The sequence below is a fragment of the Rhamphochromis sp. 'chilingali' genome, assembly GCF_963969265.1.
Source record: "Rhamphochromis sp. 'chilingali' genome assembly, chromosome: 12".
Lineage (NCBI taxonomy): Eukaryota > Metazoa > Chordata > Actinopteri > Cichliformes > Cichlidae > Rhamphochromis > Rhamphochromis sp. 'chilingali'.
Window position 1 is genome coordinate 4188577 of NC_137939.1, and position 125260 is coordinate 4313836.

Genomic DNA, 125260 nt, shown 5'->3' on the forward strand with positions numbered 1-125260 from the left:
CTTTGGTACATAATCGTGGAAGCTCAGGAGAGCAGGAAGCACAGCTGTGACTGCCGTTACACCACTCTGAACAAGCACAGCATCAACCTGTATAGTCTGGTGTTCGCTCTATAAATAGCTATACAGTAGAGGTGCTGTGATGACACAAACTTTGCAACGTGCAGTGGGAAGAATATGTGGATGCAATGCAAGCTGTGAATGAAAATAACAACGCACGACGCTCAGTTTATCTTCAACATCTGTGAAGAAATTGATTTTATTTGATTTTCTGCATATAAATGCATGCCTACATGGTTAAACATCACACCCACACACTCAAACAGGCACGCATACATACACACATGACATCTTACCGGGTTAAAAACCATCACGGTCACCTACACAGTGCATACTGGGGAAATGTTAAACCAGCCTACTGTGCTTGACCGTCATATTTGAGTACACGGAACAGGGAAAACAGGAAATGAGGCTTAAAAGGTGAATTATTAAAATAAGCTTTCATTGGTCAACAGCAATTTTAACGTTGCATCCACATGAACAGACAAGAAAAGAGCTTAATGACCTAGAGTATTGCACTGTGCTACATACATACAGCTGTGCTTATATATTACAAACATCTGCATCAGCATAGAAAGATTCTAATGAAGGTAAAATGAGCTTTCCCTTTGTTTATTTAACATAAGGCCACTATGGTAGACCATGAGGACTAGATTATAAGTCTTGAAAAAAGAAAAAGACTCCTGCTTCTCTTCTCCAAATATGTAACAGAGTTTTTACAATACAAGTAGAAGTGTTAACTTACCAATTGAATTACACTACTGCACACATTTAAACTCCATTACTCAACATGAGGCACAAGTGGAGATGATGATATTGTACTGTATGTATCTTTACCAACATGTACTGAAAGTCTTTTACCATCTAATCTAATTGAGTCTACATTTGGTCCTCACTCAACCAGTAATGATACATCAATTGTGTATAGCTAATGTAACAGACAGACAATACTGCTCCATTGATTTTCTTTTCTTTTGTTAAACTCTTATTGTACAAGGATTTACAAACAATGTGTTTCCTGGCCGGGTTCGTATCACATCTAGTCCCTGGCAAAGTATCTGCATGTTTCCATGTGGTTGGTTCTAAAAAGCAGCAGAACAGAGACCACATAATAAAATAAAATAAAAAACGTGGGTCTAATTTGTTGACATCGATCAATGACTTCAAGTTTCCATCTTGTCCTTTTTCACAGTAGGCGTTTTGCTGTACAAACCTACATTCACAAGCAGATTTTCTCACTCCTTATACAATGTAGGGGTTTTGCTGATGTGTGTTGACTCCCAAAATAGACACATGATAATAGAAAGTAACATGGTAACGAATGTAACAACACATAAAAAAGGATGTTTACAACAGACTCACAAAAGCCCCTGAAAACTTTCTTTAAGTTTTAGGTCTGTAAAATGTAATATTCACAATTACTTTTTTTTTTTAATCCAAGTTGACTAAGAGTGTCTTTTTTGAAAACCCAGATTATCGAGTGTGTGGCTTCAATTTGAATTATAGTGACCGAACGCCAGATTCAGATTCAACTGGTGCACGGAGGAATGTGATATAACACTTTCTCGACTTCAAATCAGGCAGAGAAGTGACCTTAACGTCACTTTGGAATAAATCTGTGATGCTTTTTTCAGAGCCTTGGAGTCAAGCTATGACATATCCACTAAATAAAATGCATATGAATGGTAGCCATTTTTTGGAGTATCATACAATGCTTGAGCATGCAGTACATGCAAAATGCTCTCTAACATGTAAGTAAGTGTACACGTGATAAATGTGCTATGCAACTTAAAACAAAAGTTCTCATCCTGAATTCAAAGAATCTCTTCAGCAGTTCATTCAGGAAGGGAAGTGTACGCCACTGAGGAAATCACGCTCTTTCTCCTTTTCATAGCCAATCAGCATCAGGTCAGAGTGGTGACCTCCGGCTGAGCATAGTTTCCCGTGGCCGCAAGGATGTCTTTACAGCTCTCTGTCAGGAAACACAAAGGACAGAATGACAATGAAATATAGTGACTTAGCATAAAAAACACTGAAACTGACCCAAGCGAGTGTGCTATAACCTAAGAACAACGGGGTCACCACCCTTCCCTCCATTATTAATTAATCCTAGGAAAGAAGAAGCCCTAAATGTGGATGCATATAATAATAATAAAACTAAACGTATTTCTTGACTATTAAAATCTTTATTTTCAACAACCAACAAATCAGTTAATATTTTAACTCTATTTCACAGACAAAAACAATACTTTTATTTGAACTTCACATGGGAGCCAGATGTTTCACTGTGACCATCCGTGTTGTTAATGGAAACCTATTAGTGGGAATCATATCTGAGGAATCACTTGGGAATATGGCGGCTCGCTTGAGCTTGGAAAACCTTCCTCTTCTCATCTGTATAGCTTCCTGCCACTTCCTCTTGCAGCACTTGAACTGTTTGCTATACTATTATGCACACAAACGGGTGGTTATCTCATCACAAATACACAAATACAATGTGCTTTTGAATCCCTGTGATGACCTTAGTCACTGCAAAAGCAGTCTTTTTGTCCTGTTCCTGATAACCATCCAGGCATCTTCAAGCCTGCATCCATCTATCTATTCCTCTAATTACAGCCACACTGCCCTAGTGAAATATTAGATGTACCTTTATATCCTGTAACCCTGTAACTCACCAAAACCATCTCCCTTTGCCACATAGCTCTAAAAAGCGACTTTCAAATGTTGGCTAACAACTGAGTTTTTTTTCTTTTTAATTCTGCACTGAGCACTAAACACTGAGCACTTCTTGCAGATAATGTGCACTAAAATGTGTTGTGTACGTGTGATATAATCCACTGTAACAGACTGGGATATCATTATGTACATACTCACCAGATACCAGGCTAAGAATTGAATTACCCCCCCCTCCTCTCTCTCACACACAGATTTGTATTAAGGTGTTCTGGCTTTTCTCAGCTTCCTATTGTTTTTGTCTCTGTGACCAGAATAGCGCTTATATGGTGATCTCATGAGCTGACCAGACAATTTTCCATTATTAGAAAGCTCAGTATGAAACCAAGGTCGGACAGTTTCACCCCATTTGTGTCATTTTCATTGTGTTTGTGAGGCTGTACATTTATATAGTGACAGATTACTTCGTCCCCTGAGTAAACCTGTCCACAAACATCACTTCTTCTCATTTAGGACAGATTTAATTGTGCATGCTTTTTTTATTATATTTTATTTTGTTCATATGACAACATGCCATTATAACTAGCACCAATTTACATCAACATCTTCAGGCAATGACAAGTTATTCAGGAACATTTCTGTATAATGAGCTGTTAAAAAAATACATGGGTGTACTCTCCTAGGAGAAAAGCTACCATAAGTGCTCCAGTTATGATAAACCCTGGTAGTGAAATAAACCTCCGCAAAGTGCAGGGTTTCAGCAAAACACCTTCAGCAATGTTGGACTGTTTGCACACAATTGTCAGGATGTTGACTGGATAGTGCTCAGGGTGTCAGGAATCAATCCACGGCTGCCAAATATAGAGCCTCTTCTCACAAGAGGCTTTTGGGTAGTTTGGAAAGCTCAGACATGAGATGCAGCGGTCATTCAAGCAGACAGAGATGGCAGGGTCACAGCAGAATTACAGCAACTTTGTCTCACCCTCACCCCCCATCTTCTGTTTAAGAATAATAGCGTTGCATACAAACGTGTAGCTTACACGGTTATGTGTGCTGATGTGATCTAGAAGTCAATAAATAAATAAATAAACAATTCAAGTCATGATTTTCATCTTGTGTCTTTAACTGTATCATTTTTTCCTCACATGCTAGGCTTGGTACCCTGCGAACACTTGTGCACTAATCCTAACCTGAGTACTAACTGTGCACACAGAGAGATTGATGATGCAATTAGGGCTCAATTGATTTTCTATTGATCTGAGTGGTAAATAATGGTTGAAACAGGATTTACTCCCTTAGAGGTGAAAGACAGGTGTTTGAATTCAATTCAATTTTATTTATATAGCGCCAAATCACAGCAAAAGTCGCCTCAAGGTGCTTCATAGATACAGAGAAAAACCCAACAATCATATGACCCCCTATGAGCAAGCACTTTGGCGACAGTGGGAAGGAAAAACTCTCTTTTAACAGGAAGAAACCTCCGGCAGAACCAGGCTCAGGGAGGGGCGGGGCGATCTGCTGCAACCTGGTTTGAAGGGTCCTGCGAAACATTCGTTGTGCTGTTCATCTCTCTGTTCTTTTTGTTAGATCAACTATAAGCACAATTTATGATGATTATTGAAACTTTGCTACAAGTAACTACTAATGTTTTACATTTCTTAAACATTTGTGTTTTTGTGTGTCATTTTTTACAGGTATTCATATCTTGCCACACAATGCACACTCCATGTACTGTAGGTATGAAGTTTAGAATAGCTTATAAGCACCACTGAAAGCATCTTAGCACTCTGCATACTCAGAATCAGAAAAAAGACAAAACACTGTGTTCCTTTTAGCCTTGCTAGCAGCAGGAAACTGTGATGGCATTATCTGTCAATCACTCTGTCAATCAAACTCACACTTCAGGTAAGACAAAAACATTCATCCCACAACTATACAACATCTTTCCCAAAAAATTGGTAAAGATATTCATGTTCCCCTCAGGGCTAAATATTTTATAAAAGAAAAAAGAAAACATTGCTCCTCTTCTCATTTTTTTTCTCCTCAATCTGTGAATTATTCTTGTAGTATAAAACAAAAACATTAAATTCCCTTTAACTTTGTATTCTTCATGTATGTCATGGAACCTGGGCTGTTGCCTGAGCTTTGAATTTTTGTTTTGTACAGTCTTTGTTTAGCACATGTTTCCTACATGATTTCTTCAAGATTAGTTGTTCAATCCAGTCTTTCGGTTTCTTACTATTATTTTCGCTTTATTTTGCAATCTAGTTTCTGTTTGTCGGCATGGTTATAGTTTAACTTTAATTCCTGCCCCGTGTCCCCTCATATCTTGGTGTTAAGCCTCTCTATGTCAAGCGTTTCCCATTTGTTACTTATTTTGGTAGCTGTTGTGTTCTTGTCGTTGTGTTCTTGTTGTTGTGTTGTGTTCCTGCTTGACTTCCATTGTCTCATTATCTTTAAATAGCTTCAGCTGTGTTTAGTTCCCCACCTGTTTCCCCTTCCCTCGTTGCCTCTTGCATATTTAAACTCTTTGATCTTTAGTAATTATACTTACTATCATAGCTAATTTATAATATAAGGTGTAATTTTAACATATAACGTCATAATTTTACATAAAATCAGGAGTTACGTATTGATGCAAAAAATTGGTATTGTTAAAATTTTAGCATGACGATGTTGAAAATAGTCAATTGTCTCCATATTTTAGAATAAACTGTGTAGAAAAATCTACATGCATGTACTCCATAAGTGAAGTTAAGGCTAAAGCCAGCAAGGGGTAATGCTAGTCATTGCAAAAGAAAGTGGAATTGTTTGTGAAAATGATCCTACTTTTCTTTTGATTTTTTTTACCCCAGTTAACATTTTTCCAACAACTTTACTTTGTCAGTTGATGCTTTAACATATCTTGAATATAGCAACAGTGTCATGGTCCTGGGCCATGTTGGCCCAGTATTCTTAGTTTTCTTGTATTTTTGTATTTTGTTCCTTAGGCCATGTTTCCTGAGTTGCCCTGTTGTGTTGTTCCCTAAGTGTTTTCCCTTCGTGGCCTTTACCCCCTGTGTGCCCCTCTGTGTATCTGTGAGCCCTCGTCTCTCCTTATGTTTTATTCCATGTTTCCCCTGCCCGTTATGTCTAAGTTCTCCCCGTGCTCTCTCTCCCCCCTGTGTGCCCTCTGTGTATTTATGAGCCCTCGTCTCCCTTTGTGGTTGTTCCATGTTTCCCCAGCCCGTTATGTCTGTGTTTTCCCTGTGCTCTCTCTCCTCCTGTCTGAACCTCTGTACTTCCTGTTTGACTGCCCGTCTCCCGTCAGTGTTATGTTCACCCCGCCCTGTCTCGTTATGGTTATCTGTGTCAGCTGTGTTCCCCGTGTGTTCCCACTTTCCTCGTTAACCCTCTGTGTATTTCTGTCTGCGTCTCCCTCTGTTCGGCGTCGCGTTCTCCCTCATTGCTGTGTGGATTCCCTGTGTCTCCCTACGAGTGTTAGTTTATTGATTCCCAGTTTAGTTGAGTTCTGTATTTCCTATGTTCTGCCTGTCAGCAATAAAGCTGCTTTTGAGTTCATCCCCGTGTTTGTGAATCTTGCGATTGGGTCCTCCTCCCGCCTGCCACACAGCCGATCCATGACAAACAGTGGTCCAATTTAGAGTAAAACAGACACTAAAGCGGGCTATGCTACCATAGAACTGGAAGTTATTTCTGTGTGAGTATGCAGTATCCCTCAGCTTGTCAGTCATATCCAACCCGCACTTATTTTTTCAAATCAACAAGGTAGTGACAGCCAAAATGCTAAACTTGGAGCTTCATATCTGGCTCAAATGCAGCATGTACGTACTCACCAGTTTGAACGCTGGGGTTCTCTGAGGTTAGGAGGAAGCAGGTGCCCTCTTTCTTATTCTTGTCTCGACCTCGGGAACACCGCAATGTCCACTTTTCGCTGGGGGACAGCGGCTGGGTCAAACTACAGCCTTCCTCATCTGAAAGGGCCACATTTGCATCCCCGTTCTGTTTGGAGTCTGGACAGGAAGACAAAAATACATGCCAACATAAATGGCAAAGTTGATACAGACCCGAGGGCCCACACAAAGGCAGACAGAGGTATATTGCACAAAACTGGTATTTTTCTGTGATGAAATCCAGTTTGACTGAGATGCTAGGAGAGGTAATTTAATCCCGGTATGATGCTGTCATTGTGACTAAGTGCAGTTCATCTGTCAAGCAAACTCTACAAAACCTACAAAGTACAAGACTTGAAACACGATAGCTCTTTGTACTACTACTACAGTGCAACATTGATACAGTGCAACTTAAGATTAAAAGGTCAGTTTTCATGGTTCACACATGATGCATAAGTTTGTCCTCCAACCTACTGCAAGTGAATGGATGGGGTTTTTTGGTGCTGCCAAGAACAATTTCAAGTAATAAAATAATCTCCATAGACTGAAACACTTTTTTTGCCCCCACTACTCTTAGTGAGGCCACAAAGAGAACATTTGGCAGGAAGCATCTCCAGTGAAACCATGTTACTGCTTAAGGTTAAATAGTGTGTGCTTCAAAAACAAAACTGCCCCAGAAAACCTGAGCACGTGAAACACCGTCACCTGCATGGTAGCCACAACAAATGGTTTGTGAGAAAACATGCCTCTGACATTTTAGAGAGTTTAAAAATTGTACTGTAGCCTCACCTGAGCGGTTCCTACTGATGTTCTCCTCAGGAGCCAGTGGACACGTGTCACTCTGAGTACTGTCTCTGTGCGAGTTTGTTTCTGACTTCCCAAACGAGGCTGAGTCAGTTGGAGCATCAGGGTTTGGGTTGTGCTTCTTCTTCTTTTTTGGCAGCTTCTGTTTTGCCATAGCCAGCGAGTAGTACATCCCAAAGTTATTGACGATGACGGGAACCGGCATAGCAATGGTCAGCACCCCAGCCAGTGCACAAAGTGCCCCTACCATCATGCCGAGCCACGTCTGTGGATACATGTCTCCATAGCCCAGTGTGGTCATAGTGACCACTGCCCACCAAAAGCTGATGGGGATATTCTTGAAGTGCGTGTGATTGCAGCCTGTGGGGTCATTAGGCTGGATTCCAATACGCTCAGCATAGTAAATCATGGTGGCAAAGATTAGCACACCTAGCGCCAAGAAGATAATAAGCAAGAGGAATTCATTGACACTAGCCCTCAACGTGTGACCCAGGACACGCAGGCCTACAAAGTGGCGCGTCAGCTTGAAAATCCGGAGGATTCGAACAAACCGGACCACACGGAGGAAGTTTAGCACATCATTGGCAGCTTTGGATGACAGACTTTTCAGAGCCAACTCCAGGTAGAATGGTAGAATGGCCACAAAGTCAATGATGTTGAGCGTGTTTCTGATGAAGACTACTTTGTCTGGGCAGGATATTATGCGCACCAGAAATTCAAACGTGAACCAGACTACACAGATGCCCTCCACGGTGAAGAGGACTGGGTTGGTCACTATTTCGTTCCTTGTGATGTTCTTTGTCATGTTGTCCTGTACAACATGCTCCGTCCAGTTTTGCACTTCATAGAAGGCATCGTGGGTCTCCAGGCAGAATGTGGTGATCGACACCAGGATGAAGAAGAGAGAGGCAAGTGCAACTCCCTGGAGGAGAAAGATAATGACTATTAATCAATACAATGTTATGTCAACCCACAATTAGTGAACAGCCAGTATAGGGTTTCTAAAGCTCAAACCACCATCTGCATGATGCGCCCATGCTAGAAACGAGTTTTCAATTAACACGATATATAATAAGACCTCTTTTATCTTCAAACTTCAAAGTTTAAAAAAAAGGATGTGCCAATCAACTCTCGTGTGTTGAAGGATTTTATTACTGGGGGAGGTAATGAGCGTCAGTTGACTGACAATAAGCAAACACTGTATTTATGTATCACTGGAAAACTTAACTCAGGCACAACAACTTAATGATTTAAGTTTGTTGTGACTGATCATTGCCTGTGAAGCGAGTTTCACATAGGAGGATAAAAATGAGCCCTCAGTATCCCCAACTATACTGACCGAATGCAAAAAACGCAGGTAAAAAAATAACAATATGACACATACAAACAACCAAATTATATCTGGAATCATTTCCAGAGGAACATTTGTCCAGTAGCTTGACTAATGCAGCAGCAAGATAGCTGTGAATTAATAAAGTTAACATTTATACTCAAACAATTTCCCAGGTTTAACAAACGCAATTTTTTAAACATGTCTCCATGTAAAATTTTGCCAAGTAAACTAAACCCAAATCCAAAACCTTCACAATCATCCACTAATCATCTGTGTAACTGAGATGAAAGCAAAGGTCCTAATGAGTTCTCGTATGGCTTGCTGGCATGCGCTTTCATAATTACTTACAAAGTGAATGTATTTTTTGAACCAAATGCAAGAACATGTTATGAATAGTTAAGCTCAAGAAATAAAAGCTCACAGTTAGTCATCCAGTCCAAGTGAAACCCTCCCTCAGAAACATCAGACTCATTATTCTACCACTTTGCCTCCTCAGGGCATGCTATTTACCTGTCAGGAAATAATGGTTCAGATTGTCTTCAACAGCTCTACTTAGTAGGTGGCATTTTCTTTATGCTTATTTGAAAATGCTCTTTGTCTGTGGGAGAGCGAGGACAATGTTCTCAGAGAAAACAGACCAATTTAACACCAATTACTTTCCATGAACGTATAGACTGAACCATGCTGACAGAAGACGTGATTCTAATAACGCTGGCTGAGACGGGCACAAACAGCAGGGGGTGCTAATACAGTAACAACACCTGCAAAAATAATATGAACAGTCTTTAACATATCATTTTATTTATTTATTTTTTACAACACAAATCACTCTATGACTCACAAAGGAAACAGAAAGGGAAAAACAAGCAGAGTGTCCTGATGCAAAACTGAGAGGAGAGAATGCTGAACGCCTTACAGCCTCCGCACGTGTTTTAGAGCATGTGTTCTGCATGCAAGCCTTCCCTTATATGAAAAATAGGGTCAAATAGCTTTTATGGTTGCTGACAGGCAAAATGAACAATGTGGCTCCACAGCATTCACCTGGTCCAGCACAATGGCTGTGCGCGTCTATGTTTGTGTTAACGCTGTGTGCTTACTCCTACATGATATGTCTTTATTGTTTACTGATACCTGGGCAAATTGTAGTGCCTCTCCAGCCTTTCTAACCTTCCAGCTGGATAAATATGTAACTGGAACTTGCATGCACTTTGCCATTTTTTCTCCCTTGAGGGAATCTCACATATGAGTCAGCTAAATCTCATGAGGAAAAGAACAAATACTGCACTGAAAGGCTCAATGGGGACATTAATTCACAGTGGAATTAGACTAAAACAATAAGAAGTGGACATCTGATGGAGTTGGAGTAAACTTGATACTGCACACTTAAAAAAAACAAACCCTAAATAGATAAATCAACACGCATAACACATATTGTGGAGCTTGTAACCACTAAAACCTTTATATTTGTCCCTGTAGAACACTGAGGTGCTCACTGCTTTGATCCCCTGAGAAGATGACGACTGAGGCACAGGACTATTGGGAAGGAGGTAAAAGCAAAACTGTGCCCCGGGAGGATCTCCTGCTCTGCAGGCACGTTTTCCCCAAACATCATCAGCACTAACAGTGCTCATTATGTGAGAGTCACAGATTGCAAGAGACAAAAATGATGTTTAACAATTATTTTCTTTTAGTGACTGAAACTAAGGGGTGTAACCATGTCAACATAGACTCTAATAATAAAAGCTTTTAATTTCTAGAGGACATTAATTAAGCGCTAATTTATCTCCATTCATTGTATCTAGCTCACAGACATGCATACTCATATAAAATATATTTTCAATGTGTCGTCTCTTCAGTGCTTTCCTATTAGAAAGCTTTTGCAGACAAGGGCCAGATATGCAGCCGGCACCAAATAATTAAGCTTCTCTGAAGACCCGGCCACTTTTACAGCACCTCATTTTCCAGGCTCAATTAATAAAACATGGTGCCAGCATTTCATCAACCCCCTCTGGACTTCCCATTGTCCCAGTCCCTCTTCACGTGCTGTATGAGGGTCTCAAATGTTAACCCTGAAAGGTGGAGCTCCGTGTAAACACCAGACAAAACCTGTTATAGGACAACAGCGCAAGAACTGATTATAGATATATATGTGTCAAGATAAAAAGGCCTAATAATTTTTTATACCAACACCATAATTATATGATAAAGCTAAAAAATACCCCAATATCTATACATTTGCCGGAGCTAAAAGTAGCTTTTCAGATGCTGCTAGTTTGTTTGAATGTCTCATAAAAGGCTCTCACTAGTCATCTCTTTCCATCTGTCAGCAGTGAATTATATCAAGAGGATGTTGGAGTGGTGGTGTTTGTGGTAGCTCAACCAAATTTACCCCCTGGCTTCCCGCCTGAATACAAAGTTAGCTTTGCATAATGGAAAGGCAACAGAGCTGACTCCAGTTTCTTTAGTGGGGGGTAGAAAACTTGCACAAGATGTATGCTTTGTAATTACACATTTACACAAGCTGCTGTACAATAACTCTACCTAAATACAGCAGAATACCAAACTGAATAATATCCAATCGCTCTAACTTTAAGTAAACGAGAGTAACAGGGCTTCCAAACCATAAGCCCAAGTTGGACATTATTATGTTAACTACTTGTTTTAGGCGTGGCAGCAGAGCTGCACACATTAGCCACATATTCATCTAATGACCTGTCAAGTCTGCTTATGCTCTGTAAACCCATTCAGTCCAGTCTGGTTCCAATCCACTCTTTCTTCACCCCCATCCATTTACCTTATCTCATTGCTCTCTATTCCCATCCATTCATCTTTTCTTCCCTCCTCTCATCTCCTCTTATTCAATCATGGGCATCCCTCTCTTCTCTTTCTTTTTCCAGGTACTATCTGGGGGCCGTAATCAGCTCAGGTGACACAACACCTGCCCCCATATTGAGCCTCCTCCTGCCATTAACTCCAACAACTTCCTCCTCCTACGTTAATTCCCTTCCCTTCATCCATCCATCCATCCTCAACATTCAATACTTTGTCATTTCACAAAAACCTTTAATCACACATTGTTAGTATAATTGAGTGAGGAGTAGAAGACCATTATTTGTAATGAGGAAAGAGGCTGCACTCTCCCAAGCAGCTGTGGAAGTCATAATGGAACAAACTACGCAGAATTTCCACCAGGTTGTACAGCAAATGTCTAACTGACTAGAGACAGGCGTTGTGACAGCGAAAATTTAAAGATCCTTTCGAGATCTGTTGGAAGGATCTGCTTTGAATAATAGCTGCTGTCTGATGGTTTCATAAAAGTTCAATTACCTGGTCATAAATTCTTAAAACTACATCTACGTCTCTTCCCTCACTGAAAGACCCAGAATATATAATGTGCAAAGCTCTTCTCAAAATAAGAAGCAGACAGACTTAACTACATATTCATTACTTCCATGCTAATTAATCTTTTGTGATATCTATCTATAGATATATATAGATTCTAGATGCTATTCTTTATTTAATGTGAGGGTAGAAAACACACATCACACATCAGCTACTGTATCAGGTCATTCCTGAGTTCTGAAATGTGTTCCTTTATGCACATTTTCATGCCGCACAGTGTTACCAAAGACATCTTCTACCCAGCAGTAGAATTTAAAATCTGTACGTGTCAAACTGCAGGTACAAACTAATCACCACAGTGAAACTCCATCATTAACACCAATCATCACGCTTTTAAGTGTGGAGGTAGTTTCATTTTGTGTGACTCTAAATTCACATTAAAACACAGAAATATTCAGATGACACAGAAGTGTTAATACATCTTGTTGGTGCCATTCCTGAACCTGTTGAAGAGGGGAAAAATTCTTCCTCCTTACTTATCATCACTTGCAACAGTGTTTTAAAATAAAATAATGTTTCATCATTAGTCAGATCCAAATGTTGGCTGCACACATCTACTGATAATCTATTTTTTCCAAGTGCCATTAATTATTCTGGTGAGTATAAATAAAGCTCGCTCTGGAACGGTTCGCAGCCGAGTGTGAAGCAGCGGGAATGAGGATCAGCACCTCCAAATCTGAGGCCATGGTTCTCAGCCGGAAAAGGGCGGAGTGCCCACTCCGGGTCGGGGACGAGTTCCTGCCCCAAGTGGAGGAGTTCAAGTATCTCGGGGTCTTGTTCGCGAGTGATGGGAGAAGGGAGCGGGAGATCGACAGACGGATTGGTGCGGAGGCTGCAGTGATGCGGACGCTGCACCGGTCCGTCGTGGTGGAGAGGGAGCTGAGTGTAGAGCCGCCACCCTCCAAAGGGTGGCTGGCCATCCGGGAGGGGCTCAGAGTAGAGCCGCTGCTCCTCCACATCGAAAGGAGCCAGCTGAGGTGGTTCGGGCATCTGACAAGGATGCCTCCTGGGCGCCTCCTGGGGTTGGTGTTCCGGGCATGTCCCACTGGGAGGAGGCCCTGGGGCAGACCCAGGACACGCTGGAGAGATTATATCTCTCGGCTGGCCTGGGAACGCCTTGGTGTTCCCCCAGATAAGCTGGAGGAGGTGGCTGGGGAGAGGGAGTTCTGGACTTCTCTGCTTAGGCTGCTGCCCCCGCGACCCGGCCCCGGATAAAGCGGATGAAGATGGATGTATGGAGTATGAATAAACATTTTTCTTACAGCTGAGGAAATGGTTGGACTTTTGGCTTTGAAAAAAAAACCTAACCAAACAGAAAGTGCTCCTGTGGTATAACAACAGATCAGCAGTCACTTTGAGTCCTGTGGTTGTTCAGGAGCTTGTGATGAGCTTAAAAGGGTCTGACAGCAGTCAGTTTATTCAAATGCCAAACAGTTTATCCCACAACTAAACAGAGCTGGGTACTGCAGCCAGAAGCATCTCTACAGGGAAGAATCTCAGGGGGCCTGACACACGCAGTGACAGCTACTCTTCTCATAAAATAGTCAGTGTAAAGAGTGCAATCACATGACACAGCCTGACTTTACAGCTCTGTGCATGTGCATCATGGCCCATTCACCTGGGGTTAAAGTGAAGTCTACGATGTGATATTTCTGTTATTTCTATACATCCATGTAGGTGACTGTTTATCTCAGTCAGTAAAGCTTCCAGTATTTAAATGTATGTGTATAGTTTATTTAAGAGCTGACATAACATCACGTTTGTAGTCCAGCAACAGATACTCAACGCAACACAGTCACCTTGTTGGAGTGATTGCCATAAGGACTCTTTACAGCCAAAGCACTGTGAGGCCAAGCGAGCTGTATGCCAGAGCTTTTTATTTTTCAGCTTCTATAATCTTGCTGGGGTTGAAAGCTGAGATCGAGACAATATTTAAGTAGCTTAATAGTTATTTGTAAATTTTGAATCTTTCCCAGTTATTTCTGGCCTGTCTGAAATACTTCCATTACCTGCTTCTTGTTTTGCCATAATGGGGATAAATTACATCTATTCGTGGTACTTTTGCTCAATTTTAAACATATTTGTGCTTAAGTGCTTCTGTGTGATTCTGCCTGTTTCTGCCATTTGTATGAGCAGAAATGCTGCAATTTCTGATGACTTTTGCTGACATTTCACCTCTGACACTGTCCTTATACCACTGTTCAGATCAGGGATGTAACTGGTAATGACTGTAATCTGATGACAGCTGAGCTGCTGCCGTCTGCTGATCAAGGCCATACGATCTTACTCAAAGCTCCAATGGCTAGTGACAGTTAGAGCCTCTTCAACCAACTGCAAGAATAAACGGACACTTCAGTTGTTATTGATATATTAATGTATCGATAACATCTATAGTGATATATTGTATTTGTAATAACTGGGTATACTTATATAAAGTAAACTTCTGATGCCACATATTACTATTTTCATACATGCAACTTTTACTTTATAGTCAAAACTTGTAGGAAAAAAGTAAGAATCTAAAAGTGTGACTTTATGTTGCTACATTAATTCAGTTTGAGGTTTTTTGTTTATTAATCTGCAGCCATACCCTCGTATGGTCAAGAGCTCTGGCTAACAACCGAGAGGAGACTGCAGATACAAGCTTTCTCCAAAGTTTGTCTGAGCTCAGCTTTAGAGATCAGATGAGACGTTGAGTCATTTGGGAGAGACTCAGAGCAGAGCCACTACTATTCCACATCAAAAGGAGCCAACTGAGGTGGTTCAGGCATCTTATTAGGATGTTTGCTGGACGAGGTGTTCCAGACATGTCTTACTGTGTTGAGGTCCCAAGACACACTCGAGAGATGATGTGCCTCTGTTGGCCTGGGGTTGCCTTGGTGTTTCCCCACATGAGCTACATGAGGTGGCTAGGGAAAGGAAGGTCTTGGCTTCTCTGCTTATGCTGCTGTCCAACCCAGCCATGGATGGATGGATGGGATGTTTTTTGATATCTTTGTCTCCTGCTAAGATCGCTTGACATCATTTGAGACATTTATTTTATTTTTTATTATTTTAAGGTGCTTTATTCATTTTAACTAAACAAGCCAAAAAACATTGAATACTATATCATCGCTTTGTATAGTTGATGCAGAACAGTGATTTGTAAAGACACATGCAGCAGGGACAGAGAACGTCACATTCATTAGGAGACATGTTTTGAATCAAATGGAGACCTTCTGTCTTTGGCTCGTGCTTTGGGTTGCCACTTGATCAACAGTTTGTTTCTAGGCTGATATATACAATAGATATTTATTATCTCTATTTATTTTTTTTACAAAAAAGTGTGGTAGATCTGAGAACTGCAGAGCTGATAATGATTTGTGGATTGACCACTCATTCATTTAATGATATGGGGAAAATATTAAGTAGTCGACAGCAACGGAGTAGAGAGACACATTTGAGGTTATTTAATACATAACCCGATATCAACAATCTAAACGTGGGGCAAAGAGGATGCGAGGATGCCCAAACCTGGATTGGATGGAGTCGACGTTTAAATGGAAGTTAATTTGTTTTGTGTTTTTTTTATGTGGTTCTCTTTTTACACCTGAGTGTAAAACAACTACCACTGACACGGGTATATATGCATGCATATCATCTTTTCAGCCACCTTTCTCATAAGTGACATTTGTTGACTTTTGTAAACTTTAGACAACCAAAATGCCAAATTATGGGAGAGGGGACAAGAGGATAAAAATGTTGTTCAGTCCAATATAAAGCGAGACACCTGGTCACCCTTTTAATACTGCAGGTGCCAAAAAGACAATCCAAGGTCACTATGCGTGAGCGTCCAGACAGAGCAGAGGTCCCCAGAGGGGACAGCAGCCAGGTCCCAGCTGGGAAAAGCAGAACAAGGAGCCATAACATGACACACAACAGGCAGCAGGCTGTGCATAAGTGCACAGCAGCTGGAGAATCCTATCACAAGCATCACCTCCAGCTGTTGAACAGTACACTCTGTTACTAATATGGACAGGCTATATGCAGAAACCAAAACAATGAGCCTTCTGAACAATCAGCAGCTCCAAAGGCAATGACAGCAGCTACTACCGAGATTTTCTTAGAATTCATGTCACACTTGTTCACGTCTGCAAGCCGGGACGTGAATGAATTAATCTCCACTCCTCTCCCGGCTATCTGGAAAGGAGTGGTTCATTACCAGATATTTATAATTTATAGATTCATGGAACCAGAAATATTTGACAAGCTGGTAGCGAGCATGCATAAAATGAGACAAAATTTTTAAGGAGATCTAAGGGGCAGTTCTAACATTTATTTCCAAATCAATTAAAAGGGGCATTACGTCACCTTCAGTTTTAACTACCATTCATTTCTGATCAGGGTGTGTTAGCAGGGACACAACATAAGATTAGTGACACGGTGCCTCCTCCACAAAACAGAATATACTTAATAAGGAGGTGGAGAGATCTGCATGGACAAAATCAACCAGTGTTGTAACATCTAGCAACAAGTCAAAAACAGCCAGCACAGCACCTACTCTGTGAACACTCGAAACATGTGGATAGCATCAGTTGTCTCAATACAAATCTCAACCTCTGGAATTGCACATCTGATGCCAAATACTCCACCAAACGCCTTCCTTCTATTTACAACCACCGACACTCTCCAGCCAGCTGAAGTATATGGGATGTGGTTGAAAGCTCTGGCACTGACCTTTGAGCAAAGACAATCCTGTTGCAGTATCTTAAAATATTGACTGAAGTAATTCCTAACAGCTGAAATTAAAAAAAGAAAAAAGACTGCATATATATTTGATGTCGGGATTTCAAAAAAATAGTGCAAAGTCAAGCCTTTCAAATGTCAGAATGCATGAAAATAATCAATCAAATCCTTTCAAGTGTCCTCTAATAGCAGCCAGTGAAAAGGAGCCTTTGGCAGATGTATGAAATGTGCAGATGCATTAAGTTAAACGTATTATATCAATGCGGCATTCAAATAGCTTTAAAAAAAAAAATCTGCATCAATAAATGAAATAAAAAATAAAGAAACATGATATTTTCAGTAATGCATATTTATTTATTTTTTTGTCTGCAAAACAAAGTCTGCAACTATGTGCAGGCATCCCAGACACTGAACTGTTTTCAGCAAACAGCTGAGAACTGAGCAGAGTAAACAACCAGTATAATCACACAGGATTATATCTCTTTCACTGAGACCGGTGGCTGTTAGAAAGTCTCCTTAACAAGGCTGTGCTGCTTTGATGATGTGCGAAAAATCAAATCCTGTGTTCAGTTCACAGAGCAGCCAGGAGAGAGGTGTTGGCATTGTGAAAGCTGATCCCAGAAAGGTTAGTGTTTCACTCAGAACACACTTTAATTATTTGTCAGCTGTGCATCGAACTCTGGATGTTTTTCATAACCAGTAATGTGCAAAGCTGTGATCATCAAGCTGTGATGTGATCGATAGTTAGTTCAATATCAATATAGTTTCAATGAATTTATATAGCATAAAAACACAAAAACAGTCTCCTCATGGGGGCTTTAAAAAAAAATGAGTCATGGTATGTAATCTAGTTTAATGTCACTCATTAAAAATATATATCTATATGTATATCTGAGACAAAATTCAATCAGTCAAACAGGAAACTCAAAATGCAGCAGACTTCAAGAATCCCACATCAGTCTGTCGCTTGGTTTACTGATATTAATTGATTTTTGCCTCTCTGTGGGAGAAAAATGCAATGCTCTTTTCTGTGGGAAAGACAGCTTTAATTGTTCACCACAGATTAAAAATGTGTAGCCCATTACCACAGCCGTAATTAATTATAGTCAACAAGCCTGGAACTAATGAAATATTGCATTATGGAAGAAAGCGCTAGTCTAAACTTAATGCTGATGTCAAGTCTAACTGTCACATGTCACAAAAAGGATTGCAAAGAGATGTTTCCTCAGAGCCTCTTTATAGATGATATAGAGACTCTCTGGATATAAAATCCTATTATGAAGCCTCCAGCTGAGCTTTTTTTTAGTTATCTTAGATTTTTTTGCAATCAGACATCACAAGCCAGCGACCGACTGACAGTTAAACTGAGGGACATGATGTCTGTGAAGGTTCTCAGTCATCCAGGTCATCGTAGTCAAAGGAGCTTGCAAAGAAAAGCGTCTGGACTTCTTTAAGTTACTTGAAGACGTTTCACCTCTCATCCGAGAAGCTTCTTCAGTTCTAAGGTCAAATGGTGGAGAGTCCCAGATATAAACCTAGTGAGAGTAACCCCCCACAGAGGGACAAAAGGACCCCCTGATGATCCTCTAATCGCCTGAGCCAAGGTGTGAAACTGGGTGTGGGTCCCAATCAGCCAGAGTTTCGGGTGAGTTCATTGTGAAACCTGGCCCCACCTGGCCCCCCACGTCTTCAAGTAACTTAAAGAAGTCCAGACGCTTTTCTTTGCAAGCTCCTTTGAGAGACATGATGCAAGTTCATAGGCAAAGAACTGTGTCAGTGACACAGGAACACAAACCCTTTCATTGTCTACCTGCACACTGATTGGGGACCACAGAAAAATAAATTCCAAAATGTAAGACTTTAAGCTATGAAGTCATCGGGATGGTTTCAATGCTAAAAGAAATGAGAAAAAAATGCAGGTTTAAGGCACTTTAATGTTGACCTCACTTTTCAAACCCAGAGGCTACATCCATATTTTATAAAGTCTATGCTTTGCCCTCTGTTGGTTGATTTATGCAGCCAAGTGGGCAGCAGCACATTTAGACCCATATTTTTTCATCAGCAGAGACAACTCACCTCCCAATGGACTGTGGAGAAGATCAGCAATCTTTAATACAGATACAGACAATGATGAAATAATATAATATCAACACGACCTATTTTCTGTACTTTCACCAAAAACAACAAAAACAACAACAGAAATGTGTTATTTATTAGAGGTTGTTGAAAGTATTTAAACCTATTTGTTTAATTCCACTTTAAACTGATAGACTGAACAATTTAGGACGAGCTTGTGGCTAAATGACGGCCCAAACATAGCCTGTATACAGTGGGTAAAATAAGTATTGAAAACATCACCAAATTTCTAAGTTAATATATTTCTAAAGGTGCCACTGACATGAAAATCTCACAAACTATCTAGTCCACACATACAAAGAAATGAATCCATAGATGCCCATAGTTTATGTGTAATAATGAGAAATGATACAGGGAAAAAGTATTGAACATGCTTACTGAAACGTATTTAATACTTTGTCACAAGCCTTTGCTGGTGATGACAGCTTCCTGTATGGAGGAACTAGTCACATGCATTTCTCAGGTACGATTTTGGTCCATTCTTAGAATCCCTTTGGTGAGAATTTCATGTCAATGGCACCTTTAGATGTATTTAATTATAAAATTGGTGATGTGTTTAATAGTTATTGTATTATAGTATGTATAAAAGATGGACATAGCCACCATGAAACCCCATAATGATTTGTGCATTCTGATTTTAGCCTCTGTTGTTGTTAGGATTTTTTGTTTGGGGCTTCTTCTTTTTTTAAAGAGAACATGACCATTTTTAGATTCAAGGATGGAACTGATCAGCTAATGCCCGTACCATAGCCAGTATAAAACATGGATGTGGCTTCAGAAAAATTAAGCCAATGCAGAAGTGCTGCAAGTTATATTCTATATGAAGACCAACAGATGATGATAGCTGTGATTACAAAAAGATTTCTGGTCCTATATAACTGTATGGGACAACAGTTTTCCATCGTAACATCTGTAAAGATTTTCCTGCTAATGTTTTTGGGCTCAGCCACTCATTTTCAGTTACACTGACTGAAATCTACTTTAAAAATCGAATTTAAAATCAAGGGGTCATCTGTGTGCCTCATCCACTAATGCCCTTTCAACCACAAGATCTTAAGGAGCATGCAGTTTCACAGTCAGACCTGCCTCTCCTCGCCGCATCCAATTATTTGCAACAAACCTAGCACATTCTGGAGTCATAGTTTGAATGGTGACCGACTTGTATCGGACTGTGAAAAGTGTGGCACAACCCATAAATGGGGACAGTTTGACCTTTGACCCTCAACACAATCAATTTTTTTTTTTTCCCCCCCAAACAGAGAACTTTGTCCATGCTAGCCATTATAAAGAATGCATGTTTAACACACTGGCTTCACTTTTTAGGACAAGTTCATCACATACATTCGATGTAACCAACAGATCAACAGTTCAATAGTGCAGAAAAAATATATCTGCAATTTTATGTACATATGAATAAGTATTAGCTACTTTCAGCTGCTCCCTTGTTACTACTTGTTACCACAGTAGTTCCACACGTTTGATCTGGCAGTTTTACACCTTTCCTGATGCAACCGCAAAGATGATTTGTGTCTTCAGCTGGAATAGAAGCAGTGACCTTTCATTCGCCAAGCGAATGTGTAATCCACCACGCTATGGAGCCACTTTAATGTGAGTGTAAACACTCTGAAAATTAGACCTGAGAGTAAACACGTAGCAAAGCTGCTACGCTCAATGGGGCAGCCCTATAAGATCACGTGGTGTCTTTGATGGCGCTAACATAAAGAGCCAACATACAGGTGGCTACTTTTCTTCAGTAAATTGAGTTGAAAACAGAAGCTGAGAAGAACCTGAGGAGAAATTCTTTCTTGGTCTAACATAAACTGGAGATGCATAAAATGTATAGTAGCGCATTCTTCTGGGCTCTATTAAATGTTCCCAGGGGACTGCACTCTGTGAACTCGCAGTATAATGGCCTCATGTGCTCGCTTTAAAAGAGCTGCATCTCCAGTCTTGGTTGATCCCAAAGAGGATGTGGCTTACATGATGGACAGATTAACTTCCCTCCAGCTTTTAGGAATCACATTACCTGAGATGAGCTTAGAGGCTCTCTGAAATAAAAAGGCCATAAAGGTAATGTGAGTCCCTCAAAATTCAGCCCCACATCCTTTCAGAAAGCATGCTCTCAGAATTCACACAGAGTAAACATACATATATGAAGTGGCTGGAATGGAAATGGATAAAGAGGATCTTATCCATTTCCATTATCCGCCTCCCTTCTGCAATATTTCAGAAAGCTTCACATGTAGATCTTTCACAAAACTTCACAAATCCTAATTGATTAATTTACAAATATTCAGCGGTGAGAGACAGACGTGATTAACTGGCAGGCACAGCGCGGGTCATCTTCAGACGACACCGACGCAGTGGCAGCTGTGACTCAGAGATGTGGGCTCCTCAACAGCGACAGCCTGCGAATGCCACCTGGACGAGAAGCTAAAATAAACACTATTTGTAGTGTCGCTGGCGTGCAGCGGGAACATTATTCTTCGGCAATGCTGTGAGAGTGTTTGAACAGACTATTCAACTGCACAAACAGACAAATAGAAATTAGAGTTAGCATGAGCCCCTCTCCTTCCTGAGCTAAATGTATTTTTCTTTCTGCCCGATGAAAGCTCCTGGCCTTTTGCCGAAAAAACTCTTGCAAATGATACTCGATACTTGCTTTCATGTTTACTTCAATAAGCATCCTGCTTTTGTTGCTGAGCCATTAGCTATAGCATGCTTTCAAAATGTTTACAGCAGGATGATACCCCCCGTGGAAAGATGGGAACCTTTTTTTTTTATAAACCAAATCTGATAAATAACTGAGATCTCTGTTTTTTGGGGTTGTTTTTTTTTATATATCATGCAGATCTTTGCATAAAACCTTACTCACATGTCACTTAGCATTGGCAAAAGCACAGTCAAGTTTCTTAAAAAAAATTTTAACAAATGATTAGCTTTTTTTTTAGCCTTTTAGCTTTTTTTATAGCACTAGTGTAAGTACAGCAGATGTCCATCTACTGATTAATACGGTGTGATTTACGGTACACGGGTCTATGCTTCTGCAGCCTTTTAAACACTCATCTTTCTGAGCACCTTTTGAGTGCAAACCTTGAATAGGATGTGTGGGAACACTTCACCGGCTCTGTATTCCTGTCATGAAACAGCATTTTTGCTATTTTCAGTATTTTGCCACAATTTCGTAACGTATATTTAGGGGAGAAAAAAAAACGTTATTCACATGATTGAAAGAGATGTTTAGCCTCTCAGAGAAAATTCAGGTATTGAAATGCATTTTAGAAAAAAAATGAATTTCTTGTACAGATCAATACATAAATATGTAATGTTTTATAGCTATCAACAGCACAACAAATGTGTGGAGAGCACAGTAAAAGGTTTGGATCCTGAAGAGCTCAGGTCCTTAAAAAATCCACAGTACTTAGCATCGCTTTTTCAGAGTGAGGCATCATGAAGCTTTTTGTGTGTTGTTTTTTAAAACGTAAAATGTTTAACTCATGGATTTTCATATGCTCTGCAGCTTTGACTGATGTAGAGATCTTACTTTTTAACAGATCCCTGCACTTCCTAACTTCCAAATACTGCAGTCTGTTTCAATTTCTTTTTGTTTCTTCATATGATATCAAACAGAGACAGACCTCGAGGTCTAACTGACCATTATTATGTACACTTTGCTTTGACTGCCTGCACTGCCTTTTTTGCCTTCAGAATCGCTTTAATTCTTTGTGGCATAGATTTAAACAAGGTTCTGGAAACATTGCTCAGAGGTTTTGGTCCATATTGACATGACAGCTTCACACAGCTGCTCCACATTTGTCTGCTGCACATCCATGATGTGAATTTCCTGTTCTACCACAACTCAAAGGTGCACTGTTGGATTGAGATCTGGTGACTGCGGGGGTCATTTGAGTACAGTGAATTTATTGCCATGTTCAAGAAACCAGTTTGAGATGATCTGAGCTTTGCGACATGGTGTGTTATCTTTGCTCGAAGCAGCCATCAGACGATGGGTACACTGTGGACATCACGAGAAGCAGCCTAAACTCATGATACAAGGCAGGAGAGATCCGTGCTTTCATGTTGTTTATGCCAAATTTGGAACCTAGCATCTAAATGTCACAGTATAGATTAAGGCTTGCTAGATTGGGCAACATTTATTCTGTTTTATATTCACCAATGTTAGTGATCCTGTGTGAACTGTAGCCTTAGTTTCTTGTTCATAGCTAACAGGAGTAGCACCCGGTGTGGTCTTCTGCTGATGTAGCCTACCTGCCTTCAGGTTTGATGAGTCTTGCATTCAGATACGCTTTTCTGCTTACTTTGGTTGTAAGGAGTGCTTATTTGAGTTACTGTTGCCTTCCTATCAGCTTGAAGTAATCTGACTATTCTCCTTTGACTTCTGACAACAACTCAGAGAAGTGACTGGATAGACTGTCTTTTTCATGTCATTCTCTGTAAATCATAAAAATGGTTGTGTAGGAAAAGCAGGTCATCTTGACCATGTTTTCATGCTTAAATGCACTGAGTTGCTGTGAAATAGCTGAATAGTGTATATGTCTAAAATCTTAGTAGATGTCTGTCTTGGACTAAAGCAAAAACACTACAGCATTCTCATATATAACTGTCTCAAAAGACCTAAAAGGCATACCAAAGGACTCCCCCACCCTCAGTGACGTTCTGAAAGATATATTTTCATTTGCTTTTTGCAGCTTTGGATGTTTGCTTTTTTGTTAAATGTGTGATCATTTTAACTCAGTGGGGTTCAAACAGTTTCTTAAATGAACTCACGACTACACAGACTCCTGCACTGTATGGTGTAAAAACTGCAGTGTAAGATAATAAGAAATGCTTCTTAAAAGTATAAGCAGCTGTCAAATAAAGAGTGTTTGAATGATGGGCTAAAAAGATTTTTTCTTTGTGTATTGTAGTAGATGTATAGAGTAGCAAAACAGAGAAAACATGTACTGAAGAACAATGCTAGAGCAGATGTTACATGCTGAATTTGGCTGCAAGACTTTGCTCCAAGCCAGATGGGATTGGCTCCAGCTGCTCTACCAGCCTGAATTGGAGAAGTGGAAGACAACGGATGGATGTACTATAAAGCCTGACTTCATAGCACAGAAAACTCTCCAAGGTCAGACTCTTAGCACACTTTTTGAAACAAAAGAGAGCTTTCTACATACTTTTGTCAATTTATTATTTCAATCTATTCAAAACTTGTCAAACAAAAAGAATATTAATCTCTAAACTATCATTTATAATTCATTTGTAATTGTTTAAGACTAGTGGTTGCATAATGTTCCTTTTAATCCTGATGTTCAACTAAAAAACTATATTTTTAACAGTCAGTGAAACTAATGTAAAGATATAAACTTTGGCCTGAAAGCTGTCATGTCCTAAAAACAGACAGACAAGGCGCAGACTGGATAAATACAGACAGCTACAGCCACGTTACAGTTTACAGATCTGTAGCTGCATCAGTAGCTGCTGCAGCCTGACTGGCTGACATCTGTTGATTTGGACAACATGTGCGCCTTTTTTCCTAGTTGGAATGACACAGCGGGCTTTTGCGGACGCACTCTGACATGTGGCCGTTAAAGGGCCGCCTGCTGAACTCACCCTGGCTGCTCTAGATGAATACGGGTCGTCAAACAGCGCCCAGATCTTTGGCTGCCAAACTTCGCGGCAGCCTCTCGACCTGTTGGGGACGTCTTCGATGCCGAACCTCCTCGGCATCTCTCTCTCGTCGTCGGTGTCTTCTGGGTCGGGCGGTTCAAATATCTCCAGGGCCTCCTCCGCGTCCCGGTGCTGCCGGTAGGTCATCCAGCAGCATGGCTCCACGTCAGTCTCGTCTATACCCCAAAACGCCAGCTCTTCCTCGAATAGAGGCCCGCAGACGTCAGCCGGGCAGTGCAGCTTGCCTGTCCGGTAATAGTTGAGCACGTACGCAAAGATGCCGGGGTGTCTGTCGAAGAAGAACTCGGTGGCACTCGGGGACGCAATGTCTGAGTCGGAGCTGACCTGCGACTCCGAGTCTGCTAGCCATGCCAGGCGCGTCCCCGGCAGGGTCCTGAGGGTGCTCTTGTAGGTCTCGTGTCGAGTGCCGCCTACGTTAATAATAATTTTATCCGAGTCTTCCCCTCTGGCCATGTCTTCCTTCAGACATGATTTAGACGGAGGTTTGTTGCCTGACTTGCGTCCTCGGTAAGACGAAACACAAACCGAGCTTATCATTTAGAAGCAGTGGGAGCAGACCTACTGGCTGTTCGCCCCTGGTTCAAACTGTTGTCCGCTGGAAAAAAAAAAAATCAGAAAATTAAAGCAAAGTGAGCCTTCATTTCACACCCATGTGGCTCGTTTATTGCTGATTGTTAAGGTGCATAGTAATGGTAAAGCGCGATGAAAACCACCTGTAACCAAACTCAGTCTGGAGGCTGAAAAAAGCAAAACGCGGGTGGTGGAACTCGATCGGTGTTTGTAAACGTTTTAGTCGAATAGATTGGACAAGGTGTTTTGAGTTGTTGCCTCCAGATGTTATACTTAATTCCTGTCCACGGGCGCAAAGATGTTGGACTTATTTCCCGTCCACGAAGACATATTATTGCCAGGGAAAAAAAGAATATTGGCTTTTACGCATGGTATTTCCTATAGGAAAAAACGCTAAGTCAGAAAACATGTGACGATCATCTCCCCCTTTCTAAAAAAAACAAAAAAATATCCAAATTCTGCAGCGCCAAAATCAAATCCACAACTAATATTGGCAACTTTTCTCGCCCCTGCTCGTGATTTGGAAGTCAGAGATTGATCCACTGGTCCAGTCCATCTAATCATGCAGTGAAAAATTTGACAGATTTTTCCTCCTCAGATTTGGTCGTCCCGCGTGCCAGATGTGGAGTTGTTTTCCAGCTGAGATCTGTTGCTTCTCCACAAGTACCCTATATCTTCCCCTAGCGACACAGCCCGGTTGGATGGTGCGCTCAACTGCCTCAGCAGTTTAACCCTTTGTCTTCCGAAGCCTGGCGCACTATTGAACCACTCCCTCTAATTAGACCGAGAGGATGGACTGGTGGTGAGGTGTGCATCTTTGTGTTTGTGCGTGTGCGTGAGAATGAAACTCGGTTTAATTAAGCCCGTTTACGCTTTGCAGCCTTTATTGTACATATTCAGCTCTGAGTCACCATGGGGACTACTGACCTCTGATTTTTCACCAGCACCTGTAATTGTGTAGCGTCACATTAAGGAAGCGTGCCAAGGGTATAAAACGCAAACAGCCGTGGGGGAGAATAAATAAACTACTGTGTACTGTAACGCAGAATACCTTTATTTCATGGCATTACTGCATGCATGCTGGTAGGAGTTTATATTATAGTCACACAAGATAACCAACTTAAATTGAGTTAATAAGATTGATCACATACCCACCAATATCCAGAAGGTTTAGGTGGGATTTTTATCAGGAGTAGCCTCAAGGTGGTGATGATTCAGATTCTTTTTATTTTTCGGTTGTTATTGTTACAGTGTACAGAGTGCTCCAACAGGTAGCGCTTATGGCCAGTGGTTTTAGTAAACTAACGTCCTGATTTCGCCACCTAGAGGATCATTCAGTGAACAACATGTTTAAATGAGTTGCTTAGTTTTCAGTGAGTGTGATTTGTGTGCAGACCCTTTGACATAAAAGTACTAATATTACACAGAGCTGACAACACTTGCAGTATACAATAAAGTCTGTTTACTGTTTACAGCTAAAGGCAGTTAGCACAGCTCTATGAGGGAAATATTTGTATAAATCTCTTCAGAGAGAGCTGCAGAAATTTGTAAAAGTCTGGGGGGGAATATTAAAACTGAAAATATGAGCAAATCTGGAGGTGCTAGAAAGATGTAAACTTGCTATATCTCTGCAGTCTGCAGCTACCAAAGTGTGATAAACCGGCTGTGCTTGTTGCATTTTGGGTAATGCAGGCAAGAAAAGCATGTTTGGTATAAAACAAAATAAAAGTAGGTTTGGGTTGGTTTGTTTTAACAGAGGTGCAGCAGTAAAACTGTCTGTCATACACACTCATAGCACACCTACAGTGTGCATGTGTTCAAACTCTTGTTTGGCATCTAACATGTTTTCATATACATTTTTTATGCTTTACCTTTAAAGATGAGAACTTGCCTTTTGTCTATAAAGCTCCTCACAAGTCTGTCCTAGAATGACTATCCTGTATATTACTTTTTAAGTACAGCTTGAATAGGGAAAAAGAAATGTGAAACAATGTCTGAATAAGGTTTGTCAACCATCTTTAACAAAAATACTTATTGAGTACCTTTATGAATTCCATGTCCAAATTCATCAAAGTCTGAATTTTCTATCATAAACTCTTGGTACTCTCATTGGTACATGGTTTTAAAGAGAGGCCATTCTCAAAATTATAAACACTTTTGATCATGTGCATCAGTTAAAAAGGTTAGCGCTTGTTTCTTTTTTATTATTCTTTTATTCCATGTTCAAAAAAATATTTATCACAAACAATAATGAAGAGAGATGTGCTTTTATAGAATTTATTGTAGAAAAGGAAACAACATTGAAATCATTTATTTTTACTAAACCGCAGTCATAAATTTTCCCATGAGTGTGATATGCTGAGGTGAATAGCTTTAGTCCACTTCTTCAATAGTAGGGCCCTGGGAGGTTCCTCCTGCCTGGCCGCCGCAGCTTCCTGATGGTGTTGCTCCCTGGTACAACTTTGTCACAACTGGTCTGCACACCTTCTCGAGTTCATTCTGCTGGTGCTCATACTCATCTTTCTCTGCAAGCTGGTTGTTCTCCAGCCAGGAAATCGTCTGGTTGCACTTGTCAATGACCATCTTTTTATCCTCTTCGCTAATTTTACCTTTCAGACTCTCATCCTCAACACTGCTCTTCATCTGGTAGGCATAGGACTCCAGCGTGTTCTTTGCTGCAACCTTGTCTCTCTGAATGTCATCATCATCCTTGTACTTCTCAGCATCCTGCACCATCCGCTCGATCTCTTCTTTGCTGAGGCGGCCCTTGTCATTGGTGATGGTGATTTTGTTTTCTTTGCCGGTGCTTTTGTCCACGGCGGATACATTTAGAATGCCGTTGGCATCAATGTCAAATGTTACCTCTATCTGTGGAACACCTCGGGGAGCTGGAGGGATACCTGTGAGGTCAAATTTGCCCAGAAGGTTGTTGCATTTGGTCATGGCTCTCTCGCCTTCAAATACCTGAATCAATACACCTGGCTGGTTATCTGAGTATGTGGAGAAGATCTGAGTCTGCTTTGTGGGGATTGTGGTGTTTCGCTTTATCAGAGGTGTCATAACACCGCCTGCGGTTTCAATGCCCAGAGACAGGGGAGCGACATCCAGCAGCAGCAGATCTTGGACATTCTCTGAGGTGTCGCCCATGAGGATGGCTGCTTGGACTGCTGCACCGTAGGCTACAGCTTCATCTGGGTTAATGCTCTTGTTCAGGTCTTTGCCATTAAAGAAGTCCTGTAAGAGCTTCTGGATTTTGGGAATTCTTGTGGAGCCACCAACCAGGACAATTTCATGAATCCTGGATTTATCCAGCTTGGCATCCTGCAGGGCTTTCTCAACTGGGCCAAGTGTTCCCCTGAAAAGATCTGAGTTGAGCTCCTCAAAACGTGCCCTTGTGATGGAGGTGTAAAAATCAATTCCCTCAAAGAGAGAGTCGATCTCAATGCTTGCCTGAGTGCTGGAGGATAAGGTCCTCTTTGCCCTCTCACAAGCTGTACGCAATCTCCTCACTGCTCTCTTATTCTGGCTAATGTCCTTCTTATGTTTTCTTTTAAATTCCTCTACAAAGTGCTTGACCATTTGGTTGTCAAAGTCCTCCCCACCAAGGTGTGTGTCTCCTGAAGTGGCTTTGACCTCAAAGATGCCAGCTTCAATGGTCAGAATAGACACATCAAAGGTGCCTCCGCCAAGATCAAAGATCAGCACATTGCGTTCTCCTGTTTTGCCTTTATCCAGGCCATATGCAATGGCTGCTGCTGTGGGCTCATTAATGATCCTCAGAACATTTAGTCCAGAGATCACCCCAGCATCCTTGGTAGCTTGTCTCTGGGAGTCGTTGAAATAAGCTGGCACTGTGATGACTGCGTTTGACACCCTTTGTCCCAGGTAGGCCTCAGCTATCTCCTTCATTTTAACCAGGACCATGGAGGAAATTTCCTCAGGATAGAATGCCTTGGTCTCCCCTTTGTATTCCACCTGGACTTTGGGCTTTCCATTATCGTCAATCACCTTGAAAGGCCAGAGCTTCATGTCGGACTGTACGACTGGGTCATTAAACTTTCTTCCAATCAGCCGTTTGGCATCAAAGATTGTGTTATTGGGGTTCATTGCAACTTGGTTCTTGGCAGCATCTCCAATAAGCCTTTCTGTGTCGGTAAAAGCCACATAGCTTGGAGTGGTTCTATTGCCCTGATCGTTGGCAATGATCTCAACTTTGCCATGCTGGAAAACCCCAACACAAGAATAGGTGGTGCCCAGATCAATGCCAATGGATACTCCCTTTGGTGCAGACATTTCGCCGGTTCCTAGTACCTAGACAGATTTAGAAGACATTGCATTTAAATGGATAAAGTCTTGTTTTTGATAGTTTTCAGTATTAATAATATGTTTATTCCAATGATACTAACATAAAGTTTGAGCACTTGTCACACCCAAATCAGGGAGCTGCACTTAGAATTAAGAGCACACTGTCTGTGTAGTCGTTAAAGCTAATTGCTAGGTAGTAGTTTTACAGTGGTGAGGGCTAGAATTCACAAGACCAGTGAATCTAAATGCTTCACTTAAAAAAAATAAGCGAACTATAGATCGGTATCTGGTTATTCATATGTAGCCTTATTTTAATATTTAAATAAATAAACATTCAGACTAGGACTTAGAGACTATCCTTCATAAGTAAAGACTTAATATCAAGTATAACTGTTACACTGTTGCACATAACTGTTAAAGTTCTGGGTTTTTTTAGGAAATGAGTGAATTAGAGTAAGACACCCACACAAAGAAGTCCTCACTGTCTCTACAGTCGAAACTTTATCCAATCAGTGTTGCTACTTACTTTCAGTGGTGCGCTCTCTGGTGCTCAGAAGTTCAGAAGGATATCCTGGGGATGTTTCCTTCGTGTCAGCTTTTGCCTCTGTTTCTTCTGGAGTTCATACCTAGACTGGCTGGGGCTCCTTGCTTATATAGTTACAACCAGGTTTCCAGAATGCTCCCGCCCCCTCCTCCTCAATGACTGAAGTGTTAATATTAGAAACTAATGCAGCTGGCTCGGTGCTCGAGGGCCGGTGAATATTCCAGAGTGAGACGGCAATCTGACCCTCAGCCAGCAGGGCCGACTCAGAGGGATACAATGTGGAGAATGTGGCAGTAAGGCACATTTAGGAATTGTGATGTGTTATGTTGAAGTGTGAGCACCCATGAATGTCAGTTTTATCCCCAAAATATTTACCTACTGAGCCAGGGACTCACAAAAGGCCTCTCCTTCATTTTCTGTTCTCAGTTTGTCATGGTAAAAAGACTCGCTTTATTGCTGATTTAATGCAATCGTTTACATAGATAGTATACACTTATGTCATTTTGATCACATGAAATATTAAAGTGATCTTGTTGGATCAAATTAAGACGACTACAATCATATGCCTGACATAAAGTCTAATATATATATATATATTTTGCCAACACACAGCTCATACATTATAGTTATACTTACAACCAGAAGCAGTGGAAGGAAGACAGTTAATGTACTTCTAATAAATGCAGTTTTACAAAAAGGAATGGTTCATATAATTAAGCTCAGCGCTAGTATTATGTTGTTATAAATCATTTAAAAGGCACATTCATATCATGGCCTCAAAGGTACTATCCAGTCAGAAAAACTCTTCAGTGAGGCGTCTGGAATTAAAGTGAGCAAATGGAAACTTGGGATGAAATGAGGGAAGATAAAGCAGTCAAAAAGTGTTTTACCAGCTCTCTGTAAATCTTCTCCAACTGCCTTTTTAGGAAAGACATCAGCTGCTCCACACCCAGACATAAAACAACATCTTAATCTGTCATTAGCAAAACGACATTACTTGATCACAAGACGTGAATAAACAAGACTTCATCATTTTGTTTATGTAACAGGCAACAGTTCATCATCATCACTGCTATAATAAAGGATGACTGGATGTTACCTTTTAGGGCATGTATGCAGATACCATTGAAACAGATTATTTGACGTATATATAAAAACAAACATTTCTAAAATAATCTAAGTTGTAACACAGAGTTTGTTTTGGCTCAGCCTAAACTCTGGCTCATGGAATGTACCTGGCAAATCTTAATGTCACGGTAGACAAAATCGAAAAGGTATCCTCTGTTTCATTCTTACGGCCATCATTTGGCACTGTGCGTAAATGGGGTAAACAAATCAGCAACTCTGTGATCTAGTAACATAATCTGAAGCAACTAAATACGTGCACATACATCATAGCATGCAAGTAGGCTTTTGTTTAAACACCTGACAAGACGTGTAAAATGTTAGTTGGTTATATGTTTTCTACATGCCTTAACTCGTCCTTTTTTATCATTTAACTCTACTTCTGAGGTGCTTTTAATAAGTTACATTCAGCATAAGTAAAATAATTCCTCCATTCTGTAGCTATTTAGAAAATAAAATAGATATCTCTGTTTGTTGCAGGGTAACTGTGCGTTGAGGATCGGGCATTCTCATTAATACCTGTAGAGAAAAAAACAAAACAAAAAGAGAGTTTAATTAAATACCAGTTTAAAAAGTGAAAATATGGACTGGTGCGTGATAATAGAAGCAGAAAAAGGCAGGAGCACCTACCGGTAATAATTAGGTTTGAAAGGGCCATTCTTGTTGAGGCCCATGTATTTGGCCTGCTCGTCAGTCAGCTCTGTCAGGTGGGCATCAAAGTTGGGTAGGTGCAAACTGGCCACATACTCGTCTGGGGGAAAGAGACAAAATGTGTGTGATGTGATCTTTTTAGTGAAGCCACAGGGTGGCAACAATGAGCAGCCTTTCAGAGAAACAGTAAAAACTAATTAGACTTCACAACTATTGTGATCCACACTTGCATACTGCTTATCATTTCTATACCAAAGTAGCACAGTTTCAGTTTAAACAAGGCTGATTCTTACCCATTTTCTTTGGAAGGAGATACACATCCTGTTTGTAACGTCCTTCTGGAGCATTAAACAACTCAATCAGTGCCAGGGCCTACAAAACACAGAGCACACAGTGTTTACATGACTCACAATCTAGGAAACTATGTGCCTGCAGACTGCAGGTAGTTTAGTAAGAAGGGACACTGTTATTTACTCGCCCAAGAAGTTACTGACACTGGCTCTAAAGGAAGAGTAGAAATTACTAACCTGAGTTGTTGCAGTGATAGACAACACAAATGTCGGCACTGTGGAGCAGCTCAGATTTAAGAGGCGACCCTGGAAAAAAAAAATACAAGATGTCTGACAAAACTGTTTAGTGCTGAACAAACTCCTGTTTCAACCTAGTTATGAGCGATACAAACACAAATTTTTGAGAATTTAAAAGACAGTTTTGTGAAGACTATTGAGGAAAGCTACCTCTGCCAGCAGGACGACCCTCTTTCCATCAGGCCAGATGATGTGGTCGACCTGAGAGCGAACCCTCTCCCAGGTCAGCTCGGGGCTGCGCAGGCTTGCCTGAGGACAAAAGACGTAAACACCATTGTGCGAACATTTCCATGTGGCTATGTTAGCATGTAAACAAAGAATAGTGGAACTCCTTGAATTAGAAACTTCTTCCAATGAATTCACAAAAATTGAGAAGTACAGCCAAGTCCATAAGCATTCATACAATCACACAATTTTTCTAGTTTTACCTCTGTGCACCTCTACACTCTGCATCACAGCAGATCTTAAAACTAAAAAGAGAGAATCAAGATGTGAACAAGGTGGAGGCTTTAAGCTTTAATTTAAGAGATTTAACAAAAGTATTACACTAACTGTTTAGGAAATTGCAGCCATTTTTATACACAGTCGCCCATTTTCAGAGGATCAAAAGGACTTGGAGTACTGGTTGACAAGCAATTTCGTGGTCATGTGAGGACTGTTCCCTTTTTATTAGTGTTGAACTTCTATTGGTTAACTTTTCATGCTCTTGACTCGAGCTCGTTGCAGAAGGTGAAAGCTGAAAAAATTAAACAAAGGCATCAGAGAAAGAGCAAATATTTCAGCAGTCACCAAATCAACAGTCTCAATGAATGCACTGGCCACCTCAGTGACAGCAAAAGGCCTGAGAGATTACAGAAAACAACTAACCAAGTGAACATCACTCTCAAGGAGGTAGCTGTGTTATTGTCAAAATCTACAATCAAGAAACACCTTTATGAATGTAAATACAGTGTTCACAACAAGGTGCAAACCACTAGTGACACTCGAGAATGAGGAAGACCAGATTAGACTTTGCCAGAAAACATCTAAAAAAAGCCTGCACGGTTCTGGAAAAACATCTTTGGGTGTATGAAACCTAGATGAACTCGTACCGGAATGATGGGAAAAGAAAAGTCTGAAGAAGGAGAGAAAAAGTTCATAATTCCAAAACATACCATACTAACCTTCGAACATGGTGGCAACAGTGTTATGGGATGGGTATGCATGGCTGCCTGCCAGTGGAACTGGGTCACTAATGTTTGTTGTTGTGATTGATAGAAGTAGCAGGATTAATTGTATACAGGGATATACTTTCTGCTCAGATTCAGCCAAATGTTGCAAAACTGATCGAGCAAATGGATAATGTCCCAAAGAATGCTGCAAAAACTACCAAAGAGTTTCTCAATTTAAAGAAATGGGAAATTCTTCAATGGCCAAGTCACTCACCAGCAGAGCCAGTTTTGTGTTCAGTTACTGAATACAAAACCTAAGAGTGACCCACAAACAAGCAGCAACTTGAATGTGGCTGCAGTAAAGGCCTAGCAGAGCATGTCAAATAAGAAACACACACATTTGGTGATGTTAATGTGTTCTAGACTTCAGGCTGTCATTGACTCCAAAGGATTTTAATCCAAGTATTTAAAAAATCATTATATTTACATTTTTTCAGTGTGTCAGATTATTTTTGAGCCTCTGAAAATGTTGACGTATTTGAAAGAATAGTTTTTATACATTTCCTGCGTGTGATGGTGAACAGAGGCGAAACTACAAAAACTGTGTCATAGTCAAACTTGCAATCTTTACTGTATGTTTTGGATCAAAGGGGCACACAGAGATGTTACTTATGGATGTTTAAATTGAGATATTCAAGCCACAGGAAATTCAATGAGGAAAAACAAATTAAGTCACTTTTGATCATTTTCAAATTTCATTTTTGACTGAAAATTTAACAACACAGAGAACAGGATGTTTTTTTGTTTACAGACTCCTTTCTGTGTTTTACTTGTCATTTAGTGCCTGAATTTTCACACCTTAACCTTTCACTTTCACTTATTTAGGCTCCCCTACTGTTTATTCTAAGTGACCGTGCTTAAGAAGCTTTTAAAATCCATTGGGTATTTGTGGGGTTATTTGTTTGAAGTTTACCACATCAATCTCAGTATTGGAGTGTCCCATATTGCAGACGATGCAGCCATTCTTCATTCGGTCAAGCTGTTCTCTGGTGACGACATTCTTGTTGCCTGTATTTGAAGAAAAACACACGTAAGGTGTTGTTAACAGAGTCACCGAAGAGAGAATAAGCCAACGAAGATCAAATTTAAACTTGTGCTGCTGCTATAGCGGTGGAGTTACAGCTATATCTGTACTGGTGTTCATATTGCTGTCAACACACAAAACCAAAGAGCATCTGAGCATTTTGATTTTAAAAAATTTGGTTTTCACCCAAAGCCCTTAACTGTAATATTTAAAAAGACACATGCTGAAAATGTTGTGATTATCAAAGCAGAAGTAATGGATGTTACAGCATGGGGTACAGTACCAGTGCAAGTTATCACCACGTCCATCTGCCGAATGACCTCGCTCAGCTTGACCACTCGGAAACCGTCCATGCTGTGTGAACACGCATATTATAGAAGACCAGATTAGAAAAAAAAGAAAGAAAGAAAGGAAAAATCCACTGATAATATTCACTTGTTTGTAGCTTGCAATGCACAGGTGAGCAATGCTAAATAGTGAGAGTCAGTGAGTCACCATGCTTGCAGGGCACAGATGGGGTCAATCTCTGTGATGCACACAATGGCTCCGAGAGCTTTGAGAGCAGTGCAGCAGCCTTTCCCCACCTAAAGAGCACAAGACAGTGCACTAAAAAGATCTGCTGGACTTGTTAAAGTCATTCCATCTAAAGGTAAAAAAAAATTAATAAAAGAATGATTCACCTCTCCATACCCACACACAACCACTTGTTTGCCTCCAAACATAATATCCGTAGTCCTCTTCAAGCTGGCAAAGACAACCAAAGCGACACATCATTGTGACCATATTGCTCCAAATACAACAAAACCTCATAACAGCAACTTTCTTGGTGATTAATTTTCCTCACCCATCGAGGATAGATTCACGGCAGCAGTAAAGGTTGTCGAATTTCTGCTTGGTAACCGAGTCGTTCACGTTCATGGCGGGCACACACAGCTTGCCAGCCTTAGACAGCTGGTACAGTCTGAAAGGACACATGGGGAAAACATGTTCAGGCATATATGCTGGCCGAACACACGTGAATCTTTCCACACAAACGTGGATGCAATTCTGTGTGACCTTACACTTGGCAGAATATCTGGCTAATGAAGTCCACTGAGAGCTTTGCATATACCGCAGAGTTGCTGTGCCCAGCATTTGAGCTTTGCCATGCTTTTCAAATATTCTCCCATCATCTAATCACAGCTGATCAGTAAAACTAACAGAAATGTATTGTTAGAGATTTTCTACATTATACATTATAACCAAATCTCTATAATACAATATAATCAAGTAAGCCTTATATTCTAACCAAGTAAACCTTATATTCTAACCAAGTATGCCTTATATTTTGTGTGTTCATATATTTTCACATAACCAAGCCTATTGTTGAAGAATCACCTAACCAAGTCTATTGTTAAAGGAAAACTGATGCATTCCTTACCTCAGTGTCTGAGATGTTTGACAGCATGATATAATGATGCATTCTTTTCCTTTAGTGTCTGTGATGTCAGATAAAGCATGATATACTTCTGTATTCTTATCCCAGTGTGTGAAAGATCAGATAAGCTGATTTAATGTTTAACCTCTTCCCTGACAGTTAAAAGAGGAAGTACTATGTAACCCATTTTTGCCTTATAAATAAAGCAAGCGAGCCTGTGCTCGGTGTGTGTGTCTTCTCAGAGGCATTCACCCGTGCGCACGTTTTCTAATTACACTCTGAGTCGGTCTGCAGTTGTCTCATTTCTCTTACTTGTGTTTGAACAAATGTCTACCCCTGACATGTATGCATTCTCCTGTCATTTTAAACCATTTGCTACACAAAAACTAACATTATGCTTGAGCACATAAAACTCCAATAAGCAAAACTAAACAGAAAATAATTTTAAAGCAGTGCTGGTGATTTTTATTTGTCCTTACCTATGACCAAAAAATTAGTCTGTGCATAAAAAAACCTGAATATGACTTATATAATGGCCTTTGATACAGGTCCAATTTCTGTTGACAAAGCCATTCATTCAAAGTCATTCATCATGAAATGTATTCACTGAGAGCTTAAATTGCTTCTAGTGCATCTCTATCTCCAAAAAAATAAAATAAGGAAATACCAATAAAAAAAAAAAGGATTAAAAGCAGCTTAGTTAAAAAAAAGTAAAACGCAGAGGGCATGACTATGTTGGATAGTTTCTAGATTTATTTTAAACTCTAAAGTAGAGTCGTGTTCAAGACATAGGTACCAAACACACTCCACTAAAAGTCAAATCCGTGTGTGAAAAGCACTGCTGCAAATTATTTGTATTTGTTGGCTGCTACGTGCTGAACAGTACATCCCAGTTATGTTCAGGTAATTAGATCCTGTAACTGCCACTGTAGTGCTAATAGCAGTATAGTTAGTTTGTTTAGCATATATTTTGATCATTTTAAAAATGTTTTACACAACTGATATAAAATTCTAATTAGAAAAAATTTTAAATTTAAAAAAAATATCCATTAATGATAATTTAAGTTCTAACCAGTGCACTTGTCACAGCACAATGATTTGTCCTTTATCTTTTAATTTATTAAGTATTTACATTAGTTTGACTTTTATATTTTGTTGTCAGTATATACAGTACTGAATCTGCAAAGAGCTGATGAGTATTAAATGGCTCAAAAACACTGCGACAAGCTTAATTATTTATAATTCATAATAAGCTGCCATACGCACATGTCTATGCTGTAAAGAATATACAGCCTGGGTCTTACTGACATATTTTATAATGAAACCAATGTGAACCAAAAAGAATTACCAGACAGAAATTGCAGTTCAAAATACAAAAAGGCACGTGCTGCAGATAAAATGTAAACTCCACTAAAGCTCTAGATTTGCGACCTCATCTGACCTGTGAACACCAGTGACACTCTCCTCCACAATGCCCCTGGCTTTTTTAAAGACGCTGGGATACTTCTTGTAAACCCAGTGGGTTAAGTCTCCACCATCATCCAGGATCTATGGGGGGGAAAAAGTCAACATGGAAGATGTGCACACAGAAAAGAGCGAGAGATTAAGACAGGCATTACATTCATCACATGACTATCCAGGTAATACCATATTGGCCTGCCAGCCTTCAGTGTTGACACAGCGATCAATACACCACCAGAAGTCGTCCTCTGATTCACCCTTCCATGCAAACACAGGTACCCCTGCAGGAAACAAAGCACACATAATTACAGGCAAAGACAGCATGAGCCACAGCTACATTAGTGCACATTACACAGTGAAAGGAGAGGTGCAAAGTGCTCTTAAGTTTTAAGCTTTCTTTGGGTTCATCTAACCTTATGAGCAATAAAGCAAAGAAAAATACTTTATTTTATGTTAGATAGTACATAGTTATTTGGAATTACATATTTTTTGTTCCACCCTATTGTTAATAGGCCTCTTCTTGCGTCTTTATTATACTTACCCGTCTCTGCAAGAGCAGCAGCCACCTCATTTTGAGTGGAGTAAATGTTACAAGCAGTCCAGCGACACTGGGCCCCAAGTGCTACCAGAGTTTCAATCAGGACCTGAGAAGGACCAATGAAATATGAAGATAAAGAAAAAAGTAACAGACATAAGAAGAGAAAAAGATGTCACATTAAAGGGACCGCTGATGAGTAGGATGAGCGGACGTACTGCTGTCTGAGCAGTGATATGGGTACAGCCTACTATCTTCGCCCCAGCCAGTGGCTTCTCCCCCTGGGCTCTCTTCCTCAAGGAGATCAGGGCAGACATGTCTGTGGACGAACAGATCAAGCAGCAGTTAATGGTACCTGAGAGGACACAAAGGCCAGGTTTTGTTTTGGGCGAGATAAGAAGGAAAGACCTTTTCGAATTCAAAAACAAACGATACCTAGAAGGCGGATGTGCAGTACATGGCTGTAAAATGGGTACTAACTGAACAACAACGTTAGCAACAGCTGTTGCAACCCAGGTTTTAAGGCTGAACAACACTTGCCAGGCGCTTACGCCTACTTATCTCTCACATGGATAATGTAAACAGGCAGAAAGGCAGACAAGAACAGAGAAACAGCAAAAGAAACCACACCATTGTGTTTTGAATTGTGAAGAAAAGATCAAATGAAATATCATCATGTTCCAAATAACACCAGCTTTGGGTCATAAACCACAGACACCAGGTAATCTATATTTTAAATTAATAAAAGATGACGAACAATGAAGGAATACATATAGTGTGTAACAGTGTAGTTACATAACTACCCTATTACACACCTGCATCACGATAAAAATCAATATGTGGCCATCTTTTAAATTTAAACTACATCATCCTGTTTGAAAAAAGGATTTCATAAGAAAACTTTAACCTGTTATGATCAAAGTACAGACAATCATAGGTAAAAATCTTTCATCTTTGAAATGTCCACAATGCGCCAGTGAGGTCTGATGCATACATACCTTGTTCTGCAATTTCAATTTCTCGGCGCCCAAATTCAGCTTGTTTGATGTTCTTCACACAGAAGTCGCTGCTGCCGTGGGTGTTGACCTGGGCTTTGTCCCGGGGAGAAGTTTCATCATCGGAGCTGTCAGTGTAGGATGCAGCTTACAAATAGAGAACACAATAGGTCACTTTTGTGGTAAAGCACACAAAAGAGCCAGTTGTGAAATTTATGCTTTCAATGCATTGTGTAAAAGCTGGAGCTACAGTGTGTATTTTTGTGATGTATATGAATAGCTTTTCCAGGTGGACATGCAAACATAACTCAATCAAAGAACTGTTAAGTGAACTTCAAAAACATACAAAAAATGTTTTGTTTTGTTTTATGTATGACTGAAGTAATTGCTCAGTTTTCAGCAATGAAAGTGAAAGTACCTGAGCTGTAGCTGTCTGTGGAGGACTGCGAGATGGACCGTGACAGCGAGCGGCGCCCTGCCTTGGTCGGATACTTGCTGAATTCCTGTTTGTCCTCTGCATTCGCAAACTGAATCTACAGAGAGCCAAGGAAAATGCCACACAGTGTAAACATCAAAAAACAAAACAATCCATTTATTTAGCGATTTGATATTTGAAATCTTCTATCTCTATGGATTTATCGGACGTCAATGGGACAAGTGGAGGTCAATAGGACAAGGTATCATCGTGTTTCACATCTTAAAAGTGATGACACTATACCTTACACCGTACCTTCACACTTCATTAGTTTATGTTTGCATTCATTGTCCTGTTTCTGTTATTATCCCTTCTAAAGATAAATCAGCTTGTTACAGGAAATCACAGGTGGATCAAGAACAAGGGTGCTGATGCTTATTTTTAGATGGTCCCTTGTGATTTATGTTTTGTTCAAATGCATGCGCTTCAGTTATTGTTGGTTGTGATTCATCGTGTCAATCCAAGCCTTCAAAGGGCCCAAGATGAAAGATCTGGAAAAAGATAAATTGGATCACCAAACAGCTAGTGTGGCTATTTTCTAGCCAGGCATTTGATTAAAGTCTAAACTGTTGAATCTCTAAACCAAAGCACTGGAGAACTGATTTTAACTGGTCACAGAACGGTAAATAGAGGACTGTATGAAAGACACAGTTTAGGCCAACATCACAGGCAGCTCAGTTACTCAGTGCTTATATTATAGGTAATATTTCTGGTACCTTTTTGTTTTGTTTAATTTTGTAACCTAATGATGACAGAAAAACAACTACTGCAAGTTTAGCAAGCTTGGTAAGTATGACCATTATCTTCCATGGAAGGACCAACAAAAGCAATGTTACCTAAACATTACTATGTACTATCACTGTCTGCCTTTCCAATAATTTCTACCCGTGTCTTTGTGTAAAGTCTGTGACCTCATCCATGATATTGTGCCACGTGTCTTCCTCACAACACTGTTTAACATCACAACATTGTATAATGTCATAAAAGCATGCCTAGTGTCCACGCACAAAATACTTTTTTCCATGAAAAATGTTACAAGAAAATTGTTCACTTGACCATGTCCAAAGTTCATGACACCTATTCAAAGGTATTCTTATTTCTTGAGCTTTTTAATTCTTCGTAGTCTTCATGGTCATGCAGTCGAGGAGTGAGGATTTCAGAAGGATAGATCTTTACACAACTCTACCATAAACATTTACTATGAGTCAGTGATAAATTGTGGCAATGCACAGAATTCCCTCTGTCTCCTATTTAAATCTTCATATCATGTGTTTGGACTGCAAACTCAAGTGCAGACTGACAGAGTTGACACAACACACAGATGAAGAATCCGGGAACACATGTATCCCAGATTAACAAGAGTGAGTCGGATCACACTCGAGTATGTGTGTGTACACTGCACATACATCAACCTGTAGCTATGTCCTTCAGGTAGAGTGTACTCTTAACAATTATGAAGAGTAATAACGCATTACTGGAACAAAATCAAATTAACAGATTTTCTTTATACATACAAATTTAGTTCTGATAGAACGTTTTACGGGTGGATGCAACAGCTACACATGACTTCACATCAACAAAATCCCCCAAAAAGCTGAGGCTGATTGAATGGGCTAGCATCAGCATAATGCACAATCACTAGGGAAAACACCCCAACATAACCATAACTTTAATTCTCTGCTTTTATCCTAATTACAATGATCTTCATTAACTTAAAATGTGTGGTCAAAACTAACCTTATTTACTCAGCATTTTAACCCACAACGCCTCTTTCCATGAGCAGTGACACCTGGGCTTCAGAAACCTACCGTGTCGGTATAAAGAAACTCAAGAAGCCTGTGAGACAGGCTAAGCTCAGGAGAGCTCTGCATGTCTCTGTTTTCACAACTGTGAGTGTGCTCCATCTCATATGTTCGCAAAATATGTCAACATGAGTACTTTTATGTTTACTTTGCATCACTTTGCAGCCTTGAGGATTCAACAGACATTTCACACAGTCTCTTGAGCTTTACTGAATTGTTCTTTCTCAATATTCAGACCAAAATCAAGAGGCTAATCGAATTAATGATGAATTACTCAGCGTTGGTGAAGACAGCATTATGTTTCCACTACGCCTACATGGGGAACCTGTGTGAATAACCTTGGTGTTTACTAGGAAAAATTGCGCTACTCCCTGCAGGTAAACTGAAATTTATGTTTCAAGGGGAAAAAAAAGTTTCTGTTAACTGCAGGAAGAAGACAAAAACCTGCGACTGCCAAAAAATACTAAGGCTCCTGTGTGTTTGAGCTATCTAGTATCTAGAAGAAGTTCTCAGTGATACATTAGCAGCAACTCACCCTTTCTCTCCCATGCCCATGCCCATGCCCATGCTTGTGTGCCATTGTTTCTTCCGTTTTCCAGCCTATCTGCCTGTTGCTGTGTGTCCTCTGTGCAGTAGTACTAGGTGTCCCTGATGCTATTATCCCAGAACACTCCCAGGCAGAGCCAGGGGGAGGTTCCCACCTATTATCATGATTTCTAATGGCCAACCTGGAGAGAGAATGAGAGAGAGAGAAAGACCTAAAGAGAAAGGGAGGGTTTATTCCAACCAAGCTTCTCTTTCTCTTTAGTCTCTCCAGTTATGCCCTTGAAAACTTAACGCTAAAATCTGCAGGTTGTATGTTATGGTGAGTTTTTAATTGCTGAGGCAGCACATGCAAAAAGATTCAGGTATATATGTAGGTTGCGCACGAACGAGAACCGTTTCAAAATCACGTGCACACAAAGTAATAAACAAATTTGCCTCAGCTCTTATTTTACACCTATGCGCCTGATTTGCACAACTAAGGTAAACAGAGATTGACAGAAGGAATTAAACTCTGTTTCCATTAGCCTTCTGCTGCATCAATACGTGTCCCATGCAGTCCCTAAAGCTAAAAATACCCTTTCTCTCCTAGATAGCAGGCCAGGTCAAAGACTTAAGCTGTGGAGTGTGACTTTCAGTCAGTGTTGTAAGGGCTCAATGTAGGCCTGACATAAGGCGACGCTAGCTACTTAGTCAGACACAGCTAGTGCTCTAAATCACTGCCCTGCGGAAAAGGCATACAGTCTTATCCACATCACCTGATCTTTGTATACAGACTACTCACAGTGATTAAAACAGGTTCAAAGACATGTGGCCTGCAATATTTATATAAGTAAAAATGGTGCAGTGACACACTCAAAGGAGTGAAGTCCAGTTGCAGTTTTCAAATCAGGGTACTTCGTTTGGTGCGCAAAGGCACCTGTTTAGATCAACACATGCATGACCGATTACAGTGTTGTGAAAAAAATACAACTCTACTAATCCTTTCTCCAAGACTATCCAACCTTTACATAAGTAAAGAGCATAAGTCCTAAAGCAGTTCAGAATCCTAATCTTACTGTCAAGTTGTTTTTCCCCTGGATTATCTTACTGCACTGTTTATTAAGAAATCCAAACTCCTGATAACAAATACTGTAATTAAACTGTACCTGTACTGTACTTAGTGAATGCCAAGGGCAAAACCTAGAACATAGAAAATGGTAAAACTACTGAATGTGCTTTATTTTTAACCTTATGATGACTTTTCCTTCACTGGAAATGACTGTAAGTTTACACATGTAACACAGAATGTACCTGGTACATTTTATCTTTACATTTTTTCAAAGCACACTCATGTCTGTGTCTTTAGAGATGAATGTGAATGTCTCTGTATCCGATTCTGGCAGCAGGGCAACCCAAATCATCCCTGCTTGAGCCCCTGCTTCACCTTTAACTTTACCCATTTTCTTTGCTGTGCTGTTTTACCACACTACATTTTCCAGTCTTCGTTACCACTTACCAGGAGCGGAAAAGTTATGTTTGACCTTCATGAATCTCTTCCATAATGTTGGCAGACACGCAGGATGAGATAGTGAAGCTAAGGTATCATCACATTTCAGATCCTACAAAGCAGCCCACAGGAATCAGATAAATATGATGATGCATGAACAGATTCACGGTGAGCAAGTCCCATTCCCAGGGGGCGTATTACATAACCATTAGATGGATTCAGAGAGAGAGGAGGCAGAGGATTGGTGTTCTCTGACTCATCTGCCCTCACGCTAACTCACTCGTTTTTAATTTGTAGCATTGACTTTGTTTACTCACGTCACCTTTCAATGTAGTAGTTCTGCTGAGTTCTAAGTCTTCTTTTCAATATGTCATTTATCGTGATTTCAATCAGATTGACACTCTTTCCAGTCATTTACAGTAATTTCTTTAATCATTCTTCTTTTTTTTTTAAGCAAACAGACTGCTCAGTTTGACACCGGGCTCTCACATTTATTCATAACACAGTGCTTTGTTTTCATAAGCACAGTTCACATTCCTACAATCCAATATGTTCTCATCAGGCACCCTGAGGCGGCTCACAGTCCACACATTATTGCATTCTGTGAGCTAGCAGCTTGAAATCTACGATGTTGAGAAAACAGGTGTTTTTATTATTCAGTTATTTATCAATTATTATAAACACACTTTGGTTAAACTTACTCAATTCACAAATCCAGCCACAAAGACAAGATGACAGGAATAACAAACATACCTAGTGCAATTTTTCCACACTGCGTAATGATACATTGCTTGTAGCTTACTTATGAGTGAGTTTAAGGGCGAGAAAAACCTACTGTTCCTTTAACAAGGTAAGTCAGATGTTTCAGTCTGAACACTGTTTTTTGATGAGCCTTACAGAATTCTAATAAGTGGATCTTTAAGGCATCATACAAAAAAAGTAAGCTCAACCCTGATTACGTAATAAGACAGAACTCGAGACCACTTGTGCATTTGTGTTTTTGAGGTGGCATGAAGTAAGTTTACTCCTGAGTGCTGAAATACTCTTTGTTAAAACACATATGAGCCGATATTTTCATTTCATGCACCTGTTATGCACAAATATCTAATCAGCCAATCACATGGCAGCAAGTTAGTGAATTTAGGCAAATACATGTGGCTAATAATACATGCTAAAGTTCAAAACAATTCACATCGGTGATGTGGGGAGATTTCTTAGCACACTTTGAACACATCGTCTAAATGTCACAGACTGCCTGAGTAATGCTGCTGCTGCTGCTGATGTCCATCCCATTTATAATACAGTGTAATCATCTTCTAATGGGTTCATCCATCAGTACAACACACCATTTCACAAAGCTCAAATCATCTCAAACTGGCTTCACAGTGAGTTCAGTGCACTCAAATGGGCTCCACAGTCACCAAATCTCAATCCAATAGAGCTCCTTTGGAATGTGGAACGGGGGAGATTCACATTATAGGTGTGCATTCAACAAATCTGCAGTAACTGTGTGATGCTATACATGATAAATATGAACTAGCACCTTGCTGAATCTATGCCAGACTTAAGATAGGGGTATCCAACCTGGTAGTAGCAAGGTATATCTAAATCTAATCAGGCTTAATATTAGGACCACTGACAGGTGAAGTAAATAACACTGATTATCTCTTCATCATGGCACCTGTTAGTGGGTGGAATATATCAGAGAGCTATTGAACATTTTGTCCTCAAAGTTTAGAAGCAGAAAAAAATGGAAAAGTGTAAGGATTTGAGTTTGACAAGGAACATTATGAAGGGTAAACAACCGTTTCAGAGCATCTCCAAAACTGCAGCTGTTGTGGGGTGTTCCCTGTCTGCAGTGTTCAGTATCTATCAAAACTGGTCCAAGGAAAGAAAAGTGGCAAAGCAGCGACAAGGTCATTGGAGGGCAAGGCTCAATGAGGCATGTGGGGGGTGAAGGCTGGCCTGTGTGTCCAATCCAACAGATGAACTACTGTAGCTCAAACTGATGAAGATTTTTCTGACAGAAAGGTGTCAGAGTACACAGAGCATTGCAGGTTGTTGTTTATAGGGCTGCATAGCTGCAGACCAGTCAGGGTGTCCATGCTGAACCCCTGTACCCCCAAATGCACCAACAATGGGCACATGAGCATCAGATGAATAATTTTCTATGTGGTATAATTTTCTTTCATACCACATGGATGGCAGGGTGCACTTATCTGGGGAACACCTGGCACCAGGATGCACTAGGGGAGGAGAGCAAACCAGCCCTACGCTGGCAATGTTCTGCTGGGAAACCTTGGGTCCTGCCATCCACATGGATGTTACCTTGAGATATACCACCGAAGCATTGTTGCAGATAATGTACACCCTTTCATGGAAACAGTATTCCCTGAAGGCCTCTTTCAGCAGGATAATGCACCCTGCCACAAATAGTTTGAGGACCACAACAATTTTGACATCTTGACTTGGCCTCCAAATTCCTCAGATCTCAATCCAATTGAGCATCTGTGGAATGTGCTGGACAAAAAAGGCTGATCCATGGAGGCCCCAACTCACATCTTACAGGACTTAAAGGATCTGCTGCTAATATCTTAGTGCCAGAGATCACAGCACACCTTCTAGGGGTCTAGTGGAGTCCATGTCTCAGTGGGTCAGCAGCAAAAGGGGGACCAATACAATATTCGGCAAGTGGTCGTAATGTTATGACTGATAAGTGTATATGCGAGTATTTAAAAGTGCAAAGCAGCTAACATTAGGTCATAACACAGATGTGTGAATCATAAAAATAGGTGTCAAACACAGGCAAAGTCACCCCCAAAGAACCACGGGTATTAGAAGTCAGAGGTCACCTTGAGGAACTGAAATATATCTGATATTACTAACACAGTTGCCAGACATTATAACTAAAAAGTTCGAGAGGGCTTAATCACCACTCTGTGACACAGTCTCATATGATCAGAAAAACTTCCCTGGTAGAAGAGTCTGCAGAGATTTGAGCAGGTTTGTTCTGAGAAACAGACAAAAAAGCCTCTAATCAGGAGTTCCATGATTATCCACTAGCCGGTACCAGATGCTGTGAAGAGCCACCTCATGTGGATTTTTGCTGTTTTCTCAGATTATATAACACGCAAGAAACTTAACAATCACAGGTTCTTCTCACAGGTGCACCCTGTGCTGCTTTTGCATGTTCATGATGCCTTTCCTCCAACTAACACTGATGATGTCCTCATTACCTGCACATGAGAACTAATTAAAGACAGATATAGAGCTCACTACACATTAATGTGATAAAAGTTTAGGTTCAGTTCCCATGTTATTACACATTTGCAAATCTCAAGGTTCTGTAACTGTAAACTACAGTTTATGGTGGATTTATTTTTTTTCCCCACAACACAAGGGTACACCTGATTAAATACCCCCTACTCAACTGGGGGACCCCACAGACTCAGTTGCGTTAGCCCTCACACAGTAGTTCTGCACTTTGCTGAGGTCTTAAATCAGAGGTTTAAGAGCTCAGCTTGGCTTTTAGTTGTTTCCTGCCTGCTGGCATAATGTTGACATTGTGCTTTAAACAGACGGGAAGGCAACTTGAAGACAGATTTTAACAATCATCTTGTCTTTAAAATTATATGTTCTTACCCCAGTAATAACACAGTAGAAGGTATTATTAGAGTAACACTACATATGAGACAGTTAGCAAAGCTTTCCTTAATAGCTGGCTTCTAAGATACATGAATATGGGTACTTTAAATGTTTAAGATTATTTTTGCACTTCCCACCTCACATTGGGATGGAGTGTCCATCATTCAAGAATGCATTAAAGCTCCAACAAAATTCCCAATGACAACTTTGGAGCAGACATTCACACTGCACCTTATTAACAATACATCAACACAGTACATTACATTGCCTACACTTGGACTTCACTGCAGCACGATGCGTACCAACGTGAAATCCCCTCCTTACTGTGTCTGTGCCCAATGGCAGTGACTGCTGGGAGCATCACGTTTCTTACCTTCTTGACGGATTTCAGTGTGGGGACTGCGGTGAACGCTGCGGAAGTCATTTCTCCAACGTTCATATTCACATCACTGCTGTTTTTGCTGACAGTCAACACGGAATATTTTTCCGCAACGTTTTCGGTCTCCTTGACATATTTCGTGCCCTGTTTAACCTCCGTCTTGCTGTCCACAACTGTGTCTGTCATTGCATCCGAGTGATATCGATACTGTTACTGGAGAGGAGAGGGGGGGGGAACAAAAGCCGGTTCTGGATTGAGTTGAAACTAATACCCTTAGCTTCGCCTTCTTGCTCTCTTGGCTAAAGCTTCGTGGCTTAAAAATGACCGAACCGACGCTGAAGCACTACACCACGGAGCAAAGCTAACAAAGTAGCCCACTTCACTAGATATGACGCTTTTTTTCTCCCTTATCTACTTTCTAAAAGACTCGCACGGCCACTTGCTTCGGTCCTGCAGGTCTGCTGTCATCCACAGACGGCAACATCTCCCAAGGTGAGGGAGGGAGGGGGCGTTTTGTTGAGGCTGTCAGACAAACCAGTGGGCAGTGTGTAGGCGGTGATAAGCCAGTTAGCTCCAGTGGACAGGAAAGTGACTGCTGAATGTGTAACGGCTGAGGCCTCGCTACCCATAAGGAAATAAATTACATAATTTATTCGTCATTTGTGAGACTAAAATGTCAGATGTTCAGCACTGCAGTTTTTTTCTTTTGCTCTGTTTTTTATGCTTAGTGCTACACTTGACTGTTATACAGCCCCCTGTTAATCAGCGTAGCGCTCTTAACACAAGTCCCGCCCACTTTTTAATGATTGGCTGATCGGGGACCAGCGTCCGCAAGCTACAGCCCCTGATTGGCAGAGTTTGCTAATCGCGATGCTTTACCTGGGAGGTCCTGTTCAGGGAAAAGGGGAACTAAAGTCAACCTCCGGCTAAATGTACACGACTACGCATGACTACTTTGTTTCAGCTGCCTTACTGAATAAGATAATTAACTGAATTTAAAATTCTTTAAGACTGCAGCAGGACCAGAATTCTGTATTTGCAATTTCAAAGGTAATAAGATAATAAAGGCCTTATATATCCTATATTTCTGAAATTCTTTATATGGGTCAAGAGTTATTTTCACCAGCCTTCTCAGGTGGGATGAGTCTAGTCTCCCCAGCACATTCATCATATTAATGTGAAATGAGGGCAGCCAACCAGACAGGATGTTTTCTTTACCATCTCCTGTTTCGTATTATAAATGTTACGCAGGATCACAGACAGATGGCTAGCTCTGATGCCTTGCCCTGTTGCAGTTTCTCCAGCTGTCTCCTTACCTGGCCAGATGTCACAGTCAAGCAGAGGGTGTTAATCAAATATGGAGGAATCTGATCCATGGAGTTCAATTGGGGAAAAGAAGGGCAAATCACTAAGACAGAGCAGGTGTGGACTCCAGGATTTGTAGGTAGCAGCAGCTTAGTGTGAACTAAACCTGTTGAAAAAAAACGTTAAACTCGTTTGCTCTCTCCATTTGGCCCAGTTTGTCTTTCTGTCACCTTAAACCTAGTTATTTCCCCCATTCCACTCTACACATCACTGGTATTGTTCTGCTGGAGTGGGTTTCCAGTTTCTTTCTGTAGGTGTCCTTTCGTTCTTCCTTGACCCCAAGACCCAAAGGCTCTCTTTTGATTGCATTTCTATACAAGGTCTATATCAGCAGGTCTCTGTTGTCTCTAGTGGGCCAGTGTGCATCAATCAATCATAAAACCACTAGAATGTTGGCAGGTAGGTATTTGTAATACTGATCAAATGTGACCTTTAATTTAGTTATTTGGAGGCTACTGTTCACAGAGTAAGACTTACATAGACGTACAAAATGTACTCTCATCAACTTGTACAAACCCTACTTTGCTAGTCAGCATCAAACATCACTGTTACTCTGCATATTAATTAATTCCCCACTTTTTCCCCTCTTCCCTGATATTTTTATACTGTTCAAGGTGAAAAACCTGAACTTCATCCCCGTTTCAGAATATGTCACAATATAGTTTAAGTTCAACAAATGATTATCCACCACCACTTCTGACCCCCAATTACTAATATTATGACCTAAGTAGTAGTCACTCAATCATCAGTTAGAAACATCTTGAAAATCTGGTAGTTTTAGTTTTGTTTTTTAATCAAAGAATCATATAATGAGATAACTCCTTACTCCTCCTTTTCCTGTGATAGCAAACTGAATATATTTTGTTTTGGAACTTTTGGCTACATAAAATATATTCACAAACAGCTTTTGCTTTGGGAAGCTGTGGGCTATTTTTTGATTGTTTCAAAACATGTTGGTTTTGAAACAAGCTTTACACCTATTCCCCATTTTTCTAGCAAAATATGAAAATGAGGGCTGGTTCAAGACTTTTGCACAATGCTGGACATCTCATTATGAACAAATTAAATACATGAGAGTAAAAAAAAAAAAATGAAATAAGTGCACAAAGGTTTCACAGACTATACACAGAATTTTAATCATCCTTATCAAAAATTGAAATGTATGTTACTTTGTCCAAAATATCTGACAATTATACTCATGCAACAAGAGAAAAACAGTTTCTAATGAACATAGTTGTGAAAAAAAAAAAATTCCAGCAAATGTCATCCAAGGCATTATAATGCAAACAAAACTACATGGCATTGGCTAAGACTCAGGGGACATTTTAAATAAATAGATGACAGTCTGAACTCTACACAATCAGGGAGTAAAAAAAAAACAAAAAAAAACAGAAGAATCCACCTATAACCTTGAGTCACTTAATAAAATTTAATTGACAAAGGTTACATGAATACAATGTCAGAGTACTATTTTAAAAAAAAATAACATTGCAGGACTGCATCTGACAGGTAAAAAACAATTCAAACAAAGAAGAAGAAAAACCACCTAGACGGACTGAACGATGAAGATGTAACTACGTGGATAAGAGTGCGTAAGGTGATGCAACACTGAACTACTTTTTTCCCAACAAACACCAACTACTAACTGTATAAAATGCATCCACACAACTGGGCAAATCAGTAGGTATTCCAAACACATTGGGGAAGTAATGGCTGTACAAAATCTTCACATTAGTATTACATTTCTGTTTTTACTCAGTGAACACAGGGCATGCTGAGACCACCCCTGCGCTATGTGGGTTTAAAAAGATGAAATTCCAAAATAAGGGCGCTTACATAAAGAACAGCAGTGTAGCATCAATGCATAAAGAATATCTCTTTTTAAAAAAAGAAAAAGGAAAAAAAAACACAACAGGTACCATTTACAAAAAATATTTAAACCAAAAAGCATCCACTGGTGACAAAAATCTCATTTTCAAACAGACCAGGATCTGACATGATGGCTTCATGGCTGTCATTTCCTGTCACTAGCTTCGTTATTTTCAAAACTAATGCTTACGAAAATAAAAAGCTGGTCCTTAGTGCTCAACCAGATAAGCTGAGCATGACAGCATCCATTTTTTTGGATGAACAAGGCCAGAAAAGTTCATAGTCTCAGCAGCCATACAGCCAGCTCCCTGGAAGACCAGTGTAGGAGTAGAGACAACAGAAAAAGCCCAGTGGTAGCACTGTGGTTTGGTGTATGGCGGTGAGGCAGGAGGAAGTACAGATGAAAGGAAAAAGTGGTGGCAGGAGGTCAGCTGCGATGAAGAATCTCAGGCAGGGTAGAGTTCAGAAAGAAGTGATGATGTCAGTGACAGTGCTATGAAACTCGGATCATCTGAGCCACTGTCTCATCTGCTGCTGCCTGGGCGACATCCTGCATCAGAAGGGCAGAAATGGGAGGTAACAAAAGCAAATTGAGCTCATACACTTAAAATCTCACAGTTTTAAGTGTATGACAATTTGCAACAAGCATTATAGGCTTGAGTTGCTATGTTCTTTCTACACACAGCTGCCTACCTGTGATAATCCCAGACCCATTTCCTTGTCCTTAGGGGAAAAGAAACGACCACCATCTCCCCGCTTACGCTGCATTGCATGACGATGGCGAGACTCATGTAGATATTTCTGCTAGACAGGAAGAAGGTGGATTACTCACATTAAAATTTGGTTCACAACAAGCCCATCACTAAAAATCACACACAGAGTACAACACAGAAGAATTTAAATATATAGGGTTCTCCCCCCCCCTCTCAAGTCTATACGTTTGACAGAAATGGCCTACCCTCCTTTCCTTGGGAATCTTGCCCTCTGCTTCCAGCTTAGCCCGAGCCTGTCTTCTCTTTAGGATGCGATGGTACTGTTTGGCATTGACATACAGTGGCTCCTCTTCAAGCATTTCAGCCCCTGGCAATGGGATTCGCTGCATTGTGGGAACGCCGCCACCTCCAGGTACCATCTGATTGAAGGAAAAGACAAAGACACAGTGCTTAATATGTCACGCATTTTACAACAGATCCTACTCACAAAAAGACAAATATCAATCCATTCAAATAAAAGAAAAAATTCACACTGCTCTTCCACACCCATACAGATGTTTTAAGTCATTCTTATTTAGACTCCCCAACAGTTGCATACTGGGTCCCCACTGCCAGGAAATTTCACAATGTCAGTTTATTCTACTAACTACTAGCTTAAGGATGCAAGCTGCCCAACCTGAAAAGTCCAGAGCAAAATGACACAATGAAACTGACCATCAACTACTGTTTGTACAAAATGGGTAGCATTCAAAGACAAGCCGGATTTGGATGACCATTCACGTCATTAGGATTACAGTCTATGCAGTGAACACGGCATCTTTTAAATGTGGACTTAAATTCAAGGAACCCTATTTATGCTTTGTTGTTTTCAGGCAATATAAGCACCAATAATGAAACTTCCAAAACATTATTAGTTTTACTTATGAACAAAATGCTAATGTGAATTGTATTTAACATGGATACAGCCCGGGAAGAGCATGTATCCAAAAATCACCTGTTTAGAAGGACCACAGGTTTACAGGGGGAGTTAAACAAACCTAGACGTGTTCATTTTAGGGTTTGATAAGGTGAGCTATAATTATAACTGACCTATGAAAACACCAGTGATCATTCATAAAAAATATATGTTTAAGCCCATGACCTTTACCATATACCCATGTGAGAGTCTAGATTAGGAAAAACAAAGGTAATAAGGTGCTGGGTACCTCTGCACAGGGCCTTACCATGACCATTCCACCTGCATTGACCATGTTGCCAGAGACGGGCAGGGTGACGGTCACAGTGCCTTGGCCGCTGTTGGTGGTGTTGGTGTTGGCACTCCCTGCTTGTACAATCTGGGCACCTGCCAAGCTGGCAGCTGGAATTGTGATCATTCCTGAAAACAGATAATCATCCCAAAACTTTTTGAACATGACAACTCACCCATGCTCCTATTTAGAAAGTCTAAATAGCAGAAGTCAAACACAAATTTTGGAGGACAGCCTAGTTTACCCTGCTGCAAGACAGTACCATCTGCATTGACAGGCTGGTAGACGATGGTCTGTCCATCAGCTGTCTGTGCCACCTGTTGGCCCTGCACGCTGATCTGCTGTCCCTTGATAGAGAGGGGGGAAATTACTTTACATCATTTTATGGGGATTTATTTATTCAATAGATTTTTAAATAAGAAGCTTGGGTTTTTGCTTTTTTAATTTTTTCAAAATTTAGTACTTGGTTCTGTCCAGCTGTCATGCCGGTCTGGGGCTGCTGGATGATGATCTGCTGAGGCTGACCCTGCTGGCCCTGCAGCTGCAGAGTCTGACCACCTTGCAACTGGATTTGACCTGGCTGCACCAGCTGGATCTACAGACAGGTACAAAAACATCAACAGTGGTTAACTGGATTATAGATCAACACCACAGCAAACAGAATAACAAGGATAAACATGGAAAAAAAGTACACTTTGCTACCTCGCTATCAACTTAATCTTACATAAACACTAAAAATAACAACAAGGGGAAAAAAACCTACTCAGTGTACAACGTGCTTCTCAAACTTCAGCGTTTACTTCCAAATCTATACTAGTTAGTTTACTATTAATATTATTCCAGAGTAAACAGTGTTGCTTTAGAGAACAATGTATAATTTAATTTAGATACTTTACCTGCTGTAGTCCCTGAGCACCAGATACAGGGACCTGCATTATGGTTTGACCCTGACTCCCTGACATGGCCTGCACCATAATGGGTTGCCCTGACGATGTGATGAGCTGTCCACCGCTCACCTGAACCATCAGAGGCTGTCCCTGGACCTACAGGGAGATTCAGACAGCTATTATAGCAGCACTGACAGTGTTCGTCTCGGTGTCTCTTGTGACTTGCAGAGCTGCATGCAAGTGGTATGACATGAGAAACATCCAGGATACTACACTGTGGATAAAAGCACTTGTTGATCTCACGTTTATGGTTTCCTAAAATACAAACATGAAAGCATCCTGTTATATAGCATAGATTATTTCTGGACCCAATGTATCTAGTGTATGTTTAATCATTTTTCTCATGAGCTTAGGCTACAGAAAAATACAAAACTTCTGCATGTAGAATTTAGGTCTTGTATTTACAGCCATACTGCTATTGAAACAAGAGCTTACAAGAACGGAATTTGCTTCCTGTACCTTTGTGGTCAAGATGTTGGTAAAATTAATTTGCATTCACATGTTCAACTTGGTACTGATATTTCATTTTATACCATAAAGTGACCACAGCGTACAACTTATGGTCTGTGGCAGCAGCAGCAGCATGACAGGAAGTAAAATTGTAAGGGCAAAGGTACCTGCTGACATTATTCAGCACAACAGTAAGAAAAATATCAGACTATGATGAACAGTGGCAGCCAGTAATGGATGTGGATCCATGCAGACCTCAGAAGGTTGTTCTGTTGTATATTCTGCATATTTTTCTCCACAGCCATCGCACTTGAGAACAAGAACATCTGACTTTCTAAACTTGCTTTTAATAGCAAGAGACAAGCACAACTCAGTTTAGACAGCCATGAGAGCAAAAGCAAAAACCGGAGGCTGACACAGAAAACACTGTGCTGAGGAACGTGCAGTTGCAAGACATGCTTGGGAGGGAAATGATGAACCAAACAGCACAGATGGGTCCTGGAAAAATAAAAATACAAACAGCCCTGGCTATGGCATGCAAACCGGTAGGCTGTGAAACAGTCATGACACTGACACAGGGCGGCGGTGACACCACTACCTGGAGTGTCTGCACCTGCTGGCCTGAGGCCGTCACCACTGGCGCCTCTGTTTGCAGCTGCACAGCCGTCACTGTGCCCTGTGTCTGCAGGCAGGGCAGGATACAGACTCATATATACAGACTCAACAACAAAGTACCAAGAAAATATATTGGAACTGGATTATTGCATCTCAAATCATCATTTTTTTTAAAAAAACAATGTATACTCAACCATTTCCGATTTGCCTAAAAATTATATGGTTTGAGGCTTGGACATATCTATAATGCCTGCTTTGAAGTGTTAGCTTCATGTTTGAAATATATCTAGATTTATTTATTTTAAAAGGCCAGTAAACCCAGTTTTCTGCCTTTTAGGCAGAAAGAATCTGCACAATGAAAACTCAAACAAAGTTTGAACATGATTACCTTAAAAATTTGACCTGAAAAGATAAAAAAGTTTGCATATTTTTAAACAATTATGTTCTTGGTTATAAGTAGAGTAATTAGAAAAGATCTGTTCTATTTAGATTATTAATATTTTTGTGGTATAAATGTGTGTCATGTCTCAATCTAGCATGAAACTTGAATGAAAATAGCATCTTCTTCATGTTTGTGACTGAGGATTTCATGTTAAAAATTATTATACATGTTATTTTGCATTATTGTGAAATACAGCTATATATCGTTGAGAAATTGTCACTAGTTGTCTTTTACAATGTGACTTTTTTATTAGTCTTTACTAGAGATACCACTTTTTTATGTCCGATACCGATATCATAAATTTGGATATCTGCCGATACCGATATGAATCCGATATAGTGTTTTTTAATCAATAAAACTGTTTGTTTAATATATTGCTGCATTTTGTATAAGTTCATACTCAAGTTTAAATAAACAACAACACTAAAGCTATTCTGTTATACCTGTATATAAAAAATACACTGCACCCAAAATATTTCATAGTTCAGCAATACTGATCAATCTAATAAACTTAAACCTACTCCATCCTCCCTATTCTGGTATTTTAAAGAGTACTTAGCAGAAATATTAAGCAACCTAACTAATAGGGTTCCAACTCCCAGCAAAAAAAAAAAAAAAAAAAAAAAAAAAATATAGGGAACCACCCTCCACCTCATGACGTTTAATCAACGTAATCAACTTTAATTTGATGCAGCGTGGAAAATAAAATGCACAGAAATAAATTATTTTTCAAGAATAATTAAATAGATTCAACGTCTTTCTTCAACAGAACTGCAGACTGCACAGATCGTACCTTCCCAAAGGAAAAAGTACTATAGCTTAGTAGGGTATATTAGACTTAATGGTTACTATATACAGTAATGGACTTCTATACATTTTACATCAGATTAAAATTTTGGGTGTGAGAATCAGATATTATTTATTAAAAGCTAGACAATAAAATTGTCAACCCTAAGCTCACCTGCTGCTGGATCTGTCCATTGGCTGTCTGAACAACAATCTGCTCTCCAGTAGTAGTGGTGGCAGTGGTGTACTGCTCCATGGCTTTTTACCGTGAAAAACCTGATGAGGCAAAGACAAAACATACAAATGAACCAATATTGGATTTCTATGGTTTACAGTGCATTTTATACGTAAACAAATGATAATTTTTTTCGACGGCAAAAAACCCCGTCTTTTTAACCGATATCTACGTGTTTTCAATTTATTGTTCTCAATATTTAAATAGGACCTACTGCTTCCTCACACCGACTTGTGCCGCACTGTGTCAAATGTGAAGTCTACGAATTTCAGCTGAAACATAATCCCCCCAGGAGGACACAGCTGTGTCAGCTGCTGGATTCCTTTAAAGGGGAATTTTATTTAGCGGGTATTTTAGTGGGGAAGCTAACACGGCTAGCGCCAGTCCGCTAGCTAAAAGCGTGGTAAATTCTAGAAAGCGCATAAGGATGCCATTTGTGTCGTAAACTCCGAACGTGTATATTTTCTTGTGGGCAGCTTGTTTATTACAGCTCATTATAATGTACCTGGCAGCGTTTGCTGACGGTCGAACGGTGGCTTTATACCCGATCTTTGTTCGAGAAACGATATTTTAGCGAAGGAGCTAACGCTAGCTAAGGCTTGTGGACCAAGCGAGGATCATGTTTCCTCGCGGTGGCCAACGCTAGAAACATGAAGCTATTTGTAGGTCTTGGGACGCAGCGGTCGAAATCAAACTGCAATTTGAGTTTTTTGCATTAAGCAGGGTTAGTAATTTGGTTGGTCCATGACAAACCAATCCGTGCTGACAACTACCAATGCCTTCAATCGGGGCTTCCTTACCGTATCTTCGCTGTCCGGTTTCCCTCTGATTGGCTCCAGTACAGCTTGCTAAAGCCCAATCAACAAAGTGAGCGGACAAAATGGCGCAAATGAAACAACGGCGACTGGGAGAGAGGTGCGCAGCTGCGTGACACTTGAACAGGGGGGCGAGGCAGCGTGCAGTGTCCCTGTCCCCTCGGCAGATGTCGCCATTTAGTTTGAGTTTTTATATTTCAGCAGACTTCTCCTGACTTGTATTATTTATGTTAACTGGTATTCGATCATGTTAAAAGTGGAAATTAATCCAGCATCAGTACCGTCAAACCTGCAACGCGTCCAATTTAAGTAGTGTTATGGTTCAGGTAATCACCTTTGTTCAGTACAGGGACACGTAATAATGTTACCTCCGTAGCGCTAGTTGGCAGTAGAGCGCCGATTTTATGCTATGAGCCCAGTGTTTGCGGAAGTACTTCTATGAGTGGTGCCATGAGTGCGTGAGCAGCAAGGTTAATTTTAATTTATAGTAAAATAAGTTTTTGTTTTCATGACACCTAAGTGACTCCCTAAAAACAAGAAAAGAAAAACGAAAGGAATAAAAGGACGACACATCGTTTATTGGCATGGCCAGGTCTGTGCAGATACTCTCCCTCCTCTCCAAGTTTGGTGCTCCATCTCTGATTTCCTCAGTGAGCGCTACCAACTGCCGATTTGCAAGCAGAGGGGCCAGCAAGGCACGGATGGGACAGGGCCCTGCGCAGGCAGACAGAGGATCGAGCAGACCAGGATACAGCGATCAGACATCTAATGGAGAACTCGAACTGGAGGACGTGGAGGACAAACTGCAAGCCTTAATTCAGTAAGATTCAATAGGACTTTTCACACATTTCTCCAGTGTAAAACTATGTTAAATAATAAATATATGGTGTCTTTATGACAAGATATATGAAGTATTCTGGGGATTTGTTTCAGGGAAGAAAGAAAAAGACAGAAGACTGTGAAGTATCACATATTGAGGAGGCAGATGACACCATCAGGAGCTCCAGAGAGGAGGTTAACCTGGGATGCCATTGAGCAGATCAGGTGAGAATGAGTGTTAAGTTTGTCCAGACAGTAAACTAAGAAGTGTTTCAAATTAAGCCTCATATGAAATCTCAATCAACTTTCAGACATCTGAAGCAAAATCAGCCAAATGAGTGGACAGTAGAGCGTCTGGCTGAAGGCTTCTCTGTCAGTCATGATGTGATCCTGAGAGTCCTGAGAAGCAAATTCGTCCCCTCTCCTGAAAGAAAAGCCAAGCAGAATGCAAAAGTAATGGCTAAAATGAGCCAGCAGGTGCTGCCTTCAGGTGCTAGGACACAGCAGGACAGGTTGAAACTTCCCGAAAGGAACTCACAAGCCATACTCCCACCTGGAAGCACAGAAGGTGCTTTGATCCCTGTGGCTAATCAGACTCCGGTGATTCAAGGTCATGGCTCACGTTCCCTAGCTAAGAGTCCTGTCCCTGTTACTGTTCAGCCCACACACATTGCAGCTGGTATTAGTGAAGATGCCACAGTGACAGAAACAACAGAACGCAGCACTAATGACAGTGACCTTACAGAGGAGGATGAAGAGAGTTGGGATGGACAGGTGTTGACACAGGAAGAACTTGAAGAGCTTGTGAAAATGGAAAAGCCCTCTCCAGCAGTCCAAGTTGGGAATGATTTCTTTGATGCAGATGGAAACTTTTTGTATAGAATCTGAGAACATGTTGTGTTGTTAGCTCAGCATGTACAATGTTGGGGTCGTGCAAATTACCAAATAAAAGTTATTTTGAATCTTTGTGCAAAAGATATTTGCACTTATATATTTTTTTCGTCCAGATATTTCATGCCCATTTCACCCATGTATTGACTTCCCAGTTTATCCCTATGTCAATTTTTATTGACATAGACAAATACACTCACAAGCCACTTTATTAGGTGCACCTTGCTAGTACTGGGTTGGATCCCCTTCTGCCTTCAGAGCTGCTTTAAGTATTAGTGGCACAGATTCAACAAGGTGCTGGAAATATTCCTCTAAGATTTTGGTCCCTATTGACATGATAGGAATTATGACATCATAAAGTCATACAATTGCTGAAAATATGATACATACGTGATGAAAACTTCCTGTTCCACAACATCCCAGAGGTACTCTATTGGTTTGACATATGGTGACTGAGTGCAGTGAACTCTGTCATGTTCAAGGAATGAGTCTGAGATCATTTGAGCTTTGGTATCCTACTGGTGGGTTTAACTTGTGCATACATGGATGGATGCAGTCAGCAACAGTACTCAGGTTAGATGTAATCTGACACTCTAGGGATCCCAAGTCTGACAAGAAATTATCTCCCACACCCTTTCACCACAATCAGCAGCCCAAACTGTTGTGCCTTCAGAGATACTCTCCTGCATACCTTTGTTGTAATGAGTGATTATTGGGTTTTTGTTGCCTTCCTATCAGCTCAAAGCAGTCTGGCCATCAACAATTCAATGCCAGAGGAATGATTACTTCAGTTGTTGTTACACAACCACAGTTCTGAACTTATCCCTTTACAATCTTAAAACTGGGACGCTTTGTAAAATGTAAACAAAAACGGTCTGCAGTGATCTGCAAATCTCATAAAGCCACTTTTCATCCACAGTCAAAGACACAAAACATCACATTTAAACTGAACCACAGGGTACCATCACAAGAAAAATATTTTGAATTTGATGGTAGCAACAAATGTCCAAAAAGTTAGGAGAGTGCCATCGTGTAACATCCCCTCGTCTTCTAACAAATGCATTTTCTTTGTTCTACTGTGAATAAAATCTGGGTTTATGCGACGTACAAATCACTGCACTGTTTTTTTTGGAACTGGGTTTTTATAAATCATGTGAAAATATCCCCAGTTGACAGTTACCCATTATTATTGTAAGTCTCACATTCTTGCATTACTGCCGTTAGTGACAAACCACCACGCAGCACAAATAGAGGAACATATGAATTTATTGGCAAACCCAAAGAAAATTGTCTCAAATATACAGAAAAGAGAAACATATCAGATAAAAAGGTGTAACCTTGTATATGTACAGAACCATCACAATGACTTCATTTATACAGCAGTTTTAAATTTTAAGAAAAAGTGTGTTACCTTCACCTAAAGCAATAAATGGTCGTAATAAGAACTCGCCAGGTCTCTTCCAGTGTAAAGCGGCTACATGATAACCCTGTGTCCACTCTGCTTTTATTCAAGATCACTTTCTTGTCAAAGTAGCCAGTATTAAATCTCATACCAACATAGAAAAAAAAAAAAAAAAAAAAAAAAAAATAAAAAAAAAAATGAATAACCAAGTTATTACAGGTCATTTTCTTTTCACAGCTGTAGATATAAGTATTATTGAGAGTTAACATGCAGTTCGGTGGGAGCTCATATAAAACAGACATTTACTGCTGAAAAATTATTCTTAGGCAACAAGTGCAACTTAGAGATGTCACTGACATACAGGATGAAACTGATTACATATCAGATGATATAAATAAAAACAAAAATCAAAAATAAAATCAGTAAATAGATGCTGGCCACACATTAGGTCCTCACACCAGGCACTTGTATAACCACATCCAATTTACTGCACTCTGAACCAGCTTTTCACCAATAAATTAAACTTTAAAACAAGACAGACAAATAATTGTGCAAAACAACAAACAACATAAGACAGAGTCGTTAAGACTGATTAAAAACAAAACAGTAGTTCACTACAGCTTCAAATGCAGAGATCCACCCACCAAACAAAACAGTCTTGGCATGGCTTTGGCTCTTATCCAGCCATGGTTACAGCAGGAGTTATGCTATACAACATATATAGATTTGTTGGTTTTCATATTGCTATATTTCCAGAACCAAATAATGTTGATTAACTTGGTTATATGTTTGTGTGGTTTAAAAAACTCTTTAATTCTGTAATTTTTACTCTAAAACTATATTTGTTTCTGAACATCTTTGAACTGCAATCTGTCAGTTGTTATATAATTTGCAAAAGTTGATTAGTACCAAAACTGCTGAAATTGTTACAAACATGACAATTATATGACTACAGTGATCATTTGTCTCATCACAACAGGTCAGGTTTAAGAAAAATGTTATACTACAAACTCTTAGCATTACAGGAGGCCTTGTGCTTGAGGCAATTCGAACTGCAGACAACATTTTAAACAATTTCTGTCCTGAAACAGACATACTTCACTACCCTTGCAGTTAATGCACAACGACAACGATTCATCCAACAAACCTAAAAATAACATGTTACTACAGAATTTTTTTTGATGTGCACGGAGAATTTTATTGCTATAAAATGCTATGGACATGGAAATTTCCACATTCCTTATTACTTTAAAGAAGACGTGTGCCAAACATTTGGACGCTGGTATTCCAAATACAAGATTTTACATTTTGGTCAGGCTTAAGACCCCAAATTTATAAAGCCCTCAATATTGAAGGACAGTTTTTGACAAACAAATAGTTTGTTAAAACTAGGTTAAGAGTCAAGTGTTCCAAAAGAATTACCAACCATTCAACAACCTTTTTTTTGTTTTGCTTTTTTAAACACTTACCAAACTGATACCACATCAAAAAATGGCAAAGAAAAACAGGTTTATGTACAAGTGCATGAGAAAAGAAGTGTGAAATATTTCCAGGTGCACTCCAAGGTGATAGAGAGGGAGAACCCGTAATGCGGTGGCGATGGATTTATACAACCAGCTTTAGATTACGGCATAATTTCTTTATCTCCTAAAAATAAATAACTTTGGGATTCAAACTCACTCAACAGAATCAATAACTGAAGCAAAACACAGTAAGACCTTCGTTGTAATGCTCCTCAACTGTGGCATTAGTCTCAGAGAGCCTCTGTACATTCATCAGACTGAACCAATGACAGCAGAAGGACAGATTCTTCATCTGTAGCCAAGGCCAAAGTTTATACTAAAAGGTGAAAAGAAAAGTATCTGGAGACAAAAAGAGGTCACGGGGCCCTGTAAGAAACCTGTTGCTCAGTTGCTTGACAGGTTGTGCCTGCTATTCAAGCAGATCCTGTGCAAAGAGAAGACAAGAGCGTAACAGGGAAGTCAGAGAGAACACGTAAGCAAACAAAGGCACATATGCAAACATTTACCTTTCCCTTTAAACACCAACCAGTTATCTATACTCCCCTACAAAACTTGCATACTATTTGAAAATTTTCTGAAAAGCTGAAACATTTAAAATTATTATTTTTCTATTATGTTGACGCTGAAAAACGGGTAATGAACAACTCGTTTCTACGACCATGAAGCTGCCCAAAAGCACCATTAACAGTAGCTAATATTCTTAATGACCACTACTCGTTCTTATTACCCATGTTCCAAAAAGGGAAGAAAAGTTAGCCACTGTACCTCATCTGAGTCATCATGAAACTCTATTTTGCCATTTTGAGTGTGGTTGGTCTCCAGCGGTTCGTCTATCCCATCAGCAGCATTGGCCTCAACATGCTGCTGTAGCACAGAGTACCTGTGAACCAAGAACCTGCAGGGCACATTCACACATTGCTCAGGTTAATCACAACCATTTGAAAACTATGCAAAGCAAACATGAAGAGCATTTTTTCAAAACTAGATTATAAAGTTTGTTATGCTCGACATATTTTCCTGTAGACAGCTTAAGGTTATCTGCTGGAGTAAAATCCTGTGTGCCAAGGTATACTAACCTGCCACCGCAGACATATTTCTTGACAAAGACTACTCCTACTGCAATACTCAGAATCAGGACTATGACAACTGTTATCACAACGGGCACAGACTTGGAGGCCTTATTGTCCACCTGTGAAAGTAAGAGCAAACAAAAAAGAAAATGGCAGTATAAGAAGACATACACTTGAACATGAATGGGGGAGGGGGGTGCAGGGGGCTCTTTCAGCTGCTCCCTTTGCTTCATAAAGAGTCACTACAACAGACTGGTCTGCATATCTATCTAAGGAAAAAAAAAAAAAAAATGAATTTCCCGCAGGGGCGATTCTAGGATTAGAGCTTTGGGGGTGCTGAGAGAGAGAGCTGCCCAGCCAGGCAAGATAAATCATATGATTCTTAAATTCATCAAGTCTCTCTGTCCCTGGGTCCTCGTCTCAAAACATGACATCACTGTTTTGTACATTTTAACACAATTTAATCCCCACATTTGTGAAAGAAAAGCAAAACACTTTTTTGAAAAGTCTGTAACAAAACCATCAAATCTGATCAAGGTTATTTAAATGCTGCAAAAGAAGAATGGATTGGAATAAAACAAATACATATCCTAACCTTAATTACTGCGAGAGAATAATGAATGATGCTCATAGTGAGTAAAAAGTAAACTGAGTGCATTTTTTGGACAGAGATTCACTTTTAATGTGTATGTATAATATAATACAGATCCATATTAAAAAATAAATAAATAAATAAATAAATTTTTACAAATAAAAATCTTTACTGCAGATACTAATTTTACTAATTTAATAATACTAATTTTGTGTTGTAAGATTTATGGGTTTCATGCTTTCATAGTGGTCCTTGGGAGAGCTTGACATTTTTATCAGGTGGTCCACACTGTAAAAAGTTTGAGAAACACTGATAAGTGTCTGTGTGCTTTTGGAAAACATTTAAAGCTGCTGTACAGAATCTTTGAAACAAGCTTAAAAGATTTTTAGAAACAGAGCACTCTGCTTCTCTTTACAGCTCCTCACTCCACCAGGGCTGTTTGGCACTTTCTGATAGTGTGCAAATGTGTACGTACTGCGGCAGTCATACAGACAACTGGACGGTCCAAAAGTTGGCCTACCTATTACTGGCTGAGGTTTCAGTAGAGTTGTGGCTGAACCACATAAAAATATATCATTAATTTTAATCTCCCCAATCAATGATAATTTTTGGGGGTGCTGAAGCACCCCCAAAAATGGGCTAAAATTGCCCCTGATTTCCCGCAGGAACCTACCCGAGGGATTAATAAAGTTCCATCTATATTTGATTTGGCATTTTTACACCAGATTCTTTTCCTGGTGAAACCCCATAGAGGGATTTGTGTCTCCTCCCAGTCTTGAATCGAGGAAATTTGTGTAAACCACTACACTACGGAACCACTAGCCTTGGGAGCTTGGGGGGGGGGGGGGGGGGGGGGGGGAGAATGGCAATTGGAGTTCTTTAGGCTTGTGACATTTCACAAACTCAAGTACCTTGAGGTGGTGCTCAAGGTACTTGACCCACTACTGATCATGTGGGTCGTGATGTCATTAGCCAAAATGTGGAAAAAGGGGGGCGATCATCACTGGGGGTTCAATATGTGGGACTCTCCACCATTTGTTTGTAGGACTGAAGAAATGGCCTGTATTTATATAGCGCTTTACATATCCAGTCATCCACCCATTCACACACTGGTGATGGCAAGCTACATTGTAGCCACAGCCAACCTGGGGCGCACTGACAGAGGCGAGGCTGCCGGACACTGGCGCCACCGGGCCCTCTGACCACCACCAGTAGGCAACGGGTGAAGTGTCTTGGATGACAGTTGAAACGTCTTCCTTTGTTCAAGCTCTCGAGACTACCTTTAAATCGATGACTGAGAACCTAAACAGTCATTTGAAACAACTAATATGCTTACATGGATAAATATGAACAATAAGTCTTAGGATGCAGAGATACTGACCAGAAGTTCCGGGCCGACTAGGTCACTCACACATCTCTTGCTGAGGTCGATCTCTTTACGCATATGCACCTCTCCTCCTTCACATTTATCCCCAGGGATTTTCCTGTAGCTGTGGACCGAGAGCACAGTGATGACTGCATGATCCGCCTATCAAAAGTGCATGATTGCTGTGGTTTTGGCTGTGGACTGCATAATAACCCAGTTTTAAAAGTTATTCCCAGCAGGCTGTATTTACACTCATTCTACACGATAAGAAGTTATGTTACATAAGCAGAATCCTGAAACTAAACAATTGACATTCAGAGGTTCTTAGAGCATCGTTTCTTCTTCTAATTTGGTTCACTTAGATTCTTTTTATACTCCGATTATTCGATAAGCAACACCAGGAGGATGCATTACAAGGGTATCCTTTTAAAAGCATCTATATATTTTAATACATCTATTAATATTTCACATTAATTTTTTGATAAAGTTTTAAAATAAGACGAGATATGATATATTGCCTCACTCTCAGTCCATAAGGGTTGAATTCAACAATTACTCACTTTTATAGATTGGTAGGTATGCAGTGAGACAACCAAGCCTAAATAAAAATGTACTTTTTCATGCACTCTTACTTTATGGCATTAGTCTAAACTGTCACCCTTATCTGCTTCCTCTAACTACTCTATGTGTGACAATTACTTCCTCATTCTAAAAACTTTCTCTTTTAGAAAAGAAAAACAAACAAACACATGTTACACTTGTGTAATCATATCTGTTTAAATATTGTAAAACAAGAAGAATATCTCTGATCAAAGCTCAGTGGCAGCATGCTGCTTTGAATAAAATGATGGTGAAAGACGCTGTTTATAGGATAATATTGCTGCCAGTACCGCCGTTTAACATTAAACTAACAATAGTGGGGAGCAGAGATCTCTTGGATACGAAGGTTGAAGCTGGAACCTTACCCACTAGTCTGCAACTGCTCCTCTTTGCCCTGCAGACAGAACTCCAACACTTTGTCTCTCAGGTCCGGCTGCTCCACACACTCCGAGCTGTTCTCTTTACGGTAGTACCCAAAGTCACTGCAAGCAGTCACACAATGCCACATTTGATAAGTCCTTGAAGCCCCAGTTCGTTAATGTGGAAATAGCCATTCCAATTTGTTTTTACGCTGCAATTTGATCTCATTTCCTCATGCTAAAATTCAAATCATTTCTGTTTTTAAAGTCCATTCATTACAAAGACAACATCTTGAATGAGCTCCAGCAAAATATCTACAACAGTCTGATCATCAATAACAACACTCAGTTGCAGTTAGTTAGCGGTGTTTATACTTCAGCATATTACCGTCTCCAAGTCTTACCACATGAAGTCATCCAGGGTGCATAAACACGGGGTTGGCTGGGTGTTGACTATGTAATCGCGCCCGTTCCAGCAAACAGAGTCCTTCCTTAGACGCAAGAACTTCTCTTTGTAGCCCAGCAAGCAACCATCATTGGGATCACTGATATCATCAGAGTGGGCCAACCACTGCACATAGTCATAGTCTCCACCTTTATAAAAAAAATAATAATAATTTGTTAGTATTACACCATGTTTAATTTAAAATAAAAACCTACTGACAATATGTTTAAATCGCATCACTCACATGTTCTAGTAAGAAGTTCTTTGAAGTCAATGGTAAACGAGGTCCAATACTGGCTGAGGTAAGAGTCTCTGTAGCCCCAGATACTAACATTCATAGAACGTGCTCCTGGCTCTGATGCAAGTCCAGTAAAGAAGATGGGATCTTTGGTGAAGTTGTACTCATTCCAGCACTGTCCTTCATCAGTAGAGAATCTGGCAGAAAAATATTCCAACATCAGCATAATCAGCATAAGCAAAAAGGCTAAAACCAACAGCATTTTATGGATTACACATAAGACTTTTTTACATTCATGTTCCTCAAGGCTTGGTTCAAACAATGTCCATGACAGTGATGACAAAGACCAAGAGTTTGCATACATATTCCTCATCCCCAACCAGTCATGGCAGATGGCCGCTCCTACCTGAGCCTGGATTTGTCAAAGGTTTCTTCCTGTTAAAAGGGAGTTTTTCCTTCCCACTGTCACCTAAGCGCTTGCTCATAGGGAGTTACATGATTGTTGGGCTTTTCTCTGTTCTTTCGTATTGTAGTGTCTCTGTGAAGGTTCTGTCATCCAGGTCATCGTAGTCAAAGGAGCTTGCAAAGAAAAGCGTCTGGACTTCTTTAAGTTGCTTGAAGACGTTTCACCTCTCATCCGAGAAGCTTCTTCAGTTCTAAGGTCAAATGGTGGGGAGTCCCAGATTTAAACCTAGTGGGAGTATCCCCCCACAGAGGGACAAAAGGACCCCCTGATGATCCTCTAATCGCCTGAACCAAGGTGTGAAACTGGGTGTGGGTCCCAATCAGCCAGAGTTTCGGGTGAGCTCATTTGAAACCTGACCCCACCTTATCATTCGCAAGCTCCTTTGACGTATTGTAGTGTCATTACCTTACAATATCAAGCACCTTGTGGCAGCTGTTGTTGTGATTTGATGCTATTTAATAAAACTGAATTGAATTGAATATTTACTAGCCTCTATGCAAGAGTTTGCATAGATATTTACTACAGGCAAAAGGCTACATGTCACTACACCGTAGTTTTGTGCATGCATATTGATTATTTGTGGCAGTTGAGACCTGTGCTAAGTGAAAGTAATACATAAAAGGTCAAACTTAGTAAGAATACCATTGTAACATTAGTGGAAAAGTGCCCAGAGTTATGATTATGGCATGAAAGAAAACATGTTCGTATTTCATCAAATTAGTGGAAAGGTGTGAATTTCTGCACACAGTCAGCTAAATCAGTAAATACCAGTTAAACAAGTCTGGCGTTCCCTTTAACTGCAACTCACTTAATCTTGTTGACAGGGTTTGTCACGCTGTGCTCCACGGCCACCAGCAGACCTCCCGAGTCCAGAATAGCATAGTGATGGGGTCCATCAAGAGCCTTTATCCAGGTATAGCCACCATCATCAGACACATACACATCTGGTCTCATCACTGAGATAGCATCACCAACACTTCCTGATAAAGCAAATACAGATAAAGAAATGTTAGAAGGGGGAAAAAAACCCTCTTATTTATTAAAAGATAAATTATGCTCAAGTTTATTTTAAAAAGAAAGTTTAAAAAATATTTTTATGAAAGCTCTGAGTTTACCGTGAGCTATGATGAGACCCACAGCATTTGGTTCAGTCAGAGGGAGCATGGGGATGTTGAGCTTCTGAGAAGTACTGTAGGCAGCATGGATGTGAAGACTGCACTGCAGATAATAAACCAAACACAGCTATTTATAGTATTAAGTAGTAGATGTGCTGGTCCTAGTTTCCTAGTTTTCAAATAGCACTATAAGGTACCTGTGAACACAAACACTGAGGTTTTTCAAGTGGCTTTAATGTTTTATATTATTAGCTACTAATAAGAATATATGTGAAGGGCCCTTTAAATCACATTGCTCACACACATACACAATAATAATATAAAAGACAGCAACTAATAATATACAAATAACTCCTTTAATATATTATAAGAGACTGAGGTGAATGCTGAGTAAGTAGCATAACAGTGTTCACAGATGGGAGGAGCTCTGCTGCTACACTAGTAAAGAACGATGGCACAGTTGGGGTAAATTTCTAAGGAAGCTTGGTGAAGCTTCCATCAGGCCGCTCTCTCCGGTAAGTCCAAAGGTGGAGGTCTCTGCTTCTACATCAATAGTGGCTGGTGCACAGATGTGACAGTGATTGCTCAGCACTGCTCTTCCTCTCTGGAATATCTTTTTATCCACTGCAAACCGTTTTATTCTCCGCGGGAGTTCGCTTCATTCATCCTGGCCGCTGTTTACATCCCGCCAGACGCAGATGCGCAGGCAGCTCAGTGCGCACTCGCGGAGCAGATTCTCCACACGGAGCGGACATTCCCGGACTCTCTCATCATTGCTCTTGGGGACTTTAACAAAGCCAATCTGAGCCATGAGCTTCCAAAATATAAGCAGTATATTAAATGCCCGACCAGAGAGGAGAGGACATTAGACCACTGTTACAGCACGATCAGCGGGGCCTATCGTGCGGTGCCCCGCGCTTCACTCGGACTTTCTGACCACGTCATGATCCACCTAATCCCCGCGTACAGACAGAGGCTGAAGCTCTCCACCATAATCCCTGTCCCCAAGAAACCTAGGATCACTGGACTAAATGACTACAGACCCGTGGCTCTGACATCTGTGGTCATGAAGTCTTTTGAGCGCCTAGTTCTCTCCCATCTCAGGACCCTCACGGCCCCCCTCCTGGACCCCCTGCAGTTTGCATATAGAGCCAACAGGTCTGTAGACGACGCCATCAACATGGCCCTACACTTCATCCTGCAGCATCTGGACTCCCCAGGAACCTACGCCAGGATCCTGTTTGTGGACTTCAGCTCTGCCTTCAACACCATCCTTCCAGACCATCTCCGAGACAAGCTTTCCCAGATGAATGTGCCTGATCCCATCTGCCGGTGGATCACTGACTTCCTGACGGACAGGAAGCAGCACGTGAGGCTGGGAAAGAATGTCTCGGACTCCCGGACCATCAGCACCGGCTCCCCTCAGGGCTGTGTTCTTTCTCCTCTGCTCTTCTCCCTGTACACCAACTGCTGCACCTCCACCCACCAGTCTGTCAAGCTAATCAAGTTTGCAGATGACACCACCGTTATTGGACTCATCTCGGACGGGGACGAGTCTGCCTACAGGAGGGAGGTTGAACGTCTGGTGTCCTGGTGCAGCCACAACAACCTGGTGCTGAATGCCCAGAAGACAGTGGAGATTATTGTGGACTTCAGGAAGCACACAGCCCCACTCCCCCCCATCATCCTGACTGACACCCCCATCACCTCTGTGGACTCATTCCGCTTCCTGGGTACCACCATCACCCAGGACCTGAAGTGGGAGCCCACCATCACCTCCGTCATCAAGAAAGCCCAGCAGAGGATGTACTTCCTGAGGCAGCTGAAGAAATTCAACCTGCCAACACGGACGATGATGCAATTCTACACCGCAATCATCGAGTCCATCCTCACCTCCTCCATCACCGTGTGGTACGCTGGAGCCACTATCAGGGACAAACAGAGACTGCAGCGTGTTGTGCGCTCTGCTGAGAAGGTGATTGGCTGCAGACTCCCATCTTTGCAGGACCTGTACACCTCCAGGACATTGCGGCGTGCAGCTCGGATCTCAGCTGACCCTTCTCACCCTGGACACAGTCTGTTTGACCTGCTCCCCTCAGGCAGGAGGCTCCGGTCCATTCGCACCAGAACCTCTCGCCATAAGAACAGTTTCTTCCCCTCTGCTGTTGGACACATGAACAATAACCATATGACTGTACCCGCCACTAACACATGACCCTACGCTGTGTCACTGCATCATTCTATGTTTGGCACTGATCACCACCTGCACTCATGTATATATCTTTCAACGTAGCACTCTCAATTCTTATTCTCATGTATATCTCATGCACATATCTTTCCACGTAGCACTTTTAATTCTTATCCCTACTTTTATTTTTTTCCATGTCTATTTAAGTGCTATTTATGACAGCATGTTTGCACTGAAGCACCGCAGCAATTTCCTAATGTTGTAAACCTGCTCAACATTTGGCAATAAACCCCATTCTGATTCTGAATCAATAACCTTAAACCACTGGGTTATATTTCACACAAATCCTCTATCATACAGGCACACGGCCTTGTTATCCAACCAGCGCTCATATTTACTGACACAGAGTGTACACTCCCTCTTTGTGCAATAAAAAAACAAAAAAAAACAAACAAACCCAGAAGCATCCCTTACTAACACATTCAGGGCAATCAGTTTCATATCCACGATTGAGCTCCTGTACTTACATGAACTAAACACAAGTTACACAAGTTTTCTTTGCTTGATATACCAACACACTGTCAATGCTTCCTTAACAATTAAAACTACATCAAATGTTCACTGCCCAACATGACCGACAGTTTCCAGTCTGTAGAGTTTATAAACAACAATCTGAATCCATTTTTGTTTCCTTTCCTCTTCATATGAAGAGAGGAAGGTCTGGGTTGGAGTTTTTGTTATCAACATAAATCGGACTAAAGGAAGAGCTGCATCTGCTTTTTAGAATTTGTTTAGGTTTAAAAACCGCACTCGTTTTACTTTATTTCTCATTACACTGCTTCTGGGCTGAACCTTTACTATGGGCAGGGCTTCAATAGTTAACACATGCCAGAGTGACAGAACCAGGTAAGGCAAAGGTAACACATTACTCAAGGCTAACAAGTGTTTTTCCAGATGACAGAATTCCATGAAGTGTGAAGGAATATCTCCAGGAAAAATAGCTAGTTTTTAAAGCTACACTTCCCAGGCCTGCTGCAGAAACACTGTTTAAAAACATCAGCAATAAAAAGACATTACAACAAGCAGCGTTTTAAGGCCTGACACCACAGTCCTGGGCTAAACATTTAATGTTTGGTAATAAAGCTTTAAAGTAGATTATTTATTGATTAGTGTGGTTTTATTTTATTTATGCTTTAATGTCATTATAAAAAAGAAAAACCGTTTATTTTATAAAAAAATATGTCACTGTAAACATCAAGGCTCAACTGAAAAAGTAGAAGAAGAACTGAGCCCTAGTCTCAATAACATAAGTTTTGATCTGTACTTAAAAAGTGATTTCTCATAGCAGTTTGACCCTGTACTTTATAGACATGTACAACAGTTTTCACAAGGACACATCAATTTTGTTTTTTCTCTAAACAAAGCAACTTCTTCCATTTTCCCCTTTTATTTTATTTATTTTTCTAATATTTTATTTACCTTGTCTGGGTCCTTGGCTGTAGCATCACACTTGCTGTTGGCAGGTTTCTGGAGGGGTACCCACTCCCCTCCCTGGTCAAAGGACACCACAGACTGCACAGAGTTATCTGGAACGACAAGACAAAACTTCTACAGTTGCAGAAACTTTGTGGGAACTCCTTTCTGGAAATAGCATGCTGGGGAAAAAACTTCAATATGTTTTTGTCCCCAGCAATATTTAGTCAGATTTATACTGTCTGCAAGGTTTAGGTGGTGCTCAGTTACTTCAGACAGGTAACACATCTAACACTGAGCAGCTATTTAAATATTTATACAACACCATCTCTCTGGTGTAAAATAGAGCAGTCACAGGTGTGTGTATGTGTGTCTTTGTGCATGCATGTCTGTGTATTGCGTCCATGCATGTGTGTGTTTCAGGGGGAATCTGATTACATGTATATGTTGTTACTTCTTTATCTAAGAACATTCGAATAGAATAGAGCTACCTTCAGCCAGGACGCTGGTGATAAAAACTCCTCGTAGAGAAGTAACATTAGTGAAGTCTGTATCTCCCCCCGTAGTGGTGTAAAGGTGGCGCTCCAGTGACTTGGAATACACAGTACCTCGGTCGTCTGACACATAGATTGTACCAAATCCAGTATCTGTAGAAAAAAAAAAGAGTATTAAAATGTAATGTGAGGTAATAATACCCATTTCAAGATACTGTTTCAGGGCTGGTTCTGTAATAAGATCTGCCAAGACACACTCTCTGACGCATAGGTGGGGTGAAACAAGCTCTAGGGCCTTTTTAACAAAAGCCATTTGCAGGCACTGTTCAAACTACCACATAAAAAACTTTGGCTCACTCAGAAAAGTCCCTGCATCTAAAAGAAAAATCACATTTGGCTTTGTGTGCTAAACATGAAAGTCATCAGAAGTGCTGTGAATGACAATTAATGATTGATGTATGACTTTTGAATGTAACTTATTACTCAGTACAAGGTTAATATGTTGAAGGTCTAGTTGCTCACGTGAGGACGAGTAAAAACCTTCACACTGTAATATAGTAATAAATACCATGCTTTCAGTTCACTCAGTTCTCTACATTCACTACAAGCAAAAGTACAGAGTTTCTTTATCTGCTGACCTCCTGGCTCGTCGACATGCATGAAGACCATTTCATCGTTCGCTGACAGGATAGAGTAGAACTGCTCATGACCAACAGGAGGCAGCTGGGCAATGTTCCAACTATCACCCTGATCCACTGACACGTGGATTGTCCGCAGAGTGCCCTGTGGAAAAGGTGGGGAAGGAAAGAAAACAGATGAAAGGAGGCGAGGACAGGAACAGCTCACATACTTTTATTACTAATACTGTTTACCTGTACTGGGGCAAATTAGAAGAACACTTAGCAAGCTATTCTCATATCTAGGCTCTGATAAATTGAGTAAAAATGACCTCTCCTGAGGGAGGAATATGAATATGCTTATATTGCTTTCTGCTAATTTCTCCATCAGTCGCAATGTCACTTTTAAACTTCCTCATAAGTGTGTAGTTACATGAACCACGTGATATCTCTTTAAAAAACAAACCAACAGAAGGAACAGCTATTTTGAATACGCTTGTACTACAACATAATGATGATAATAATAATAATAATAATAATAATGTCATGAACAGAGAAAAGCAAACAAACAATATTTCGCCTGATCTAGTTTGCATATTATTATCTAGATTACAACCCGCTGTACACTGACCTTTCCCGTCATTACAGATGCAAAGAGGAAGCGTCCGCCAAGGCCAAAAGAGTAGATCTTACTGGCAACAGTCTTGATGGTTTTGCCATAGTTGGTCGTCCTCCTCAGTTCCAGCATTCCTCGATCACCTGAAAAATTGAAGGAAAAAAAAAAAAACCAAGAAAAAAACCCCCCACAACTTAGACGTGCAAGAGCAAGAAATACATGCAAAAATATAAGTGCAGCTAATAGTTACGTGTAATTTTTAAGAGAAATGACAGCCTAAATCGTGAAAATATGGAGGAAGTTAGAGCTGGCTGGGAGTATACATCAGTGTGAAGCATGTTTCCACTTAAATCTTTTATGTGAAAAATTCTACACTGCCCTAAATAAATTCAAGAGACATTTCATGCACTGCTCCCCAGTCATCTACAACACAAAAATAAATGAGATTAAAGTACATGTCGATTTACTCCAGCGTTGGTTAGATGGGGGAATTACTTACTGCAGGAGCCGTTGAGGCTGGCTGTAAAGTAGATTGTATTTTTTCTTCCCCTAGAAGGAGAATGGAGATCATAGAGTGATTACACAGTCAGTGACATATTTAGTAAAACAAATGCACACTGCTTTATTATGAGTATGTAATGGTATGCTTGCAACTTAATAAACAGTGCATGCAGAAGCATTCTCGCAACAAGGAAGAAATCTGGTCTAATACAGGACTCTGCTGTTGTAAGACTACTGTGAAGTCTTGCTTCACAGTGCAAGTCACATGATACTGCTTATCGTATACAACCAGCCCTTTATAAATATGTACTTTCTGTTTCTGTTGAGTGTTGTGTTCAGAAAATTCCTGACCCAGATAAAAGTGACCCATTTTCCTGCAGCCTTTTAAGCCTAACTTCTTTATGGACAATAATCAAAGGTTATGTTTCAGGAAGACTTTTTTGAACGCGCAGTTCCTCTGGACACCTGGACAACACAGCCTTAAAGCTGAAACTTAAAAGACAGAGATGCCAAGATAAGACTGTGACAAATACCAGGAAGGGCCATGAAAAACAGCATTTGTGCTGCAAGGGCTTGGCCACAAAATGGGTAGTTAAACAGCCGATGACTGCAATGTAGTTTTAGTGCCCATTTGGGGGGGAAGAAAAAAGGTGCAGCAACAATAAACCCTGATAGAAAACCACTGAACATGTATGTCCCATAATGACAAAAATTGTATATCTTCCTTTGCTTATCTTAAATCATCAAAGGGGCATGTTTGAATAACTTTAAACACATTAAGAAGAGAGTAAGTTTAAGCATATTTTATTTTGATAAACAATGAAGCACTATATTAGAGACAGGTGGAACTTCACCGTCTTCCCCTGTCTGTAACAATGAGGCTGTTGGAAAAACTAAAAGTCATGCTGCCTTTCAGGTTGTACAATCACTTCCTGAAATACCGCAGCATGCCATACCAGTAAAAAAGCTCTACTTCCCCCTTAAAGTGACTAAAAACAATTCCATGAAACTTTTTGCTATTGTGGTTATAAAGTAGGTACTTGTTCACTGCACACCTGAAGAAGATTCTGGAGCTATCAGTTTGTCTTTTCTTACCATTTTACCAGACACACCATTCTGTGAATGTTTTTCCAATTTACGCCAAAGTCTTCAGACAGCCACAGCTCATACTGAGAAAGGAAACAACAAAGAATAAGTCAGTACGTATCCGCAACAGCCCCACATAAACATGGGGCAGAACAGAATTCTATAAACCAGTTCACAGACTCAAAAGCCATGCTTATAAATGCACTGTGTGCAAACGTACAAAACAATGAAGACTGCTTGACCTTCATTGAATTATTTGATGTAATATATGCATGCAGAGGCACTACTTGAGCTTTCAACTTGACAGAAACAGTCCACTTTGAATCCTAACTGGTTCCTTTTCACACAAAATACAGGTCTTTAGTATTCACTCCTTACGTCATTGCTGAGGACAACCAGCACACTGGAATTCTCAGGGTTGTACGTGATCTGCGTCAAGGGGTTGAAAGGCAAGTTCCGGTCGGTGAAGCTCTTTCCAAAGTCCTCAGAGACAAAAATGCGGGTCTTGAGGTCTCCAGACACTTCAGCTGTCAGAATCACCTAAAAGCCAGAGTTCAACAGGTTCTTAACTGCAGGAACAGTGGTTAGTTCACGTCTAAAAATACTCTTGATGAGTACATGAAGTACATGTGGTGAGGACTTGATCAAGATAAGGCTTACTTTGCCTGAGTTATTGGGGCTGATTGCAATGCCGAACTCTGATCTTATGAAGGTGTTGTTGATGAGGCCGGTTACATCCTGAAATGACTTGCCGTAGTCCTCACTGGCAGAAAAATTGTTTCAGTCAAATTAAATGCAAATAAAATGTAAGCCATGTGCATTTTTCCAGATTAAAAGGTAAATTCCATTACCTTCGATAGAGTTTCGACTGTCCAAGTTTTACCATGAAGAACGGGACCTGAAATGTCGTCAAGGCCAGAATAACCTGCCAAGAAGGAAGGTTAGCTTAAGGAAAGTGGACCATGCACCATTTATTAAAGTGCGCAAGACCCTTAAGTGTGTCATCTGCATTCAGTGTACAAAGCCAAGTTTGCAAAAACCACACCACATAACTAATGGAAAACAGGTTAGGTGCAAATGGTGATAAGTACACTCACCCCTGTGCCATCTCCAACCCAAGCCAGCGACACCGAGCCACTCAGGTCATGGAATTCAAACTGAGACAAACAGCCAAAACATGTTCATAAATATATAAAACATAGAAAAGGCAACAATAGCAGTGTGAACTGTGTGAAACAGCACAACTATTTCAGCTGAGCTCACAAAAAGGGACAAACTGACATTGCAATTATAAACTGCAGCCACAGCCTATTTGAGTTTTTGCTTCAAATGTATTTTTGCTTTGACAGGCAGCATGTTTCACCTCACCATGTGTTCTGGCATAGACAGTTTAGTGTACAAAGTGTCTGTTCTGTTAGCAGAACAGGCGAGCAGACCTAAAGCTTCAAGCAGTTACTTGAAAGACTTCCGAACGCAGCTACAAAATACCACAAGACAAGTAATTTAATTTTGGGGGAAATTAAACCTTAGCTGTATTTAGCTGAATTTAGCTGTAGGGCTAGGGCAAAAGTTAAACAAAGAAAACTTGCTTTAATTGTCAGTCACGAAAGCTTTAAATCTTAAGTTCTATCAAGTGTCCCATTATTCATCAACTGCATGGATGGTCACAATGGGTCTTTTTCAGCATAAGTAGCTTCAGTACTGGTTGAACCTGCAGCACTATCCTCAGGGCAAGGAGGCGGCTGAGCCACTGGGAATTCTATCAACTCCAGATTACTGGGGACAAGTATACAAAGACTGCAATGCAAAGTTGGTCACATGGCAGTGAGGAGCTAGGGAAATAAGCAGCACAGGACTCTCGTTTGCTTTGTGGAAAGAATTGCATAGTTGTGTAGATCAGATGTTTTATCTTCCTGGATAGAGTATATGCTATAAACAAAGAAGAAGAAGAAGAAGAAGAAACAATCTCTGAAGCTTAAACTTTGCTTTTGATACCACACAAACACAGCTTTAATTACAAAATAACTGCTGCACAGCAAGTCACATGGATTCCCACTGGGCCAATTTTCCTGGAAACATTAAGGCATATTCACTGAGTGAAGGCAGAGGAAAGATTGGATAGTTTAATACCAGAATACAGTTCCATGCTTAAAATGACAAATAACATACAGGTCACAGCCTTTAGTGCAACGCTTGAAAAAGCATTGATGTCATTCTGTGCAACCAATGCAAGTCTAAAGCATGAGGAAGACTAAGTACAGTGTACCTCACTGCTCCAAATATTAAAGAAAAGAAATCATTGCAGCCTAGAGGTGTTAAGCAACAAGGCAATGGGATACCTGGCAAGACTGCCTGAGCCCGGGAAAAGTACTAGGTACATTGCAACACCCCTTATGGTAACACGTAAGGTGTTTTGTTTTGAATCTATGTTTATTGACACAAAAATACTGGTTTATGTATTTTAGGCTACCGGACATACAGGTAATAAGAGGACATGGGAGTCCACTGATGAGTATGAGTGCAATGAATAGCTTATTAGGCCTAGTCCCTGCACTTGCTTAGCACCTGCGTATCATCTTCTCGTTGTCAGACGTGTGAAGTGTAACAGGACCTCAGAGGGTAACTTACATCGTGGGTGTTGGCGTCCAACTTGGTGACATATCCTTGAAGAGCTTTACACGAGTCGTCCTCTTCGGTGCTTCTTCTTTTTATCTTGTGGTTTGGTGATGGAGCCAGCCATGCGGGAAGAGACCTCTTTACGATTTTCGCAGCTTTCCCTTCAGTGTTTGAACGCCTCACAAAACCTGACTGCCCGAGGGGCTTGGAGCCCAGCTGAAAATCTACACCTGCTGTGAAAGTGCAAGCCGATAACAGCAGGATGCCGCGGAGCAATAGTCCCATCTTCGTTCCTATTGCCACTGACAAAACAAAGGAGAGGGGTTTAAAAAAAACAAAAACACGTCTTTGTTTTCTTGTCTAGAAACTGAAGGTCGCTACAGCTCTGCCACGGATGACATCAACAAAACAGTAGTCCTCCTGACAGCGACTATTTCTATTTTGGGCTTTGGAAACACGGAGCGCCCTCGAAGCTCCAACTGTCTCACTCCGCGGTAGCGCAAATTAAATCAATTAAAAAAAAATTAAAATCGTAATCTTGCAAATCAGCCGGCGTGCTACCGCCAATTATCCACAGAGTAACTCCTCACCAACATGATACACTGTGACAAACATAGGAATTGTGTCTGCAGGTCGTAATGCTCTATGCAGAGTGACGCTGCGATTGGCTGGTCTTTAACTGTGGCCCACCTATCAGGCCTTCCAATTGGTTCAATTGTGAAAAGGCAGTGCCAAAAGAATGGAATGGAGTGGAGGAATGGTCTGGCATTTATACACGAGCCACATTTAACCATACATTTATTTACTCTACACCAGGGATGTCATGCTCATTTTCAAGTGGGCCAGACCAGTGAAATTGCTCTTTCTGTCTGTGTAAAGAAGCTTAACCATTTCCTCAGTTATCTTTACATACAATCATACAGTATGATACAATTTTCTTTAACTGAATCAAAGTCGTTTTTTTGTATGGCCTGGCACCCTCTCAAAGTACATTTAGCAATTCTGTTTCAATTCTGACTAATTTAGAATTCATTAGACTTGTGCATGTGATGCATAATAATCCCATGACTACTGGTCATGTGTTCAAAATAACTTAAAATAACCCTTAACCCAAATTCAAAACAATCCTTAGCTGTCTGGATATGCAAAACCCCAACCCAATACCTGTGATCACATTTGAACTCTGGGTTTTAGTTTTTTCAGCAAATCTGTTGTGAAGGAGTAAAATAATATCTTGCCATATAAATGAAGGTGGGTAGACTAGATCAGAAGTCATGCTACTTGAGTGTTGTGGCTCAAGCCAGTCCAGCAACTCTGCCAGCAGCAAAAACATTGACATAGCATGGCAGCCCAAAATAAAAAACCTGTTGAACAAGTTTCAGTGGCATAAAACTCCCTGAAAACTTGAGTTTGAATCTAGAATTTAGCTATTCCCAAATGTTTCTTGGGTCATCAAGGATACCCCATTAGTTTTGTTTATTGAAAGTATGTTTCTTTATTCAGATACATTCAGGAAACCCGACAATCACAACTGTGAAGCAGGATTCCTTCACAAAGAGGACTTACAATGGACCTGAACTCCCTCCCACTGCATAGTCAGCTAATAAAAGGTAGGGAACAAAGGCAGTTTTATTCATTCGAGATGTGACTTGCAAAAACGAGACCAGAGCTTTTCTAAAAGAACCAGAATCTTCCAGTCCTGCTGTACAGTGTGCTGAGGAAAATTAGTCATATTAATAGATGGCACAGTGTACCTTAATTTGCCTGAGCACCCAGCCCATAAACAGGCGTTGCCATTCACTGAGACTGTGGGAAAGGAGAGCCTCTGTGTAAATAAGTTTGACCCACATTGACGAGAGTCATGTTAATCACATGACATGAGTTTAATAATGCTCATTTAACATCTGCAGAAATCTCAATATCTATCAATCACTCTTACTGTGCAGTCACTTAACATTTAGCTGTTTGCTATGATATCAGGCATCGTTAAAAAAAATCCTCCTCACCTTGTACTGTCATTAAAACAAATTAAATTGTTTAGTGGAGCCTATCAGCCATAATTAGTGCCTGAACAATTGTTTGAAAGAAAAGTTCCACTTTTAAGAAGCTCTGACATATAAGCATGAAAAAGCATAAAATACCACACCCAGATTAATTTTGGCTCTGCAATTCATTAATATATAAAAGAAGGTAGGATCTAATAGGGGATCACACCTGATCCCCATGCATGCCTATTTACAGTGCTTGATACAATGTTTAGACCAGGTCACGGCTCACGGGCCACATCCAATTATATCTGGCCTGCGAGATAATTTCATATGTAAGTTATTTGGTATGTGGGAGCTGAATCTTTTGCCCTGCTGACAATCCATGCACACAGGGGTGGAACTTCATTTTGAAAGGTTTCAGTAGTAGTAAATGCATAAAAATAAGGCTTTTATGAAAACATTGAATAAAAATTGCTTCCTTGAAAAAAAGCCAAAATTTACAGTTCACTATTAAATATTACATCAAATAAACTATATACAAAGTGTCTTTAAAAAGCAGAGATGCAGAAATGTCTGCATGTAGCATATGTATTGTCATGGTCCGTGGCCAGGTGTCCGAGGAGCTGATGGGATGCCCACGCCCACGGGTGTGGCTGTCGACTCTACACCTGCATCCCATTCCAGGCGATCATCAGGTGGACTATTTAACCCCGCTCAGCCAGCTGCTCCACGCCAGTCTGTTAGTCACCTTTCAGCGGTAACTTGGCCCCCAGGTGAAGGTGGTTGTGAAATTCTGAACAACGCTAATCCTTTCATTGTGTGCTCAGGTAACCGTTCGGCATGTTTTGAGCCTCCTCCTGTCTGTTCTCCTGCCCGCCTGGAGTTCGGATCACCACCGGTCATCATCTCCTCTGTTTCCCTGCAGCTCTCCCGCGGACCCTCACCCCTCCCTCCGGTTCCCACGGCCCAGCCCTGATCGTGAGATTAATAACTCTACCCCGCGTATGCTGTTATTCCCCCGCTCCCCAGTAACTCTCTTCCTCTTTCTGTTGCAGCCTCCCACGGTCCTGATTATGGCGTTCCCGAGTTGCTTATCTCCCGGTCCCTTTGTTTCCCATTTACTCGGCGTGTTTTCCTTTGACCCTTTCGGGACACCCGTAATTAGAAATAAAGTTTATTTTGCGTGCACCTTGGCGTATTGTCTCTGCTTCTGGGTCCAGCTTGTGTGCTGAACTACGGCTCTTGACATGTATGGTTTATCCACAGCTGCCCTAAATTACCAGTATTGGTAATAACCTTCTTGAATCACTACCTTATTGTGGTGGACAGGTTTGTGTGTCCCAGGAGCTATGTTGTTGGGGGGGGGGTGCCCCCTGGTAGGGTCTCCCATGGCAAATTGGTCCTGGGTGAGAAACCAGACAAAGAGCCATTCAAAAACCCTTATGAGTAGAAGATCAAGAGAACAGTTCACTGTGCCTTTGGTTTGGGGAACAAGTTGGTGGACTCTGTCATCTTACTGGGAGACTTCAATGTTCATGTGGGAAACGACAGTTTGACCTGGAGGGGTGTGATTGGGAGGAACGGCCCGCCAGATCTGAACCAGATGAGTGTTCCATTACTGGACTTGTGTGCAAACCACAGTTTATCAATAGCGAACACCACGTTTGAACATAAGTGTGGTGAGGCGTGGCCCGTGGTGCCATGCGGACACACCTGCGCGGCATCTGCAGATCACGCAGATGCTGTTAAAACACGGGGACTTTGTTTTTTGCCCTTCTCCCCCGTCCCTCTTCTCAGCAGTTTCTCTTTCCCTCTTTCTTTCTCCCCTTCTTTCCCCCAGTCAAGTCTGTCCCGTATTCAGCAAGTGAAAATAAAATAAACAATAAAAGGTGAATCAAATGGACCATTATGGCAAGGCTGGGATGGTCAATTTGGTAAAGTAAATCTTTTGGGCATCTTTCTTTGCCTTTAGACAATAATTCTGATGGCAAAAGAGCCAAATGAGACAGGCAAAAAAACCCAACAAAAAACCAACAAACACGGGGACTCAGGGGTTGGTGTTGTTGTGGTGTGACGCATGTCAATAAAGATGGCTCAAAACTATGATCCTTGGACCCGTCGTGTCTCATTCACACCACAATAAGTTTTTCCATAAGTGCACGTAACACCAGGACACCCTAGGTTGCAGGTCGATGATTTATTTTGTATTCATATCATCAGATCTGTGTCTGTATGTTCTGGACACTCAAGTGAAGAGAGCAAGTAGTTGCTGAAGCAAATACTATGGGAGTGTGGGAGTTCAGAGAGGCCTTGGAAAAAGACTTTTGGACTGCCTCACAGACATTCTGGCAAACCGTCAGGCCGTTCAGGAGGGCAAAGGGGTGCTGTACCTGCACTGTGTAAAGTACTGGTGGAGCACTGCTGACTTCAACTGAGGATATTGCACTGATAGGTCTTCCATAGATGAAGCAGAGTCTGGACACAAGGGGAACAACTCGTCCATTACCAGGGGTGAGGTCACCGAGGCAATTAAACAACTCCTTGGTGACAGAGCTCCTGGGATGGATGAAGTCCGCCCTGAGTTCCTGAAGGCTCTGGATCTTGTAGGGCTGTCTTCGGACACACCTCTACACTGTTGCATGTAGATCAGGGGCAGTACCTCTGGATTGGCAGACGAGGGTGGCGGTTCACATCTTCAAGAAGGGGGGACTGGAGGGTCTGCTCCAACTACAGGGGGATCACACTGCTAAGCCTCCCTAGCAAAGTCTATCCCAGGGTGCTGGAAAAGAGAGTCCATCTGTTAGTCGAACCTTGGATACAGGAGGAACAAGGAGTGTTCTAGGTCACGGGACACTGGACCAGCTCTTTACCCTATCAAGGATATTTGAGGGTGGATGGGAGTTTGCCAGTCTACATGTGTTCTGTGGGTTTGGAGAAGGCATTTGGGAATACTGGGAGTCTGGCCCATTGCTATGAGCCATTTGATCCTTATACACTCTGCCAGGGTACCTGAGATACCCTGAGTGTATGTCCACATCCCACCTATGGTCACGAGCTTTGGGTAATTACTGAAAGAACAAGATCGTGGATACAAGAGTCAAAAGTGAGCTTTCTCCAAATTATGGCTATCCTTAGGCTAGTGTTCTGGGCATGTTCCCCTATTTCGAGGCCCCAGGGCAGACCCAGGACATGCTGGAGAGATTATATTTCTCAGCTGGACTGGGAATGCCTTACTGTTTCCCTGACCCCCGGACAAGCAAAAGGAGGTGGCCAGGGAGAGGGAGGTCTGGGCTTCTCTGCTTAGGCTGCTGCCACCATGACCCCTGGTTAAGCAGAAGAAGATGGATGAATGGTAATAACCCAAATCATTTGTTATGTTTCATGGCTAATGGCCAGTCAGCCAATATGCATAAGCTCTTGAAATGTTGGTTTTAATGTTAAAATATAGTTATTGTCAATATCCACAAGTTTTACAAACAAAGCTGGAAAAATTGGACAGCACATTGTTATCTTTTGATTAAGATGCCAGATTGCATTTGCTTACTTTCACCTGTAAAGACAGAAATAAAATCTGTTTTTTAGTGTTTGAATGTTCTCTTGATTAATTTCTGTCCAGTGTGCCAGCTAAAATGGGTGTGTAAAAATATGAATTCAGTTTAGTGCAATCAGTCATTTTAAACATGTTTTTGACAGATTTCTAAAATATTTATATTTTCTTATTTTTGTGGTAGATGGTCTCACAAATTTGTTAAGCACTGGAGGCCTAACCTGCCACGAGATCAATTAACTAACAATATAATTGATAATATGCCAAGAAACACAAAGAAACAAAAAGCAGTTTGTTAAGTTTGTTAAGCGCTAGATTATTTGATTTTCGAATATGTCAAATTTTATTGTGGGATATGCACTTTATATCCACAATATGAAGTAAAATAAAACTGGTTCCCACTAAATAAAGAGAAGCATGATTAGGGCAGTAAGGAAGAATATTCAATTATACCTAACCCCTAGTCACATTCTGTATCTTGATGTCACAAATTCCTTAAAAAAAAACAATCAAATTACTCATCTATATGTGAATCTTTGGTTTTGGAGCTGTTGAGAGTCACAGCTGTCTTTTTTAATCCAGTTGGTAATTCATTGTGATATAATACACATCAACATCCATCCATCCATCCATCCAGATGCGCAGACCTCCCTCTCCCCAGCCATTTCCTCCAGCTTGTCGGGGGGAACACCAAGCCATTCCCAGGCCAGCCGAGAGATATAATCTCTCCACCATGTACTGGGTCTTCCCCTGGGGCCTCCTCCTGGTGGGGCATGCCCAGAACACCTCACCCAGGATGCACCCAGGAGACATCCTTATCAGATGGTAAATGTATTTGTACCTGTCTTTGTATAGCGCTTTACTTGGTCCCTAAGGATCCCAAAGTGCTTTACACATTCAGTCATCCACCCATTCACACACTGGCGATGGCAAGCTACATTGTAGCCACAGCCACCCTGGGGAGCACTGACAGAGGCGGGCCCTCTGACCACCACCAGCAGGCAACGGGTGAAGTGTCTTGCCCAAGGACACAACGACCGAGACTGTCCGAGCCTGGGCTCGAACCGGCAACCTTCCAGTTACAAGACAAACTGCCAACTCTTGAGCCACGATCGGTCCCAGATGTCCCAAATGCAAGTGTTGGTAGCCGGGGATTGGTCCGCAAGGGCCTCCGCTCCTGGCCACTGCACGGCACACATTGACCTGACCCCCACTGTGCCTCCAGCTGGTCGCCTGCAGGAGGATGGGCCCATGTCCCCTTTTCAGGCTGTGCCCGGCCACCAGATGCTCACCCTTGGGCACCCTCCCCGGGCCTGGGGTGGGGGGCGCCCCAGTAACCCTATCCCGGACAGGGTGAACTGTTCCCTTGATCTTGCACACATCAAAATCTTGGATTTTATTGACTTTTCTTCCATGGGCAAACAAACAAATACAGGCTCAATACTGACTCTGAGTCACAGCAGTGTCAATGCCATCACTAATGCACCAGTTTAACCAATAAGATTTTGTAGCAAAATAGTTAAATTTAAAGAATTATTTGAAAATGTGACAAGTAGATTATAGACACCGAAATAAATAAATCGCTACTTTTTCAAAAGGTCAAATGGTCATCACTTTGGTAAGCGAAGCAAGAGTTTCTCAACAGGCTTAATAAAAAAAAAAAAGCCAAATTTACTTAAGTGTTAAAAGGCTCCTCCTTAAGTCAACACATCCTGGTTGGGGTTTTTTTTTTTCATTATATGCAATAAACTCTGCACAGCACCATCAGATGATTCACAGGAATCATAGTAGGAATCGAATTTGCTTCCACAGCATGTCAACAAATTTAACAGAACCTGACTGCAATTTTCAGAAACATTAAATACACTTGGACACAGTGCAGCTGTGGACACATATACAGGCCTACAGCTCATACTATATACACACTAAAGACATCCATGCATGAGGGATGTGAAGCAAACGTGAGCAAACTTTAAGACATATACGGGCAAGTCTTAGACAAGAAACACTATCAGGACGATTAAATTAATGGTACATCTCACTTAAAGCTCATGTAAGTTCACATGAAAACTATAAAGAATAACTTGTGTGATCTCAAATGTTCTGCAAATACCACGTTTACTTCTGGCACTTACACTTCTGTGTCTTTAGGGCAACTAGTAAAATTTAATTTCACATGTTTTTTGCATTTGTAAGCTCTGAAAAACTCTTTCTTGTGTAGTGTAACCTACAAAGATGAACGCCTAGTGGCGAAAAACAAACAGGAGCTACCGGATGGCATTTCCTCCACTTTGAGCCCTGCTGTTAAGCAGCGCCCCCCTTCGTCGGTGATCACGTGTTGTCAGCTCCAAGTCAGCAAAGTTGTTGGAAAAGTTTTGACAAGACCAAGGATCTTCGACGCAGCTGCAAAGAGACCAGGATCGGCGATTCATAACCGCTCCTAAACTCTGATTTTGAGTCTGGGGAAACAATGGAATCCGTTGCGCAGGTAAACGCGCTACAGGAAGAGTTTAGCAGTTAATGACGTATATCTGATGAATGGACACTTTTGAGCAAACACTCCTATTTACGCCCGACCCTCCTCGGCAGTGCAACTCCGTCTTTCTCACGCTGTGTCTTTATTTTCGATTAGAAAGTGATGACTTCGGGATTCAGTCTTGACTTTGGACCTCTTAAAGAGCCTTTGGCATTCATCCGTTTGCTAGAATGGGTAAGTTTTTTCCTCACTTTTCTTTTTTTGCTTTCTTTCCTTTTACTTTTTACCATATGGCCTGTATGGCGGGGTGTGCTTTGCGTAGGAAGCCGATCCTTGGCTGCAAAACTACTTCATAACTTGATTGTGTTATTTGTCTTGTGACCCACTGCTACGCCCAGATAAGCCATCCAATTCATCATTTGAGCTGTAGCACTGTTATAAATACGGCATGCAGTTGCACTCGAGTCAAGATGCCTTCCTATAATAGGCCTTTATGCGGCTCAAACCAAAAACCAACGTGTAGCAGGCAGGATGTTCAGTGTTCTGCACGCCAGAGGGTTTACAGTATAGGGTCCGATTAACATGCGTAGCCGCATAAAACCAAATTTTATTTCATATGTGCAGGTTGATATTCATTTCTGCGCTTCCAGCTACTGGATAAAGCATTCTGGCAGCATTGCATGACTTTAAGACCGGATTTTGCTACTCTGTACAGCTGTCACCCTGATAGTTTTGTGTAAGACTTCCTGTCTTACACAAAACCAAACCAAAAAAAAGTTAATTGCATAAAATCTGGAAGGAAGTGTGGGTACATTTGTGTGACAGTTATGTTCAGCACTCTATCCTGAGCACCTAATTTGTATCCCTTTATCTTATATATTCGTGTGTGTGTGTGTGTGTGTGTGTGGGTGGGTGCAGGTCTTCTCCATATTTGCCTTTGCTACAACCGGAGGTTACAGTGGCTCATCCAGCATCAATGTCAAATGCAACGGAACAAAAAATAAAGAAATAACAGCAAACTTTAACTACCCATTCAGGTGCCAAAACAAACAGTGCCACACCTCAGATTCCAGTTTACCGGAAAGTGTGTTTTCTTTAACGATTGTCATAATTTCTAATGCGTTCTTTGTGTGTACACAGGTTGATGGATCATCCCTACGCTGTCCCTAACTGTAATGAAACATCCACTAATTACTTTCTGACTGGAGACCACTCATCCTCTGCGCAGTTTTATGTCTGTATTGGTGTGTTTGCGTTCCTCTACAGCACCGCCACGCTAATCATCTATTTGTGTTACAACCACTTGTACAGGGAACCTAGTCGGGGCCCAATCCTGGTAGGTTTGACTGGATTCACTCTATTTCTCTGTTGTTTTGGCTTAGCTAGGTCGTCCTCCAAACAGCTCACAGGTCAAGATGACATTACAGAACGACCAATTTAAAGCAAATTTGAAGTAAGGACATATTTTATGATTTGTAATTATTCACTTTAGTGATGCAGGAGAGCAGAGATAACGAGATGTCCACTCTCAAGTTTGAGGATTTAACAGAGATATGAAAATGAAAAACTGGGGAGGGCGTGGTTTCCAAGCAGCTGGACACTGCTCTGTTCTCTGCTGAAAACATTTCAGTTGGGTCTCCTTGTGGGTTTTGTAGTGACATGTATTTTTTGCTGCTCAATAAGGACCTGGGGTTGACTGCAGTGTTCGCCTTCCTGTGGTTGGTATCATCTTCTGCTTGGGGTAAAGGTTTGTCTGATGTCAAGAGGGCTACCGATCCTACATTCTTGCTGACTCTTATTGACGTTTGCAAAGGTGGCGTGCACACGTGCGCAACGGGGGCTCTGCCTTCCATGGGTCGATTGAATGCCTCTGTGGTAAGCTTTATGCGATTTATTTTAAGTAATAAGCCTTAAATGGATAATTACCCTTGCTTTTTTTTAAAATTACCCATGTACAGTTTTGACTTCTTCTGTTTTATTTTTCGGCAGGTATTTGGTTTTCTTAACCTCATCTTGTGGGGAGGCAACTGCTGGTTTATTTACAAGGAAACGCCTTTCCACAAATCAGCCAACCCACCTGCAAATGTGGAGGGGTGACCGAAGCCATTCTAACTACACAGCCACTTCATTTTAAAATAGTCTAACATGTAGTGTTCCTACACAAATGCTTTTGGTTAGGACTGCAAAAGGAAAAATACTATTCTACGTATAACAAATGTATTTCAAACTGACTGCTCTTTTTTTTTTTTTGCAGTATTAATTTCAGATCTGGATTTTCTCTCAAGCACATTTTACAAAGAACATTTTTATATCTATGCATCAAATATGAAGGGCCCCTTATTTCTAATGAGACTATGGATGTGCAGTATTTTGTAACCATACATTCTGCATTCAGAAATTTTTTTTTTAAGGCTCAGGGCTGTTGAGTGTATGAAGTGCAAGAAACCTAACAAATAAAATATAGTTTAAGTGCATTGATTCTTAACACAACTGTAGACTGTGGATACGAATTTCAGCACAATCTTTATTATAAAGGCCTGAAAATATAGAGTTTCGAAAAATTCATTAAAAAAGTAGCCAGTGTGAGATTGTTTAAAGTGGGTCAGAGTCCCGTTTAATCTTTTTTGTTATTACGCCTCATCATCTCTTCACGTCAGGCTGATTTCACTTGTTTAGACTAACGGCTAAATATTTTGTTGTATGTGATGCCTCTGTTCATTAGGAACATGCCAACTCTTTAGGAATTTCACATTTCTCACGATTGCTTGGAATTATAAGATATTTATGGGGCGCTTCTCCCAATAGGACTTGCATTTTTCTGTTTCTAGATCTTTCTAAATCAAGGAGTGTGTTTAAATTGAGGAGTTTGTATTAAAATTACATTGTTCAATACACTATTTCAGTAATGTTGTCAACCCTCTTGTGTGAGCTTAGCTACTCATTGGTTCTTTTATTGTTTTGTTTTTTTCTTAAATGGTTGACTAATCTCTTGCCTGTTTTCAGTAATTGTATATTTCTTATCTCTCTTTTGCGAGGCTTCTACCTCCTCTTTGTTATAAGGGAATGCAAGCCATCTGCCTTAATTTCCACCACTCTTATGATTTCCTACTTTTTGTGAGCGGGCTTGATTCCCAGTTTCCAGCTTTATCAATCAAATTGTTGTTAAAATGCTACAGAAGAGAATGGAGTCTGTGGTCGAATACAGAAAGAAATTGTGTGGACATGAAATGTCTTGCTTGATTAAAAGAAAGAACCATATTTGTTGTCTGATCAGTTTTTTATGCCTGTTATTTCAGTGGCAGCACATATTGCATAACATGTTTGTAAGGCGGGTACACTGGAGTTCAGGTCTTACACACATTAAGGGTTACGTGTGTAATGGTTGTGCCCCACTTAAAAATTTTACAACCTGTGTAGACCTGATACCTGACCTTTGCTGAGCTTCATCACCGCATAAAGTGCAGAATATTTTTGAACTCAAAAACACAGCGTGTATATGTTTAATTTGTTTTACTGGAACATTTTTATGGTTTGCACAGTTGTTCAGACACAAAAAAAGCATATGACCAGCTTTGTGAAATTGCTGTGGAGCCATTTTTCGTCGAACTACAGCGCTGCAGAATAAGTTAAACTGCAGCAATTTTTTAAACTAATATAAAACAAAATATATATATATATATATATATATATATATATTTAAAAGAGGTAATATAAAGCGATGCAAAATCTCAAATTTTGTACTTTTATAATAAAAACTCTGGCAATATATGAGTAAACATGGTTCAGCACGGTCACGAGCTTCGTGAACTGCGCGTGAACTGGCGAATCGTGAGCGCGCAAGAGCTGCAATGGCCGCTTTGGATCGGCGAAATCCTAATCTCGACGACTTTGTCGGATTAAACTGGAGCTGTTGGGTAGACAGAGTGAATGTTTTATCATCTGACGGTGAGTCGTGCACCCCAGCTCCAGACCTGATTCCCAGCACGTCATAACGTCAGCATCCGACGATTTGTTTCGTTTTTTGGTACTTAAACACACACAGCGACACAAGGCACGACCCAAACAAAAGACGCGCTGGGTCCTAGTGCAGCGAGCTTTCGTCGTTTGTTGACAACCTATGAGCACAAATGGAAAGAATTTCCTCCTTATTCTGTTATGTGGTGAAAACAGAATGTTAAAGTCTTACTGAAAGACGCGGTTTGTTTTGGATCAGAGACAAGAGCATTAATTTAGTTGAAAATTTGCTCAACTTAAAGCTTTTACAGCAAAAGTGACTGTAATCAGTTGGCAATAGCTGTGGATGAATAATTCAAACTGACGCGTGAAACCCTCTCATGTGTGATATGCATCTGTTACTGTATAACCAAATAAACCCGTTTGTGGCAAGAAGATACTAGAATTTAGTATTTCATGCTCACGGGTTTGCTTTGCCTGCAGCTGGGTCTAAGGTTGAAGATGACGAGTATGGGATGAACTGCTCAGAGACCATGACGCTCGGAAAAGAAGGTGAGGACTGTGACTGGGCGCATTCAGTTAGAAATTTGCTTACAATCGTCACGGACATGAACGTCGTGGTTATTTGTGGATTTTAATAATTTCTTTGAACTTTTGCTTTTCCGGGGTGTAATGATTGTACAGCATACATCTTAAATGACTTTAAAAAAAACAAGAATTGGATGTACATGTTTGAATTTATTTTGGATTTTTTTTCTCATCCACACAGGGTTGAAATAATAGGCTCAAATGTAGACATACAGTAACTTACATTTTTAATAAGTGTTGCTGAAGTTTTTACGGTATCTTTTAACTTGACAAGGCCAAGGCTTATTAACTTCTTGTTAGTGATCATGATTAATTACAACTGGTAGATTTGCTTGACATCACTCATTGGCTTAAGCGATACTGACTGCAATAGGAGTGTTTAAAGAACTCAGTGAAGATCTAAGAAGGAGAAACCACCAAGGCTCAAGCTTGTCATGCATTGGAAACTCCTGGAGCACCAATGTCACTATGTTTACATTGCATTGGTACGAGAAGGTGCCTGGTCCAAAGCTGACGGCTTCAAACTCGACTGAAATTTGCAGCCGCCTGCATGGACAACCCATATGCCTTCTGCACAAAGGTTTCATGGTCACGTGAGACAAAGATTGAGTTATTTGGCCACAATGAAAATTGGTATGTTTGGAGAAGTAAAGGTAAGACTTTAAAACATAAGAACATTGTACCTATTGTTAAGCATGGTGGTGGTAGCATCATGTGGCACTGGTACAATTCACAGAAAGAGGACTAGCTTCAAATTCTTCAACTCCACGTCAATTCAGCAGCTAGCTGGTTGAAACTTGGATGGGTGTTCCAGCAGGAAAATGATCCCAGGTGCACATCAGAGCTGGTTTTAAAATGGATAAACCAAGTTCACTTTAAGCTTCTGGATTGGCCTTCCTGAAACTCAGACCATGGCTGTGTTGAGCCCGTATTTATACTTCTGACCCTGTGTGCTTTAGAACATTTCCAAAATAAATTCAAACTTGTGCACCTAATTCTTGTTTTTTAAAGCCAGTAAAGATGTTTGCTGTACAATCATCCACCCTGGAAAAAAGAATAGTTCAAAGAAATAATCGAAAGCCGCAAATGACATTCACATCATGTTGTCATGAGTGTATGTAAACATCTGACCATAAATGTACCTAATTTTGTCTCTCCTTCTTTTTCTTCTCTATAGATATGCACATATATGGCCACTGCCCAGCACACGATGATTTTTATTTGGTGGTGTGCAGCCAGTGTGGTCAGGTGGTGAAACCTCAAGCCTTTGAGAGGCACTGTGAAAGGTTGCATGGTTCTGTTACAAAGATATGTAACCCGCCATCCGCTGTGGCACCTCAGCAGCTAAATTGCTCCAGCCTCGGTCTTTCTAATAATTCTTCCTCTATGGAAAGGAAGAAGGAAGGCAGATGTCAAAAGGGCGGCACCTCATCTGCAACCTCACCTGCCCAACAGCACAAGTCTACAAAGACCCACAAATATATAGTGAGGTACTGTTTACGAGTGCCCGTTCAAGAATTAGTAGTCAATGCTAAAATTAACAGATTAATTGTTATTGGAGAACTCTTCCCTGCTCTTCCTGGAGATGTAGGCAAAAACACATTTACATCTTCTAGTTTATATCTTGCATAAATATCAGTGTTGTCTCTCGTGTAAGTCTGAATATCATGAATCTAATAAGTTAATTCTAAGCTCATTTTAAACTTCTTTCTGTAGTTTATCTTCTGTGAAGTTCCCTGAGGAAAACCCTCACTCGTCCTCCATGCCTTGCCTTCCTCCATTCCATTCAGCACCCCTGCCCCCTGACGACTGTTCCACCTCCACTCTGTTAGAGAAATCCTCTGTGCAGAAGTTGACAGCTGGACAGTCCACTGAGTCTCACTGTCCTCAGCGGGGCATAAGAACCTACAGCCGGATTTACAAAAACATCCACAGTAAGTCAGCTTTTTCCCCCCAACTTTTGTCTATTACTTCCCCTGCTGCTTTCTAGGAAGTCTGCCCACTTAGTGTGTTAACTTGGGCTTAATGTGTTGTACATCAGTATTTGCATTTTTAAGTAACAGCCTGCATGGATCCTCCTGACAAGTCCTGCTGTTGCTGACTGACCTTTGTGTTTGTGCTTTTCTCCACATAGAAAAAGAATGTGATCTGAATAAACACGGCAGAGTTTTGGACCCCGAAAGGAAGACGCTGTGCAACAGGGAGCTAATGTGCAATGTAAACTCTCAGTACATTGTCATGGCACATTGCCCAGAGTTGTTATCATTTACTTATTGTAGTTAACTGTATAAAAGTTTGGAAATTGCATCTTTTATTATTTCATACAAAACCAAACTATGTCACTTTTTCCTTTTCTCTTTTGCACTGCTCTCTCACGGTTCTTTCTTTCATAGGCTGATTCAGTCAAGCATCAGCAGAAAGTGTTGGGAGAGACTAAGACCACTGATCAGAGAACTACCTCAGCTACAGATCAAGATATGGAGAAGCTTCGTGATGAATCAAAATACAAAAAGAAACATGTGGAAGCTGACGGGGAAAAAATAACAAATAAAGACAGCAACAACTGCCACATTCAAGGGTATGAGTCTTAGTGTATACCTTAGCAGATTATTGCAGTAAATTAAGTATTTCTTTCAGTTATATAAGAAAGCAACATACTACTGCATACTCAGCGTCGTACGGTGATGCAGGATAATTGCAAATTGTTGAGCTGCAGTTCTCCCATTGTAGTTCAGTCTGTGTTAGTCCACGCTATAATGAGCTTTCCTCCATTACGAGTAAAAAAAACCCCAAAAACACTTTGAATGGAAATCTTGAGGATTACCAGACAGATGTTACAGTCCTGATAAGTATGCATCGTCTTTTGCATATCTGCATATTTATTTTATCACATGAAACTGATGTAGGTTTTTTATTTTAATGTTTTTTTGTGGGCCATGCGCTAGCTGTCACAACAGTCTCACGTTTGCATTACTTTGCCTTCACACAGGTCCAGGAATCCATCAGGAAGCTCTCCCGAGGAGGAGGGTAACGGCACTGTGGAAGCGGAAGTGCAACCTCCGTACCCGTTCACCTTGTCAAGTGACGACAGTGAAGAAGATGAGCAGGATGAAGCCACAGACCTACCTGCTACACCCTGGCACCCCAAACCTCTTGGGGTGAGGGCGAGATATACAAAATGCACAGCAGCTGGTTGATGGGAAGGTTGTTACGTTAAAAAAAATCTTTAATGACTGTTTTCAGAGGGGCTGTGTGATAATCTTTCTAATATAGCATAAAATCCATGTTATATTTCTCAAAACAAAAAAGGGTGGTGTGGATGTTTATGTACTTTCAATTCTTTTTAAAGATGTTAACGGTGGAAATTTACACATTGCTTTCATGCAGCTATGCACTTTTGGATGTCGCACGCTCGGTTGCAGCATCTTCACATTTGATCGGCGTTTGCACCACCTGCGCTTTGCACTCAGTGCCATGTTGGAGCGCCATGTCAGCACACACTTGTGGAAGTGAGTATTACTGTTTTTTAAATGGCACCCATTTGCCCAAAACAAGTTGAAGAAAAGACCTGCTGACTGAGCTTAAAAGACAACTATCCACAATATGCAAGAGCCTCCACTGAACTAGACACTGAAATCGCTACAGGGAGGAGGTCTACTGTGGATGGCCTCAGCTACTCCCTGGTAATTGTCTAAATAACAGAAACATCAGCTTTTTTTTTTCTTTTCTATTTCCTACCTTTGCTGACGGGTTGAAAAACATCTGTTTGCACTGCATGTCTTCACTTATATTACAAAGAAAAGCCTTGATGCCTGCCGTGAGGCTCATTTGCAGCTTCATAGCTTTGGATGCTTTAATGCTCAAAGAACACACTGTTTCAAATCCTTCATCTTGATGCAAACCCCCACCAACCGCATCCTCTGCTTTTTAACCACAACCATGTTGGTTACATTTATAAATAACACCCCTGACAAAACTCAGAAGACTGGAACACAAAACCATACCTGGAACAACAATGCCATGGTATCCGTCAGCATTACAATTTTGCCATTGGTCTGGCATAAGGGCATAAGCTAACACCAATGTTTGCCACAATATAAAGAAACATCTCTTTTTGTGTGTGATGTGATTTTGCCCGATTGTGCCATATTTACAGTACAAAATTTTAATTTTAGCATTGCAGCGCAGTGAGGTGAAAATAACTCGTGACAGCTGGTTTCCATGAGTATTATTGGACTGTGTTTCTTTTTGAAGTCTAGTACTAGAAACAGTTCAGACCTTAAGCCTGCAGATGTCAAAGCAATCACAGCTAACATCTTGAGGCCGCTGTTTAATTTATCTAATAACAAAATGAGGCTTCAGCTAATAGTGCAGAAAACTCATGGTAAGTGAATCTGCCTTTGAGTTTTATTTTATTGGAATTACCTTCACTTTTTTTTTTCTTTTACTTGCAGGAAAATGCCTAAAGTATCATCAGGTCTCAGGTCACACTCCCACAGCCTTGAGTCTACCTCACTGGTACAGTTTGAAAACAATCCTTGTCAGCCAAACTCTTACAGTATTAAACCGCCTTATCCTACCACGTCTGCAAGTGTCGGGTCAGGGAGAGTGTGTAGTCCCAGCAAAGCTCAGCTTATAGAGGTGGAACTTATGCAAGATGCAAGCGCAGCACAGAAAGCTGTCAAGAAGTTACAAAGCAGTGAGATCAAAGCCTCCAGATACATCAGGGATCCCTTATTTCATCAGAAGGGCCAGCCTCAGCGACCAGACAGTGCTACCTTCTCAAATGGAAAAAAGCCACGAGAGTCTACGAAGAGACAGTCAGATGTGAAGAAGTGTCGCCCTTTGCCTGTACCAAATCACCGCTCTCCCCGCAGCAAAGGGAAGCTCCCAGGCGATCAGCAGAAAGTGGTGGCCTATGACCACATGAGTGTTGCTCAGAAACGCAAAAGCAGCAGCGAGTTACTAACCTGAACTTCTTCACTTTCAACGATCTCTAAGTTGAAATGTTTGTCCCATTCTTCCTGCTCCAGCTTTGCCTTCTGGAAGGGAGAAAATATCCAACATGTACTTACATAAAGGTTTGACAAAAAGCTCGACCCCTAAACACAGTATTGCTTTTATCTTATATTCTGAATCCATTCCTCTTTTTTTATTTTAAAGTCATGAATGGACAGTACGTCTTCTTCATTTTAATTTGAATGTGATGTAACAACAGTAAACGTGTTTGGTAAGTGACAGTTGCTGTTTACATCTCAGCTTTTCAGCCAAACAAGAGGCCAGTCTTAAAACGACCACTTGGAGATGAAGCGGTGCAGGACAGCTGGTACCAGCATAGTATGAGTGTGTGAATGTGTGTGGGGTTTTTGTCTTTTGTGTATATTTGTCTTCAGGTTTTTATGCAAAGATTTCAGGAACAAGTGTTTGTATTGACATATTTGTAATTGTTCTTGCTAAATTTATAAAAACTGTTTAAGAACATAAGTATACCTCAGTCTGTTCATAATGCTGCTAAAGTTACTAAGTTTTTTTGTTGCAGAACAATTAAAGTCTTGCATTACTCTTGCTCTCTGATTTTCATTATTTCACAGCGGTTCTGTACAGATGAGTCATTAAAGACTAATGACTAAAACTTATTTTGATAAATTGAAATCCACTCAATTCATAAAAGCGATTGCATCTACTCGTCCGATAATTTTTCATCTTTAAACACCAGATGGTGCTATATATGCATCTGGAAAATGCACTGCTTTTTCTCTAACGATATAAACGACATTGATCTCAAGCCACCTCTCATTTCTTTATATTTTGTTTCCAAGGAGCCAGACTCTTATAATTTGTTGTTCATCAGTGGTTCTCCAGGCTTTCTGAAGGTCTTTCAAAGAGGACTTTTTTGTTTGTGAAGCCATTTAAAATATTCAAGTGTTAAAAGACAGCTAACTCAAGGGATAGAGCTGTGTTGAGTCTACATGTAATGGATAACTTGGCAAAGAACCAATTTTAGATTATATCTTTGGACACTTTGTTACTAGCAGACTGTTGCAAAAACACTTTCATTCCCATTTATCAGCTAGTAGCTGAAGACTTGGCACATCTCAGCAGGATGTGCAGTGTGTCCTTAAAAAAACTGAGTCTAGACAAGTGGAGGAAAAAAAGAAAATGTGCTGGGCCTAAAAACGATTTTCAACAAATGAACAGTACCTGAAAGTCATGTTTTCAAGAAAATGGAAAAAATAGGACTTGGGTGATGGCCCTTAAGTTGATCCTTCAACCAAGTTCCCGGAAGTCTCGTCAGATATGATCTCAGTGGAAGAGTGGCTGTCAAGCATCCATTCTTAAGGAAAACAAATGTGGAGAAAAGGCTGAGGTTGCCAAATTATACAAGAACTGGACTGAAAATCAGTTACAACAGGTGATGGAGAGAGAGTGGAGGCTGCATTTCAGCCGAGATCTTTGTCAAAATTGATAGAAAGTTGAACACAGAAAAGTACCATCATGTTTTGATTCACCATACAATATCATCTGGAAAGCCTCTGATTGGTAACGGCTTCATGTTCAGCAATGACAATGATCCCAAACAGACTGCTAGTGCAGTAAAAGAGAAAAACGCAATGAAACACTATCAGTCATTGATTGGCCTCCCGGAAGCCTGAACCTGAACATTATTGCAGCAGTGTGGGATGATCTAAAGACAGTCAACATCCAAAGAAGAGCTTTGAATGTCCTTGTAGAAGCCCAGGGAACTATTTCTGAAGACTAGTTAAAGAAATTAGAAAAAAGCTGCCCAAGAGAGTTCAGACTGTGTCGCATAATAAAGGTGGTCACAACACATATTGACTTTTAAGCTTTTAGAATTGTACAAACTCTGATTGTGACTTAAATACTGTATTTCCATGTATGTTTGCAGACCTCAATAGAATCGCTGCAGCTGAGAAAATGTGAAGAAATCATGGCTGACTCGAGATTTTTACACAGACCTGTAGATCTACTTATTTATATCAATAAATTAAATCCTGCTTCCTGTTTTAGAACATTGTGATTGTGGTGCACAGTCAAAGGTTTCTGAGAAAGTTTGCAATCATTTATGAATTCATTTGTAATACACAAGGGTGCCACTGATTAATTTTGGTGTTCTCTGCATAGATAAAATACCCGCTATCATCTAAGTGATCCCAGTTTTTCCAGCACCAAATACAGATTCAGTGGAACCATTATAAAAAGACATAATGCTCCTATGAAACTACTTACCTTACTTTCCTAGTGAACAGCAAATGTCAATATTTACAGACTGTAGTGTTTTACATAATGTTACCACTAGATGGTGTCAAGGCATCGATGATGTATTTCATATGTAACCAACAGGATCTCTTCTATTCCCTCCACACGATACAAGCAAAATGTAACTTTGGAAACTTCGATGTATTAGTTTCATATCCAAACTGGTACTAAATCTGAGAACATTGCTCCATACTCTTTATTTAATGCAACACCTGCTAAGATGTGTATGCGAAGAACAAGTTTCATGAAACAACAATTTCTGATAAAAGTGAAATCAGAGGCAACAAAGAGTGTAAATTTGAATCTTTTATTAAGTCAAAAGATATATCAGTATTTTTTGTCTTTAACGCCTACTGGTTTATTCTTATGAAGTCAGAGAAGCTCCTAAGCATACCATGCAAAGCCATTCAACTTTAGCTGCGAGACCTTTCATTTCTTAGGGCAGTGACCAATCGTATCATCTTTGAAGCAGTGGTAAATAAACTTAGTGCTTTGTATGCTGTTAAAAGCTTCCTTCATGTCCTTTGGAGACTAGCAGCACTCTTTTAAAGCACCAAGCTTTTAGCCTCAGCAAATCATGAATGTTCCCTTAACTGCTACTTCATAGCTAGATGAGTGGAGATGTGTGCTGGGCAGCGAGAGATCACTCTCCTCCCTAATTGGTGAGTCTAATGTACCATTAGGGTAAATAGCAAAGGGCCTGTAACATGCACAGATCTCGAGACCCAAACTTTGTCTCATTGATAGTACAAATATGAACTCTTTAAAATGTGATCCCTATTGTGTGACATAGTCCTGAGATTTACTCACCCGCTATGTTTAAAGCCATTGAGAACCCATTACATTTCAGGAATTTGTTGGTGTGCTTGGAGATCATTCCTGATTTTTATTTTAAAAAACAGGAAAAGATTTGTACGTACAGAAAAGCTCTCGCTTTGTTACAACACTGCTGCTGCAAAATGCACCTACTTGCACCTCCCTTCATCATCTGACATGTCACCAATGTGATAAAGCACTGCGCTGCTTATGGCTTTATTAGCAAAGTCAAATACTGGCTGAATATGACTGGAGGCTACATACTCACTGCCCATTAGGATGTCTCATATGCAATTATGCAGTTATTTCAAAAGTGTCCCCTTTTTCCCATGCAGAGTTTGTTCAGATATATTCTCCGTTTAGCCATATTCATCACCAGATGACGGTAAAATACATCCTCTTTCAATAAAAAAACAAAAAAAACAACCCCCCCCCCCCCAAAAAAAAAAAAAAAAAAAAAAACCAACTGAACTCCACCTGGCTTAAAAAATAAACACACATATCCAGACTTGAATGTTAAAACAACTAACAAGATCACAGTGACAGACATAATGCAAAATGAACATCATCAGATTATACAAGGATACAGTCATTACACTGATAGAACATAGCAGTACACAACTAAGCAATACTGAACACACAAAGTGAGTCTCACTACGTATATATACTGTATATATAGTTATTAATATATATAGGAAGGCAGGTTTGCTTTGAAGAGAACAAAGACACTCTTTCTTTCTATTTTAGGTCCCTTGCAATAGCACTAATTTATACAGAATTGCAACCTGTATTTTAAATGACAACACAGAGGAGTAGACCACCCATTACCCACAGCAGATTTAACTGGACTGACATCGGGTTCATGCAGGGAAAACACAACCATTTCCCAGTGATCTGGTAATTTAGCGTGCTCAATAGCGGTAATATCTGTGTATTGTTTCCATTTTTAGCTTCTCAGCTTTTGTCTGGGGCTCAAAAAGGTGAGTAGTCTGAGTGGGGAACAGGTTAAAAGCTCAAAACGGGATTCTGTGAAATGTGAGCATCCTGGCCAAATGGAACCAGTCTGCGGTAATGCTAAATGCGGCTCTATTTAAGTAGGATTTTAGGTTTTTTTTGGTCCTCTTCGTTTCTCCACCTGGTATTCCAATGTGTGAGAGAGTGGAATGATTCACACACACACCACCTCTCAGATAAATGTGACTTCCTTTTCTCGCCCACGCAGGAGACGTTTAGTGGTGCACACAGTGTCTGTGACTATTCCACCTATTTTGCGTACAAGCCTACTGCACCCACAAATGTGTACGTCTTTGTGTGTTTAGCTGCAAGATATATTAATAACTATCATTTCTAATAGAAGGTATTCTTTGAAGCTGAATTCAAAAGCGTAATGAATTATCATATCTTACAGTACTTTTCACCCGTGTGACTAAGTTGGAGTGTAAATGTGTAAAGAAAGGTGCAGGCGTTTCCCTCATTAACAAGCTGCAGACTACCTAAAGGGCGTTGCATTCATTGCCTAGTTGAACGATTGCTTTTGAACTAAGTAAGGGCAGCGGTACACAAACAAAGCAAACACATCTGGGCTGAATTGTGGCTGTCGGTATACAGAGAGCCAGGGAGAATGGTTTTGTGTTGCTGTGACTCATGATAACACACCAATCCCCTTCAGCTCAAAGAGACAAAGACACAGAAAGAAGAGGGACGCTACATCCCATCAAAGGAAGCAATTAGCATTTACTCCAGGCTGGCCTTGTCGTATTATGTCACGAACACCGCGCACGTTAATGAAATCTTTCTTGTTTTTGCTAAGAGACAGTCTCCTGTTTAAAAGTTGTTAATGAAATATGCGCCGCACACCAGGTGTCTTGCACCTGAAATTACTTTTACAGTTAATTCAGTAATATGTGTTGGCAAAGGGATCTTTTCAAAAGATCCCGGGTCCCCTGTGTTAACTGAAAATTTCCTGTCAGCAGCCACAAGCACTAAAATGAGCCTTTTCTTGTCAAATTATGCACAGCCTCATGTTACGCATGAGCTTAATTTTCTGGTGGAGTCAGGAGACTTTTTATTGTTATTTTGCCTTCAGTGTTTACCTGTTAATACAACCTAGATCCTTTTCTAACCACCATAACAAACAGCTACATTTTCTGTGATATGAGGATCTGCCCATCTGAGCAAAATGCAAGATGAAATACTTTATGACAAAGTTTAAGATGTATGGGTAGAAATTTGTGCTATTCGGGGATTTTGTGCAATGTGCAAAAATGCAATAAAATAAACTCTGCAGCTTTTTTTTTTTTTTAATGTTGCGGCTGACAGAAACTAATGCTGTAACTTGACCGGGAGAAGGAGTTAAACTTGACGGCAAGTGGCACCTCGGTGGACGACAAACAGAAGCCTTGTCATCCTTGTAAGGAGTGTGGCACCTTTCTGTATACAGAATTCAGACGATCTGTTGATAATCAGTCATAACAAAATACTTCCCTGCACCTAATGTGTATCTGTTGGAGGTGCTCACTGCTTTTAATTGTGTAAGACTGCAAATGTTTCTTTGGGGTTATACTGTGCAGCAACTAAGAGGCAACTTTTTTGATGAACAATTCATTTGTGAAAAATAATTAGCGTGGAGTTAGTTAGCAGTTAAACTGATTCCCTTAACATATAGCTGCTGGAGTATGATGTAGGATGAATATGACCTGTGGTGGTTTGTGCTACGTCAGTGAATGACTAAACATCTGAAAAATCTGTATCTTTCTTTATCTTACTCATCCAGTTCAGGCTGGGATCTCGGATAACATTGTTTTATGGCGTGCTGTTTTACTATAGAGGACTCAAGGTTAAGGTCAAATGTATTCATAGCCTAGTGACGTCAGTCAGTCTAAATCTCTTTCTCCTTGATAGAGGAGAGGTACATGAATCTGTGCTCTAATGTTTACTTACAATACAAGCTACTCTAATCCTTAATAATAAATATAATTATGAGTTACCCATGGATTCAGTATGTATACTATTTGTGAACTAAAATTCTTCTTACATCTAATTTCCGTCTATGCCTTTTATTTTCCCAACTTTTTCAGTTTTATTGATCACTTCCTGAGTGCTGACGTCAACGACAGGACATCTACGTTTCGCTCTCGTAAGACTCTTAGTTTTCCCTTTCCGTCTACACTGATATTCCTTCACAGTATGAATATTAAGTGCTACAGATCAAAATGCTGGAAAAGTTCTGCCTATTGTCCTTTTTGACAATGAGACAGTTTGATTTTTACTCCCTTTGAAATCCTACTTTCACTCGCCAGCGACCGCAGGTGAACATTTCTCGGCAGTTTTCTCCCACAAGGTCACAGTTAACATGAACTAAAACATGGCTCACGTTGTATCACCTACATCCAGTCATGTGGCATCCACTGTCTTTGCCAGTCTCATCTCAGACCACCATGGGAGTGTCTGAAAACACGGAGCTGATGGACTCTGCCACTGACTTCTTCCTTTTGCCCTTCATTAGAGAACCAGCCTCTGCATCCAGATCATCATCATCATCATCCTCATCCCCATTGGGGTTCAGCTTACCATTTTGTCCCTGCAAGTCCTTGGAGTCTATGAAAGCCACATGCCTGTTCAGTTCGGCCTTGAGTGCCGGGTCCTCGTGTGTCGGTGTCACACTCAGCATTGAGGAGTGGATGCTGTCCTCACCCCGAGTTTTACCCTTGTTAGGGCAGCAGAAGCAGCGACATGGCGTCAGGTAAAGATACATAAGCACCAGCACCACACTGGCCAGGCAACCTACCAAGGTGGTGTATGCTGTGTTCAGGGTCTCCCCAGCCCCCTGCATGGTGAAATTGTGAACCTTGAGCACTACGTAGATAGTCTCATTAAAGCTCTCACTCGTGGCAAAGCAAGTGTAGGTCCCAGAGTCCTCAGACCTCACTGAACTAATCTGCAGACTCCCATCTGACAGGACTTTAGCTGTCTGGTTGCTCCCAGGTGTCACCAGAACATTACCGGGCAATGTCCAGGTCTTTAACATATTTCTGTGTTTGGTGTCGCAGCTAAGAATCAGTGTTTGCTCCAGAAAAGCCTCTTCGTCTGCCTCCTTGAATGTGCTGCAGTTCATAGTATCACCGCTGAGGTCAAAAACGCGTGCTTGGGTTTTTTGTGGGCCAGGTAAAACACAAGTGTAGTCGTCTTTAAAGTCCACAGCAGAATTGAGCTTTCGCATGTACCAGTGTACCAGGAGGGTGTAAAGGTCACAGTGGCACAGCAGAGGGTTACTGTGGAAGTAGAGGCCATTTTTAATCCAGGCGGGCAACACCTGGAGCTCGTCAATGGGCAAAATCTTGATCCTGTTGGTGGATACGTCCAGGAGGCTGAGTTTCTCTAGGCGGGTCTTTTCTTTGACCAGCTCCACAGGGAAGCGGGAGATTTGGTTCTGGCTAAGGTACAGCTTCTGAAGGTTAATCATGCTCACAAAGGCTGTGCGGTCAATCTGTGAAATCTTGTTATTGTACAGCAGGAGGACTTCTAGGTTGACCAAAGGCTCAAAGATGAACTCATCCAGCTGCTTTAACTCATTAGAGGACAGGTCCAAGTAGCGCAGGTGCTTCACATTTGTGAACGCCTCTGAAGACAGGAACTGGAGACCATTGTGACTGAGCAGGAGGTTATGCAGATTCGGGAGCTTGGCTGGGGTCCACTCAGATTGCAGTCGGATTATCTCATTATAGCTGACATCCAGCACAGAAGTGTAGAGAGGTAGACCAGTCGGGACGATGGTCAGATTCATTTTGGAGCAGCTGACGATGTTCGCGGCGCAGATGCACATCTTATGGCAATTTAGTGTAGAACCCGCTGCCTCTGGGAGCCAGAGGAGAGTCGCGCAGAGGGCGAGAAATAAGGCCCATCTCTGGGACTTACTCCAGTGAGGTAATGTTTCCAACAGGCTGTCACCTGTTCTGGTGGAAGGCTGCAACATGCTTGCAGTTGTTCTAAATCCCAGAGAGTTTCACTACAATCCCATTCTCAAAAGAAAAAGCACAGAAGAGCAGCTGGAGGATTCTCAGGCACATTGCTAACTGAAGGCTGAAAGAAGCAGAAAGATAACGCTTTTAGACAGAGTGTTTGTAAACACAAAAACATCCATTCACAAAGCGGAGGGAAATGATTCAAGTCATAAAAATAGGACAATGGAAAATCCTGCATTTAAAAAAAAGGGGCGACCACATCACAATTTCAAACACTCTCTCTCTTATTGAATGGTCTTCTAACTGGCGACCTGATTCATGTTTTATTGAAATTTTAGCTATCGTTGTTTTATCTGTTATACATTAACTGCATTATTATAATCATACCTACCTACTGCAGACCACCAGAGTAAATAACCACATATATTTCCCCCCTCCGAACCAGTTTGAACCTACAATACCACATCCGCGGTAACCACTGTCTCCCAAGCTCACATCTCCCAAGCGCACGAATAAAGACAACAAACTTTCCTCTGCAGCTTTGCACCGTGCGCGTCTTTCTTTAAAACAAGTACACAAGCACGCCGCAGACGGTTACTCACGCTAACCCATGTGCATTCACACTTTCTGGAAGACAAGAATTGACCCCCCCCCCCCCCCCCCCTTCCCCATTTCCCTGGCTCACATTATTTTTCTGGCGCACATAAAAAGACACAAATGGCACTACGTTAAAAAACACAACTAAAATATATAATTGTTTACATCATCACCATTTTCTGAAATACCCTTGCCCATTTGTGGATGAGCAGTTCAGTCGTTGCATTGCACCATTCTGCTGGAAAACAAACAGACATCACACGCCGTGAGGCGAGAGATGGGGAGGGAAACCGAGAAGGACACGTACCTTCAACCGGGATGCAGCGGCGCTTAATTTCATTAAAACGGCCCCTTGTTTGTTTACAGCGTTGCTGCATTCAGATATCCGCCGTCTGAGTCTCCGTGTCTGCCGTTGAGGACGGCAACGGATGCAGGGAGGAGGGAGAGCACTAGAGATCTCCTCGCCAAAATAATAATCCCCGTCCACGAGGCATCCAACTCTTGGTACAAAAAAAAAAGATTATATAAAGAGAAGACAACTACACGTTCTTCTAACTAACGATCATCAACAGATAAGCGACCGCGTTCTAAAACCTATGATTTCATTCAAATGTATTGCTCGGAACACGCACGACCGCACATCCGTCTCTTGAGGATAATTGGCGCATTTTGCGTTCGGATCTCGTCGGGTCTCTGCAGCTGCCACTGAGATAATCAAGAGTGAGCAGTCTGTATCTGACAAGCTTCCCGTGGATCCTCATAGGCCTGCTGCTTTCGCCGTGCAGTGCTGGTCTGCAGAGGTTGACGTGTGTTTTTCGGCTGAGGCAGCGCGCTAAAACCCAGAAGGCGCTGTTAACAGAAATTAGCTTCACCAAAGATACCCAGGAGAGGAAACCAACCAACTGAGAAAATTAGGCCAAGTTTTGGGGGGGTTGCTTTTTTTTTTTTTTTTTTTTTTTTAAAAGCTGAAGTATTTTTGCAGGTTTATATCTGCGTGGTTGTGATTATGTAGTATATATGGTAGTTTTACATCACCAAGATTACCACTAATTTCAAGATTTTGTGCACATCTATGTTTTGCTAAAAACAAAAAAGACCCAAAACAAAACATTACATTAAATATAAAAAAAAATATATACAGAGGCCTTATTGACTGCTTGGCATTTCATATCCTGACCCATCACGCCAGGCAGACACTTGGACATGCTTTTAACAGGGCCTGCATGCAGATGTTGATCAGGTATGTTGTTAACCAGAAGCGATACAGTTATTTGGGATTAAAACAGTATCTGGTACAGAGAATCATCTGGTGGCTGGATGTCCCGATCTGGTAAATAAGAGGCAGATTTCACACACATGTGTGTCCCACATTTTTCTCTGCTTGTTCTGGTCCGTCATCACTTCCCATCTGACAGATGAGCGCGTTAACAGTGACTACATGTCCTGAATAGGGCTTCTATTTTTATTTTGGCCCCATGGAGGTACCAATAAACAACCCCAACCCACCCAAAAAAGTTTGGATGCTGTGTAACATGTTATAAAAACAGAATGCAGTGAATGGAAAGTGGAGCATATCAAATGTTTTAAACTAGGACATTTTACTACGTCATGAAACATATTAGTTATGGCAGAAGCACACCTTTAAAAAACTGTGACAGCTGCAACAGAAGGCTGGAAAAGTGGTACTAAAAATAATAAATAAATAAAATAATTTTGCAGTTAATTAGGTTAACTGGCTACAAGTCAATAACATGATTAGGCATAAAAAGAGCATCTTATTTTGCCAGAGTTTCTCAGAAGTGAAGATGGGCAGAAGTTAACCAATCTGCAAAAAAATAAAATGCTTTTTCAAAATGCAGGACAATTTCAGAATAGTGTTTCTCAGCACAGAAAGATGTTCAATATCTTATCATCTACAGATTCTAATATCATCAAAAGTTTCTAAGAATCTGGAGAAATTTCTGTGCGCAAAGACCAAGGCCGGAAAACAGTACAGTACTAGATGCCTGTGACGTTCTGACCCCTGGGAAGTATGCATTAAAACGAGGCATGATTCTGTCATGTAAGTAACTGCGTGCGATCAGGAACATTTCGAGAAATCTCCAAAAATCATTGTATGTGATTTCACTGTGCCATCTACAAATACAGGTTAAAGCTCTATCGGGGGAAAAATAATCCAGAGCATGGTGCTGTCGTCTTTTCTTTGTGAAAAAGAAGATTGTTCTGTAATTTGGAAAATAAAAATTTTAAATTCTTTTTGGAAAATCCACTTGACAGCAAAGGTGAGGGAACATCCAGGTTGTTATCAGTACTAAGATCAAAAGCCTGCATGTCTGACAGTACAGAGGTGTTTTGGTGCCTATGGTATTTGCAGCATGCAGATCTGGAAAGGCACCATTGTCGCTGAATAAGATGCAGGTTCTGGAGCAACATCTGTTCCCATCCTGTCCTTTTTAAAGATGGCCTCGCATATTTCAGAAAGAGAATGCTAAACCACCTACTGCAGCTAATACAACAGCCAAGGCTGTTGTCCACAAACTGAAAACATCGTGCAAACATAGAGCATCGTGGAAAAAAAATACAACAAAATAACTGGTAGTTTATCTGACTGATAAATTCATGAGTCAACCTTGATTAAAAGGAGCTTCTCAGCAAAATCATCTTTACATGTTTTTCCTCTGCCCTTTATTACTCTTCAATAGTTTGTTCTGGCATGATTTGCCAGTTCTGAAGATTCCCATTGCAGACATGTGTGCTTTGATTTTGAATGTAATTCTGTTCCTGAAATCCCAAACAAACACATTTGAAAAAGCTCAGCTTCGAAGCCTCTTTCCAGAAATCATGACCCACTTACTCAAAAAATGCACAAACCTCGCTGTGAGCACCTTTATGTAGGAAGTATTTTCCCCAGTGTTGGGACTAATGCGTTATTAAGTAACGCGTTACAGTAACTACGTTATTAGATAGGGTCGTTACTCGTTACTTCGTGTGGTGGCTATCGCAGAGCTTCCACAGATTCAGTAACATTAGCAAGTGGTGGAGGCCAGCAGGTGGATGAGGGAAAGATAAGATAAGATAACCTTTATTAGTCCCACACGTGGGAAATTTGTTTTGTCACAGCAGGAAGTGGACAGTGCAAAAGTTATGAGGCAAAAATTAGAATACAATAAGAATAAATACAGTACACAACTGTACAGAATAGAATAAAATAAAATACTATATACAGTAGAATAAAATAAAATAAATATACAATAAGATAAAAATAGAATACAAATACAAATACTATATACAACTGAGGGGAGGCAGGAGGAGAGACCCGAGGCGGCCGCCGGTCCGAGTGTGAACTGGACTTCAGGTAAGAAGTTATGACCTGCAGTCTATCTGGGTCAGATATAAACCAAGTTTAGGTGCAGTTTATTTTCGTTATTCTGACTTTTTCCGTACTGCTACTAGCTAGCATGACGGAGTTTCTATACAGCTGGGTGGGTGCTATGATGATGTTGAACTTTATTTTGTTCACAAGGTTAATTATTAGAGTTGCCAACAGTCCCGTAAAAAACAGAATCGTCTCGTATTTAGAGAAAATATTACGTTTCGTGTTGAGGTGAAAAGGAACAGTTTGTCCCGTAATTCACCTTCAATGAAAAAGACACAAAGCTGGATTTATTCTGTCTTTGCTGCACAGCTGCCTCTTCTTCTCTCATTCTCTCCCCCTCCCTCTCCTGTTTCTACTTCAATCATGAAAACTGATCATTGATCAGCTGATCGGCTTTTCTCTCGTGTTTGTTTATCGCCCACTTTGCACCGAAAGAGGAAACCGCCGGATGTCGCGCTAAACAACAGCAGCACGTTTAAGCTTGATCAGCTGTTGTTAGAATTTATTTAATATTACTTTCTAGTATCAGCTGATGTTTGCTGGAGCCACAGCTGTAAAGCTGCTGGTCATGATATCGGTTTGGTTATCTGGTGAGAGGGAAACATGAAGATGAAACCAGGAGATGTCCTTACTGAATCATCAGAGCTGAACAGGTGATGGAGAAACAGGTTTACCTTTTAGGTGACATGACTGAGTTGAAGGGAAGTTATGAACTGATTCTGAGAGACAAATAACACCAGGATCCTTTTCTAAGTAGCTGACAGCTGGTAACTGTGCAGGGGCGGGTCTAGCAAAGTTTTGCCAGGGGGGCAGGTAGGGCACTAACAGGGAGAGGGGGACACAAGGAAATACTTTTCTTTCTTATTCTCATTTAAAATGTCTAGCTTTTAAAAAATAATTATCTGAATCTTACAACAAACGATTGATAGATTGATGCATATATACCATCAAAACTGTGTACATCACTGTCACAACAGTGTTTGTTTTCATTCAAAGGCTTTATGATTTTTGCTATAATGGTGGGCCGGTCTCTAGTCACAATGCCCGGGCCGATTTTTTGTCCCAGTCCAGCCCTGTATGCAACTCATCTGCAGTCTGGTGTTACCTACATCTTCCTATTCAGAAGGCAGAATTTCAGAGTTCTGAGTACAATCGAAAGCACCACGACTGCAGTTTTTGTGTTGGATGTAAAAAGCGCACATGATGCTGTGACGTAGGCTAGAATCATGGCGGCGGTCAACGACGGTCCAGGCGTGGGATTTCTCTCGTGGAAATGTGCACATTATTATTTTTTTTTCTATTGGTAGGTGGCACAGTGCACTTGTGGCAAGTAAGCAAGCTAGAAGACTGGCAAAGTTATGGAAGCAACACATTAACAAGAGAATTCTGAGTAAAACCAAAGTTACTTTCCCTAGTAACTAGTTACTTTGAAAGTAACGAGTAACTTGAAGTAACTGAGTTACTTTTGATAGAAGTAACCAGAAATGTAACTAAGTTACTAATTTAAAGTAACTTACCCAACACTGATTTTCCCTCTACTGAACTACACCCACCAATGTATCACTGCACTGCAGAAGAAACTGCAGAAAAATGTAAGAAGAGGCTCGTACTACTGACATTGGGACAGTTTCTAGGACCCGGAGGAAAATAGATATATTTGATTACATTTGAGTGGCATCTATGAACCCCACAGACTCTATGTCTCTAGGCAGCTCGCCATGTCTACTCTTTGAGCCCTTATAACATTGAAAGCACATAACCTACTCCTTAAATAAAATTTTTATATATTTAGTTGGTGATTAGGTTGCCATTTTAAATCTGCACCTTAGTGCGTTATTACATGTTTGAGGAGGGCAGGTGGCCACCAAGCTTTACAATGCTTCCCTGACGTAGCCCATCATAGTCTTCTTCACTGTCCACACTCTGTTTATATGTTTGATTAGGTCTGTTTCTGTGTGCTGACTGAGCGGGAAAAACCTTGTCATTTTTTACTCAAGCGAATCCACCCACATGCTGCTTTTTGAGATGCTTTATTTCGGGTTTTCCTCAATTCACAGATCTGCTGCAGCGATTCCTAGCTTTGGCAAAGCTGTGAGAGCCTGTGCATTGCCAATAAGCTGCTACACCAGTGTAGCCTCCTACTCAGAATGCCACCAGAAATCATTTAATAAATGAAAGTCACAGCAACAAGAGACATTTTATTGTCAGATTTAAATTTTTTTTATAGCAACAGATTTAAAAATAATAATAATTTTTTTTAAAAAGCACACACGGTAACCGACGCTTGTGATGGACCCTCAGTTTTGTGGCACCCTGAATTTCATCCCTGTTATTTAAGTATCCCCTTGTCTTTAGTGCGTCCTCATGTTATTCGTGTCCCGTACATAAATGACATCAAGCACTCGTCTCTCAAAAAAAGCAGAGAGGCTTTCTGTTGCTTCAGCGTCACCTGGATTTCGTGCTTTAGCAAGACACATTTCTGTGTTGGTGCAAGGCTGGATCCCACCTGTCTGAGACATCAAACCATAGCAGAATAAAAAGGCAGAAGCTTTGCTGGAAGCTGGAGTTGCCTTAAAAAGATGTGCTTTGGCAGGTGTAACAAACAGATCTAAAGCAGAGCATTGTAGATGGACACCACTCATCATTTGCTTTAATGATATTCAGTGCCAAATAATTTCTCTAAGCACAAGCTAAATCCTCTGAAGAAGCTTTCAGCAGGTTTCCAAGTAAAAGCAGACAGTGTTTAGACTACACACGCTCACACAGACAGACTATAATACACTAGTGTGAACCCCATTAATTCTCTAAACATACACCAAACATGACCAAACTCTTTCTCACTGCACCTTAAGTAAAATTCTAGGAAACACAGGTACGACTCTGCGTGGCTAAACATTGTGCGAAACCGCTGTCTGACCGAAGCTTTGGAGCTCTGTGACTCTGGTGAGATGGAGCTGAAAGTGATTAATGTTCTGTTCGACTCCACTTCCTGCTGTGATAGGGATAGTGTTGCCAGGCAACTGCCGGCGGCCTTTCGTTGACTGTTTTGGCTCTGTGTTAAATCTGAGGTGGCCTTGCCTTCTCTTGTTCTTGCACGTACCTGCTCAGATGGGATTTCTCGTACAGATCGATGTTTTGATAAATGCAAAAAAAGAACGAAAAAAGAGCTCCAGGTAAATCAGTGTTCCTCCACGAGCTCAGAGACTGTTCGACAAACGAAGGTACAAAGTGTTCTCTCCTTTATAATAATTCATCAGCATGTATTAAAATATTTAAGGGATGAAAGTGTGGCGGAGCATCTGTCTTTGTCTGCAGGGCAGTCAAAGCAAGCAGAAACCTCTTAACTCCATTAATCATTAAGTAGTGGCATAACTATTAAGTGACTCTTGCGGCAGCCAGGAAGTCATTTTTTCCACCTCAGACGCTGAAATGAAGTCACTAGAACAGAAACAACTAGAACCTGTTTCTGCACCTGATAGCGTGTGTGTGGGGGGGGGATCTTCTTTTTTTTTTAGATTGCACCAATGCAAACGTGTAAATGTTTACATAAAGCTGTGTCTCTATGTGCTCCACCTGGCTCCTCTGCTGACATGGTAAACACATGCTCTTGTCACCAAGCTGTCTGGTTTACACAACAGAGAACTACATGTCATCCGCAGTCATCACAGCTACCTCTACACAATGGCACAGAATATGACTTATTATTATTTTTTCCCCATACTTGTGGTTGTCCTCATTAACGCTTTGCATTTGTTATGAAAGTCTGAATTTGCAGCAAAAGATGTTTTCTAGAAAACAAGTGAACCGTAGAACTAAAAATAGCAAATTTATTCTACAAACATGGCACACCATGGTTTATTTACACATCCAGTATAATTATAGATCAAGCTGATCATTCAATTGGAGTTATTTTTGTGTTCATATAGGTTTCATTCAGTGGTTATTTTTGGTGTCTGTCAGCTCCTTTTAGCTGCTAAATGGCCCGGTATTTTTACTAACCAATCACTAACTATCGCTTTTTTGTTGAAAAAAGCAGCCTGCTATAGGCTGAGTAAACCTAGATACTAGTAGATTCAGCTAGATGATGTTTGATCTGTTCCAATGGATGACTTTGCAAAGCGTAAATATGACAGAAAAGGAGGGCAATACTTTTGGACTTTTAGCCATATTTTGCAATAAGATGTGTTGCATTGTACGCCACTAGGAGCCTTGAGAGTGACTGCGTAAACCCCTGCTTTCATCCAAGGAAGAATTCACAATCGTTGTGGGTTTAACAGCCTTCTGACTGACAGCAGCGTTGCCTATGGCCTTTGTAAGATAATGAAACCCAGGGGCCAAGCTAACGTGTTTTTTTTTTTATATAGGACAGAAACATTTCTGTGTAATAACAGCAGACTGACCAAAGACATTTCTTTCCATCTTAGGAAAAAAAGCCTGTCAACAGATATTAAAAAAACACATATTGTCGCACTCACGATGTCCCAGGCTCAGGTTTATGAAGTGTAAACATTTTCAGAGCTCTTGAAATCAAATTGTGGTCCATGAAGTCAAATGAGTTTGACACACCTGAACTAAACACACTATAAATGCCAATAAAACTGGCATTTCACCACGTCAAATTGATTTTACATCACCATTTAATATCATCTCATGATAAGTAATAGTGGATATTAAATACACGTTTGCTTCACATTGCAAAGATGCTTCCCAGTGAACTAATGGTTCATTAATTTCTCACTTCAAGGGCTAAAGTGTCATTTTTTAAACATCTGGTCTAGCTTCTGGAGGTAAACCTCAGGGCAGCTTGCACCACAGACATCAACTGGTCATTATCAGTGTTTTTGATACAGGTAAATGGATGTAAGTGAGGTGTTAAGCTGTTTTGGCTTCTAGTTGTCCTTGCAGTAACACTTCCTTCGAGACAAGCAGATGTAGAAAAGGTCTCGTGAGAGAGGAAGAGAAATAAAATGTAGCACTGATCTTTGTTTAGCCCGAGTCTGGCCTGCTCTCGGTTTCCATAGCAACACTTTCAGTTTTGTGTTTGAGTAGACGAGTAGGGATGAGACGAGGTCACTCGACAATCACGTCTTAGAGAAAAAGCCCACATGGACGGCACATGCTTCAGTAAAAGCCAAGCTGTTTGTAATACTGGCACATCTTATTTTCCCATCACTTAGCAACAGGCCGTCCTTTAGCCATGTGCAGATGGATAGCAGAAAGCAGTTACTCTAAATCACGGAGAAAGGGCTTCAGGTGTCAGCCTACATGAGGCACTGTGAGCACTAACAATGGATACAATCGGGAGGCATTGTTTTCACTAACCAGTTAATGTCGTCACAACTGCAGTTACATGCTTTGTTATTAGAACTGTGCATAATAACATCTGTCAGGCAAAACTGACGTGACTGATGGCAGATCTATTCAGTGCAAAAGGCAACCTCTGGGGCGAAAAAACCAAGCAGTACAACGTAAGCGCCAAAACCTGCAGTTCCTCATATAGCCACTTGAGGCTGGCTCCAAAAGTGAGTCAATTCCCATAGATTCCCATGTTAAAATGACCAACTTTACAGCAGTAAATTTTCATATAACACAACCATTTAAACTCTTTAAATGTTTAAAGTTGTCATTATTAGGGATTCGTTGACAGGTGGATGCTGTCACAGGCTGCTGTAGCCTTGACCTATTCACTGGACTTAACCTTAGCGAATTCGACTCACTGAAGTTAACTGAAAAGCCCTCGACTATGTTTATGGTGTAGCGCCTTTTGGAGCATTTTCGCTGAAATTATATAACAAACAATATCGCCTGCTCTCACTTCAAGGAGCCTGTGCTCCAGTTTTGCCATTTGAAATTCTAGTACTTTATTTGTATGTTACTTAGTTCCAGCGTGTCTATATAATGCACCTATAAAGTGTATGGATGTACTATGCTAACCAAGATTGCTAGCTTTATAGTGGGTGATGTGACAGTGGTGTAGTCCATCTTTTATATACAGTCAGTTAGAGAAGTGACAAATAATTTTTGTGTGAATCTGAAACAAGCTCTTTCATCTCCTATCACTTTAAGCCAGCTTTCTTTCTTTGCACCATATGATCTTTTACATACAGATTATGATTTAAAGTTGCATCAGTAAAACAAAGGATATAATTATTTGTCGATACTGATATATTCCGAATAAAGAGAGCATGAGTAAGAGACAGCGCATTTCCCAGGTTGTATCTTTAATACCTGTTAATCCACTCCTCAGGGCAAAAGCAAGGAGGTGATGCATGTCAGCTGTTCCCAAATGAGTCGCATGATTCTCAGTTAATTAACTATGTGGGAAAACAATGATAATCCTCTGTCTTTGTAATAAGTGCTGTTCCCCTGCACTCAGTCAAAATTATGTCATCCCCTGAAGATGCCAAGAAAGACCAATGGCCCGTTCAAAAAAAAAAAACCCAAATTCAAATAAAACCTTTGATTTTTAGAAATCACAGTAGAAGTTTCAGATTATCTGCATGTCTCATTCATTATATTCATTACATTCATTATGACTGAGCATCTCTTGTGACTCCCTGCTCTGGTGCCATTATTGGTGTAAGAGAGAATCAGCATGTGAAGCAGCAGCAAAGAGAGTCATTACTCGGCTAAGAAAATATCTGGTCCTGCACAAGACTAGAACTGAGTAAAACCCAGAGTTCTGCATGTTATCTGTGCTAAGAGCCCATTATACCAGGGTGGACAGGTTAAAACACTGACCCGGAGGGTTTGTTTTATGAACACTTTGCTTATTTCTGTCACTTTTCAATTCTCAGTGTCTGTGTCTGTGGCCACTAGTGGCAAACCAGCTCTCAAGTCAAACTGCAATGACTGTGCCCCAGGGGAGACAGAAAACCTCATCTGCATTATGGAGTGCAGTGCTGTAATAAGGGCGAGAGTAATGTATGCAGACCCGAATGACTCTTTATCCTTGGAAATGATGGCTTCAAGTTAACATTCACACTTTTCTCTAATTCAAATGGAGAAGCACTTAACACAGCCATGCACTTCCAATGCAATAGAATAGAAAAATGGATGCTTCTTTTCGAAATCAGAGCTTTTCACAGGAAATGAAAATGAATTAAATCTTTTTTTTTTCTTCCCCTAAAAGCGTCAGAGGACTAAATATGGAAACATTCCACTGTATTAGGCTCATTGCTATATGATACAGGAAGGGAGTGTAAATGAGAAGTTGAGTGGATATACCTCCGGAGTCATAACAAAGGGAAGATTAAGTATCATAAATAAATCTGCTGCACCTTCACTTAAAATGAAAAGTCCACCAAACCATAAATCAAATGTGTGGCTCACAAGTAAGATGCAGAGAGACACAAAGCTGAAAGAGCAGCTCCTTGATGGGAGGAGAAGGAAGAGAGAGAGCAAGAAATAGTTGCACTGAATGTCCCTTGGCCTTGAAGACAAGTGTCCCATTGCACCGTAAGATCAGGGTGTTTACGTGTGCCTTTACTTATTCATCACTAGGCTGTGAATAATGGAAGACACACGAGGAGGATCCTTGTCAGCAGGCTTGAACGCGCACAGAGCTAAGAAAAAGCAGCTCTCTATTTTTACTGGCAATTTCAACAAGTCACTTGTATGTCTGTAACTTACTGTACATCTATTCAATTAATGATCATGTCAGATGGTCTCAGATGGTGCTAAAATTGGCCATCATGCACAAAGCACCCTTCTCAAATCACATCATTAGCTGTTTATTATTATCAGGCCCTGGAACGAGGGCTCCCCTGAGCATTGCTTCTTCTCATTGCCCGTGAACTCTGGCCTTCACAGTGCCAGCCTAAACAAAACTCGACTGCCCTGATTGCATAAACTGATTCATGCATGACTGCACTGCAGTGACTCCAGCATGAGTAAGAGGATTTCATAAACAGGTTTTAGACTCCCCCCCAATGTCTAATCAATCCTCTGTCTTTGCTTTGTCCCGCCAGCATGTGATTTGCTCCATCCCACAATGCACTAGTGGCAGCAGTCGGCACAAAATGCCAATACAGCTGCAGCTCAGGCAAACAGGCCCAGCCCCATGTTAAGCTGCGACTGTCCATTGCAGTCATTATATAATGCTGCTGATGCCCATGGCAGAGCATGATTAGGGAGCGAATGACTCAGTTACTTTGGTGCTGCAGGATGTATCTATTATTCAGATGTGAGTTCGTCCTCAGTTGCTCTCCCTTGAGCCCGTCTTCCAGCCACGGCTGGACAGTCGCTCAGGAGTTACTGTGAAGAAGCAGCAGAGGTGAAGAGCTCACTGCAGCACGCCTCCAGCAGTGAGCAGTTCAGTTTGAAGAAACACGGATTATTTCTGCAAACAGGAAAATTCACAGTTTAATTCTGCCAAATTTACTGGGAAAGCCATGAACGTGTGACAGTGGAGCTACAGGAAAGCGATATGTCAGAATGTTTTCTGTATTAGTTGCTTCTCGATTTAGAAAGTCTCAGGATGTCGCAGAGTCATGTTTCTGCCCACCTGACTAATGTACGCCCACTATTTACTCTCCATTAAGCTCTCTCTCATTAAGTGTCCACTATTTCACTCTGCCTGTGTGCCATTTGCAAGTAGCACACAGTGCACACTTGAACCTTCTGCTGTGACGGAAAAACACTGAAGGTTGCAGTGAGAGTTAACCAAAGCAGCCTTTAGACTTTTGTCCCATTTATATTATCAATAAGGGCATTTTTTAAATTTAAATTCTTAATGTAGGATCTTTAATTGCAGTTTTAGTCTGTGGCGTTCTTTGGGTCAATTAAATACACTATTTCTTTAATGAATTTCCTTTTTCCGTTCTTCAGCTGTTAAATCTGCTTGATGCTTTATTTACAAAGCTACTGCAGCACTGGTCCCATCACACCAGTTGGCTAATATCAGTTATCGATGGCTTAGTCGTATCAAAGCACAATCCAGAACCGAAGTAAAAAGCCTGGTGCTACAGAAAACGTGAGAGGGACGGCGTTACAGTAAATTAGATTTTTTTTTCCCGAGTTTTTGCCACTCTGTAATGATCTGTAATGATCTCTTTCTTCGGGAACAGCCTTGTGTTGAGCTTCAAGGGATTTAAAAGGCTCTACTTTGCTCCGTGTTGCCTATTAATCACAGGCCTCGGCTTTCCCTAATGTGTGGACTTTTTCTGGGAACTGGGCTTTAATGCTTGGTCACTATTACAGTTGCAGTGTCTGCTGTCATGATCAGAGAGCTGTGTTTGAAAACAGGAAATAAAATTTTATATTTAAAGGTATAGTTCACTTGAATACATAACTTCTCACTGCTAATGGATTTTTACTTGCACTGAGTTTATTTTTACATCTGATTCAACACTAATGACAGAAACAGAGACTTTTCAGTTTGTTTGTTTCTGTCAGATATAGAAATCCTGTAGTTAGTCCTTTTTCTTAATCTGCCCTTTTTCCCAAATAAACCCATAAACACACACACACACACACACACACACACACACACACACACACACACACACACACACACACACACACACACACACACACACACACACACACACACACACACACAATATTTAGTTTCCTGTCCCTAATACTGTATTATTGTGTTATTATTTTGTAATCTGTATCCAGACTGGAAGCTTATTTGAAAAGCTTTGAATTAATCTCCTTATTTTTTATTATCTAAAAAAGGAAAAAGGATATAACCCACATGTTTACAGCAGTCATAAAGACAATTTGTCTTTTCAAAAAGAAAAGTTTGAGAAACTTAATAGTATATAATGTCACTGATCATGTGTAAAAACAAGCTGGAAGGATGTGGATGTATTTACACAAGTCTTAGCTTATCTCTTGTTCCTTGTTGGCCTTTATAACGTCGGAGAAACTGCAGTCACGACTGATATGGAAGATTACAGCCAAAAATCAAACTTATCTGTAAATGGAAACATAAAGGTTAGAAAAATGTTCTAATACATAAATAGATTTACACTAATAGAGATACACTTGGTTTTTTTCTGTAACAGAAAGATGGATGAGAAAATAAATACTACTGGGTCTTTAAAATGACAGATTAAAGCCAGCAGGCAGTTAGCTTAGCTCAGCACAAAGACTGCAAAGAGAAGGAAATCCTAACCGGTCTTGTTCCTTATTTCCCGCAGAACTGTAGAAAGTGTAAAAACAACTGCTTCTGTTTTCGTCTTAGTGCTGTTTGGGAGCTTTTCTTGCAGTCACCGAAGTGTGTCTGAGTGAACGAGTAGCTTGAAGGCTTCTTGGCTGATTTTCAGATTATCACCCTTCTGAAAGCTGACAGCTGGCTTGCATTATTAACCATCCAGCATCTGTCTGGATTTCACAACATCATCCCTCACCTCCCCTCCTCCAAATCCTGCCTACAGGACTCAGCTCTCAGTGGTTCTAATGAGGAGAGAAGATGTGCAAGATTGCAGTGAAGAGAAGCCTGAAATGAGGCCTGATGACAAAAAGCTAGTCTATTCACTGTGCTCTCTCTGACTACACTCGGCCCTGCTGGTTTTATTTTTTTACTTATCAATTAGGATGTGGTTTAGATACGTCAGACCACCAGCACCACGCTGGGTCCCAACCCACAAATGTTTTTATTAAAATATAACCTCAGTGACAAATTATTCTAAAATTTGGCAGGTTGTCGTGTCAAAGTTTCACTTGTGCAGACCTTGACATTTGTAATCTTCTCATAAATATGTATGCCATGACTATTTCTGTCACCTAGTGTTCAGTTAAAGTGAGTAATACCCTTTCATCGGCTGTCAAACAAGACAGAGAAATATTCACACATGAAAACTTTCATTTTAACAATCATTTCCCGTCCTGTTAGTAATTTTAAAACGGACCCCAATTAACAGTGTTGCACGAAAAAGAGGGAGCGTTTCAAATTAATATTTAACATGTCATTAGCCTCATTAGTTAAAGTGGTTTATTTTATTTAAAACGAGGAAAGAGCACCTCACTGAGAGGTGCACGCAACCAAAGGTAGATGAGATTATTTATCAGTAATGTTGTTAACAAATTACTTAGCTAAAATAATGGAGAAGAGCAGTGAAACCTTGAGCTTTCATGGGCAAAAGGGGACATATTTCATTTTGTGGCCTCATTTATATTTTGATATTTAAGTCAAGCTTGAGGGATGGCTCAAGCAACACGATGACATTGGTGGCATGGGGTGCAGTAATAAAGTCTGGTGCAGACATTTATGTCTCCCTGAGGCTTAAAGTGAGTTCTGTAAAGCTGTACATTAAGGGAGGGAAAGAACTTGAAAAATAGGATAGGCAATGCATCAACAGGTTTGTAGACTTGATCATGCTGGAAAGGATGAGCAGCAGGTTAGGGTAGTTAAGAATAAGATGGAAATTTGCTAACAAGTGAGTGTGAGAAAATTGAAGGATTACTTCGAGGATCTGATTCATGTAGAAAATGAGAGAAAGGAGGACAGATGGAGGAAAGTTAATGAATCAGGAAGTGCACAGGATAAGCAAGAAGGACGTTAGGGCAGCGATCAAAAGGATTAAGAATGCAAAAGTGGTTGGTCTAGATGGCATACCTGTGGAGGTAAGACAGAGGAGTAGACTTGGTAATCAGATTGTTTAGCACAACTTGGAGAGTGAGAGAATGTCTGAGGAACAGAGAAGAAGTGTACTGGTACCAGTTTTCAAGAACAAGGGTCACATGCAGAGCTGTAGTAACTACAGAGGGATAAAGCTGTTGAAGAGCTGTTGAAGCTAGAGAGGTGGGAGAGATGGGATCAGCAAGACGCAGCATGGCTTCATGCTATGATTTATGGTTTGGAGACAGTGGCACTGACAGAAAGACAGGAGGTCGAGCTGGAGGTGGCAGAGTTGAAGATGTCAGAGTTGAAGATGTCAAGTTTTTCCGCTGGGAGTGACAGGAATGGACAAGATTATAAATTAGTACATCAGAGGCACAGCTCAGGTTGAGCAGTTTGGAGACAAAGTTAGTGAGGCAAGGGTGAGATGGTTTGGACATGTGCAGAAGAGGGATAGTGGGATAGTCGCTGCCAGGCAAAGGAAAAAGCGGAAGACCTCAGAGGAGGTTCATGGATGTATGGATGATAGGGATAGAAGGAAGGAAGGGGAAAGATGATATGCTGTGGCAACCCTTGAAGTCAGCACCTAAAAGAAGAAGATAATTCAGGTTTCCATATATCCTTATCATCCTTTCATTTTTGTTGTTTTTTTTAGCACTAATTACCAAATGTAACCAAGTAAACAGCATATCTTACCCAGTCACATCCTTAACATTTAGCTTGAAACACCACTGTGACTCATAAGTACTCACTTCACGACTGCATTCATATTTCTTAGAAAACATCTTTGTTATTTTATTTTAACAGCAACTTTTTATGCTCATTTTCAGACTCATATTTTTATGCTTTGTCTCTATAGTAGGTTTTTTCCCCCCCCATAGTTCAGAATAATTCTTATGCAACTTGTACAGGGCATTGATGATTATGGGTCTGTGTGCCTCCCCCTCTCTTTGACATCTTACAGATCCAAAACAGAAAAAAAACTACAGAAAACAGAACTATATTTTTCAAACTTTGGAAAAGATTAATAAGATCACTCACCATTGTAACAGTATATACAGTGGCTTGCAAAAGTATTCGGCCCGCTTGAACTTTTCCACATTTTGTCACATTACAGCCACAAACATGAATCAATTTTATTGGAATTCCACGTGAAAGACCAACACAAAGTGGTGCACACGTGAGAAGTGGAACAAAAATCATACATGATTCCAAACATTTTTTTTACAAATAACTGCAAAGTGGGGTGTGTGTAATTATTCAGCCCCCTGAGCCCCCTCAGTCAATACTTTGTAGAACCACCTTTTGCTGCAATTACAGCTGCCAGACTTTTAGGGTTTGTCTCTACCAGCTTTGCACATCTACAGACTGAAATCCTTGCCCATTCTTCTTTGCAAAACAGCTCCAGCTCAGTCAGATTAGATGGACAGTGTTTGTGAGCAGCAGTTTTCAGATCTTGCCACAGATTTTCGATTGGATTTAGATCTGGACTTTGACTGGGCCAGTCTAACACATGGACATGTTTTGTTTTAAACCGTTCCATTGTTGCCCTGGCTTTATGTTTAGGGTCGTTGTCCTGCTGGAAGGTGAACCTCCACCCCAGCCTCAAGTCTTTTGTAGACTCCAAGAGGTTTTCTTCCAAGATTGCCCTGTATTTGGCTCCATCCATCTTCCCATCAACTCTGACCAGCTTCCCTGTCCCTGCTGAAGAGAAGCACCCCCAGAACATGATGCTGCCACCACCATATCTGACAGTGGGGACGGTGTGTTCAGAGTGATGTGAGTTTTCCGCCACACATAGCGTTTTGCATTTTAGCCAAAAAGTTCCATTTTGGTCTCATCTGACCAGAGCAGCTTCTTCCACATGTTTGCTGTGTCCCCCACATGGCTTGTGGCAAACTGCAAACGGGACTTCTTATGGTTTTCTGTTAACAATGACTTTCTTCTTGCCACTCTTCCATAAAGGCCAACTTTGTGCAGTGCACGACTAATAGTTGTCCTATGGACAGATTCCCCCACCTGAGCTGTAGATCTCTGCAGCTCGTCCAGAGTCACCATGGGCCTCTTGGCTGCATTTCTGATCAGCGCTCTCCTTGTTCGGCCTGTGAGTTTAGGTGGACGGCCTTGTCTTGGTAGGTTTACAGTTGTGCCATACTCCTTCCAATTCTGAATGATCGCTTGATCAGTGCTCCGTGGGATGTTCAAGGCTTGGGAAATCTTTTTGTAGCCTAAGCCTGCTTTAGATTTCTCGATAACTTTATCCCTGACCTGTCTGGTGTGTTCTTTGGACTTCATGGTGTTGTTGCTCCCAATATTCTCTTAGACAACCTCTGAGGCCGTCACAGAGCAGCTGTATTTGTACTGACATTAGATTACACACAGGTGCACTCTATTTAGTCATTAGCACTCATCAGGAAATGTCTATGGGCAACTGACTGCACTCAGACCAAAGGGGGCTGAATAATTACACACACCTCACTTTTCAGTTATTTATTTGTAAAAAATGTTTGGAATCATGTATGATTTTCATTCCACTTCTCACGTGTGCACCACTTTGTGTTGGTCTTTCACGTGGAATTCCAATAAAATTGATTCATGTTTGTGGCTGTAATGTGACAAAATGTGGGAAAGGTCAAGGGGGCCGAATACTTTTGCAAGCCACTGTATGACAGGAAATAAGGAACAGCAGAGTAGGCACTCTGGTAACATTTTTCAAAGACATCAAATGCATATAGCGAGATGCTACACCACACTGACTGCATTATTTATGTACTGCACTCTTTGCAATAAAGTGTTTTTGTAAGCTGCCAGTGATTTATCTGATTCTTTGCTCAGCAGTGATGCTGCAGAAAGGCTCATTTGTAAACACTGCAGCAACACAAGCCTACAAGCCTCCTTATGCATCACTCCCCAGTCTCTCTAAGTTGACCTTTGATGGTTAATAAAGGTTTGAATTCATACAAATCTGCTGACTACATAATAACTCACACTGGAAAAGCTGAATGAAAAGATTTTATTTCTTCTCCATAAAGTTTCATTTGACTATTATGAGCATGCAGACATGACAAAAGAATTTTCCAAAAAAGAAGGGTTTAGATTTTTTTTTAATGATTGAGCTCAGTTGTTATGTAATGTATTTTGTCTGGTGGGCTAAGTGATGACATCCTGGGGTCAACTGTGCCATCATTTATGGCAGATGCTCGCTCAGAGGAAATGCATTTGAGTGCTCGTGTTTGTGTAGGCTAGTGATGTTACGACTAAAACTCCTGAGGTCCTGGTGTTAGCAAGCGAGGGGAACGGGGTTTATAGTATATTGAAATTTTGTTCGTAACAGCTGTGATGGAACTTTTCCACAGAGGGGATGTGTTGGATTCAACCACGCATGATAATATAGGCATTAATTAACTCACTGACTGCACTGATTGCACTGCAGCTGTGGGAGTTTTGAATAATAGTTGAGTATATAAGTGCTGTCCTCTCACAGTAGAAGGATAGAAATATACACAACTTTTATTACAGTATGAAGAAAGATTTTAATTTTGTGTCAGGACCCGGCCTCAGAATGACTGAGAGAAGAAAGTGATGCACCAGCTTTTGGCCTGAAAGGGTCAGTTATATACTTATTTTACACTTATCTTAGTTATAGTCTTTTCCTCATTTCTTTCTATTTTGCTAGAACAATGGGATGCGCAAATAAACATAGAAACAGAAAAAAAAACTAAATTAAATATCTGAATTTATCCTTCAACACAGCCTGAACTATCTTAGGCAACTTTAAGTAGTCTTCAGAAATAGTTCTCCAGGCTTCTTGAAGGACATTCAAAGTTCTTCTTTGTACGTTCGGTACCTTTACACGATCCAAGTGACTAACTGCTTGATAAAATCCACAACACTACAAACCATGACACAGCCTCCAGCATATTTTAGTGTTGTTTAGTAATGTTTTAGCATGATTCAGTGAACAGTTGATGGATCAACTGAAGGACCAAATGCTTCTCTGACGTCTTTGCTGTTTTTTCTCCCTTTTCTTAAGGATACTGTTCGTCTCTCTTATAACCTATTTTAAAAATCTGTCTCTTTTGAAGAAAAATACACAGAAATGAGGGTACTTAGAGACTTTTGCACAATACTGTGTATTTGTGTTGTTTTAGTTAGATTAGCCTGGCTTAAGCACAAAACCACAGACACATGTTCATGTGACCAATGGAAGGTCCAAAACTAAATAAATAAGGAAATAAAAATTGTAGAATTTCAGCTCTCAGATGCTAGTTTGACAAAAACAAACGAAAAAAATCAAAAATAATACAGGAAGAACTGGAGTTATATTGTACCTCTGTGTGTGTGTGTGTTTCTGAACTGTGTCCTCTGAAGAGATGAAGGGTTTTCTTATCACACTAAAAAAGCAGCTAAGCTCCTGTAGGCTATTTGTGACTCATTCAAAGCCTTTTTTCCTCAGTCAGATGCCACATAATCAGCTGATTGCCCTATTCATGGACACCGTCACCTCCAGTAAGCCACAGTCCAAAAATCTTTCTAGAGATGGGAAGCAAAGGCAGGGAAAAGTGTACTTTGGAGCTGATGTCAGTATTTCATGTAAACTTGTAAGTAATTTACTGAAAAGATGCATTTTTTAAACCATAAATGAGCAAATGAGTCATTGAAATGACATCACATTTCTCACAGTCAGTAAGAGAATGAAAAACAATAACTTGTATGGGAGTCATGATGTTCTCACAACAATAAGTGTGACAAGAAAAGGAGGCACTGAGCATCTGGTAGCTCGAAGCCGTGTGTTGCTTTGTTCTGGTGAGTAAATCTAAAAATTAACATAACTACACATCTAAACATACTCTATATAGAGAAAAATACAATATGGGGTAAAACACAACAGCAGTAGAAACTGAAAGTACCGAATCAGCAGTAAGTAACTGGGACTCAAATGCCTGAAAGTGACCATATTATGCCTACTTTTTTATTTTTATTACTTGGCTCCTCTTTCAGTTTCGGTGTTATTATACATCCCCAGGCAGACAGCAGCCTGGGACATCGGGACTCATCAGTGACTCAGAGTGTGCAGGATATCAGTGCCAACCTGGAGCCACCAGAGAGTGCTAATTGTGTCTGTTTGGACTCCAATGCATGACTCTGGGAAATGAAACAGCACAAACCAGTTCCTGTCACTGATTAGTATATTCTTTGGCTGCCTACATGGGACTGGTTGGTATTTCTGATCTTAAGTTTGCTCAGCAGTGAAAAAAAGTAGATTTGACTACTTTATCCCAAACAACATACAGAAATGTGAAATATTTGCGGTGATAATTAGAGTAAAATGTATTTTGGGGGTATTTATTGTGTCTAATGGTGGTGTATGCTCAGTGCTGCAGAATGAATGTTTAAGAACAGATGGATAAGGTGTAGTAGACTATAATCTACATGCTCTAATAACTTAGTTAGTAGAGCATGTAGATCCACATGGTGTCTGCATTACATAAACTGTGAGAGCCTAACAGCCTAAATAAACCATTTTGGGTCACTCTTCTGGCCTCCACACTTATTTGTTGATTATAATCGAGTGCACTAAAACGATGTTCTGTGTGTGCTCTGAGGGTTTATTCAGCTCAGATAAGCATGTGTAGCCTTACTCATCTGGCGCATCAGGTTAACGTGACCTTCTGGGGTTTTGTAGCAGGATAAAACTTGAGTAAAGCTGATTTAACTTTGGTCGGATAATGTTTCTTACATTTAATACAATGTAAGTGGACACTTTGTTAGGTACACCTTGTTTCTGCCACACTGGCCCAGTGAGCTGTGTAAATTTTTGTGGTACAGTGAACTGACTGTAATGTTCAAAAACCCAGTTTGAGATGATTTAGGTTTGTGACGCGATGCTTTCTTGCTGCGCGACATCATCCTGGATGTCTGACATCAGCACAGACACGTGTTTTCCTTTCAGAGCACTGTGTGTGAGTGTGTGTGTGTGTGTGTGTGTGTGTGTGTGTGCAAACTGCCTGGCTGCATCTTACGTCAAACAATCGAGACAGACATCCAAACACATCGTGAACCTTTTGCCTCAGATCATACTCAGAAACTGAACAAATTCACCTGAACTATTGATTATCTCATTTAGCTGCGTTGCCGAATGAGGAAGGATGACGACAACTTATATGGATGCATAAAGGTCGATAAAAGTCCTGTTCTATAAGCATGAATCACTGTGCTTGTATGGAGCACATTAGGGCTGATGTGCAGGAAAAGAACAATATTTTCAGCCCTTGCAATAACTTGTTAAATGTGAGAGCTCCCCCTATTGATGAAATCCAAGATTACAATAAAAGAAAAAACCACAGATCAGCAGCTGTAATTGAGTAAAAACCAGCCTATCTGTGTACAGGAAAAAAGCAGTCTGAGAATAATCCCTTGCACATCATGTCGAACACTACTCCACGCGGTGCAGCATGCAGGGAGCATCAGCGTGTGAATGTTTGTGCCCTGAGGTTGATGCAGGGTGGAGAGGCTAAAGCAAAGTTGCCATGGAAACTATTGTATTTCCCTCCAGTGCCATTGGTACGGCTGACATGAGCATGTATCTGCTATTTCCATCATTATTCAACACCTCAGCGCAGTCACAGGACACACACACACACAGGGGAGCTGAGGAGCAGCGTATT

General features: G+C 40.7%; 9 protein-coding genes across 22 annotated transcripts; 3 read left to right on the forward strand and 6 right to left on the reverse strand.

Moving 5' to 3' along the window:
- Window positions 1-274: 274 nt before the first annotated feature.
- Window positions 275-25951, reverse strand: kcnc4 (potassium voltage-gated channel, Shaw-related subfamily, member 4). Its single transcript, XM_080900047.1, has 4 exons — window positions 24643-25951; window positions 7413-8349; window positions 6567-6743; window positions 275-2029 (listed from the first exon to the last, which is right to left on the reverse strand). Exons 1-4 carry the CDS (start codon window positions 25255-25257, stop codon window positions 1962-1964), a joined length of 1797 nt encoding a protein of 598 aa, XP_080756173.1. The 5' UTR covers window positions 25258-25951; the 3' UTR covers window positions 275-1961.
- A 1608-nt stretch (window positions 25952-27559) lies between these two features.
- Window positions 27560-30390, reverse strand: hspa1b (heat shock protein family A (Hsp70) member 1B). The gene is made up of 2 exons (XM_080899493.1): window positions 30122-30390; window positions 27560-29601 (listed from the first exon to the last, which is right to left on the reverse strand). The coding sequence occupies exon 2, from the start codon at window positions 29581-29583 to the stop codon at window positions 27664-27666; it is 1920 nt and encodes a 639-aa protein (XP_080755619.1). The 5' UTR covers window positions 29584-29601; window positions 30122-30390; the 3' UTR covers window positions 27560-27663.
- A 188-nt stretch (window positions 30391-30578) lies between these two features.
- On the reverse strand, window positions 30579-47955 carry ahcyl1 (adenosylhomocysteinase-like 1; the record flags this gene model as incomplete). 3 transcript variants are annotated; one of them, XM_080899494.1, is made up of 17 exons in its annotated part: window positions 47473-47955; window positions 39564-39678; window positions 39149-39292; window positions 38369-38469; window positions 38157-38259; window positions 37802-37896; window positions 37596-37702; window positions 35582-35698; window positions 35418-35481; window positions 35233-35321; window positions 35021-35091; window positions 34627-34721; window positions 32653-32751; window positions 32443-32511; window positions 32209-32287; window positions 31895-32015; window positions 30579-31783 (listed from the first exon to the last, which is right to left on the reverse strand). In XM_080899494.1, the coding sequence occupies exons 1-17, from the start codon at window positions 47662-47664 to the stop codon at window positions 31777-31779; spliced, it is 1668 nt and encodes a 555-aa protein (XP_080755620.1). In that variant the 5' UTR covers window positions 47665-47955. The 3 variants fall into 3 exon arrangements, with proteins under 3 accessions (XP_080755620.1, XP_080755622.1, XP_080755621.1); XM_080899496.1 differs by lacking the exon at window positions 47473-47955 and adding an exon at window positions 41958-42045; XM_080899495.1 differs by lacking the exon at window positions 30579-31783 and having other exon boundaries at window positions 31891-32015.
- Window positions 47956-49953: 1998 nt separating this feature from the next.
- Window positions 49954-57085, reverse strand: nfyal (nuclear transcription factor Y, alpha, like). Of its 12 annotated transcripts, none has more exons than XM_080897882.1 (10): window positions 56653-56940; window positions 56088-56188; window positions 54668-54751; window positions 53569-53715; window positions 53136-53267; window positions 52917-53019; window positions 52649-52800; window positions 51671-51844; window positions 51406-51513; window positions 49954-51262 (listed from the first exon to the last, which is right to left on the reverse strand). In XM_080897882.1, exons 2-10 carry the CDS (start codon window positions 56166-56168, stop codon window positions 51206-51208), a joined length of 1038 nt encoding a protein of 345 aa, XP_080754008.1. In that variant the 5' UTR covers window positions 56169-56188; window positions 56653-56940; the 3' UTR covers window positions 49954-51205. The 12 variants fall into 12 exon arrangements, with proteins under 12 accessions (XP_080754008.1, XP_080754004.1, XP_080754003.1 ...); XM_080897878.1 differs by having other exon boundaries at window positions 52631-52800; XM_080897877.1 differs by having other exon boundaries at window positions 51406-51516; window positions 52631-52800.
- Window positions 57086-57241: 156 nt separating this feature from the next.
- Window positions 57242-60689, forward strand: ngrn (neugrin, neurite outgrowth associated). The gene is made up of 3 exons (XM_080897884.1): window positions 57242-57782; window positions 57896-58006; window positions 58093-60689. The coding sequence occupies exons 1-3, from the start codon at window positions 57547-57549 to the stop codon at window positions 58667-58669; spliced, it is 924 nt and encodes a 307-aa protein (XP_080754010.1). The 5' UTR covers window positions 57242-57546; the 3' UTR covers window positions 58670-60689.
- A 557-nt stretch (window positions 60690-61246) lies between these two features.
- On the reverse strand, window positions 61247-78085 carry sort1b (sortilin 1b). The gene is made up of 20 exons (XM_080897871.1): window positions 77452-78085; window positions 75921-75980; window positions 75675-75748; window positions 75484-75586; window positions 75202-75363; window positions 74833-74906; window positions 73736-73785; window positions 73252-73379; window positions 72642-72786; window positions 72001-72156; window positions 71516-71622; window positions 67849-67951; window positions 67542-67713; window positions 66274-66464; window positions 65989-66178; window positions 65591-65707; window positions 64641-64749; window positions 62674-62786; window positions 62363-62492; window positions 61247-62021 (listed from the first exon to the last, which is right to left on the reverse strand). The coding sequence occupies exons 1-20, from the start codon at window positions 77722-77724 to the stop codon at window positions 62007-62009; spliced, it is 2472 nt and encodes an 823-aa protein (XP_080753997.1). The 5' UTR covers window positions 77725-78085; the 3' UTR covers window positions 61247-62006.
- Window positions 78086-85303: 7218 nt separating this feature from the next.
- sypl2b (synaptophysin-like 2b) lies at window positions 85304-88356 on the forward strand. Its single transcript, XM_080898485.1, has 6 exons — window positions 85304-85462; window positions 85607-85684; window positions 86369-86487; window positions 86591-86786; window positions 87134-87325; window positions 87440-88356. Exons 1-6 carry the CDS (start codon window positions 85445-85447, stop codon window positions 87545-87547), a joined length of 711 nt encoding a protein of 236 aa, XP_080754611.1. The 5' UTR covers window positions 85304-85444; the 3' UTR covers window positions 87548-88356.
- Window positions 88357-89276: 920 nt separating this feature from the next.
- Window positions 89277-95553, forward strand: atxn7l2b (ataxin 7-like 2b). The gene is made up of 9 exons (XM_080898565.1): window positions 89277-89395; window positions 89888-89956; window positions 91170-91482; window positions 91709-91926; window positions 92127-92209; window positions 92386-92570; window positions 92982-93150; window positions 93380-93501; window positions 94447-95553. Exons 1-9 carry the CDS (start codon window positions 89299-89301, stop codon window positions 94964-94966), a joined length of 1776 nt encoding a protein of 591 aa, XP_080754691.1. The 5' UTR covers window positions 89277-89298; the 3' UTR covers window positions 94967-95553.
- Window positions 95554-98568: 3015 nt separating this feature from the next.
- Window positions 98569-104398, reverse strand: amigo1 (adhesion molecule with Ig-like domain 1). The gene is made up of 2 exons (XM_080900060.1): window positions 103952-104398; window positions 98569-103165 (listed from the first exon to the last, which is right to left on the reverse strand). The coding sequence occupies exon 2, from the start codon at window positions 103056-103058 to the stop codon at window positions 101514-101516; it is 1545 nt and encodes a 514-aa protein (XP_080756186.1). The 5' UTR covers window positions 103059-103165; window positions 103952-104398; the 3' UTR covers window positions 98569-101513.
- Between the last annotated feature and the right edge of the window lie 20862 nt (window positions 104399-125260).

Excerpts from the sequence above, each read along its gene's own strand:
- amigo1 (XM_080900060.1), bottom strand. The coding sequence starts at position 103,058 with ATGTTGCAGCCTTCCACCAGAACAGGTGACAGCCTGTTGGAAACATTA.
- hspa1b (XM_080899493.1), bottom strand. The coding sequence starts at position 29,583 with ATGTCTGCACCAAAGGGAGTATCCATTGGCATTGATCTGGGCACCACC.
- ngrn (XM_080897884.1), top strand. The coding sequence starts at position 57,547 with ATGGCCAGGTCTGTGCAGATACTCTCCCTCCTCTCCAAGTTTGGTGCT. Across the intron at positions 57,783-57,895 it reads AAACTGCAAGCCTTAATTCA|GGAAGAAAGAAAAAGACAGA; the intron begins GTAAGATTCAAT and ends GATTTGTTTCAG. Across the intron at positions 58,007-58,092 it reads GATGCCATTGAGCAGATCAG|ACATCTGAAGCAAAATCAGC; the intron begins GTGAGAATGAGT and ends ATCAACTTTCAG.
- atxn7l2b (XM_080898565.1), top strand. The coding sequence starts at position 89,299 with ATGGCCGCTTTGGATCGGCGAAATCCTAATCTCGACGACTTTGTCGGA. Across the intron at positions 89,396-89,887 it reads GAATGTTTTATCATCTGACG|CTGGGTCTAAGGTTGAAGAT; the intron begins GTGAGTCGTGCA and ends CTTTGCCTGCAG. Across the intron at positions 92,210-92,385 it reads ACAGGGAGCTAATGTGCAAT|GCTGATTCAGTCAAGCATCA; the intron begins GTAAACTCTCAG and ends TTTCTTTCATAG.
- kcnc4 (XM_080900047.1), bottom strand. The coding sequence starts at position 25,257 with ATGATAAGCTCGGTTTGTGTTTCGTCTTACCGAGGACGCAAGTCAGGC. Across the intron at positions 8,350-24,642 it reads ATTCATCTAGAGCAGCCAGG|GGAGTTGCACTTGCCTCTCT; the intron begins GTGAGTTCAGCA and ends TTTCTCCTCCAG. Across the intron at positions 2,030-6,566 it reads GAACCCCAGCGTTCAAACTG|AGAGCTGTAAAGACATCCTT; the intron begins GTGAGTACGTAC and ends GTTTCCTGACAG.
- nfyal (XM_080897872.1), bottom strand. The coding sequence starts at position 56,168 with ATGGAGCAGTACACCACTGCCACCACTACTACTGGAGAGCAGATTGTT. Across the intron at positions 53,020-53,135 it reads TGACAGCTGGACAGAACCAA|GGACAGCAGATCAGCGTGCA; the intron begins GTACTAAATTTT and ends CTCTCTATCAAG. Across the intron at positions 52,801-52,916 it reads TGGTACTGTCTTGCAGCAGG|GAATGATCACAATTCCAGCT; the intron begins GTAAACTAGGCT and ends ATCTGTTTTCAG.
- sypl2b (XM_080898485.1), top strand. Across the intron at positions 85,685-86,368 it reads TCATCCGTTTGCTAGAATGG|GTCTTCTCCATATTTGCCTT; the intron begins GTAAGTTTTTTC and ends GGGTGGGTGCAG. Across the intron at positions 87,326-87,439 it reads GTCGATTGAATGCCTCTGTG|GTATTTGGTTTTCTTAACCT; the intron begins GTAAGCTTTATG and ends ATTTTTCGGCAG.
- sort1b (XM_080897871.1), bottom strand. The coding sequence starts at position 77,724 with ATGGGACTATTGCTCCGCGGCATCCTGCTGTTATCGGCTTGCACTTTC. Across the intron at positions 75,364-75,483 it reads GCCCCAATAACTCAGGCAAA|GTGATTCTGACAGCTGAAGT; the intron begins GTAAGCCTTATC and ends TCTGGCTTTTAG. Across the intron at positions 66,465-67,541 it reads AACCCTGTCAACAAGATTAA|ATTCTCTACTGATGAAGGAC; the intron begins GTGAGTTGCAGT and ends TTTTTCTGCCAG.